Source organism: Dermacentor variabilis, chromosome 11 (genome assembly GCF_050947875.1).
Source record: "Dermacentor variabilis isolate Ectoservices chromosome 11, ASM5094787v1, whole genome shotgun sequence".
NCBI lineage: Eukaryota > Metazoa > Arthropoda > Arachnida > Ixodida > Ixodidae > Dermacentor > Dermacentor variabilis.
This window is the reverse complement of record NC_134578.1, coordinates 107,340,822-107,485,000: the sequence shown is the minus strand read 5'-3', so window position 1 is coordinate 107,485,000 and position 144,179 is coordinate 107,340,822. Positions and strand designations below refer to the sequence as shown.

Here is a 144,179-nt window from a genome sequence, read left to right as displayed (position 1 = left end):
GGACCCAGGAAGCCGGTACCAAAATGCGACGCCATCGCTGCATATATACCGAAGAGCACCGCCGACACGGAAGAAATGTTGAATATGGCCGGTCTGCATTTGGAATCTCGCAAAGCGACGAGGTGGAACTCGCAGCTACGAATGATGAGAAAGCTCGTTACGACTTTTTCTAGTCATCCTTGCCTGACAGAAACTCTGCACGCATGCAAGAATTCTAAACTGTCTAAATGTGAACTTAGGCGGGCGACAAAGTTGATTGAGCTTCTCTCCCCTATATAGGAAGCCACGGAGTTGCTGCAGAAAAGGCACGACAGAGCCGGGCTTTTGCTTCCCACGTTGCGAAATATCGAAGTGTCCTTTGCGGAAATCTTAAGCAAAGACGCACTTCTTTGCAAAAAAGCGGCTAAAGGCCTACATAGTAGCTTGGAGAAGCTGCCCGCAAGCATGTGGCGTGACTGTTTTTTTTTTTTTTATGAGTACCCTCCTAGACCCACGGTTTAAGTCTTCTTGGTGTTCAGCTGCAACAGCCGAGCAGATGGGTTCGGCTGAGCTATGCCCTTTTCTTAGGGCACCACAGCGCCAGCACCCTCGCGAATGGAGGCTCTGAAGCAGGGCCAAGCAGACTGATGTTTGAAACAGCAGGCAAAATGGAAATGCCCACCAAGACAATGTGAATAGATCCATTGCAAGGGAAATTTCTCTTTGCCTTACAGAACGAACTTGTGCAGACACGGTTAAGTCCCCGACCTATTAAAAGTGAACGCTAGCCGCTTTCCCTTGCTTTACCGCCTCGCAAAGGGCAGTTTTCACTGTGGATGCGACGTCAGCTGACGTGGAAAGCGTGTTTTCTATACAATCTCTGATAATGACAGTGAAGCGATGACAACTGTCAAGCACCTCTTTCGAGCAGCTCTTGTTTGTGAAGCGCTACACATGTTTAGGAAGGAGGCAATTGTTTTAGCTCACTTTTTCTTTTGTTTTTAGAACTAACCGTAGAAGCAGCCGTCATTTACATTTCGGGTTTTCAAAACTAAACAGCGAAGTGCTTATTTAGCTACTGCAATTTTGAGGCAATATTTCGATAAATAAAACCAAAATAAAGCTTTTTTTTTGCACCTTATCTTGCGTGGGACCTTTATTGCAGCATTTAGAAATCACGAAGACACCTAAGCCAAAATACCCTATGTCGTCATTTTACCATTTACACGCTTAAGCTTAGACAATATTAAGACATTCGCAAGCCGTCAAAAGATACTGAACATGCAAATACTATAGGTAGCAGGAGAAATGCCCCTATGGGAATTAGTAGGGTGCTTGTACTGCGTGAAATATGTTGCCAAGCTACTATTCCTCGACCTTGGCAACGTGCTTTGCGTATTTTTGCAGTTCTGTTACTAAGATTCTCCGAGCATGGCCACACGCGTCGCAGGCTCAGGAAGTGACGCGGGCACTGCTACGTTTCGTGAAAGCGACTGGCCTCAGTGACCGATCATTGACGTGAAGTTATGAACATCCACACGTATTCACACCGATAATACCTTCTTCCCTCCCTCTCCTTTCTTCCATAAAACCCCTTCCCCCGCTATTTTGAAGGTGAAAAGTTCAGCGCAAAACCCGGGACAAACCACAAAGAAGAGGCGAGACAAGTACTGGCGCTTTTCAGCTTCAAAATACTATGTACCAACTCGCCCCAACCGAAGTTTTATTGACGTTCCCTTCCCCTGGGTAGGGTAGCAAACCGGACGTGCGCCTGGTTGACCTCCCCACCTTTCCGTCCTTCCTTCTCCTCCCCAACAGTTCTTAACGCGTCTCACGACATCAGCTTTATGGTGCGTTCATTGGAAACACGATAAACCTGCCAAGATGAACCTGCCTACGGTGAGGAATTACAGGAATGCAACTGAACTGGCCGGCCGTTCCCGTAGTGGGAATGAACTATGTTTTTCATTCAGAGGAATTGAAAGAAATGTAATTGCGGAAAGTTGTAATTCCCCGGAATAGAATTGGAATGGAATCGGGGTGACCACTGCGCAACACTGGCGTGAAGTATCCCAAACAATGCAAATCCCAATAAACGGTGGAACACCCTTGCGAATCGTATTCAGACGCTTGGAAAGTCAGCCTCATCGTATAGCCACATTTTATCTATAAATTTTGAGCGCGCGCGTAATCTAGATAATGATGAAAATACAAGTTACCGGAAGGGTTAGTAGCCGGAATTCGCTGCGTGTGTCTTATTGCATGGTAGCTCTGCGGCGCGTTTCAACAAAGTCGAACGCGTCGTATCTTGTGATTCAACATGTTTTATTGCTGAATAACGCTTTGGTCTGGTGTGCGAGGTCCACATTGGTGGCTGAGACGCGTCTGTGACCGAAATCTGCACGGCGTGGCTTGACAATACGCCATTTTACCGTGCTGCAGCTCACGAATGTTCCGCGTAGGATCTGCATAATTAATTTATTTCTCGCTTCTTTTGAATGTGACTTTGCCTTCTCTTGTTAGCTTGCGGTGAAGAGGTGGGCAGAGCCTTCTCACGTTCTTGTAATAGTAGAACATGTCCCCGCATTTGTTCTGTACTCTTTCGCCAACACGCCGTGTACTCGGTATCGTATCCACGCAACTGCATCTTTCGCGGTGTGTCCCACACCCTATAAGCAAATGGCATAGGAGTGTGGCCACGCCCAAGACTAAAGATTCCTGCTGCGCCAACCGAAGAGAAGCGGGAAAGTCGACCAACGAGCGCGGACATTGAGGACCAGCAACGCCTAGTGTACAGGGCCAAGCTGCCTGCGCAGGTCCACGGCTTCCTAAAATAGGAACGCTGTCCACCTCTGGGGAAGAGCAGCCGGCTCAAATGATTCACTAAAGTTTGTTCTCCCTCTCGCTCAGCCCTCTTTTTTTTCTTTCTTCGCACATAGCTGCCAGCCCATTTAATCGGTTGGCTCTGTCACGAAGGTATACTGGGTTTTACGTGCCAAACTACTTTCTGATTATGAGGCACCCCGTGTAGTGGGGGACTCCGGAAATATGGGCCACCTGGGGGTGTTTGACGTGCACCTGAATCGAAGTACACGTGTGTTTTCACATTTCGCCCCCATCAAAATGCTACCGCCGTGGCCAGGATTCGATCTCGCGACCTCGTGCTTAGCAGCCCAGCACCATAGCCACCAAGCAACCACGGCAGTTACCTGGGGTTCGTTAACGTGCACCCTATGCACGGTGCATGGTCGTTTGTGCATTTCGCGCCCATCGAAATGCCGCCGGCGCGGCAGTGATTTCATCTCGCGACTTCTGGCTTAGCAGCGTAACGTCAAAGCCACTGCGCCACCCACCACTGCGGGTCGCCAGAATTTCGGCACAAATAGGTACCCTCGGCTTCTGTGGCAGTTCGCTAAAACTGACCGTATGACTTCGCCACTAGTAAAGAATTGTGTATTTTACCCCCTTTCGCCTCTGCTCACGTGACGGGGTGTGGCCGTTGAGGCCTTGTGTTACCTTATCTTCGCTGTGGAGCTACCGCTGTTTTCCTCTTTCTATAGCCACTTCCTTTTGTCAAGTTGGTGTACACGCGAGGTCACGTTGTTTAGCGCAGAGAGAACTGCTGTTTTACTTCTCGTTTCCGAGTGTGCAGCACTTTGCGAAGCGTGCTGTTGACACTGAGAATCGGGAGGCGTCGTTTGTCCAGTTCCTCGGGAATAAAAAACTTCGTGGCATTATCTAGGGCATTTCATTCACTGCAGCGGGGAACAACGCAACACTCTTTTTTTTTTTTCGTTTCGGGAGGAGGGGCCGGGGGAGGGTCACGTACTTTACCGGGGACGGGGAAGGTGAGAGGAGGCTGGGCATGCCGCATAATACTCACACCCTCACACTCACACGCCTCACACCCCCTCCCCTTTAGAAGAACCCCACCTATATATACTGTGGCGAGGAAAGCATATGTCGCCTTGAAGAAGACAAGTCCACTTGTCGAAACGTTGGCTCCTGCATTCACCTTGTTCACGTTTTGCTCATAATACTAACACAGTAATTTCAGGGTAGCACGTGCGCTGCGAGTGCCTACTCCGCCCCCCCCCCCCCAAACGGCTACGCCACTCGTGCTGAGTGAGAGGTAACGATAGTGTGACACAGCTGCCCGGTGCTGCGCAGAGTACTGAACAAGCATTGTCTACAGGGAAGTAGTGTCGTGAACACTTTTCACGTTATACTGCGTGACGCTTAAACAAGGACACGAGCTGGGGTTGTGGTCACGTCGTGATGGATATCGGGATCAAAATAAAGAAGTAATGGTTAAAAAAGAATAGCTCGTTGAGATTTATGTGTCGTCTGAAGTGAGAGCCTCCTAGTCTGAATAACCTGCCTTCGATTTGTGGTGAAGGACACATCTATGTTGCCGCTAAGTTCACCGGCTAGGGATGTCCTAGACAGGGGTATGCTATTATTGAAAAATGGCTAAATTGTGAAGTGTTCGCGGATGTGCCAGTGTACAACATCACATATTAACATGGAACGTGCAGGTATATTCTGGGTGCTCTTTCATTTTTGTGCAGTGAAAGCGATTGATAGATATATTAGAAAAAAAAGTGAAAAAAAACAAGGTATTACTTATGTTGAGCTACTTTTTTTATACAGCTTTGAACAAGATGTCTCATGCAGCTCGTTTAGAGGCTGTTCTAAATGCAACAAACTTAGATAGTAAAGGCGGATTTCAAGTTATATGGCTGCGCGATGTAAAGTTCCTTTCGCGTTTCCTTTCTGTCTCATATCCGCCTCCTTTGTTGAAGGTAGAAAATAGTATGCCTATGTGATAGCTTCACAGTTTCTTTCCATTCCGCGCCTGCCTTGATTATGGTGCGAGAAATGGCATATGTTTTGTGTGTCTAATATGCTTACGTTCTTGCCGAATGTATTTCAGTTCTTCGCCCGTTCACTGCATAGAGACTGCAACTACAGCGAAAATTTTTCTCCCCTTTCAGAGTGCACCTTCACTCTTCACAAGCTGATGTATCTGGATGCTCCGGGTGGCTGTATGATCTTAGTACAGGACATCGGAAACGGCAAAAAGGGTGAATTTTTCGATGGTGTTATCGCACTGCTACCTCAACAAAAAATATCACTGTTCTTTAAATTATCGAAAGTATTCATTATGTTCAACCTAGCTGAAAATGAAGAGAGTTGTAATTTTTCCGAAAATTTGTTAGCTTGCGAATTGCTTGATTACCAGAGTCGTGGACGGCAGCAGCTTAGCTAGTGGCGACATCTAGTGCTGCTTTGCCGAACTACAATTCGTTTGACAAAATTTTGCGCCGCAAAATTGTTCTCGTAGAAGTAAAATCATAAAAGCACTGCAATTTAACGATTAACTCACTACCAACAATTTGCACCAACAGTTAAAAAGTATATATAAGCAGCTCATTGCAATATTAGCTTTGCGTGCTCTCCGGCTAAACTCTGCGTCAACAGATATCGATACTGCCGCATACATCTCCGGTATCGCGCTATTCCTCAAACGGTATTACTTCCACCGACACGCTGAAGCATTCTAATAAATTTTGTCGCGTCTCGGCATGCTTCACTATATATGACGTCTTAGCTCTTAAGCATGCTGGCTGTACATCAGTATAAGCCATAAACGTCAGTGTCGGACTCAAAGCAATACGAGCGTCATTGCGGAGTAATTTCTGTCGCACCCTGTAGACGGGCAGCTACACATGAACTTCATAAATTGACCATGTGTACCTGTTTGATTCACCGATCGCTTAAAGCAGTATTAAGTTATTCAATGCGTTTTACAGAGGGTTCGGGGAGGACCCGGCTTAATAATCGGCGCTGAGTGGCGTTAGGATATGGTGCATTTATTCTCGCGAAAGCACCAAGCGGCCAATTGAGCGAAAAAGCCGGCTCCTGTAGCAACCAAGGGTCACCTAAATTCGCCGTTCGTTGCGACGCCGCGTCACGAGCGCGCCTCGACGGAGAAGAGCGGGCGAAACAGAAAAAGCTGCTGTTGCAATGGCGCGCCAGGTGAAGCGTGAGGGGAGAGGGTAATGCCGCGACGCCACGTCACACTCTCTCTCTCAGGCTTGTGTTATCCGCGCGTTCTTTGCCCGCGCACCCTCGCTTGCGGTCCAGCTTCCCCTCGGTAATCGCTGTAAAGGAATTAATGTAGAACAAAACAGAATAAATTCGAAAGGAAGAACGTTGGGGATAGTTAGTTTCGAGCTTGCGACCTCACTCTCAGAAGCCGAGTGTCTTACTCACTGGGTTAAACCAGCGTGTCCTAGAATGCAGACCTGTGCACTCTGCTTTATGACGTCATGCTAGTTGGACCAAAATTGCCATTGCCAAACCCAGCATGACCAAAGCGGTGGCGTCAAAATCAACCCGGCTTACTCGGTAACGTCCCCATTAGATTCTATGGCAGTCGGGCACGGTAGCATGACGCCACGCATCGAAGTGCACTGGCATTGCGCTTATCTAGGAGGCGCTACCCAAGCGTCTCAACGCGCTCACTTGCCCGCGAGGAGTTCATAACTCTGAGGACCGCTCAACGGCGTTCAATTGGACATTATTTCTTTCGCATTCACAACTCATAAAAAGTGCTTAGGCTTCGTCTGAATTTTCTGAAAGCATCAAATGGTGTAACGGCGAGTTCAGTTTTTCACTGATGTTGCCATAACGGACGAATACAGGCGTTGTGGTCATCATGTCTCAAGCGTGAACTTCGTAAATGGCCACAGGTACGACGCGGCTTCAGGGTATCGCACGAAATTCCGTCATCAGTAAAACCATCCTCGAGCTATTCATCTCCAAATGTGCACCCGAAACACACCAGCGTTTCAGTCATGTCTGCATCCTCATGCATATACAACAGCGTCTTCACAAAGACGTGGGAGGAACAACAGAGAATATTTACCACACATTTGACTAAGCATATCTCGAAACCTGTGCCGTCCTCAAGATCGTTCTAAATGAACTTATCTTTTCCACTCATCGGCTACAATTCGTAGGTAGCAAAATGTGCCGTAATGTAGTTAGTTAGTTAAACAATTTACTTATTGTCATTTTGCTAATCATTGGAATATGCATTTCAGTTTCTCATGCAAGTATATTTCTAGTATGCTGCACTAGGAGTAGAATTCTGCTACTTGCCACAGGGGACATGTCAGCGAAATCTGCATAGGATACACAGACACAATGTCATGGTATACACGGACTACGTATAGCTTTTCGGTGACTGGATGCGCCCCATCACGAAGTCGTCCACAGTGTAGTGACAACATCTCAATGACGGCGCGTCTAGAAGTGGTGCATGCCTTTTAATGGAACTGTGCTATGGTCGTTGAGGAAACAATACGCTTAAATTTGTAAAGCGAAGCGCTCTTCGTCTAACTCCTCAGGGCGCGACGTGCAGTCGTCGTCGTCTATTTTGCCGAGTAATGTTAGCCAATTGCGGAGGTAATGGGATCAAGAATTGGCTGATGCCGTACACGGTAATGAATACGAAGTTGTGACTTCCCGGAACAAAAATGCGACACAAACGCAGGATGATGTGCTTTTGCTCGTGGGTGTATTAATGTCGTTTCTAACGCGAGGGAATCTCGGAAGCAGTGCAAGAAGACACGGAAGCACCGATACTGACAAAGCTATCGCATTACAATTGCGCAGGTTGTCATGCCTTCTTCGCTTCTTAATCGGAGTTTGGCGTCACTGTCTTGCTGATTAGACGTAACAGGAGCTTCCTTACACAGCCGAGGAGTGGAGAGCAATAAGGCGAAGAAGCGTACTCAAATCGAACAGATGGGCTAGTTGGAATATCGAAATTTCTTGCATTTCCATCGTTTTAATACAGCAGCAAGGAAAAGTAAGAGAAGAGGAAATACCAAAGGACCGGTAGGACGGTGAACCAACCTGTCCTTTCCTCATTGCTCTTCTCTTATTTCTTTATTTATTTAAAGACCTGGAAATGCACGAAACACCAAGAAGAGTTGTGGCATTTCCTTGGAGCAATTTTGAGGCGCGAAGCTTGCGTATATGGCGCAAAAAAACGACGTTCGCGTAGTTTCGGCACGATCCTAATTACCAACGCAGGCAAGCACTGGCCCGGCCTAGGAAGACAAGGGGACGCGCTCTCTACAAGCCCCACTTAGACTTGTCGCAGAAGCTTATAGACACTGTTCTATCATTAAGCCGAAAGGCTTAGATGGCTCATGGGTAGAAAAAATTAATGTCTGGCATTATGCAACCAAAATTCATAGGGAGCCGAACCCACGATCTGTGGTGTTAATTATTTCGAAGTCAATTAAGACCCACAACCTTTGCTGGGAGTCGAATCCACGACGTTTGGTGTTAATTAGTGTAAACAAGGCCATAAATTTCTCTGTAAGAGCGTGAAGCAGAGTCGAAGAAGCGTTAGCGGCACCTTGGTCTTAATTAAGGCAACGTTAATTAAGCTGCAGTTAATCACAATGGGGTTAATGAAGGCACTCAAACCCTTGAACTTTGGTGGGAATTGAACCTACTTGCAGATATGGGCGAACCGCGACCATATCTCCAAGCTGGGTTTAAAGGTAGAGAGCCCATCTCTCAACCTTTGGTGGGTGGCGAACTCAGGATCTTTGGCGTTCATTAAGGCGCACTTAAATAAGGCACTCGAGCGCACGACTCAACTTGGAAATATGTGCGAACCGGACTCTCCCTATTGGGTTCCAGTTCACATTGTGTAAGTAGAGATTCGAACCCACCTCCATTGACGTTAATTAAGACGAAGTGAATTAAGACACAGTTAATTAAGGTAGAATTGATTAAGGCACTCAAACCCACGTCTTTTGATGCGAGGTGAACCAACATGGATATATGGGCGAACCGGCCTCTCCAAGTTGGATTCGACTTCACAATGTGAAAGTCAAGATTCGAACCCACTACCTTTGGCATTATAATGCGGTGAACGAAGGCACGGTTAATTAAAATAGAGTTAATTAAGGTACTCCAACCCATGACCTTTGGTGGGAAAAAGTAACAGGAAGTAACAATACATTTGAATGCAAATGTAAAGTAATGTAATCAATTTCTCGTGAACGTGCAGGCACTCGCCTTCATCTTCTTTAGCGTATATGAAAGTGACTGAACTTTTTTACGTTAATTATTCGCTTAGTAAAGCAATGAACGGGGATGGTTGGCTGACGTTTATGATGAACATGCTAGTTCGTGGACTCTATTAGTCATTCGTGTCATCCATTAACTTTGCCCACTAGCTTGTGGTCGCGCATGCCGTTCGCTTTGTCATGTCATGCACAGATGTCATTTTCGCCAAGTTATACATTTCGTATGATCCGTGCCTTCCGCGCATGCCAATCACGTCCTGCCATTCATGTCATGCAAGTAATTACACGTCATTCATGTAGTGCCGTCATTTCTACGTGCAGGTAATTTATACCTTGTCATGCAGGTAACACACTTTGTCATGAAATTACCGTCCTGACATAATGGCATATGTATTTCATGTCATGGCATGGCATACTATCATACCATGTATGTCACGTTATGTGTGTCATGAAGGTCATGCATGCGTATCCCTCATGTCATGTCATGCGCGCCATTATAAGTTTGTGTCAGGCGTCCCCTAAAATAATCTAAATATGAAAGAGAATAGCAATGCAGCATGCAATGATTAAACAGACCAGTTTGTGGTTCCAATAAGTACGAGGTGGCGCGTAGAATTCGGAAAAGTGTAATGATGCCAGAGCTAAAGTTCGCGAATGCAATTCTGTGCTTTAACTTAAATTTTGTCGGGGTTGGAGATAAGCAAGAGCTCGTTGGGCTGACTCGTTTAGGGGCGCACGATAAAAGCACAAATGACTGACGAAGTGTAAGCTAACATGGGATTGAGCTTCTTTTGATGTCAGAGAAGCGCAGAGCAAAATATTTTTGAAAATAACTAGGGAACATCGCTGCAAAAAAGTGACGGGCTGTAGTGCACAATTACGTTTGCCTAAAAAGCGTGGGCATGGAATTGAGGAAGTGGACAAGAATGTGGCAACCAAATGCAGGGTAATCGAAATCGTAAATAGACAACCATAAGTCGTGAATAGAAGGGGCAAGTGGAGAATGTAAATTGAATGCGAAGGATGTAAACAAAAAAGACCATGGCGATTTACAAAAAGAGCGAGAAAGAAATCAGGAGGGAGCATTTGTATGAAGACGCAAAGAACAGTGCCTTGATATTTGACGCCCGAGCTTGCTCCCTGACTACAATAACCTGACGGGGAAAATATGCGCCATCGAATGAAGCATGTGCGCTTTTAATAACGACCGAAGACGGCTCCCAACATGGTAATGCAACGCCAAGATGATTTCCAGTGAGACCCAGCGAGTGCATACCATGCCGAACCTATGCGGACAAGAGAAGTTGTTCTTTTTCTTTTTCTTCTTCGAGAAGCGTTGAATTCAAAGCAGATGGATATATTATCTGGACATCAGCAGAGATAAGTAGACGAATTTTAATGTGGGGGGGGGGGGAAGAGAGGGAGGAGATGGATAGAACCGGAGTCTTTGCTGGTGTAGGTGATTACCGGTCGTCCCACGTAACTTCAGCGAAAACTAAAAATGGGCTAAATACCATGTAGCTGGACCGAAACTAGGTAATGTGGGGCGTAGCTTGGAGATGGACTATTTTGTGCATTCCGCTCAGTTACACAATTAGTCTTAGTTTATTAATGAAGTTCTCAGATATTGCTATTCGACGAAAAGTGTCAATGAGAAAATTGTACAGCAACACGAGGAACCTCCAATCCAGATTTGTATTCATCAATACTTGGTTTGTTTTTCCAAGTATGAGGGAAGCGCTCGAATACACGCAGAGCCGCAAGTGGCCAGTTGCGCGGAAATATTTCTGATAGATAACCAGTTATAGATAGATAGTAGGTAGGTAGGTACGTAGGTGGGTGAGTAGGTAGGTAGGTACGTAGGTGGGTGAGTAGGTAGGTACGTAGGTAGGTGGGTGAGTAGGTAGGTACGTAGGTAGGTGGGTGAGTAGGTAGAGGTAGGTGGTTGGGTGAGTAGGTAGAGGTAGGTGGTTGGGTGGTAGGTAGGTAGAGGTAGGTAGATAGCACGGTTTCTGAACAAAAACCGAACCTTGGTCTTGTTCTCTTAGAATATTCCATGCTTTGTTTATTTAACTTGCCGTGTGACAGCTGACATACCTTGTATATCCTTGTCCCTGCAGTGTTTACTTTTACGGCAAAATTTGTAACAACTAATGGGTCGACCATGCAGTAGCTTTCTTCTAGAAATAATTTTGCAATCCTTTACTGTCACTATGACGAGACAATATTTATGAATACTAATCATATTCGTAACATTCCGCCTCTTCGTACTATAGTAATGAGCCATTGTGCTTTATATAATATCTGAGGACACCTAAGCACTTCTTCTGTGTTGTGAATGCGAAAGCCTTAGTGTCCATTGGAACGCCACTGAGCGGTCCTTGCAGTTATGAATTTCTCGCAGGCAATTGAGCGCTTGGCCAACACCTCCTAGATAGCACCAGGCCGGTGCAGTTCAATCCGTACATGATGCTAGCTTGCCCGACTGCCATATAATCTAATGGGTCGCTCTAAAATAGGTCGCGGCGATCTTGCGACACCACTTTCGTCACGCCAGGTTTGGCAATGAAAATGTCGGTCCAATTAGCATGAGGTCGAAAAGCAGAGTGCACGGGGCCTAGCCCAGTGGTTAAGAAAGTCGGCTTCCGAGCGTCGAGTCGTTGTCTCGAAACTTGCTACCACCAACGTTATTCTTTCCGAATTTAGTCTCTTTTGTATTCATTTATTTCTTTATAGCGATTATGGAGGCGAAGTTAGAACGCAGGCGAGAGCTTGCACGGTCAAGAACGCGCGCACAATACGTGCCTTCGAGAGCAATGATGACGTGGCGTCGCGGCGACGCCCTCTCCCCTCACGCAACACCTGGCGTGCCAGTGCGGCAGCAAGCGTTCCATTTCACCCAGTCTGCTCCGTCGAGGCGCGCACGTGACGTGGCGTGCCAGCCAATAGGAATTTTGGTGCTCTTTCGCTTCTACAGAGGCCGGTGTTCTCGCTCAATGGGCCATCTGATGCATTCGCATCAAAATGCGTCAGCATGGTTATTTTCATTATTTGGGGGTTTTATAAGTATAAAGTTCTTGTTTTCAAATTAAAATTAAATTCTGAATCCTTGGCGTATCATAGCCACGATATGTTTATGAGACACCACAGATTGATTTTGACCCCATATAGGGATCTTTATTAGGCTCCGAACGCGAAGCACACGAGTGTTTTTGCATTTCTCTGCCATGGAAATGCGGCCGCGTTTCGATTCCGCGCACGCGGGCTTCGCAGCGCAACGTCAAAGTCACTATGCCACCACGGCGGGTGTTGCTGTATTTGCGATTGCTGCACGTTTTCTTTTCTTTTTGTATTACTGAAGGAAATATATCTTACAAAAACTGTTTCTTTCTTTCGCAGGATGCCAGCTCCTACGTACAGAACTGACTATTGAAACGGAAGTGCCAAAGGAATGTCATAGAGTGTATAAGCAGAACTGCAAAGGCACAGTGTTAAAAATGTATGAGAGGAAGTGCAAACGTTATAACCAGTTTCTAATACCGCGTACTTTGTAAACACACTTTATATGTATAGCTTACCACACTGCACGCTTTGACATGTACTAAATAAAATAAACTTACGACAGTAAATATGTTTGACACTGGTTGATCTTATATCTATATTTATGGTCGTGCCCTGGAAATCCCAGGCAGAAAAAAAGTAACAATTACCACTGACATTTATTGCATATCTGGTACTGACAAACATTTCAATTCTGCTCTTTTTTTGTTCAGAATTAAACCACACACAAAAAGATGCGCAGCTTCATCCGCGGAAGACATTTGGCTGGCGTACTGCATTCTGCAAAATGCATTTCCGGCATAGTATGTAACAGGCTAATATTAGACGAACGTTCGCATCTTTGGTACCGCGATTGTCCTGAAAGAATAGGACGGTCTTTTATTTACTTGAGAAAGCAGAAGTATTTCCTTTCTCCTTTTTAAATATGGCTTTAATAGTGGTGTGCCCTGTCGCTGATTCGAATAGGTTGCGTTCATGAAACAAACCCCCCACTCTTCGTATACGCTGTACCGAGCACCTCCAGTGCAGCACAATTGCTGTCACTCCCGTATGCAAGGGCGAACTACACGTCGCATACTTCGTCATCGTTTTTCAACCTCCGACACTCACCGTTATGGTACAACAAAAAAATTGATCCTTCACACGTGAGCGTTTCTTTATCGTGTCATTTTGCTAAATAGGACAACGTAGCAGCCACAATCAGCTTAAAGGGACACTTAAGGCAAATACTGAGTCGACGTGGAGTGGTAAAATGCCATTCCAGAAACCTCGCAACGCTTGTTTCGTGGCAAGGAAAGAGGGAGTTTACGAAGAAATTGCATCTGAAGGGTCCGAATACTTTTTTTTTCGAAATTCGAATCTCCCGTTCACTGACCGGGCGGAATAGTGCCATCACGACCCTCTGCTGCAACCGGTGACTAAAACGGCGCCTCACAGACGGTGGTACCGAGCCAAGAAAGAGCAGTGGATTCGCCGCTGAAGCTGGTTTTTCGTCAAGTGGCGTAGACCGTTCGCGCATCCCGCGACATCACACAGAAGTTGAATTATTTGCTACTAGCAGTTTGTGCGAGTTTCGTGAGCCAGCAAAACCTGCGCAGCACTATGCGATAATGAAACTGCTAAAACGCGAAAGCGTGAGTGGTGCAGAGTCGATCGAAATCGAAATCCTTCGACCATCCGCGCCGTTCTCAATGGTAACATTAATTAGTTCTTTATTTACAAAAATGAAATAGAACTGGACAAGGAGCATTTTATTTCGTCTTATAATACTACACAAGGATTTTTGCTACGAATGGTTCAGTACTAGCGACAGAATTTAAATGAGGAGTGCTTTCGTCATCGGGGAAGTTCTTCAATTTCTCGAGGGAGTCTCTAATACCTCAATATCTTGATTACTAAGGTTCCATTCGCGATAATATAGACATCTTAGAGATTCTCTAGCACTAATCTATCACATTAGTTTGACTTAATATTTGCCTTTAGTGTCCCTTTAAGCCTATTACACATGCCTATAGGCATGCCACGCCCAGCGTAAGGGATTTATATATCATGATTGGCTACATACAACCGGTAGCATTGTTTTGAGAGGGACAAATATTCTTAATTTCGTCCAGCAATACAGAGCTTGTGTGCGTAAGCGAGAGAGGCAGCGCCGAACAAAGGCAAAATATCCGAGATGTCAAAAAGAGAGAAGCTGCGAAACATGAAACCAAACAAACAGAGGTAAAAAATCTCAGATGTCCGCCTCAATCTAAGTTCTGACCAGTTACTCAGCATTTGCGAAGAGAAATTGGAGTAAAGTATGAGAGAGAAGTTTTGATTTTGTGGACGAAGACATACGAAACTCCTAAACGAGAAATGAGAAGGTTAGACTAGGAAATCGAGTCAGAACATGAGGAGCGAAGTTTTAAATTGTAGTTCAGTAATATGTTAATGTCTACTGCAATGCGACGTGTAGGGATTCGGCGCGTTTGGGCGAAGATAGAACGGAGCAAGTCGGTGGACTATTTGGCCTGTCCTCAAAAGTGGCTAAGTGCAAATATATTACACGAAGCACACCAGTCCTTACGTGGTCTACTATAATATACTGTGTGCTAATATATACTGTGTGATTCAATGCATGGATCGACGTTTTCATAACAAATTAACTGGAACGCCTTGCATGTCTCCGCAAAGTCCGGGAATTTATAGCTCGAAATTGGTGTCATTCTTTCCAAGTGGATCCATTTTGCAAACTCCGCGGCTAGAATTTGTAAATTGCAATATCGCCCATAATGTAACTAGCTAGAAACTTAAATAGTCAATTTGTATTAATTATTCAATTTTGCATCTCAATTTTCTCGTGAAGAAATTGTCCGCCGCTTCAAGTAGAACAGCTCATGAACTAAAGCTGCGATACCTGCCACAAGCAACCTTTAAAGATTTTTGAAAGTGTTCGCTGAAACACCCTGTATATACAAATTTTTTTGCATGTTCAAATTATCTGTCTCGAACCTCTCGTGTGTACAGATTATGTGTACATCAGGGTTGAGCTAAGATACCTTGACATTATATTGGATATGGATATGGTTCTGCCAGGTCGAAGTGGCAGACATGCCTAGTATACCTCGACGACGTCATAGTTGTTTTTTTTTCGGAAACGTTCGAGGAACACCTGAAACGGCTGCTGTCGGTTCTACAAACGATACGGACCGCCGGCTTAACACTGCGATAAGAAAAGTGTCACTTTGGCTTCGAGGAACTCCAGTCCTTAGGTCATGTTGTGATTTATCAAGGCGTCCGCCCTGACCACGACAAGATCACGGCGGTCGCAATGTTTCCAACGCCAACGGATAAGAAGGCAGTCAGGCGTTTTCCTCGTATTGTCGAAGAGTTATAGCCAATTTTTTCACATAATTCTTCACCGTTAACGAACCTTAGAAGAGAAGACATTGCCTTCGTATGGGGCGACGAAGAACAAGCAGCGTGTAATGATCTCCGACAGCGCCTGCAAACCCCTCCTGTACTGGCTCACTTTGACGAGTAAGCCCTTACCATGATTCATACGGGCGCTAGCAACGGAGGTCTAGGCGCTGTGCTCGTGCAGTGGCAAGACACAGCCGGGAGAGTCACTGCAAACGCAAGAAGGGCGCTCTCGCGTGCTGTGTCTAATTACTCAAGCACAGAAAAGGAATGTCTTACGGTGGCATGGGCGGTTATGAAGTTTCGCCCATATCTCTATGGCCACTCCTTCCGTGTTGTCAGCGATCATCACTGACTTTGCTGGCTGAAGAACTTGCAAGATCCGTCCGGTCGACTAGCGCGTTGGAGCCTAAGGCTTAATGAATTCGCTATGACAGTGGTGCACAAGTCCGGACGAAAGCACTCCTACGCTGACTGCCTTTCAAGGTCACCGATTGAGCAGGCAGGAAGTCACAGAAGATGACGAAGACATGGCTTTTATGGGTGTTCTAGACACGGTCATGATTACTTGTCGGCAGCAGGAAGACAGCGAACTGATTTCGCTTATTGATTTTTTAGAAGGCCAGGTTACAAGCGCGCCGGAAACATTTGCAAGGAGCTTGCCATCATTCTGCTTCCGTAACGATGTTCTTTACAAGAAGAACTGCACTGCAAGCGGAAGCTGCCGTGTACTGGGTGTCCCAACGTCTCTGCGTCATGAGGTCTTGCAAGCCTCTCACGATGAACCGACAACTGGCCACCTCGGCTACTCGCAAACACTGGCCCGAGCGAAAAAGAAATATTACTGGCCAAGGATTGCCACCTTTGTGAAACATTACGTGCGCACATGCCTCGATTGTCAACGACGCAAACCACCACACATGAAACCCGCTGGGCTACTCCAACCAGTCGAAGTGCCCAGGACCCCATTTGCCCAAATTGGGATGGACCTTCTCGAAACATTCCCGACTTCCAATACTGGCAATAAGTGGGTACTAGTTGCCACTGATTACGTGACGCGCTATGGAGAAACTAAAGCCCTTCCAAGCGGCACCGCAGTCGAAGCAGCACGATTGTTTATTGAAAACGTTGTTATGAGGCACGGTGCACCAACGGTGATAATAACGGACAAAGGGTCTGCCTTTACGGCTACATTCCTAAAGACAGTGCTTAGCCTCAGTGGCACGGCTCACCGAAAGACCGCGGCCTATCACCCGCAAACAAAAGGCCTAAATGAATACTTGAACAAGACTATCGCCGACATGCTGTGTATGTACGTAGACGTGGAACGAAAAAATTGGGATGACATTCTACCGTACATCACATTCGCTTACAACACTGCTCAACATGAAACAATGCAAAAGACCCCATTTAGCCATCTTCATGGCCATGGAGTGACGACGATGCTCGATGCGATGTTGCCACATGACTGCGGTGATAGAGGCACGGACGCTGAAGCTTTTGCGCAAAGTGCTGAAGAAGCGAGACAACTCGCCCACGTCAGAATCGCCCGAGAACAGGACTACGACGCTCGACGCTACAATCTACGGCACCGCTACATCATATATCAGCCAGATGACAAAATCTAAGTTTGGAGTCCCATCCGTTGGCGAGGGCTTCCAGAAAAGCTCTTCAGACGGTACTTTGGTCTGTACAAGGTTGCACGGCGCCTTAGCGACTACAACTATGAGGTTATCCCTGGCAGTCTTACTTCCTCCAGCGAGGCAGCGTCTACCGGAAGTCATGCATATTGTGTGCATGACGCCCTATTGCTCGGAATGATGTGCCACACCTCGTCTGACACATTTTCCAGCCGCTTGGTGAGCATCGGGACGATGCTCTCTCTGCAGGGAGGCAAATGCCACATGCAATATGCGGCACGCAGAGAAAGACGAAGATCTCGCGCATTGCAGAAGAGAAGACGAGATCCCTGCGCGATCGTTTTTCAGTTTGCCTGCAATTAAAGTGTACTGCCCTGTTTTATCAGTTCCTGCTGCTTGTGAATCGTGAGAATATCATGATACAGATACGAGGTACTTAGAAGGTACTTAGTAATTGCATCCCGGCCACGGCGGCCGCATTTCGATGGGGGCGAAATGCGAAAACACCCGTGTGCTTAGATTTAGGTGCACGTTAAAGAACCCCAGGTGGTCAAAATTTCCGGAGTCCTCCACTACGGCGTGCCTCATAATCAGAAAGTGGTTTTGGCACGTAAAACCCCAAATATTATTATTATTATTAGTAATTGAGATACAGATATAACATACATGCCGCGAATTCATTATATACAAAACATTATGCGACATTTTTATCTTATGAGATACTTCTATACATTACACAAATCCTCATTAGAGCTAAATGTTTCTTACAATAGTTGTCAAACATTGTTCCTTTGAACTTCCGCCATTAATACGCAAGAATTTCATTGGGCGTTCTAGCGAAGCGCTATATCACCTTTCCGTAACAGTTTATGAGGCTGGCTAGACCTGCATCAAACTAAAACAGGTATTCTTATAATTTGCCGACATTATAATTCCTATCAGACAGCGATCTGAGGGATAATCATAGAGCGGGTGAGCCTCTTGTTTGCTACGTGGTTATTTTTAGTGTGCAGAGGTTCGTAATCCCTCAACATGAAGGTTCCGATTTCACACTGAATAGATTGACACGTGTTTTGTGGATTTAAGGATGTCAATAAATATTTTATTCCATAAATCTTTCGTTCTTGGACGTCAATAAATTGGCCTGCTTAACAATGGGATAAAATGTTTATGCGAATTTTCAGGGTGCTCGTAAGTTAGATAATAGTTATGTTAATAATACTAGTAATTTCTGGTTATTTTCATGCCAAAACCATGATCTGATTATAAGGCACGCCATAGTGGTGCATTGCGAATTAATTTTGACCACCTGGGGTTCTTTAAAGTGCTCCCAATGCACGGGACACAGATGTTATTGCATTTCGCACCCATAGAAAAGCGGCCGCGGCCGGGATTTGATCCCGCGTCCTCGTGCTTAGAGGCGCAAAACCATAGACGCTAAGCCACCGTGGCGGGTAATGGTAATGTTCCAACTTCGAAGTCGAGCTGTGCGCGCCGCTGATGACAGTTTCGCAAAACTAGCAACTCGTCTTATTTGTCTCCGCCAAAAGACAAAACAGCACATCGCATAGGTAAAAAGAATGGTCTGTCTAAAATAGAATTTGTGCGCGGAATTTCCTATTGCTTGTGTGATTTTGACAAGAAAAAAAGAAAGCTTTCACAGATTCAGCTTTAGTTGAAGTCGATATTATGCGAAGCATTCATGATGTGTAGAGAACGCTTGTACGAATAATGTAATAATGTCTCACTAAACAGAAAGCCCCAGTACGGGTACGAAAGGCTATACCAAAAACGACTATAGCAACAACACACAATCGTTATGAGGTTCTTGCAGAAGAGCCAGAGATGCTCTTGGCAGAAGACGCAAAATCCCCAGAAACACAACTGTATTCTGTTCTTAAACGTGGCAAGCAGTCGCAGACAAAGAAACAGAAATTACCGAAACCTCTGTATCAGTCGGATGATGACCATGATGACATTGACGCTTGGATAGACGCACTGGCCAGAGAGATTGAGCGACTACGCAAACATAAAGAATTGGTAATTCTGTGTCGTCAGAAAACAGGACCAACACGTGACGCATCAACCACTGCGAATGCCACCGTTACGCCTGAATCCCGTCCGGCACAACAGGTCAACCAAGCTGTTTGGACAGCAGTTTTAGATCAACTTGCTCAACTAACGTTACTGATTCAGAATTGCCTACATCATGGCTAATTCTCTGCAGCAGCTGTCACAGGATGGAATTCTGCCGTGAAATTGTCGGGGCCTAAGCTCCAAGTTAGGAGAAATTAAAACCAAGCTTCAATACAATAAGCTACATGTAGGGGCACTACTTATTCAAGAGCATAATAAGCTATGCTCCCTGTCCAATTTTAATGGGTATCATAACCCATCTATTAGAGATAGACGTGCTACTACAATGGCTTCAGCTCCGGGAAAAGCTGCAGTTTATATATCATCGCATGTTGCTCACACAGTGATTGATCTGGAGCCATGGTGTAGTGGTAATCAAAAAGTTGTCGGGGTCCTGACACGACCAGTGAAGACTCCTGTCATTCTAGTGTCATTCTACGCCAGACCACAGCGCACACGTTTGAACGTGGGGTGGATAGCCCATCTCCGGTCTTCCTACCCGGGAATTCCTATTCTCGTGGGTGGAGACTTCAATGCCCCACATACAGAAGGGGGGTACAAGTACAACTCCCGAAGAGGATACGAAGTTAAAAACATCATGAGCGATGCCACTTTTACACTGTTGAACCATCACGCTGTGGCTACCTGCGCTGTACCCGCAGTATCTAGAACAAACGCTCCAGACCTCACGTGGTGGTTGGGTCCTGGAATGCCGCAGTGGCGGGTGGAACCAGATACATGTGGCAGTGATCATATGTCAATAATGATTGGTTTGCACAGAACGTGCATAAAGAAAATTCGACGACGAGTAACAGTCACGCATTGGGATAAGTTTCGGGAATCATCGATTGATAAAGTACCCCCAGAGCCCTCAGAAATTCTTCCCGCTTTGCAAGAACTGCTACGGAGGAACACCACTGTAACCACAGTTTACGAGGAACAACCTCAACCGGACCTCGCCCTCTTGCAACTTTGGGCAAAGCGACGTCAGGCAGAAGTGTGTGCGTCGAGGAATCCCGATGCACCAGTTAGCCGTGCACGTGCTAACCATATAGCGGCGAAGGCGCGTCGGCACGAAAAGCAACTTTCTCGATGACGATGGTATGAGTGGTGCGAGAATCTTGGATCGGGCATTGGAAACAGAGCACTTTGGCGTACGTTCCGATCAATGCAACGCGGTCATAAGCAACCTGACCCTGCAGCGAGCGTTAGGTTAGCGATGCAGAGTTCGCCACATCAATTTGCAGAACAGGCTGCTAGAGCGTTTTTCCCGAAATACGATCACGCGTCACCTATAAACTGCCCCGAAATTGATGTGTCTGACACAACTTCCATATCCGAAATATCCAGCCCTTTCAGCATGGCCGAATTAATAGCGGCGATTGAAACTTCGAAGCAACGAACAACACTTGGTCCCGATGGTATTCCTTATGAGGTTTTCAAGAGCATGGAAGGAGCAGCTCTCGACGCACTTCTTCAGGCTATTAACAAAGTATGGGAGACTGGAAACGTTCCACCTGATTGGAAGCATTCAATTGTTGTCGCGATTCCGAAACCAGGAAAGTCTCCAAATTGCCTGCAGTCTTTAGGCCCAATTTCACTAACCTCAACCGTCTGCAAGCTCGTTGAAACGATGTTGGCCACACGTGTTTTCTGGTGGCTTGAACACCACGATAAATATCATCCTGCTCAAATTGGATTCCGTTCTTACTTGGGATCTGAAGACGGACTTTCTATCATATCAGACGATGTTTTACAGGTTTCACCACACAGTCACGCTGTGCGCACGGTAGAAGCAACAGACATAACGAAACCTTATGACAATGTAGACCATGAAATCATTATAGCCAACCTCATCGACCTGGAACTTCCACCGCGGGTGATAAGATTCATCTGCTCATTCCTTCAGAATCGCACATTTGCGATTAGAGTAGATGGAAGGCAAGAAACATACTTCACATTGAACAGAGGACTCCCGCAAGGTTCGGTTCTGGCTCATCTTCTCGTCAACGTTGCTCTAATACCTCTAGCCTGGCAACCACATCGGATTCCAGACGTGAGGTTCTAAATCTAAGCGGATGACGTCACTTTGTGGTCCGTGCATGAAGATATATCTAGACAAACTCAACAGCTTCAAGAAGCCCTTGATGTTCTGAACAACTACGCTCGGAAAGCAGGGTTCGACATTTCCGCCCAAAAATCAAGCTATGTTGTGGTGGCCAACAAGAAAGGACGCACAAGAATCACGCAGCACCCCTTTACATTTAGACTCGGCGCAGTGACAATCCCTGAGGCTTCTGAGGTCCGCATACTGGGTCTCGATATTCACCACTCCGGCAGTGGTGCACACTGGCTCCATAAAACCAGACAGAGTTCGACAAAAACCCTTCACCTTATTCGTCGTATTCCGGCAAAAGCAGCTGGAGCTCGTACTGACGTAGCTCGACGGTTGGTGCGTGCTGTCTTGCAACCACGAATTTTATATCAGGCACAATTTCAACTGCTGACTTTGGCACAGCTGGCACAGTTGGAGACGATTAATCGCGCTGCTATGCGCACAATCACAGCACTTCCTCGCATCACTCCGATACCAACCTTACCAGGAATATGCCCAGCTCAAAAGAATTGCAGAGCTAATTTTGCAACGTGAAAAAGCACGTGAAATTAAAAAGCAACTTATTCCGGCTGTCGCTGCGTTGCAGGCTCATTTTCAACGCGGCTCTCGGATTGCCAATCAGTCCTATCCAATGCCTCCCTCGGGATTCACCAGCATCACAACTAATAAGCCAACGAAGTTACGACGCAGCGATACAACAGGTATTATCGTCGATGCATCATATCGTCGATGCATCATGCGCAAACACCTGCAAAGTCTATACGGATGCTGCCATTCTCCCAGACGGCGGAAGGACATCATTCCTGAGTACTACGCATAATTTCATCAGCGGCCACCAGCGCTATATATCTACGGAAGCCAGCACTCTAGTAATGGAACTTCAAGCCATCCACGACGCTGTGCAAGATGCGACATCTAAGCTGCCTACCATCAAGCAACTAGATATCTTCACTGATTCTTTTAGCGGCTATTCAGGAAATCAAGGTTTATAAGGCGATGGAAATCTGCGAGACAATACACACTATGAATAGTAAAACAGCTACTTGCGTCAAGGTGCACTGGATTCAAGGCCATTCTCCGAACCCTCACAACATTGCTGCTGACCAGCAGGCGCACTGCCCTCCTAGTCCTGATCCTCCACCTATTCCCCTCCCACCCCAACCCCGCAACTCGCTCCGAGCCCGTAAAGATGTTGTCCGGCAGGACACACGCGCTCTTATCCCACCGTGTGTCTGCTCCCTCCCCCTTCACCTTACTAGGGCGGAGGAAGTTGTGCTTAGGAGGCTTCGGGCCGGGGTGGCCCTTACACCGGCGGTTGTCTCAAGGTGGAACTGGTCGCATTTACCACTGGGTGCTACGTGTCCATACTGCTCCGTTCCTGTGGTGGAAGCAGATGCATACCACCTAATATGGACATGTATGGGTTTACAATCGGAACACTCGCGTCTCCTACTGGAAGCCGGCCTCCGCTACAGTGTGACAACCAGCTATGACCGCTGGATACATGACAACAGATTCCACAAAACACTGCTTCAATTCATACACAACAGAGGCCTCACAGCACACATATAATACACATATACGCTCCAAGAATTATGCCTTAAGGGCAAGCCATTATCACAATAAAAAAAGAATAATGTAACTGTTTTGTAGCGAACCGTTGTGTACAGAAAATAAGCTGTAGTGTTTATATCTTTAACTAAGATAGAATTTTCGTAACGGCAAGATATAAGTTTGCAAGCAGCCTAAAACCCAGAGGAACATATATAAATATCCAGAGGCCCCAGTGCGCGTACCCCCCGCCGATCCAGTACACTCATGTTTAGACTGCACTATCATTGAGATCGGCCCACGAAAGCGATGAGATAGACTCGCCCACTAAAATGTTGCTGGACTAAGAAAAGAATGGTTCGAATTAAAACGCACCCAGGACAGCTGTCATCGGCTCTCTAAGATTAACGAAGCTTCATATTAATGAAGACCTCAAAAGGCTCCGAAACCGCTAGTGGTACATCCAGTCTGCAGAAGCATGACCTTCGAATAAGCTTTTGTTGCGCAGAGAGAGCCATCGTTGTTATGGCCAAATTGCGCCACTAAAGACGGATTTCTCCACGTGATGACAATAAAATATCGAATTATATGTTTTTGTTTGCTACAAACACCGGATGCGATAGCTTCTGTCAAAAATACAGCACCGAAAGACCACTCACATGGTGTAACAAAGGAGATCTTGAAGGCAATGCTTCTACCAGCTACGCACCAAACTCACGTCGTAGACGTGATTATTTTTGTAATCTGTCATGTCTAAATCCGTCCCCAGTTCATTGGCGCCCTTTAAATAAGCTGGTGTCAAATGACATGCTTTTGCTAGTTGCATACAGCGAAAGCGATTACAAGAGAAGCAAACGTCGAGTTTTGGACACAACCTCACAAACAAGAGCATAGCCTTCGAAATCGGCTTTCTTTTTTTCCGAGAATTGTCACTAGTGCGCGATAGGTTGTTTCTACGGTGGTGTCCTAATCACAAGCCGCAGCAATGGCTCTCGTAGAGCAATGAGTGCTGTATAGAGTGTATTAGAATGATGTCACTCTAGGTGTGCGCAATACCACATACAGAGTTCCCTACTCAGAGGGAACTGGGAATGATAGGAAGTACATGGATTTGACTAATCTTCATGCTTGTAAATCCAGACGTTCTTGTGGATTCGTTTATTATGCCTTGTGTTCCACCATGGGAATAATAGGAAGTACATGGATATGTCTGATCTTCATGCTTGTCAATTCAGACGTTCTTGTGGATTCGTTTATTATGCCTTGTATGCCTTCAGTGTAAATTTCAGAGCAATCTATACTTTTCAAAATGCAGAAGGCGCTGCGAACACGCACAATCGCTACTGAAACGGTTCAGCTTGTAGAGGTGGCCAAGTCGAAACGCGTCAAGCTTCAGAAGGCAGTGGCTTGCCCGCGATAAATTGATAAGGGCGTTTTATGTCGTTCGTCGGTGCATGTGTCCGTGGCGTAATGGTTTAAATATTGGGCGTGTCTGCTACAGGTACTGTGCTCGAATCCTGCCGTCGGAAAATTTTATAATTTGTTTATTTACTAATTTACTGTGCAGTACATTGTTGAAAATGACGAGTTTACGAAGTCGCCAAGCCGCTTTGAAGCAAGAAGAACGAAGTTCACGCAAATACATGTACTTCCCATAATTCCCATGCTGGCTCAACCGCCTCTATTGCAGCTCCCGCGGACACTAGAGCCATAATTCTATCTAGTAATTATTCCATGAAACACCATAATACCAGAAGTCAAGGAGGTATACATAAAACTTCTAGAGCCATTAAGGTAGCCTGTTCCTACCAACTGGCGGTGGTGAAGCTGCGCCGCGCGAGAAGCGACCATCTTGCCACAGGCAAGAAACAGGAGCCGCAGCGCCGCTCACCAGGCCCCATAGCAAATGTTGGTTATACGCTGGAAGTTGCTACGTGTCCTCTAGGAAGCGTTCTGCCGCAGTTTTCCAATCGGCTCATTAATAGCCGCGATAGAAATATTTCAGTGCCGCGTACCAATGATTCCAGCAGGCGGGCTCCACTGCCAAGCAAGACACTCTCTCTACTCGCTCCGTCTAGCCTCCGCAAGCGAAATTCCCTCCCTGCGTTCTCACATAGTGGACCTCGAGGATCGCTTGACAAATACGTCACAGGCCCTGCCTTCATTTTTTTTCCTTCTCGCTCTTTTTTCGGCGCTACGCACCTCCGCTGACGGCGCCGCGCGCGAGCTGTCCTCTCGTTCGCGCGGCGCACGATTTTGGGCGCTGTGCACAAGGAAACATGGCTAGCGATATAATTCAGTGCTACACGAATACGGAGGGAGAACAAGCGTCTCGAAGAGAATGACCACGCGCTCGAACACAGTAGAAAATGGCATAGTTTTGGTACCTGCACACGTGACCGCACGACTGTGGGAACAAGCAGATGAAGCGCAAGTACATCTCTCGCTTCGGTGTAAAGCAAAATAAAAAAAAAACATTCAGGTATTCCGTTTGTGTGTTTTATTATTTCTCTGAACGTCAATCCATCAATTCAAGCAACAGATCGCACAGATAACAGATGTTATCTTGAATTATTCTCGAGGTCGCGTACATGTCACCACGAGCGATGTCACACTGCGGACACTAGTACGTAGGCGCAGGCACACGAGTACGTCATTCTCCGGCTTGAGCACAGCGGCCGCGAGGAGAAGGAAAAACGGCGTTCGGATTGAAATTTCAGATCTTTCCGCCGCGCGTAGCGGTGTAATACTTTGCAGACACGATCGTTACTGTGCGATGTAAGCTCAAAATGGCCAGACCTGTAGGGGCCCTTTAATGTTTATGGTGAGCAATAAGGGGCCAAATGGCAGGTAAGAATGCAATCAACTTTATTTCGTTTCTTTTGGCGTTCTCATTGTAAGCATGAACGTCGTAGAAGGGTCTGTATTACTGGTTTTTAAATGTCATCAGCCTTGTCAGAGCAGACCTCACTTTTTCGGCACACATTTCCCTGTTTCTTTCTTTCCTCATACGATGGAGTGTGATCCTTATGTAGAGTTCCACCACTTTCTTGCGCAGAATATAAATGGGGTTGTCAAAAGCATCACAGTAAACGATATGCTCATCGAGGCTTGAAAACCATTTCTTTTCTGATGACAGCCTCAGGACCTCCTAAACCAAGTGTTTTGGCGTTGCATGAACGTACTTAAAATTTGAGCATTCAGCTTGCAGTCGTCGTAACTCCTTCTCAGAAGCAGTGCAAATCCCGATCACTCCCTGCGAAAGAGAGACAAGTCCATCTCGGCTCTTTTGCCTCACTAGAGGTGTTTGCTGATTTGCTTGCTTGCAAACAGTTGTGAGTTGCAGACCTCACAACTGTTTGTCCCGGCCACCTTTCTGGCAACAAAGCCAGCGATATAAGGCACTAGAGATTCAACAAGAGATGACAGACTCTAAGGATAGCCTACCTGGTATGTGTACTCATGGTCCTCTGGCTGCGAAAATGGCGATGGCCTTGTTGCAGCCGTAGCTTTGCCTACGCTTTCTTGAAGAGCTGCTGTGCCACTCAGAACGGACACGGTGTCTATTGCTCTGTTCCCACTACTTGACGATTTTGCTTCAGTTTGCACCAGAAGCCGCTTGTACGGCGACATGAACAGCGCTGCTGTCAGGTTATTATTGTGCCTACCTGGTCCTCTAATACATCCAAAGAATGTTTCCTCGGGGTATTGACTTATTGTGTGAGTCAGAGTGTACTTAAGATCGCCTTGACCGACCAGCTTGTCAAATATTTTTTAAGTTCTTTCTATATTCACGACGAAGCCAGCAAACCCAGTCTTCTTTGCAATTTATAAGATGGGTAGCCCTTTCATGGCTTTGACAGCCACTTTATAGAGCCTTTGGCTTTGCAAAAGTGCAGCCTCCATTAAGCTTAATTTTGTTTAATGATTGTATTGCGCTTAGTGTTACACTGATGGAACTAATGGACCAACATAAGGAATAAAACATAAATGTGCTGCGCCGCGTACGTGCGTCCACATTTGGTCTTTATGTTCGTCCATTAGTTTCGTCAGTGTAACACTAAGCCCAATAGAATCAACGCCCACGAACTAGCCCCGTTTATTGCTTTACTTCATTTTGCTTACTAGAACGACTTGGCGAGACAATTTCTGGAGTTGAGCACGTCAAAGAGCTGGTCAAAAATTCTTATAAATCTTGCTGTACCACTTGCACCTTTGAATTCCGGCAATCTTATTTCAGTCTCACAAAACTTCAGAGCATCAGAACTGATGCTCTTACTGCCTGGACTGTGAGCCTCACCTTCATTTTCTGCTTTTCCCATTTCAGATGGACATTCATCAGCTTATTGCCTAGCCGCAGCCCTTCTTTTCGTTGCAATGCTTCCAGTGCTTTTATGTATGCCCCCTTCACATAGTTGCTGTAGCCATCAAACAAGTGCCAGACGGTTTCCAAGGAATTACGGATGTTTGACCATGTGACACGCATCTAGAATTATGTACGCTTTTTTTATAGGGTTGCACTGGTTCTGAAAGAATGTTGAAAAGTGCTCAGAGCATGGTATGTGCAGAGCAATTCGCCATGGTCATGTTTGATGCAGCGCCATGAGATTTTAGTGAAACAACCTCATCACATATTGACGTTAGCTTTTCAATACACTGTTTCGTTAGCTCGGCTCTCTCTGCTCCTGTCAATAAATCAATTAAAGGATACCCAAGTGGCAACTTATGTCACAAGATCAAGCCAACGAGCATATACACACATGCATTCTTGGTTTCAGGCAGACATTCATCATACATTCATGTCCCAAATTCCACACATCCAATCACTTAGTCGCCCACAAGCTCAGCGTGTTTCCTGGTTGACACGTGATTGGCAATCAAAGTACAGTACAAGGTGTTCGTGTGGCACTGGACAAGCTTTTTTAAGAAAGCTGGTGACTGAGCTGTGAAGCCAGGTCGCAGCCGCGGTGGCGGTGTTCCATTAAACTTCGAGCGTATATACTCATAAGCTGACGGATAATAGAAGTGCAGCACTAACTCAAATGCACGCAATCCGAATGGGTACGTGCATTTTGGTCTTTTGCTGCCTGCCAAGGAGTTGCTATATATCAAGGGAAAAGGATGCAGTGAACACCTGCATTCCCTCCTCAGACATGAGCTTTTGGTCCTTGATATCCCTTATTATCTCTTGAGCAGACTCGTCCTTTTTGGTCAATCTCCGCTTGCTCTGCTGCGGAATTTTAATCTTCTCCAGCTTTGTTATCTGCTCTTGAGAAACATGAAACATTTCTTTGTAGTGCTGCTTTATAGGTGATGCATCTGACACATCTTCAACAACTTTGTTAACTTCAACAACTCTGTCGGCTGGAGTACTCTGAGGCCTCGGTGGTTATCGCTTTCTTTACTGGCTTTACTGGCTCCATTGTGTAAAGCAAACGCAAATGTAAGAACAGAAAAACCACAGATTTAAAACAAAAGAGCTGCTCCAGTTGTGAGCAACCCTTTTAACTGAGACAACACAGCAACCGACGACGAAATCTAGGGAGTCGTCTGTTTAACTTCAGCGAATGGAAAACGGTGCGTACATTTCCCATTCGCCCTCCACAACGGCGATATCAAAAAGTACAAAAACCTGTACTCACCGGCTTTTGCAGGCGCTTTAGAAATGAGTCAAACACGGTCCGACTACTTCCCGGTCGCAGCTGTTTCGTCTGCCCGGTCCGGTCGAAACAATCCGGCGTGAAGTACCCTCTAACATATGTGATCACTGTCTTTTCGCTTCCCGCCTTCCCGCCGAACAGCCCGCTCCCATGTGCTTCGCAGATTTTAGTCCTTGGGAAACTTGTGTGGAAAAAACCGTAACCGTCAAGAGACAGATTGCGAGCTGTCGCTATGCGTTGCAACAGGCAGAGAAGTTTTCATGAAGCTAAAAATGTGCTACTTACAAGTGAAACGTAATGCCACACCCTTTTTCGCTCTATTTGTGCAGCCGTACGCAAGGAGGTTCACAGAAAACTTGCTGGAGTGCAGGAGGCGCCCCTGAGCTGAAGCGCGCGTTGCCATCTTGCCATAGGCAGAAAGCGCGCCTTCCGCCACGGCAGCCGCAGAGCGTAGTCAGCGTGGTGGCGTCAGGACTTATATGGCTGCACAAATTGAGCGAAAAAGGACTCTGGGATTGTTTCACTTGTAGGTAGCACATTTTGGACCATGAATACACACATCAAGTGTAGACTATCCAGAGAGCCTGTCATATTTTGTTGAATATGTAGTGCTTATAGCTCAGGCTTTCTTGCCGTGACAAACAGTTCTCAGGAATGTGTGGGGACTCTGCAAGCAAATCAGCACCAACCACTAGTGAGGCAAAAGAACCGAGGTCGGCTTGTCTCTCCTTCGCAGTACGTGATCGGGATTTGCACTGCTGCTGAGAAGGGGTTACGACGACTGCAAGCTGAATGCTTAAATTTGAAGTACGTTCATGCAAAGGCAAAACACTTGGCTTTGGAGGTCCTGAGCTTGTCTCCAAAACAGAAATGGTTTTCAAGCCTCGATGAGCATATCCTTGACTGTGATGCTTTGGACAACCACATTTATATCCTTTGCAAAAAACTGACCGAACTCTACATAATCACCAGGTTCCATCACATGACGAAAGAAAGAAACAGTAAAATGAGCGCCCAAAAAGTGAGGTCTGCTTTTACAAAGCAGATTAAAAAACAGTAATACAGACACTTCACCGGCGCTCACGCTTACAAGGAGAGTGTCAAAAGAAACTTGACTGCATGGTTAGCTGCCATTTGACTTCTTATTATTTCCTACTTCCTCCGTAGTGCTTGCTATAATCGGTAAAAATGACGGCGGGGAGACGCAGTCAGCGCGGTGGGTGCGCTGCGGCTCATGGAGGAAGGAAAAAAACTAGGAGGGAGAGTCGCGTGATTCTGCTAGCCTCGGTAGCCTCGGCAAGCAACCTCCCCTGAAGCCACCCCTCCCGCTCGCCACGACACGTTCATTTTAGGGATCTCCAGTCAACACAACGTGTCGTTCTCGTCGTACACCCCCTCCGCTCCAGCAAGTTTTATTTAAGAAAACTTTAGCTCGGGCCCAACTCCTACGCGTACTATTCAAATACATGTCAAACGCAAAAACGCTTTTCTGAGATAACCACTGGACCGATTTTAATGAAATTTATTGCATTTGAGAAAGTGAAATTCTAGTGACTGTTGCAAGCTGAATTACGCTTTTCTGAGGTAACCACTGGACCAATTTCATTGAAATTTGCTGCATTTGAGAGAGAAAGTGAAATTCTAGCGACTATTGCAAGCGGAATTTCGATTTAGGGTCTGCATTTCGTTGAAATAATTTTCAAGAAGACGAAAGTTCGACAAAAAGTAATAGCACAGAGTGTACAAATTAATAGCTCTTCATCAAGAACAGATTTGCGGTTCTGTAAACAGCACCCATTAGATAATTGAAAGCGGATAAATTGGATATGTCAATTTATATATCTCGGGAATTTGTTACGTTGTGTACAAGAGTTCTGCAAAATCTGTCGGAAGTGCGTAGCGCTGAAAAAGGAAACAAGGAGAGAGAGAGAGAGAAAACAAGGATAAGAAAGGCAGGGAGGTCAACCAGAACAGCATCCGGTTTGCTACCCTACACTGGGGGGAAAGGGGAATAAAAAGAGGAAGAAAGGGAGACAGTAAGCACTGAGTACGTGTGGGAGGGTCACCATACACATGGACACTATAAACGGTCCCTTAAGCCGCTGCACTTCAAGTACTGCACTAGTGCACGAATCGCTTTTCGAGCCAGTGACGGGTGTGGCCACGGCCCGAGTATCTTTGACTGGGTGAACGGTCTCGAGTCCAGTCGGCGTAAAGTTGCCCGCAGAGAGAGGCGTTGGACATCGTAGCGAGGGCAGGTCCACAATAGGTGCTCGATGGTCTCCTCGCACCCACAGGAGTCGCACATCGGGCTCGGCCATTCCCATACGGTAGGAGCATGCGTTCGTGAACGCCACTCCCAGCCACAAGCGACACAACAAGGTTGTTTCGCCGCGGGAAAGGCTAGATGGCAGTTGTAGCCGTAATGTCGTGTCCAGTTTACGTAATCTGCAAATGAAGGCAATTGAAATCCAGAGATCTTGTGACTTCTTGCGCGCAAGTAGGCGAAGTTCTCTGGCAGCGTCCGACCTCGCCAAAGGTGTTGGATGCGTCTTGGTATCTTCGTGTGCACACCGGGCAGCCTTATCAGCTAGGTTGTTGCCGATGATGCCACAGTGAGCAGGGATCCATTGAAATATAATGTGGTGTCCTCTTTCTAGAGCATGGTGGGGCACTTCCCTGATGTCAGATATCATCTGCTCGTAAGTTCTGTAATGTAATGCAGACTTGATGCTGTGAAGGGCTGCCTTAGTGTTACAAAATACGACCCATTTCTCTGTTGGCTCTTCGGTGATGTACATCATAGCGGCATGGAGAGCTGCAAGTTCTGCCGATGTAGGTGTAGTCGTGTGCGACAATTTGAATTTAACTGTAACGTTCTTGGCTGGAACGACGATTGCGGCAGTTGAGCTGGTAGGTGAGGTCGAACCATCGGTATATATATGAATGTGGTCATGATACGTCTGGTGCCGCAATAGGAGCGTAAGTTGCTTCAGAGCCGGCGCTGGATGATTGGACTTTTTTGTAATTCAAGGAATAGCAAAATTCACTGGAGGCTGTCACAGGCACCACAGGGGAGAGGAAGGCTTCGCCGCCGGTGTAAAACATGGCGGTATGCACTCTTGGTGAGCACTAATCCCTTGTGAAAAGGTCGCTTGAGGTCTCTCGGCTGACAGGGAGGCCAAATGATGGTCGGGGATCCTTGACAGATGGCGAATGTGCCCTCTGAGAGAGTCGGCAGCTACATGTGTCTGGATTATATGATCTTCCGCGATGGCGATTGTTGCTGCTGTAGAGGTGCACCGAGGCAGCCCTAAACACGTGAGTAGGGCTTGACCTTGTATGCTCTCCAAGGCGCGAAAGTTCGTCTTGCATGTATTTGACAACACTGGTAGGCTGTAACGTAGGAGTCAGAGAAACAAAACCCTATACAGCTGCAACATAGAATGGACTGGTGTACCCCAGTTTTTCCCGAAGAGAAATTTGAAGACCTGAGCAATGGCGACTAACTTCTTCAGATAGACGCAGTGAGGGCTCCACGAGAGGTTGCGGTCGATGATGACGCCCAGAAAGCGATGCGTCTTAACATAGGATACAACTTGACCATTGATGGAAACAGTATACAATGCCATTTGTTTGTGCGTAAAACCAAGTAATGCGCACTCTTCAGTAGTCACAGTGAGGCCTGGTTCTCGGAGATAAGACGCCGTCATGGTTGCCGCCCGCTGAAGCCTGGCTCTTAGCTGTGGGCGAGTCACCGCAGAGGCCCAGATGCAAATGTCGTCGGCGTATATTGAGACATGAACTGTCTGCGGTAGGTAATCCGCTAGTCGTACTAGGACGAGGTTGAACAAAATAGGGCTCAACACTCCACTCTGCGGCACACCACGGCAGATGTAATGGTCCGAAGTTGGGCCGTCTTCGGTCTGTAAGAAAAAACGCCTCTCAGTCAAATAGCCCCGAATCCATTTATATATCCGGCCACCAACTCCAACAGCCTCAAGTGAGTTCAGTATGGCCTCATGGGCAACGTTGTCGTATGCTCCTTTTATATCTAGAAAAAGTGCCGCAGATAGGCGCTTGAGGCTTTTTTGATTTTGGACCCATGTTACGATGTCAATGACGTTGTCGATGGACGAGCGACCTCGACGAAAGCCTGTCATGGCGTCCGGATAGATGTTGAATCGTTCCAGGTACCATTCCTAGCGAAGAAGAATCATTCTTTCCTTCACTTTGCCGACGCAGCTCGAAAGCGCAATCTGACGATATGATGAGAGTTCAAGGGGGACTTTCCAGGTTTCACAATGGGGATCAAGCGGCTCGATTTCAATTGTTTAGGGACGACGCCGTGCTGCCAAGACTCATTGTAGTAGTTGAGCAGCTCATCACGTGCGCCATGTCCAAGCTGGCATAGGGCAGCATACGTGATGCCATCAGGTCCTGGTGACGAACGCCTGCAGGTCGCCAACGCAGCATCGAGCTCTTCGAGTGAAAATAGCACGTTCATTTCTGGTACACATGCCTCAGGGATGTCATTCAATGCTGCGTCAGCAATGATGGCCACGTATTCAGCAACCCGCGCACAGAACTCTTCAGCCACTTGAAGTTCCGAGCGAAGTTGGTAGAGGGCCAGAGCAGCGAAGGGCTTCCTTTGATGCGGAGATGAGCGAAGACCCCTAACCGTTCTCCATATGTGCGAGAGCGATTTTCGGGGATCAAGCGACTGACAGAAACTTTTGCATCGCTTATCTTCCAATTTATCCATGCGGCGCTGGACTTTCTTTGATATGCGTCGTGAAGCCCTCAGATCCAAGACGGACTTCGTGCGCCGATACCTCCTTTCCGCCTGTCGGCGTGCCGCACGCAGCCTCTCCAGTTCCACGTCTAAGTCTGTTCGCCTTGCTGACCTTGTGAGTGAGCAGATGGATGTTTTCAATGCCTCTGCGATTGCTTCTTCGGTAGTGTGTGAAAAGCCTTCCCGACATGTGTCATCCATATCCTTCTTAAACTTTGACCTATCAACTGTACGCAAGACAGTAGAGGAGCGTTGCTCAACTCCTCTAATCTTTATGTATGTTGGAATATGGTCGCTTCCATGTGTTTCTATATCCGTAAAGCATTGGACGCTCGAGGCAAAGCGCCGTGACACCAAAGTTAGCTCCAAGCAGCTACTATAGGTCGTGCCTCGCATAAATGTAGGGCTGCCGCCATTCACACAGCACAAATCATGGTCGGCAGCAAAGGAGGCAAGATTCCTGCCATTGGGGTCAATTTTAGTGCTTCCCCATAGCTGGTCATGCACGTTGAAGTCACCTGTGATAACCCAGGGGCCATTGTTCATTAGTAATATTTTCTTAAGTCGTTCGCCGTCAAAGTGACCCGCTGAAGATATGTAGGCTCCAGTTAGTGTAAATGACACATTCTTCTTTTGGACATTTAGGCAGACATATTGGTTGTCGTCATGAGGCTCTACGACGTTCGCGACATATGTTAAGTGCGTGCGGATGTAGATGATCACTTTCGTGCTCGCACCGCATGTGGACGAGACGAAAGATTCATAACCGGACAGTCTGAGTGGAGTTGATGTATTTGGTTCGCAGATGACCAGTATGGGGAAGCAATTTGTAAAAATGAATTGGCGAAAGTCTGATATACGGGTCCTTAGACCCCTGGCATTCCACTGAAAGATCGGCGCACTTTTATGTTCAGTGCAGAAGGGGACTATTGGTCGATCCATGATGTTTAAACGATGCTAGCAAGCACTGGATTTAGTGCATCCAGTATTTGCAGAGCGCTTCGAGCTGCTGGTGTTTGCAGCTTGTTCAGTATAATGCGCATTGTATTAATTAGCGATTGTAGCGTATCAGCCACCTGCCTGTCTTGGTCGCACAAATCGCCGACAGTAGACGTCGGGGGTTGTCCAGCGAAAATTTGCTGTGATTCTGTTGGTGAATATTGTCGTTTCGGTAGAACCAGCCAAGATTCGGCAAATGGGGCCTTCTCAGTGGACTTGCTCTTCGCAGTCCTTTCCACATTGTCTGGCCTGGGCGGTGGAGGAGGAGGTGGTGTTGTAGGAAGTGGCATGCGCCTTCCTTGAGGAGCCTTCCTTGAGGAGCGCCGGCGACGTGAACGTCGCTTCCTGATTTTATCGGCGGCTTCGCGATGAGATGAATGATCTCTCGCCATCTCTTTCAAGATGGCCATTTCCTTCTTAATATGTGGGCATTTCTTCGATGAAGCTTCATGTGATCCTCCGCAGTTTGAACACTTCAGTACAGTCGCGCCACATTTATCTGCAGCGTGGGGCTCTCCGCAGTTGGCACATGCTGCCTGATTTTCGCAGACACTGCTCGCGTGTCCCAGTTTCATGCATTTACGGCACTGAAGAGGTTTTGCAATGAAAGGCCGCACTGCATGTCTGGAACGTCCCACCTTAAACCATTAAGGAGCGGTTTCTTTTTTTGCTTGCTATATGGAAATAAATCTGTTTCCTTCCCTTTACACTAATAATTCACATGCAAACAATTATTACTTTTGCCTAATTAGTTTTTGAAATATAGCCCGTGACCATATGATCACACTGGGCCCTTAGACTACAGCAAAATACTCGAAGTAAAAAACATTTATTTCAAGCTATCAAACATCACAAAAACATACATAGGGAATAGTTGAGCACTTATTTAGTGTGATATGGTTTAAATCATGGAATACACATGCGGACGTCATACTTTGTGCATTGTGTGTGCACCACGCTGTTGCAATTATCTTATGGACACCTCCACCTCTTGCCATTAGGTATTGGTGCAACAAAGTGGGCCACTTGGTCATACTGTGTACTAGTCAGGACACCACCAGTCTTTGGGACTGTGCATTGACCAGGTCCTCTAGACTTATTGTCCCATCGCATCAGGTAGCTTTGTGCAATTTGCCTGCGGAATTCCACCTGCGTGACGTTGAACCCTGTGCTATCGTTTTAGCGCCCAACATTTCTGACAGATACATTACAAAGTCAAGTGAAAATCGGCCACCAGCACTTTTTGCTACGGATTGCAGTCCTGTAGGCGCCTACATTTGCATTGATCTGGTCCGTACCTCCCAGAAAACTTGTACTGAGCAGCAGTGTTTGGACGGGCCACCTTGATTCGCTTCTTCTGAACACGAGAGTACCTGTCGGCAGATGACATTGGCTCTACGCCGTGAATGGTGCTTACGATCGTTACTACAAAATTGTCCATCCAGCGGACAACAACTATCATATTGTCGCTCAACATGGGCGCTTCGTGCCAGCAAGGTTGGCGCTTGACGAATTCTGGCCGAGCGATAGGGCACTCTTTGGGAACATGGTTCTGCTTCGCTGTGCCCGTGCCTTCGTAGCCCTGTGCCTTGAGATGCTTGAGTAGCCGCATGCTTGTGAATAAATTATCAAAACAGAAATAGAAAGAAATGTGGTGCGTCTCTGCTGCGAGTTCATCGACCATTCATATTTTTTCAGATGTTCCGGGATCCCCTGTTTTCCTTGATACACATTGAAGTTTGGAAGGTATCCCTTGTTAGGCATCATACTTTATACCGAAAGCGGGTAGGCTTTCCGCGCATAAATTGCTTACAGCCATGACGACCACAATACTCAGTCATACTTTCGTCGTAGCTCAGGTGACGCACAGGTTGAAAGCGCTCCAAAAACCTTGCTTTCAATAGCGTCATCAATGGACGCAACTTTGCCAACTTGTCACTAAGTGTTAGGCTTGTATTTCGCACAGTGCAGGAATCGCATCATCTGTACGAAGCGATTTCTTCGCATAGCATTGTAGATCATCGTGTTTCGCATATCCGTGCCGCTGTCCCAATAGCACTTTTTCCTTGGCAAGCGGTTATAGCCGGACAAAATGAGCACTCTAAGAAAACTTATCTTATTTCTTCTTTGGTAACCTGCGGATCGGGCATATTAAAAAATAACGCATACTTTCCTTTTTGTTCGACTAGCAGCCACACGATGGCTTCGTCGAAAAAGAGTTCGAACAACTCGACAGGTGAAAAGTCCCTGTAAGCAGCAAAGTTTGGGTCAGGAAATATGCCAAGGCTCTTCTGGAGATCACCCTTCCTCCACTTAGAAGCAGTGGACAATTTCGCAGGAATGACCTCATCAACTAAAGCAGAAGAAACCTCTGATGTTCCGTCACATCATGTTGTTCCGACGCCGAGGTAGTCATCGTCCGAGTCGCATCCACCGATGCGGCGTCGGTCAGAAAAAACAGTTTCAGCGCCGGCTTATAGCTGCGGCTTATAGATATAGCTTATATCTCGCGAATCGTCTACGCAGCGCCGTACCTGCAACTCCTCAAGAAGGACACCTTACAACATGACGCAAAAATCTGGAAAGCCACGAAGCAGGCCCGGGGTATTTCCATGAATTCATCCACGACAAAATTACTTGAAATGACAGTCCACAACACAGTAGCCGAGCTCTTAGAAGCCCACCTATTCGATCAAGGGGTACGCCTTAGCCAGACTAAGGCGCGCAGAAGCATCCTCCGCAAGATCGGATGTCAAGAATCACTCTACACCCACCACGACCAATTACCCGAAAAGTGGAGTGAGAAGCTGGAATGCCAACCACTACCGCGCAACATGAAACCCACAAGGCATGCCAGACGATGCGACGGCCGGGCAGGAGCCATCTCCAGGACCCTCGAGGAGGACGAAGTGCCCTATATACAGACGCTTATCTATTCAAACGCTCCATGAGGGCAACAGTCGTGGTCACTGGGCTCGAAAAGCTGGTCACCTGCGCATCGATCAATCAGTTTTCGGAGGAAGCAGACGAAGCGGTGATAGGTATCGCACTCCTGCAACCTAACGTCACCAAGATCGTCAGACTCACAAGCTACATCGAAGAACTACAGATCTGGCTGGGTGTCCCTTGCGGCACTAAAATTTCTCGGAAAAGCTACGCCTCCTAAACAAACAATCGAATTAGTTTGGGTCCTGGCTCAGTTCAGGGCCACCAATATGATCATCAACAGGCCCACGTGCTCAAAACCCGGGCCACCGAGGAGGAGGCAAGGGGATGGCAACCCATCACAAGTTACATAGATATAATCAATTATTACACAAATATCTGTGTCCGGATAGGCCGCCATTGGAATCTGAACCTAGCAACGTTTAACGATAGAACGTTATCTAGTGAGGCGAGTCTAGCAGTGGTATTGTAGGAAATAGCGGGCAGTAAATGGGATATTCTAAGGCTTAGTGAGGTTAGGATGACAAAAGAAGCATATACACTGCTAAACAGCGGGCACGCACTGTGCTACCGGGGCTTAGCGACGACGCGAGAACTCGGACTCGGATTCCTGATTAATAAGGATATAGCTGGTAACATACAGAAATTCTATAGCATTAACAAGAGGGGGGCAGGTCACGTTGCGAAACTTAATAAGAGGTGCAAATTGAAGGTCGTACAGGCCAATGCACCTACATCCTGTCATGATGACCAGAAACTCGAAAGCTTCTATGAAGACGTGGGATTGGCGATGGGTAAAGCCAAACAAAATACACTGTACTGATGGGCGACTTCAATGCCAGGGTAGGCATGAAGCAGGCTGGAGACCAGTCAGCGGGAGAATATGGCATAGGCTATAGAAATAGCAAGAGAGTTATTAGTAGAGTTTGCAGAACGGAATAATATGCGGATAATGAATACCTTCTTCCGCAAGCGGGATAGCCGAAAATGGACGTGGTCCAGAGGTGCCTCAACTATGCGGATGGTGGCGTGTCCATGTAATCCAGCCTGGGTGGAGTCGCGGCTTCTGGATCTGAGTTCTCCCCACCTCCTAGGGGTGCGTCACGGGCAACGTGCAGGTGGAGTCGGATGCTCGCACGGCTAAGCGGGGGAGCTCTTGCCGTAGCCTGGAATCGGAGGGCTGCGGTTGCAGTGAGGGGTAAAATTCGGGGACCTTCCAATTGGCACCTGGCGAAACGCGCGGGTTGTCTACCCCCTCCTGCTATCCCGGTGCAGAGAATGTGCCCTGGTAAGCAGAATTGGCCTCAGCTGCGGCAGGTCTGCTCAGCTTCACAAGAGAAACGGCGGCTGAAGTCGCACGCCTCTTATCAGCGCGGGTCGCTTGTATGCAGTCCATGCGGCTGAACCGGTCTCTGCTATCTGCAGCTTGAAAAAAGGGTGAACCCTGCGCCGGGTCGGACGTGGGGCTACCGGAGTACTGACAAAGGATGTATTGTCTTTGTTGAGGCCCGGATAACTCTGGGCCCAACTGTTGATGCAGGGACAATTCTTGGCACAACTCTTGCTACAGGTGAATCCTGTAGCCAAACATGTCACCGATAGCCCGGCTATACCTTCTCGACCATCTGAGGTGGAAATAAGAAGCATTAGCCCATAGAAGTCGGTGATAACTTCGTTAGACAGGCTACCAGTGAGCTATCGCAGGAGACAAAAGATCTCATGAGAAACGCCAATCTATGAAAGCCTCTAACCGTACAGTTAGAATAGAACTGGCAGAACTTTCCAGGTTAATCAACAAGCGTAAGACAGCTGACATAAGGAAGTAAAATACGGATAGAATTGAACATGCTCTCAGGAACGGGGAATGCCTAAAAGCAGTGAAGAAGAAACTAGGAATAGGCAAGAATCAGATGCATGCGTTAAGAGACAAAGCCGGCAATATCATTACTAATATGGATGAGATAATTCAAGTGGCTGAGGAGTTCTATAGAGATTTATACAGTAGCAGTGGCACCCACGACGGTAATGGAAGAGAGAATAGTCTAGATGAATTTAAAATCCCACAAGTTTCGCCAGAAGAAGTAACAAAGCCTTGGGAGCGATGCAAAGGGGGAAGGCAGCTGGGGAGGATCAGGTAACAGCAGATTTGTTGAAGGATGGTTGGCAGATTGTTCAAGAAAAACTGGCCACCCTGTATACGCAATGCGCTTACCGGAATCTTGGAAGAACGCCAACATAATCATAATCCATAAGATAGGGGACACCAAAGACTTGAAAAATTATAGACCGATCAGCTTACTGTCCGTTGCCCACAAAGTATTTACTAAGGTAATCGCAAATAGAATCAGGAACACCTTAGACTTCTGTCAACCAAAAGGACCAGGCAGGATTTCGTAAATGCTGCTCAACAATACACCATATTCACACTATCAATTAGGTGATACAGAAATGTGCGGAATATAACCAACCCTTATATATAGCTTTCATTGATTACGAGAAAGCACTTGATTCAGTTGAAACCTCAGCAGTCATGAAGGCATTACGGGAACAGGGTGTAGACGAGCCGTATGTAAAAATACTGAAAGATATCTATAGCTGCTCCACAGCCACCGTAGTCCTCCATAAAGAAAGTAACAAAATCCCAATAAAGAAAGGCGTCAGGCAGGGAGATACGATCTCTCCAATGCTATTCACAGTGTGCTTACAGGAGGTATTTAGAGACCTGGATTGGGAAGAATAAAGGTTAATGGAGAATACCTTAGTAACTTACGATTCGCTGATGATATTGCCTTGCTTGGTAACTCAGGGGACCAATTGCGATGCATGGTCACTGACCTGGAGAGGCAAAGCAGAAGAGTGGGTCTAAAAATTAATCTGCAGAAAACTAATGTAATGGTTAACAGCCTCGGAAGAGAACAGCAATTTACAATAGGTAGCGAGGCAGTGGAAGTGGTAAGAGAACACATCTACTTAGTGCAGGTCGTGACGGCGGATCCGGATCATGAGACGGAATTAACCAGAAGAATAAGAATGGGCTGGGGTGCGTTTGGCAGGCATTCTGAGATCATGAACAGTAGGTTGCCTTGTCCCTCAAGAGAAAAGTGTATAATAGCTGTATCTTACCAGTACTAATTTACGGGGCAAAAACCTGGAGGCTTACGAAGACTGTTCTACTTAAATTGAGGACAACACAACGAGCTATGGAAAGAAGAACGATGGGTGGAACGTTAAGGGGATAAGATGAGAGCAGAGGGAAGATAACTGATGGTCTTTAAGGGTTATGGACTGGATTCCAAGAGAGGGGAAGCATAACAGGAGGCGGCAGAAAGGCAGGTGGGTGGATGAGATTAAGAAGTTTGCAGGGTCAACATGGCCACAACTATCACATGGCCGAGGTATTTGCTGTTTATGCAAGCATGTTGCAAATGCGGCTCGCTTTTAAACACCCCTTTTTATGTCTAAAAAAACAAATGAATATCCAGTATTCTTTTTTTAACTTTCAACAAGCTTATCATATAGCTCAGTGCAAACATAAAGTATATACAGGTGAGGTTACAGAATGCAGTAATAATTGACAGTAAACAATACTTGGATGGTGAAAAACATGGCAATCAGGTCATTCTTTTTTTGACAACTGCCTTATTTGGCATAGGAGGCCAAGCAAATGGTGATGTGGCAACACTGTAAAGACTGAATAAGATGTATGTGGAATGCCTTGATGCCTCTTTCTGTTTTCAATTTTTCCTTCTAAAGGAATTTATTCTGTTCCAGATAAGGGAGGCAGCTTTTGCATCTCCAACAGAACATCGGTGGATGTTGTGTGAAGCACTTTTTTCATGCTTTTTCACTACCTGGGCAAGGTGAGATTCTTGGTGCTTCATCACGCGATTTCTACAGTGAACTTCCTTTAATTCTACCCTCACGAGACCGACGGGTCGAATTAAGATGCAAAAACGTGCTGAAACACCGTTGATACATTAGGCAGTATATGCTTGAGTAACACGCCTCTGAAACGAACATGCATCAACTTTCTACTTGTCCAAAGTATAAAACTAAAGTATAGATGACTTAACTCCAAACCAAAGTAGAAACCTACGCTTACCCGATTTGTTAGAATGGCAGCCGATTTTCTAAAGTCAGCTTCTCCGTATTACAGCCATGATATGCGATAAAGCATGTGAATGCTACAACCATGGTTTTAGTTCTGCAATCGATTGCACAGCTAGGTAATTTTCGGCTCAATGTCCTTTGAAAACAAGAAGTGTTCGTTAGAATCAGATGCGTACCACAATTGGTGATTGTCAGCTACTGTTGCTGCTTGAAAATCTTTCTCGGGTGGGTCAATAATAGGCATTTCAGAGAGGAGATGGCGTTTGTTTTACGCATTCACTGTCCCCTAACCTCTGCTGAGACAGACGCTGCCACTAAAAGGGATCGTTATCGGGGTCTGGTAAAGTTCGCATTATCCGGCTAATGCCAATTTTAGGATAGAAATAATGAATGTTTAGGCCCTTAAAAATGCATGGGCGCCGACCAGAACCTTTGGCCAGTATCGAATTAGCTGAAAATTTAAATTAACTGGAGTCAGATTATTGGAAGTTTACTGTACACCCTTTTCTGTTCCACAAGGACTTGCCATTTTAATATGTAGTTTTCTTCATAAATGTGGCAGTGGTGCTAAATTTAGCATTTGTTCGGATCCTCCATTGTTCCAAGGACAAGTTACAAAGTAGGGGCACACTTCGAGACTTGCAACATTTGCCCATATAAAGGCAGGACACGTTAACCGCTGTCCAATTAACATAAGTTGGCTGTATTGTCTGCATAGCATGTGGTTGCTTTTTTGAAATGTGGTCATTCTGTAAAATAAAGTTGCATTTGTTTCAAATAAATTGCTTAACTATTGGTTGTGTGTTATCCTGTGCTCTCTGTTCTGATTGCCCTTTTGAAAGTGCAGTGAGCAACTGCAGACTGAACTGTACAAGGCTTCACTTTATCATGCCAGGAAGTATTTTTTGGCTTGACAAAGGAGCCTTAACCCCTTCCATGCAAACACACTTTTTGTATAACATCAAATGAAAGAGAGTGACCTCATGTATTTTAAAGCCTGGCAGTGTTAGACAGAGTGAAGTACAAATACAATTTGCTGTTAAGTATTGCAGCTAAAACCTCATGTTTGTGTATAGTATACACATGAAGTGCTGGATATGCCGCGGTAGAGCCCTGAAACAGCTTTCAGCACGCTGCTTGCTATAGCATTGCTGTGTTTTGCAACCTGAGGCCGAAACTATAAATATCTAGAAGTTGAGCAGCGCAATTGACTGCTATTTCCGTATTTTTGATGCACTCCTGGCCAGGGACTTATCGTCCTGTAGGCAAAATAGATGGCCGCCTCATACGCTGTTCTGGGAAGACTGCAGCGTACCTCGAAAGCCCCTCACAATGCTTCACCAGCAGGTTTTGCCAGCGAGAGTAGAGGGGGGCACAATAATGACTTTACATGGTGCGGCACAATACCTTAAAATGCTGCTGCTTCTGGCTTCCGTTTACTATGACATGCTGGTGGGCCTCAACATGGAGCAACCCCATTTTTCTAAAGTTCTGAATTCTTCAACCAACATGGTGTGGCTATCTATGATCACTGTATAAAACCGGGGCAAACAGCATGTCTAAAAAGTACAAAAGCTGGTACAACTGTAATGAATGACCTGCAGTCATCCAAAATGTGTAAAATCGCAAGAATTGGTCAATCTCAAACACTGCAGAGTTTAAGTAGTCTTGGTACAATTTTTTTCTTATGCGTGCGTAGCTGTCATTCAGTTAAGTACACTACAAAACTTTAAATTCCTTCTATGCGCAACAAATATATCCTTAACGCAACCATTTAAACATGCGTCAAAGGCAGTGTGGCCCCATAATCTGGTGGCAACATTGCGTGGTAGGTCACAAACAAATGATGCATGCTGCAGTTGTTCATGTGTAAGCCATGTCATTATTAGGTCATTGAAAACTAAGCATGTTGCGACCACTATGCAGCACAACATTGGTCTTTCCTTTCTGTATTGGTGCGCACTGTGGAGCGGGTGGATGTTAAAAACCTCAGGCGATTAAGGTTAAGCCGGAGTCCGCAACTGCCTCGTAATCGTATCGTGGTTGGGACTTATAGAACACTAGAATTAAATTAATTTTTGTTTAGATGTTTGAGAAGAGTCATAAGAAAATTTATTTAGTGAAGCAGGTCTTAGCACACACTAAGAATCGCTCAAAGCACACGCAGCTTTCAGTGGCATGGTGTGCTCATAAAAGCTGCCATGTGGAACCAGATTAATATAAAAAAAAATCAGTCGGAAAGTTTAATGTCAGTGCTCCTTTACATGTAAGCATGAGGGACACATCTTTAAAGGCATCATCTAAATCCTGTGTAAGTATTTATTGGTGAATATCAAATGGCCCTACATCTAAGGAAGTTATAGAGTGTTATGCTAACAGGAAGCCACAAGATTTTTGTTGTGCGCTCTTCCTATAGAGAAAATATAGGGCAGCAACGAAATAGTTGGGCCTAGTGAAGAATTCATGCAAGACCCTTGCCAATTTGGCAGGTTCACTGTTACTAGAGATAATGAAGGCCAATCACCTTGAAATGCATGTACAAACCACATCAGAATTGCATCACTTATTTGTAATAACTTTCATTTTGTCATTTTGCCAGATTAAAAGTTCTCGAAAACCTGCTTGGCTGGTTTCAAGAACATTTAGAGAACGGTTTGGTTCCATTCGAATGCAGCATTATCGGTCCTTAGTGAACTAGACCCATCTTTACTGATGTGCAATTAAGTAGATCAAAGCAGATGCTGTCAAAGTGCATGTGACAGAGTGTTTGGAGTGGGTATTCCTGGGTGATGTTGCCAAGAAGGGAGTTGTGAGCTTAATGCACACAGCAGCTCTAGCATATAAAAACCAGCACTTTATTAATTTTTTAGATACCGCAGGGCTTGCGCTAATGCTGGCCATAGTCTACTATAATTTGCACCATATATGACCCTTGACATAACAGTTTTTTTTATTGTCCCACAATATATTCCCTCTGTGTACAATCAACATCTCTGCCAAGGACAACAGAAACATTACAATTGGAAACTGCAGAATTCTCCATCTGCGGAGGTGGCTGGGTGATTGCCGTATAAGATGCTTTGTGAGCTGGCATTGATGTCTAAATCTCAACTCATCTTCAAGCGTACAAAATAGGCTTTGGGATACTTTTACCCCAAGAAGAGAGACTAGAATGACTGTTGCTTGTGACATACGGCACATACCCATGACGAGGGATCGGCTAGGATTTCCCATGAATACAACATCGAATAGCTTTATATTCCCACTATCTTGATAGTACATAATGCTGATATGTAACAAAAATAAACAACAAAGTAACTGAAAAACGAACAGGCCTACTGCGGTTGAGCCACAAGGGGAAAGATGGAAACATTTGTGTTAATTGTATAAAAAAATGTGCCTAAGATGTCATATTCCCAGCAGCAACAATATGATCATGCACAAACTAGCATTACTCTTCAGGCACACTCCAGGCTGCTCACACCATTTTCTACAAGATTTGAAGCCCAACAGGCAAGAGGGGTAGCTGTCAAATTTTTTTTTCGGCTGAATACCTTCAGCATAAAAGAAGAAAGTTACTCTATTCCATATCCTCACATAAAACAGCAATATTGTTACAAGCCATTTTCACACATTGAAGGCATCAGCAATGTGATGAAGACAATTGAAGAAGCACTCATGTTCTTATTTCCATTGCAATACAAGCTTACACTTGGTCATATGAAGGGGCATGTGCCAAATTCAACATTATAGGCACCGTGTACTGTTATGAGGCACGTGGAACAGACATCCTAAGGAAGCGAAATACTTGTAATGCATTTACTGTTGGTGTCGAAAGAATTTGGACAGTCAGAAGGGCAATGCACTATATACAAATAAAAGAACCTACAGGCCTTCTATGCAATGCTTTTGCCAAACTATACAAAACTTCAATGTGTGCAAGTTCACAATAACCAGGAAAAGAACTAAACAAATTGTTTGAAGATGAAAAAGAAATGTTGCGACAATTGAGAAATGAATTCTCTGTACTTTCTAGTGGCATGGATAGACAGTCGGTGGGCACAATTTGAACTTGAATTCACGGCGGAGCTGCAAGGGGCAAATACCACATTCATACTTCCGAGAAGCGTCACTTACAATGCTGAGTTGGAAGGGAAACTTTGCAAATACTTCTTCAGAAGTTCGAGCATCTGACCAGTAAGTAGTTGAGCATGATCGACTAGGGGAAATATAATCAATTCCACAAATAGCACCATTCCAAATGAACTGGCACACTGCATTGATTTCTCAGGTGACCACTATTTTTCTAAAAGCCTCTGTGCGCGTTAATGCAACCTGAGGCAGCATAAATCTAGGTCACATGGAATCGGAAAATAGAGCGGCGAGTGTAAAACTTAAATTTGCTATCTCACGAACATGAGCGAAAACTTCAATTTGATAAGATTTGCTAGAAAGGAAAACTCACAGCCGTAACCCTGCTGCCCATCGCCAGTTGTGTGAATAAAAAAAAACATCTGCACGATGAATAGACACTTCGTCGATATTTGAAGCAGAGCGTTAGTGGATATCAAGAAATGTGCACTGGATAAGAGCGCAACATGTAACCGACTGTCTGACGGAAGTAAGGCTCAAAGGATAACTTTTCTCTACCTACGCCTATAATGCAGCACGTATTGTGCAATTAAATCGCCCGTAATACGCAGCAATTACCGCACTCGATTGAAGTCACCATCGCAGTGACACGCTATTTATTTCAGGACCACAAAAGCAAAGCATTTACCTAAGTACAGCGGCGGTTAACCTGTCGGCAAGCCGCTAACTCGCATATGACGAAAGCAAATGCAGGGTGTCTACCATGTTATCCTTTCCAATTTCCCTGAGTTTTGCAAGTTTTCCCTGAGTGCCTTTGCAATATTTCCTGAGTGATGCAGAACTATGTTTTTTTGTCAAGCCAAGCTACCATATCGCCCGGCACTGTCCCTCTCTAGTAAGTAATATAAAAAAATTTTAAAAAAACGACTTAATCCAATTTGAATACTAAGGAGTAGTGCTTATGTTATTCAAAAGTAGAATAGAAGGGAGAAGATAGTAAAATGCACAGCACATAAAATCTCTTCGTAAAAAATTGGAAATCGAGTCGGACATCTTCAAATACGAATAAAAAAGGAGATGCATACAAAAGCAAATATTTTCAAATATGGGCTATTTGCATCAACTGCTAGCAAGCTCAGTGGTATGAGGCCCGAACATTGTCACAATTGAGATTCTATATCAACAGCTCGTAAGTCAACCTCAACTGTTCTGACATACTCTCAGCCCACCCACGACGCCTCAGTGTTGTGTTTCACCTATTTAAAGAGTTTATTTTGGCTTGGATGAGGGACACTTGCGCCTCGGCATCAGCCAACACTGTTTTTTGAGCTCAAGCTCCTTCAAAATGGCGGCAGCACACTTCCTTTCCCGTTCATGCCTCAATGCGTTGGTCCTTTCTGTTCTTGTACTCCTTCCGCCACTCGTTCGCCCCACGGACCATTTGAAGCATCTTCTTGGTCAGTTGCACAGTCCACGTCCGAGTTTTTGAACTCCTTAGGGGCCGCGAAAACGTCCGAAAAATTGGCCAGCTGGAAAAAGATAAATGCATGTCATTTACTGCCCTTAAGGGCTCAAACCGCCGCAGGCACATTCGAAAACGCTCTGAAGGCCTGTCGGTACACGTATTAGGCATATCAGTGCTCTTGCTCTGACAGGAAATACCGGGTGCACGCGTGTATAATTAAGAAATACAAACTGTGTCCCGTGGCAATAGCCCCTTCCCACGCTTGTTATGCTTCACTACAATATTTTTCCGTATGCTTCACCAAGTAACACATCTGTACGGAGGCAAAGCTGACTTACGAGATCTGACATTATGCAACGCACCGTGCTTTCCAAGCTTCTAAGCCAATCGCGAAGACCGCAAAGGCGGAGTCCGTGCCATTGCTGACAGCAGTGAATTCTTTCAATAAAAAAACGGCACCCAACGGCAAGAAGCTTCATAGCGAACGTCGAAGCAGCTAGGCCTAGCGTTGCCGCAGTGGTGGCTACGGCTGCCAGCGGATCTGCGTGCGAGAGCGCCGATTTCAGGCGGTGAGGTAATCAAAATGGCAGCAGTGGTGGTGTCAACGCCGTTTCGGACCTGCGGTCACGGTAAAACATCCGGAAAATCGGACGGCGAAGAGTTCTTGCGTCCGAAATTTCAGACGTTCTGATACAAATTGACTCTATGCAGCACGTGGTGGTGCCGCGAAGCCGTCCAAATTATCGGGAATCCAGAAAGTCAGTCATTGACTGTACACTGGTAGCACCTCCAGCCGACGACAGGACGTTAAGGACGATTCATTACGATTCCTGTCTGTTACTCGAGCCAACATTACCGCGACTTTCGACCCTTTCAATAAAATTACACCTTATTTTCCCTGATAGAGGCACAAATTCACTGAGTTTTCCCTGAGTTTTTCCAGACTACTGAAAATCCCTGAGCCCGGTTTTCCCGGTTGGTAGACACCATGAAATGTGACGGAGTCCAAGCCCACGATTGCACAAGTCAAACTGCGCTCGCACGAATATCGCGCACGTTTGAGCCCTTCCGATCACGCGCAAAAGTGCGCGCAGAACGTCTTGCAGCCGGCACGAAGGCAATGGCTAATCTACGTTCGAGAGTAGCTCTTTCAAACAAGAAAAAAACAAGCAACGATGTGACGTCACATCCTGCAAAAAAAGAGATGTTCTCCTTTCTCTAAGTATGGACAGCTAGGCTAGTTGGTTGTGATTAGCATTATGAAACATCGTTCCAGCGCACAATCGAACATGGACGAAAAGAGAAAGACAACACGAACGCCGGCTTCAACTGAATTTTATTCAAGGAAAACAGGGCTTTGTGTACACAGGGGGAGAGGTGGAGCTGCTAGTGCGCAGGACCACCCAAAAATATTTCCTTGGTCCGGGCAACAATCATCAGAGGCGTCGAAACAAAAAGAAAAGAATAAAGAAGCAAAAATTAAAAAAAAGTGATTTGAAAAATGAGAAAGGGGAGGGAAGAAAAAAAAGGTATTTTCACCTTTTCTTTCAATTTTTGATTCTTTATTCTTTTCTTCTTTTGGTTTCGACGTCTCTGATGATTGTTGCCTGGCCCAAGGAAATATTTTTGGGTGATCCTGCGCACCAACAGCTCCCCCCTCTCCCCCTGTGTACACAAAGCCTTGTTTTCCATGAATAAAATTCAGTTGAAGTCCGGCGTTCGTGTTGTCTTTCTCTTTTCGTCCATGCGCTGGAACCATGCATGCAGGAAGGAAACTGAGGAGAGGCCCTACCCCCTCCGCGCGCTAGGAGAAAAGTGTGGAGGAAGTGACGTACAAGGTTCTCCTCTTTTTTGATTTTTTATTTCTTTCCCGTAGCGGCCACGCCTTTCGGGCGCACAATGGCGGCTTTGTTTCGGTTCTGTGCGCGCACACGTGTTGCTCCGTAGGTTTCGTACCGTGGCAAAGGCGCCGTGCAGGCAGATTTGCGTTGGTCTCCGTGTTTTATTGCGCTGCGTTATCTGGACCGTGCTCTCCCAGATGTTGCTGTGGCCAGGTGGGACAGGAGGAACTAAAGTTTGTGAAATGAACGCGCATACAACGCTGTACGCAATGTACCGCGCCACGGCAATAGCAGCGGGCGAAGGAATATGCGCGGGAAATATTGCCATCTTCGGCGGAATCATGCTAACGTGTTAACGATTGTTTAGTATTGCTGCGGAGCGCGCGGGTCCGAGCAGCACGGTTGCGCGCAGCGCGGCATGGTTTCGCGAGAAATGTAAACACGAGAGGTGAGCTGGCCCGATAGGCGGAGCAACGCCATGAGCAACGCTATTCCAGTGATTCTAAGCAACGCCAACTTCTGCTTTCACTTTCGCTTCACAAAGAGTGACGTCAGGGCCTCTCCTGAGTTTCCTTCCTCCGTGGCTGGAACGATGTTTCCTAATGATTCTCCTTTCTCACCTTCTCTCAGCTCATGCATGCGCAGCGACCCCTGAGCCCTCGGGGGCGATGTCCAGGTTTCCCATGATGGTTGAGCGATCGCAGCGCCAGATTTCCCTCTAGTTGTGCTAATGTGAAACCACTATGAAACTCTATGCTGCCCTCGGAAAAGCGCGCCCAAGCACGTAGCGGGCCGCGCCAATCCAATCCAGAAGCCAGAAGAGGGGGGGGGGGGGGGGATTGTATGGGACACAAGCTCAGCGCATTTTTCGGCGTTACCTCGCTGTCTGCGTTATCAGCGTATGTCGTTCGGTTCTGCGGTGAATTCGCTGAAGTTAACGAAGCACTGCCTTCAGCTGCTCGTCGCTGCTGTGTTGTCTGTTGATGTGACGCCGTGTGCCGCGGGAAGATGAGTGAGAGAAATTTCCTAGACGTTCCCGAGGACAGCGACGCGCCGTACGAGTCTCTTTTCCTTCAGGTAAAGACGGTGACAGTTCGTCGACTGTTATTGCCAGGTGATCCTTTGACTGAGAGAGGTCCTCCGACTGCTGGACATCATATCGCGTTCCTAAGAGCGGGCTGTTTGAAACAGATTGACACGTTCCTTTTAAATTTCCAACTACCCGCTCAGACGAGCGGGTGCGCCAGCGCTGTGTACGAGAGCCTCGAGCTCGTAGGCGCGCGTTGTGCATGGAATCTAAAGACAGCGATAATGCCAAAGGATTCTGATGTTTCTGTAGAGCTTATGAAAACTCTATAGATGTTTCAGCACCGGCCATGCTTGGCTGTCGCAGTTTTAACATGTGCAGCAAAAGGGTATTACGCTTTTGTACTCGGGCATGGATTGCGTGGTCTAGCCGTATCTGATCGGTGTTTTTATTTCAACAACTTTAGAAACTGATTTAGCGCTTGCTGCTGCTACGGTCTCGCCCTGATTTCTCGACACGATTCCTCAACACGTTATCACAGCTGTCTAGTTTCTCAACTATAGATTCCACTTGACATCGTCGTTTGCGTGGTTGATACACACTTTTAATTTTTCATAGACAGCGACAAACCAGTGATCTCTGCAGCGACAGCAGTTCACTTTGATGGGGCGGAGGGGGAGTTCTCATTTTCTCTCTCTCTCTTTCTCTTTTTTTTTTTTTTGCCTGACGAATAGGCAGGCAAACGTACCTAGTGCTTTAGTGAACGATATGGACATAAAAAATGCAACGTTTCTGGAAAGCTTTAGGAATCACAAAGCAGAAGTAAGCAGTGGGTCTTTGAAAGTTGTTCTAACACAGATTGCAGTAATGGAGGGCCCATACTCTCAACAGAAGTCGAAGCTAAATTATTCTTGTGATGGGTGGAATTCAGGAATGCACTTAAGGGTGCTATGCAATTACATCTGGTGCTAGCTCATCTTTGTTTTCCTAGTGTTTTGTGTCGCCCTCTCAAACACAGCTCATTCTTGCCAGGTACAGGAGATGCGCTGCTCGCAATGCCCAGCGAATCGCCATGCCAATCGCTGTTGACCTTGTTCCCCCAACATGCCACAAACTCACTCTGGGAGAGAGGCCAACAGTTAGACACTAGTGGCTAACAACAGAAAAATGAAAGCTGCAAATAATAATGCAACAGATAAGTAGGAGCAGCGATGCTTTGTCTTGTTTTCTCTGCTGGTCACCCATTGAACATGCGGTGCACACTCGTTTAAACCAACTCACCGTTTGTAGCCTTCATATTCGACAATGTCATCATAGCACTCATTGTGACGCCATGAGACAACTAAATATGATGCATGAATTCGGTGAACAGGCACGTTAGTTAAGAAGGAAGACTTCTCTCAACTACCTCTGGCTATAACTTCATAAGAGCCTCACTGTCTCATACCATACCCATTATTTGAGTGTAAAACAACATTGCAAAATATAATCTATCAATAGTCCTGCAGGGTCAGTTAAAAATAGATTTTGATGGGGAAGTTAGTAAAGCTTGTTTCGGAAAAAATGAAGGAGCAGGAACAGAAATCAAGCATTTACACTTTCGTTTCCTTTTCACATGCTAGGAAAAATGAAGGGATAGAAAGTCAGCAGTGTAAATTGGAGAGAAAAAACTCGACTCGGCCTTCTCTTCGAAATCAAGAGATGTGCGTATGGTCGGGGCATGTGATACGCATGTGCACCTACTCAGTGGATACCAACGCACAGTAGACTACTATGCTGCATCACTTTAGAATCTAGCTTAGTCTTTAGGGATTTAGCTTTGTGATGTCACTATCATGGATATATGTATTGGAAAATGTGTCCATGAAGAGCTGGCGATGACAAATTATGATGATTAGCCATAATGAGGTGGAAATTTTAGGTTTAACAACTAGTGCTTTTGACAAAATAAAATTAATAAATATCAGGACTGTATGGCATAAGCTTGTGCTGCTAAGATGTTTCACACTGCCTCAAAAACACGATGCAAACAGAAACCTTGTGTTTTGTGCTTGAGTGTCGGTGTCCTTTGCCACCTTAGCAGTGCAACCATAGAAATGAACTTTGTTGCTTTGTGGAAAGATGGAGGAAAGTTCTTGAAAGGGCGAACTGTCATCCACTCTAGCACTAAGCTACGAAGAAAACTTTGTACCTTCGTGCTACTACCTCATGAAACTCGACTGTTTCTCATGAAACGTGTATGTTGTACCAAAAACCATATGGTTTTCCTTTCTGGCTGCATGCCGCAGTCAGTTGGATGACAATTTTCTCTTTTATCGACCATATGCCTTATGGTCACGCCACACCAACTGACTTTTATTGAAACGATGCTGATTGTTTATTATAACTAGTACACTGCAAGCATGTTTATGCTTGTTGATGAGTGGAATAGAGTTGGGTCAGTGCAGTAGAAGTTCAGTGCATCTCAGATGAACACAGCAATGGATGTCATCGAATGAGGGCCGTCTCATACTGGAGCCAGTGTTCTGACAGAGGGGCATGTCTTTGTCGGGACTGCGTTGTGTCTTCTTTGCTTGGACACGGTTTCGCAAGATCTCGTTGCCAGAGCTGCTCCTCATGTGTGTGTCCAGTATTGCAGCACATGCCTATGGTATTATGTCTGCACGATACTAGAGTTCTTGCTTGTTAGGGGTGACAGTTAATCACTTGAGGTTGGGAAATGTGCAAGCACGTGCTGAACATGATAGGACAAGTGTTATGGGGAGGGAATTGAGCTGAATTTGTTCAGCAGTTTTGGTTAAGGCGCTGATGGTGACATGCGCTGGTATTTTGTGCATCCTCTGAATTTCTTTCTTGCCATGGGCTAAAGGAAATGGCGCCCTTATCGTACCTGTAACTTAGCAAGCCAGGGCCGCTCCTTTTGCTTAATTCTAGTTCTTAACATCCTCCATTTTTACTGGCCGATGTTGGTGGCAACAACGGTGGAGTGCTGCTTGGACCAGTGATGCAGTGCAAATAAGAATATCATTGGAATAGTTGCGTTATTCCGTCCCTTTAATCGATGTTGCCTGTTCCGCATCATCATCATCCGCCTGTTTTATGTCCACTGCTGGACGAAGGCCTCTCCCTGCGCCAACCGATTCCAACTAGCGCCTGCGAATTTCCTAATTTCATCGCTCCGCCTAGTCTTCTGTTGTACTCGATTGCGTTTCCGTTCTCTTGGTACCCATTCTGTAAACCTAATGGCCCGACGGTTATCTAACCGACGCATTACATGACCTGCCCAGCTCCATTTTTTTTCTCTTGATGTCCCTTAGAATATTGTCTATACCCGTTTGCTCTGGATTGGCATATGGCAAACTGCCATATCTTCTGCATATGCCGGTTTATTAATAATAATAAGGATGATAATAATAATAATAAAATGTTTTTTCCCCTCGGTACTAGGTAATGGAAATAAACATGTAGGGATTTGCCTGTTTATACAAGTTTAAATTTGTGTTATACAAGTGTGAGATGTCTAAAAATTGTCACCTGCTCACTCGTCTTCATTTGCACAAACTCTGCGCTCTGCTGCCCGGTGTGAGGTCATTGGTTCGATTACCGGTCCCGATGGCTCTATTCTGCTGGAAGCCGAGTCCAAACGCGCTCATGTACTGTGTTTTGGGTGCATGTTAAATAACCCCTGGGGGCCAGAATTAATGGCCCATTGTGCAGCCTTCGGGATGTTCAACTCTGCAACCTAAATAATTGAATTGATTCTTGTGCATGGTGCTGACATGGTGGGAAGGGCTGTGGAAAAAGACCGGAGCTGTTTTCTGGCACCTTCTTCCAATATTTGTTTGTTTGATACCTGCCAACTCTTGGACATTAGAAGAGAAAGACTCTTTGTCAACTAAGGCAAAATGGTTGGAAGTGTGCTTGTGCAAAGATGCTAAATGCTTCTCCTCTTGCTGTTTTGCTGCGTCAACAACTGCTGTTGTCGAGGCTGGCTTTGCAGTGACCAAGTTCACTGGACACGCTCACTTTTGACTGCACTCTGCAGCACTTGTCAGTAATAGCACTATTGCTGAGTTACGCTTGCTCGTAATGATTTAAACATACCCCTGCGACTCACAAAGGCATTAAGTTAATATAGTCCTCTTTAGTGGCCCGTTAAAGCAGTACATAGCCCAGATTTCTTTCATCTCACTTATTTTGTTGTGATTCAACTCTATGCGGTTGATCATGTTGTGTGTCTAAATTTTTCGTTTCTCGTGTGGTTTTCCACTGCAAAATGCAATTCTAACTAGCCCCATGTCGCCATCTTTTGCACCGCGAAGTCTGTTTCCCAAAATATCCACTAAGAATTATTTCCTTTGAATGTGACCAGTTCAAAAATGCTTACCATGTGTAGCATAGTGTCAGATATCAAAAAGAAGACTCAGCACATCAGCATGAATGGCGGTAGCAGTCGCATATTATCACAAGAAAACTCGAGTGTGCTTGTCAGCTTGGTGTGGTCGTTGAAGGCCGCATGATGACCGTGTTGCTGAAAGCTGTCAAACTGGCCTTTTCAATTGTTTGCTTCTCTGGTAAACACTGGCATGCATGCACCTTTTGTTTTGTCAAGCTTTTTCAAATTCTGAACAAACTCAGGTTTTCGCAGCATGGTGTGTGTGTGTATGCATCAGCGGTGTATCATACAGCGAGACTGCCGCAAGTTTTGATGTTGTAAAGAGTCTCCTTTTTCACATATATGAAGCTGCGCTACCTTTTTAAATTGATCACATTAAACGGTAACATTGTTAATTGTTCTTTGCATTCTCTGGGAATCGAGGCTCGTGGCACATTCACCGAGTCAATGACTATGCAATAAAAGCGAGACAGAAAGTTTCTGTCAACTGCTTATTTTAACTTGCACATCAGATTGTAAAGAGAAAAGCTGTTTTCCTGTCTTATAACCATGTTTGTTATGCACTGAAGAATTCTAAAAAAAAAAGTGTAAATATATTCTCTAAAAAAAGTTTTTTCATCTTGTTTTATGCTCACTGACATTCGTACTGCTTTGATAGTAACATGTTCATTTTCTAGTAAGTGATCACTTTGCCAAAGTAAAGCTTGTCACATTTTTTTTTTTGTGGTGCTTTTCATCAAGCAACTTCAAAAGTAAAGTATCTGGATAATTGGACAGCTTGGTATTAACCTTCAAGGACATGCAGAGTTTTCATTCTTCTTGGTTACAGGCTGACAAAGAGTTCAGGCAGTTTGTGAAGACCTTGGCCGATGACCCTCATGGTCAGAAACTCAAGTCAAAATCTATCAAGCCAGCACCGGGGTTCTGTGTGAAGCTCAAAGACACGTCCACTGGTGGCAAGCTCTTCATTAATGTTTGCCACACTCCCGAGGTAGGTTGGTAATAGTTGGCAGAGAAAATGAGTGCAATAATAAGAAAAACATATTCTGTAACCAGACTTCTGCGTATTGAAGATGCCTGACTTCACACTTGCTGCACTGTTTCAGGCCAGGATTGGTAGCAGCAGTGGTGATACAGTTGAACCTCAGTGTAGCAAACGCAGGTATAACAATTTAAGATATAACGCAGATTAACAATAACTCCCACCACATCAAGCTACCACTTGATGTCACGGGAGTTATTATCGTATGATGTGGGCTGAACTGAGGTAAGGAAATTGCTGAGGGTTGCCATATTCATATTCTCACCTGGCAACTTTTGTAATTTTGTCATAAAGTTTATGAATTCGGGCTCATTCTACAATTTCAGGTGTTTTCTTTGAGTTCAGTGAAAAACAAATCCTGCTCACAAAACATTTCGCTTGTTGGTCTCCGACTACAGCCTTGAAAGTCTTACGATTGTGAAAGGACCCCAGGAGGATATACCTGCCTAGAGCAAGTTTATTCAGAAAGCCATCAATTATTCCAGAAAGCCCTAGAGCAATGTTTCTTTCATTTACCAAACAAAAGATTGGTAATAAAGGTGAGTTTACTGAGGAGATTGCCATATTCATTCTTTGCAGTTGCTTATTTCTTAAAATACGGCAGTCTTGGTTTCAAGGGTACAGTGTAGGCTTCATAAGCGATAATTACAAAGAATGGTGTGCACTATATAACAATACCCCATTGGGAAGTTTCTGCCCTCATTTTTATAATAGTTTTTCTACTGCCACTTCTAGTTTCATTTTCCAGTAGGATACTGTGTCCACACAGCATGTGGGAGCTGGACATTGCAGTGTTTTGACACTTGCTCCAGCTTGCATGTTCGTAATCATGCTGCTACATCAGCCTTCACAACAAGTAGCAGCATATGGGGCGACCGAGTTAGCTGGAATGAGACAGTAAACTCCTGTAAAACGAAATGAAAACTGGATGTTGGAATTCTATTAAATTATTTAGGGTGCTCTGAGGCTTGCCTCTACTTTTGCTCAGGTTTAGACGTTTAGAACATTCATTTAATGCAAAAAGAAATGAACATCAATATCATGTTAGTACCTATTTAATAAGGAAACGTGTTTTGTCAAGTTCTTTGTTGGTGAAGAGCTCCAAACGCTAGAGGCCAATAGAGAGTTCAAGGCCAGTAGAGGAGTTCAAATGACTCCTTTTCTGCAATGCACGCTTATGAAGCAGGATACTCCTTTGTCATGTATCACCCCATGTGAACACAGTTCCAGTAGATAGTCCATAGTCCAAAGGCTTTTGGAGTGTACGTGTTTCAGGGGCAATAACAGCATTAGTTGCCACATCACTCAAGCTGCTACCACTGCTCCCATAGCTTAATAAAATGAAAGTCAAATCACCTATGTCTCATTTTTACAAGTTTGGATTAACGTGAGCCAACAGTCTATTGACCGATTTCACCGTGTTCAGAGGGCACGCGAAGGTGCCCTGCTGGTGCCATGATGGCAGTAGTCCTCACGGTTGTTCTATTCTGTCATAAGTGGGTAGTTGTGGAGAGATCCTCGCTGTTACCCTGCCGTACTTTACTTCGAGGCAACATTGACGTGATTGCAAGTTGGGGATTTATCCGGTGAAATCATAGGGGGCAAGTTGGAAGGTGCATCTCCTTGGAATCATTCCTATTTAGATTCATTTTACTCCCTGCCTTTTCATCTCAAGGGCTGAGTGGTTTTGTCATGGTACCAACATAGAACGCTCCTTACCATATATTTGGCATGCCCACTGGGCCTGCTGCCGAGCAGTGGTAAGGTGCTGAAGCTTGTCGTGAAACCAGTCTGTTTCTGGCTGTGGCACGCGCTGTTGTGCAACTGTTTTGCGCCTCCGGTTCTGACTGTCGTGCGCTTGTGTTGCTCCTCGTTGCAGCTTCCAGAGCCGCAAGACATCAGCGATGAGGAGCTCATACACATCCTCGGGTCGGATGACCCCACCACATACCGTGTCCCTCTCAGCCTGGGCCTGCCCCACGAGGAAGTAGACAAAAGTGAGTAGAGACCAGTCCCCTTTGTATCTTTTTACCACTTTTGTCTTGCTCCGAGGGGTGTGAGAACTGCGAAGAACTGTGGAGGGCTGCTCGTAGGAAAGCTCTGGGTGCCATTCTACAACAGTGATAGCCCTCCAACACTAACAAGGGGAGATAATCGGAAGATTGATGTCAACTTGAAACTTACCACTGGTGAAAAAGGCAACAGTCGCGTGAGAAGACAGAGCTTGCGCTACGAAAAGGATGACGTGATGGTGGTGCTGGCATTGCAGCAGAGATGCAAATGGTGAAAGTGGTACAATGGCTTTACACGGTGGGGCACGTGGGCCCGTATTTTCATACGATTGATTTCGTCTTTTATTCTTTCCTTCCTTCATCATTTGTTCGAACACTGCTGTACCACATTTGTCACTGTTATTGGCCGCTTGGTACAAGCCAATGAAGAACAGCCAAGAATATTGGAAGGTGAAATTGGACATTTGCTGAATAATACCCCTGTCACACTGGGCGTTTTTATCTCATTCGAATCAGATGGCATTAGCACCGAATGACATTATTCGGCTGCTGCACAGCAATCTTTAATGCTGTTAGCACCGAATGACTTCCGCAATCGAAGGAGTTCAAGAAACTCATTCAGCTTCGCACTCGGAGCGAATGTGTACTCTCAACCCCAGAAACAAAGCAAAACAGGACAGAGCGTTTACAAATTGAAAGCCGTACTCGTAAAGAAATAATAACTTTTATAACTGAAGCTTTTATAACTAACAAGAATGAAAAACCATGAAAAATTGGTATAAGCTTTCAGTTTAATATGCAGTTTTTCTCTGGATAATTATGGACTGTAAAACGCCAATGAAAAGTTTAATAGTATTTCCCAAATGACAGAGACAAAGCCCAAGCTGTGTTTCTGAAATGCTGTTATAAAAGTAAAAAAAAAAGCTTTTTGTAGTGCTTACCATCCTTTATAGTTCTGGTAGTCCACGGCGTTCTCCTTCGGTGGCAACACACAAAACTGCCAGCTGTCAAGAGTGCCAATACCCCGAGGAAAGCTACTCGGAGTGAAAAATTCCCGCATGTGTTCTTTCATTCTTGGCGGCAGATCATATGAAGCCACTCACCTTCAAGCTGATCTATTACGGCCTTGCAGAATTATCCGCACAGCGCGTTCACCATTGATAAACTGATGCCAAAAAGGTGCGCGATGGTTCTGTCGTCTGCACTGGAACGCAGTCTGTACAATCCCACCAGCACTCGCTTCTCCATGGAGATCGGCTTTCTCAATCGTTTATTCGGCCACTCTGCTTTACTGGCCTGTCCTGCCAGTCTCACACATCGTGCGTAATGCCTAATAGTGGTACGGGCATTTTAAAAGCCCTCAAATATTGTTTGGTCCTACATAAGCACTTTTTGTGGCTACCACATTGATAGACAAGTGATTCATCACCAAGAAATTCTTGTGTAAATTTTGCCTGTACTCCTGCAGTGTCTGATGCACTACCTGAGTACTTTTGTCAAATAAACTCTGAAACTTAGGCTCTCGAAGAGGCATGGAACTTTAACAATATGAAAAGCTATTTGCTGGAACAAGTACACACCGTTGGCCACTGTGTGTTGGCACTAGCATGCTATATACAATCCATTATCGAAGAAAAATAGTAGCTAAGAAATTATTTACCTCATAAACTGGATTACAGAATGAAAGCCTGATGATGAAGTTTCAGGACTGATGTAGGGACCCTATTACTGGTAATGACAGAGATATGTTTAATGTTTAAGACTAAAGCTGTGATATACGTTTTTCAGAGGAATTTCAATAATTGAAGTAATCCTTGTTCTAAATGTTGAATTCTTACATGGAACAAAGAGGTAACATCAGCGAACAGTTTTGCTCTTAGAAAACTCAGCAACAGTGACTTAATAAATTATTTGAAGTGCTTGCGGCAAGAGCGCCCTATCTTGTAGTCGAGTGTGTGCATGCTAGGCCCTACATTTTTCTGGACACAAAAATGTTGATGACCCAAGAATTGGATGTTCGTTAACCATTCGTTCAGAGGAGATGGTGCATGTTTGTGGCTTTTTCTCACTTCTGAGGCATAATTCGTATGGAATGAGGATAGACCAATGAACAGGCTTTTCTATTGCAACATTCGTGATTGATTGATGGCGTGTGCTCTTCGTGTGAAAACACGTGTGAGAAAGTGGTGACTGGGGCCTTCGTGATGATAACGCTTGTCCCCCGTTAACTTTCAATTGGGACGCCGTTCTTGGTAAAGTGTAAAGTTTGCAGATTCAGCAATCCACCTTATGCCCCAAATTTGGCTTGCACTCCTGCTTTCCTGTTTCCCAAGCCCAAAGTGGCACCTAAAAAGGACAGGATTTCAGGGCTGCTCAGAATTTTCAGAAATCCGTTACAGCAAACTCAAGGGCATTCCAGAAAATTATTTCACAACCAATTTTGGAGACGTCGCGAAGCAGGCAAAGCTGTGGATCGAATATGAGGCAGAATACTTTGATCACAATAAATCTGTAGACTCCCTCTCTGGTGTCTCGTATTGCCGTTGTGCTGCTTTGGATGCTAAACTCACTCATTCTATCAGCCAACCAATCAATCGTAACTTTTTGTGGCTATTGGGCTTCTCGTATAGCAATGACACAGCCATTGAGCAAGATACGTGGCTTAACAGTATTGAAGGCAACCGACTCAACAGCTATTGAAGAGTTTCTAGCCTGGTGTGAGGGTGAGGCATGCAGGCAGTTTCTCTCAGCCCTAGCTATCTCGCATGTACAGGTTCCTTTTCTCGGTGCAGCACTTGCTGTCACGTGTCATCTTCCTGAACTATCTCCCCCCTGCTAGCAAGTACAGCAGACATGAAAGTAAACACGAACATGTGCTGTTGACATGTGCTGGTTTCATCAAAAGTACGGGTTAACATGGGTTTGCTGTCCCACAGCGAAACTACGCAAAGGTCTTCTGACTGTCGAGTTTATCAAAGAATTTGGCTTGACAGAGGTCGTCTTTAAGGGTGTTGTTGGAGGTTGGTTCCGATGGAGAAAAGAAAGATGAGTCTTCCCATCTCAAGGACAGAAAGTAGGGTGGTTTTTTGCAAAACGAAAGGGACCCTGAGAAGTGGAAAAAGAAAGAAGTTGAGTTTTGGGAAACCTAGAAAAAAGGAACGTAGTGAAATGAAAATACCTTGAAATTTGAGGTGACATTTTGTCAACAAACAGAAGCACGGATCAAGCCAAATGCATTGGTTCAGTGCCAGCTGCTGGCACCGCCCATATATGTCAACGCTGGGCACAAGCAGTCACTGGAAAGACAGTCGCAACTGGACAGTCTCTCCAAGGGAGTCCTCTGTATAAAGCAGCTAGTCCTGCATCGAATTCTTTTCCAGATCAGTTCTTTTGCACTGTCTTTATTCCATGCCACTTCGTCCTATTTCTTTACTAACCTCGGCATGCTATCAGTCATGGAATCGAACTCTGAGTTGGAGCTGGTATGAAAGGCCAACTAGAGCGAAATTTCGGATCATGTAAAATGCCCTGCTTCATATGGTGTAAACACATAAGGCAACCTCTGTGCAAAATTTAATATTTGAAATTTGGCTATAGTCGGGCACAATTTTAGAAGGCAGCGGCATTTGCTACTCATATGTGGATGCACACGAGCCTCCACCAATGGGCGTGCACTCTAGACTGACGTCATGAGCCGGACTGCCGGTGATGCCACTGGTGGAGAACACGGTCGCCTGTGCTTCGAAGTGGTCGGGACTTTTGGGCGAGGCTATTCCTTTAGTCGCGGAGGAAATTGGCTGCCGCACTTCGGTCATCTGGGCCTTCTCTCCTGCCTTCTCAAGTTGTACCCAACTATGCCGGGTCTTTTTTAAGCTGCACCATTGTATAACTTGTATATTGTATATTGTAAACATTGTATATGGCAAATAGCACAGTTCTAACCCTTGATCTAAATTACTGAACGAGGTGGCCATTAGTCCCACGAAAAATTGAAATGTTCATTTGAATAATTAATGATATGCTAATGAACTTTTTAATTTGTTACTTCACACCACACATTTCCAATCTGCGAAATATAGTCACGGAGTTTACGTGGCATATCCACTTTGAATGAATTCTCTGAACAGCACCAGTTCCGAGATACTAATTTTCAGAGTGCCTGACGAAATGCATTGGCATTCCACTTATTTTTTTAGGAAGCCACTGTGTTATGCATTGAAAACAAAAGTAACTGAAACACCAGTGCATTTCGAGAGACATTTTGAAAATAAATATCTCGGAACTGGTACTGTCCAGAGAATTCATTCCAAGTGGATACGCCGTGCGAACTCAGCAGCTATAATTCGTAAATTGAATTATGTGGTGTAAGGTAACTAATTAAAAAGCTTATTAGCATAGTTACAATAATTATTCAATAAAGCATTTAGATTTTTCATAGAAGTAATGGCTGCCTCATCGAGTAATTTAGATAAATGGTTAGAATTGTGTTGCCTGCCAAATACAATCTTTGAAAAATTTTTTGCAGCAAAAAAAAAATGCCGTCGGCTTTTGTTAATTCAAGCTTGGCAGGACCAGCGGTATTGATCAAATTAACCGGCAGGTCAAATTAAACAAGGTGCACAAATAAAAGCACCAAAATACAGTGCAAACTCTTTTAAAAGGCAGTACTTTCATGATTCCAACAAGCCACTGAATCAAATGGGCACCCACTTTCTATGTGTGCAAAGTAGAAAACTAATGTAAAATGACATTAAATCTCCTAAACAAAGTGGAAATGTAACGCGTGCCTAATATTTTAACAACGGCAGCCGCTTTCTTAAAGTCAACTTTGCCGCAATACATAAGGGTTATGCGCTAAAGCATACTGCGTAGGCAATTTTGGTATTGCACTGAGTGGGCAATTTCTCGCTCAATCTTCCTGGAAAAAAAATTGCATGCTAGAATCGGGTAAACACAGCAATCAGACTTTGTGAGCTACAGTTATTGCCTCAAAATCTTGCTAGGGTAAACTGAAAAATAGGCATTTTTGACAAGAGATGAAGTATGTTCATTGCATTGACTGACCCATAAGCTCTGTCGAGACATGCTGCCACGAAAGGGCTCACTGTTGGAGTCACTAAAAGGGTCAGATGGGAGTGTGTGGACTCGTCACGTTTGCATTATCCGGCGAAGGTCAATTTGCGATCTAAATAACGAGCCCATACAGATGCCGAGACCTTTGGCGTGGATTGAATTGACCAGAGTCGTATGAACAGAAGTCTGCTTTAAATAAAGTGCTGTGGTTACTGCTCACCTGAAATTGAACCGAACATAGAAAATTGAGAGCCAGTATGGAGCTTGGGCTGGGTCTCCGAGATCCGGTAACGCTCGTGGTGCACCTAACATTTCGGGGGCCATGTTCTAGGATGTGCGTGATATCCTCCAACTTCAATGTCTTTGTGTTTTCTGCTGTTGTGCAATTGTAAGTTGGTTGATAAAAAAAAATGCGACAGTTTCCAGCCCCGAAGCTTCGTCAGTATTACTTCAACAATACTGCTTATCTATGAGCCACTTCCTTCTAGCTTGCCTTTAATTCCATTACCCTGGAAACAACATAAACATTGGGAGCTCTGTGGTTGCGTTCTTTGTGTGGTTTTCTCTTATTTTTCGCCGTTTGCTCTTTAGGTGGAGGGCCGTGCACGGTGTATGACGTGATCATCAACGAGACTTTCTTCCGCAAGATCAGCTCCAACGAGCTGTTCAAGACGTTCCTCATCACAGTGGCACTTGACGGCATCGAGGAGAAGTACAATGCACACCCCGACCGAGGTGAGTCTCTTGGCCTTGCGATGGCTGTGTTGAAATAACTTCAACTGCTGTTGCATAACATTTATAAAAATAAAAAGCTAGAAAAGCTAGGGGGGTATACTGGAAGAGTCCACCTAGTGGACTGTCCATTTCGGCCGCTGCTACAGAATACACCCCCTGGGAATTTGATGTGAGCTTTTGCGCATACAGTAGAACCTTGTTCATACATTTTGGAAAAAATAACATAAGAAAAGACGTAATGACCGTGAGAATGTAAAATCTGAATTAACTAAAAGAATGTGATAGACTCAACTTTTGTTGACATCCACGCAATGTGAAGTGTTGTGCGAATTGTTACGGCACAAGGGAAGAGACGCTGATGAGCATCGAGCTGGTGGGACTTTGGCAGCCCGAAATACGTTTTGTTCTCCTATTGCGTAGTGTTGAAGACAGCAGCGGGACAACTAAAACGAAATTGAGCTTGTAGGCAACGCCGGATGCTGCTGGAGCGAAACTTGACGCTCTCATCACGCTACATGCAGCAGCAAACAGCAGGATGTGAGAGTTATCACCTACTAAAAGCATGCAGTATGCTTCCAATGGCACTACGGCCCATGCGCTGCTGTAAAACAGATAGGTGAAGATGCTTGTTGCAACAGGGTAGGTGGCAGTAGCTGTGGATGCGGTGTGCTACGACCTGGGAGAAGATTTGCTGGTACCGGAATAAGAAAACTATGGGGTCACCTGCTGTATTTACTCTAATGTAACGCAATGCAATTGTAACGCGAGGGTCGAATTTTCACTCCGTGAAATAAAAATACAGAAGACCGCGAGTGTAACGCAGGATGAACAGAAGGAAAAATACAGTTAAACCCGGATATATTGAATTCGACGGGGATTGGAAAATAGTTCGATATAGCGAAAATTCGATATACAGATGTAGGCCAAAAAAGCACTTACGATCATAAAAAATTGTGGCTTACCAATTGGAACAGCCGTGAATCACATAGCATGTTCACACAATATGAAAGCGCTTTATTTCACGGGAAAAAAAAACTACTTTTGGGCTGCTTTTTCCTCTGGGAAATGAAGTTTAAAACACTAGTCTCAATCTTCTCGAGACTGTCTAGGTGCGAGAGCCCAGTGCCTTCCATTTCGCCGCAACAGCGCCAAATCAGGCTGAACGCTGACGCCAGTTCAGTGGCTGTGCACGGACGCATTTCTTTAAAAACACAGTTGCCCTCATCGTCGCTGGAATCACCGTCTTGAACGCCAGCTATTCCGGCCACAATGTCCTCATCAGTGAGGTCGGCTACTGCTTGAACTTCACTGTCAACATTAATGAAGTCATCAACAGTAACTTCGGACGGGACGGCGCCGGGAAACTTGCCGAAACAGTTGGCTACTGTGGCCTGCTTCACGTCGCCCGAAGCGCCGGTAATCATCTGGATCGTGCCGAGCAGGTCAATCTTGAGATCGGTTCCCATGCGGAGGTTTATGAGGAGCTGTTGAATAAGTCGCTGCCAATAGCCTACCTTGAATGCCTTTATGGTACCCTGGTCGAGGGGCTGCAGTCTCGCTGTGTTGTTCGGTGGGAAAAAACTTCAATTCGATGTGCTGCAGCTTGCAAGTCTTTTGATGGGCCGAACAGTTGTCTACCAGAAGGCAAACTCGGCGGCCCGACTTGCCCAACTCAGCGTCCCAAGCCTGCAGCCATTCAACAAAAAGTTGACGTGTCATCCAGGCCTTCCTATTACAGCAGTAGTGGATGGGAAGCTGTTTACAGTTCTTGAAGCAGCGCGGTGATTTGCTCTTCCTGATCATGAATGGCCGTAGCTTGCACGAGCCGTCCATGTTGGCTGCAAGCAGCACCGACACACGCACTTTGCTCATTTTACCGCTGTGGCATGAGGTTCCATGAAGAGCGAGTGTCTTATTCGGCAACATTTGCCAAAAGAGACCAGTTTCGTCTGCATTGAAGATTTCTGCAGGCAAAAACTTCTCGGTGATCTTTGGCCACTCCTCAGAAAGCCACTGCTGCATCTCCTGGCTGCTGATAGCCCCACTTTCGCCTGAAATGGCCTTTCCTACAATGCTGTGGCTGTTTTTAAACCGTTGCAGCCATCCAGTGCCACCGCAAAAGTTCTCTTTGCCAAGAGCTGTAGCAAACCATTTGGCCTTTTCAATTAACATCGGGCCATCCACGGGAATATTTTTCGCTCGGATTTCAAGAAACCACGTATAGAGTGCCTTCTCCACTTTGTCAAAAGCAGCAGGGCGCACACGACACGCTCCCGAGCGACTTTCCTCACCTGCTTTAAGCTTGATGTCCTGCTTGTTTTTTAACAACATACTTAAAGTACTCCGTGGAATGCCGAATGCGTCTGCCACGAAGGACTTCTTTCCTCCATTCTCGACATGCCGGATTACTTCAAGCTTTCTTGCAAAGTCCAGAGTCTTCCCCTTTGTTATGTGCGCGGATGCCATAGCTCACCAGATGACCGCAATCACACGTGCTACACACGGCACGTTGAAACAGAGGTACGCACAACAAAACGCGTGATGCGCAAATGGAGCAATCCGAGCGAAGCCTGTTCGAGCGGCAGTCAACGGGGCTGCGAAGGAACGACAAAGGGAAAAGAAATAAGAGAGCGGGGAAAAAGATCGTCGGAATATGCCGTCGAAGGCGCTGTGTTTGTTTTTTGAGCCCTCTCTGGCTCTCTTGTCTCCCCTGGCCCACGAGCAACCGTGCCGACCCCTCACTCTCTCTCTCCTTTTTCCCAGGCAGCGTGGCTTGGAAACGTCGCCGCGTCTCCATGCCGCGCACTCTCTTCACTGAGCTCCAATGCCCTTGCCCAATGCACACGCCGGTGCTAAAGGAGGAGCGAGAGAGCTCGCGCTGGTGGGGTGCAAGAACGGGGGAAAGGCTCTGCGTCTCCGTCGCTAGGCGACAGCCGCGCATGCGCAGAGGAGGGGCCTGCTGACTGACTCTGCGGAAATGTTTTCCCCTGAGGACCGGAGACGAATGTCTTTGGGAAAAGTGCACCTTCCAGGGGCGCGGTGCGGGGTTCGATATATCGAATGTCAGACGAAAATGGAATTTGATATACTACGCAATTGTCCTATACTTTTACATAGCATTTTCATGGGGGTAATCTGTGTGTTCGATATACCGTATTTACACGATTGTAAGTCGACTCGAATGTAAGTCGACCCCCCCATATCGCTTGACCGGAAAAAAAAAAAAAAAAACCGAGGGCGCATTCGATAACAAAAATTTATTAGTAGCTGACATGGTCACTGGACTACTCGTCTTCACTAGTGCTGCCATCGTCATCTTTGCTGCGGTCCCACAGCGCGTCGTGGTCCAGCGAAATTTCAAATTTGGCAAACGACCGCACCAGGACATCTTGCAGAACAGCAGCCCACGCCAAACGCACCCAACCACACGCAGCCGTCAGGGAGGCTCTTTTGACAGGTCCGGTTGGCGTAACTTCGCAGTCTTCTGCCGCCAGCCACTCGTACTCACGGCGGAGCAGTACCTTAAAATTAAGGCGAAGGTCCGGGCTTGTTTCATGACCACGTCACACTTCACTGGCAGGGACCGATCACGCATTTCAGCGACGCTGCCGCAAGCTTAACCTACAGTTCCGGAAAGCGTCCAGACTTCGGCACGTGGGAAATTTCTCACTTGCCGCCACAGGGTGAAAATTTCGCTTCGCTGCAGTCGCCACTCTCGCACCACCCGTTTAGAAACATCGAAATTGCGGCCCGCAGTGCAGTGATTTGTTTCTTCGGCGTAAAGGATGGCAGCCCTCTTGAACGCTGCTGTGAACGAGTGCCGAAAGATTAGTGGGCCTGCAGCACTCATGACGACTGGGGAAGCATAGAAGTAGCACGTAGCCGGCAGTCAAGTGGAGCGCGTCAAAAAGTTGGTCAAACCAATGCCAATGCCTTTAAGGCCTTTAAACAGAGAAAGAGAAACCCGCGAACGGTGTCTGCTCTTCCATGAACTACCGATACTCCCCGCAAGCGCCGCCGTTCTAAGGGTGCCGCCGCAAATGAGAACAGCGGCGCTTCCATCAACTATCGACACTCCCTCATGAGTGTTGCATGCACTGTAAGACTCTCAAAAATGTTGAAAAACCCTTCCGAAAAGCAAACAAACACGCGGGATAGCGAAAAGATACGGGTAGGACCATAGAGCAAACATAAAATTGTAACTACGTTGTAGCTCTCGTTGGTATCGCTTTTTTTTGGCGGGGCCATGTTTTGGTTTCGATTGTAAGTCGACCCCCCAACTTCAGACTTTCAAATTTTAAAAAAGGGGTCGACTTACAATCGTGTAAATACGGTAGCCAATAATTAGAAATATGCGGGTTCGATATATCCGGGTTCGACTGTAGTACCTTTATTCAAGGAATCAATTCAGAAGTGAGTTCTCTTCACTTGTCATCGTTGTCTGAGAAGGAGATTGACCTTCCCTTGGGTGGTATTATTCGGCCATTATTTTGGGACATACAGTTAAACCTCGATATATCGAACAGGGATATATCGAATTATTGCGTATATTGAACACTTTCTATATCACCTGGAAAATTGCGTGTATTTTAAATTTTTTATTGCGAATGGGGTCAGGCGTAAAATGGATATACCAAACTCCGCCACCCTAGACCAGGTGCGCTCTGTTGACAGGCACTGAGCTTTCCCACAACACCTTCAAAGATAGCGGGGGCGCGATGGGCGTTCCCGACTGCTGCGCACTATAGCTGCACACATCGATCGCGCCGAGGGTGCTATACGAATGTAGGGGCGTACAGATGAGACAACGTCAACAATCGCTACATTGACGTCAACATCTATCAACGACGCATTGCATTTGTCGCACCGACTGCCGCGCTTCGTGAGGAATAGTGGTTTGCAACCTCAAAAGCATGCGACAGCGCGCGCTCAGTGGGCTCACTCATAGACGCCTGGGCAGACGCCTGGGCAGACGCCACTTCATACTTCACACTAAAAAAACATTCACATCCTTTGGGGTGTATATTTGCCACACAACGATAATTTTCACCTGTCTTGCCCGCATTTCCTTTCTATAATGCTGCGAGCCCGGTACCTCCAAGTCAGGAACGGCATGCGCGTTATCAGCATGATAGATTATTATCGACAGAAAAGTATAGAGCGCAGCGTTTTCAAGAAAGGAAACGCAAGCTAGAAGAAGATGATTATAGTTGTGTGGCAGACATACACGCCAAAAGGTATGTTATTGACAATGTTTCAAAATGCTTAGATTGACGGACGCGGAGATCGTCGCAGAAGTAGCGGCCAAACGAAGGCGCTGCCGAAGTTGATTCCGCAAGCGCTTATGTTGTCCCACTGCCGACTTCAACTGAGGCTGCATTTGCTTTGGCCCATCTACGCCGCTACCGGCCTATCGCTTGCGGATCTTTTAGACTATGTTGAGGCTCTCCGTGTTTAAGCATGCGGCTGCCAATAAGAAGCTGCTAGAGTACTTTCAGCCAAATAAATGCTTTATGTGAAGCTTCAAGTGAGTATTCACTGTGCCATGATCGGGGCGCGATCGGGGATTGTTGTTTGGAGCACGCGTTCGGTTGCGCCGCATGCGATTGGCCTAGACCGCGCCGACTTCATGCGGCTGACGAGATAGGCACGGCCTACGATAATGGCGTGCGGCACAATCGAACGCACGCTCCTGACTGATCCCTGATCGCGCCCGTGGTTCTGTGATTGATATGCACAAGTGTTCTTTTTTACACAATTTTATATATCGAATTCTGGCTATGTCGAACTATTTCGCAATCACTGCGCTGTTCGGTATATCCAGGTTTGACTGTAGTTTCACTTTCATGAAAACTTGCGTGACTCGGCGTTGAAAGTGTCCCAGACAAGTGTTCCTAGCACTGTGCCAAGCTCATTGTCGTCCATATACTTTGAGGGGTTTGGTGCCGAAACGAGCCAAATCTTGCGAAAGTGAAACTATTTCCGAAAGTGATCGCCCAAAAATGAAGTCATCCATGCTGTCGAGCTTGTATGAGATTAAGTACTTCTTAAAAGACCGTAAAACCATTTCATTCGGGGACAGTACCAGACCTGGATGCGGCCCTTCCAAACGGCCGCTTATTTTCAAAGGGCTCTCCCATTGCTGCTACCATACGAGAATTCTCGACTTATGACATCAAGCTGCTGAGCCACAGCGGGGTTCCCCAGCTCTTCGGCCATCAAAATTACTTCTCTTTTGAAGCAGCCATCATATTGAACACTCTACGTCACCATAACGTTGCAAATGAACATAGTCGAAGTGAAAAAGGCTGCAGGGTATTGCAGCATTGTAACCGTAGCACCATTCACAAGCACAACTAAAATGGTGTCAATTCCAATAAAATAGTTTTGACTTTAGTCGACTTGTCCATGGATTGAATCAAGACGTACAGAAGGTGCAGGTTGCCAGCATAACATTGAAAAACTGCAAAATTTAGAATACCTGTTTTAAAATGTATAATTTTGCTGTTATTCGAATGTAACGCTAGGGTCGAGTTCAAGCAACGAAAATCATGAAAAAAAACTCATTACAGTCGAGTACAGTAGAACCTCATTCATACGTTCCGGAAAAAAAAAATTCGAGAAAAAATGTAGTAGCTGGGAAAACATACAATTCGAAGAAACTAAAAAAAATTTGACGGACTCAACTACTCTTGATATCTCTATAACGCAAAGCGTTGTACAGATCACTGCAACACGAGACGCCGGCGCGTGGAGCTGGTGGTGCTCCAAAGGCTCAAGACGCATTCTGTTGTTTTCCTATTGTGGCACCTTGTTGAAAGCCTTGGCAAAATCTATGGCGATTATGTCAATCTGCTCTCTGGCATAAATCGCCATTGCGAAATCAGGAATTGTCTCTATGAGTTGTGTGGTAGTAGAGAGGCCTGTTCTGAAACCATGCTAATATAGGTAATGTAAAGAATTATTTTCTAAATGGGGAATGATATGCTTAGCTATTATGCGCTCCAAAAGTTTACAAGAAATGGATGTAAAAGATTTAGGCTGTTAATTCACTATTGTTCGATTGCCACCTTTAAACACCGGAATAACTATTGCACTGTGCCAATCTTGGGGTACAGAATGAGTTTGCAATGAATTTTGAAATATAAATGTCAAGTAACGCGACGCCCATTCAGCATATCTTTGAAGAAACTGGGTCGCTATGTCATCTGGTCCATACGCTTCTTTTGCATCTAAATTCAAGAGCTGCTGAAATACGCCCTCCTGTGTAATTATGATGTCATCCGTTTGGCTAGGCTCTGTGCTTTGTGAACTAACATCGACGTCATCATCGTTCGTGGTGAACACGGACTGAAAGAAGTGATTAAAGTGTTCTACAATATCTTTTCTCTTTATCAGAACTGGATCTTCTTTCATGATTTCCTGTACCTCTTCCTTTCTATCACTGAAGTATCGCCAAAACTTTTGCGGTGATGTTCTGAGGAAGTGGCTAAGCGTGTAACTGAAGAATCTTTTTTTAGAATCATGCAGGGCTAGCTTCAACTCAGATCGAAGTCGCGAAACCTGAGTAGATTTATTTTTGCTTTTACATAGCCTTTTTATTTTTATTTTCATATAAATTATGCTCCTGGTTATTCAGGGGCTTCGGTGCTTTGTCTTCTTTACGCATTTAGGGATATAGGTGTCCTCGCAGTGTTGTACAATTACCTTAAAGTTCTGCCACAACTCTTTTACTGTTTTAGTATGGAAATCAATTTCAAAGTCAGCAAATGCAGAATCCAGGTAGTCAAGGATGGAAACATCATCCGCACGTCCATAATCCTTAATGCGTACAGGGATGTAGGGCCTGAAACCAACACTTGTTCCCACTGTGATTGTAACAATAATCATCTTGTTGTCAGAGATACCATTCGCAACGTTAACAATATAAGCACCTATTTTATCTGACACAAAACACCAGGTCCAACAATGACCGCGATGTGGCCGTTACTCGTGTGTTCTTGTACAATTTGGTTTAGATTATATATATGAACATAAGTTACAATAGCTTCTCTACTCTAGATGAATCGGAGCCAACAGTACATGGGTTTTGCCAATCTGTGTGATGAAGATTAAAATCACCGGTCATTATTAATCTCGCATCTGCTTTGACATTTGCACGTAGGAAAGTGTTTAGGTCTTCCAGCAATCCAGGCGAGGCAGAAGGTGCGTGATACACTGCTCCAACGATGTAGGCAATACCATGAAATGTAATCTTGCACCAAACCGTTTCAGCAAGATCACAATCAATCAATACAGCAGATACAGAGTTTGATGCCAACGCCCCCACCACATGTGTCCCTGTCTTTCCTAAACATTCTATAGCCGGGAGGAACAATACAGTTGTCAGGTATATTTTTATGCAACCACGTTTCTGTTATTACCGCAATATGTGGGCTTTGTGAAAGGAGCAGATATTCTAACTGTGCAGTCTTATTTACAATACTTCGCACATTCAAACTTTAAATGCATAGCTATATCTGTGATGATGAGCCCGAGGTGTTGCCTATGGTATCAGGTTCATCAGTGCCGCCTGGCCAATCTGACCTGTGCTGTTTTCTGTTATCAGCCCTATGCCCTAAGCTTTTAGACAGCAGGCAGCGTTCATTGCGGTTGTGATCCCAAAAGCATGTATCATCGTTTATGCAAAGTTTATCATGAACGAGCAGGATCTTTGCTTTCTGGGCCCTGTCTGCGGCTTCGCTTTCCCATAGTTTTCTGCGTATATCTAATGTTTCTTTGGCATAGTCAGAGCTAATACGCCAAACAGTACCCTTTAGTTTTGCACCTTTTTTCAGCAAGCTTTCCTTTTCTCTGATATCGTAAAACTTAAGAATAACTGGTCTACATTTTGTTGTTTGGGGTTTACAAAGGCGATGAATTCGCTCAACTGTATGAACCTGTACACCCATAGTTTTTTTAAATATATTCTCCAGAACAAGTTCTTTTAGTTTTGACTCTGTTTCTACACCATAGTCAGTCCTCATTTCAGTGACGCCAAAAACTAACAAATTATTATGCCGGCTTCTGTTCTCATAATTGACTAACTTTGCAGCCTGTTCTTGAACAATACTTTCTGAATTCCCAATCCTGCTGTTCATTGTATCGACAGCATCAAAGAGGCTCTGTATCCTGTCTATCTTTTCGCTCAGTGTGACAATTTCACTTTTAATGTCATCCATCTTATGAGCGAATGCAGTCTGATTCCGAATAATTTCTTCTAGCATTTCATTTACCTTGGGTCCGGGATTCTCCTCAACATCTCCCGCCATAAGCAACAAAAGAAGCATTGACCAGCAGTCATACAAAATATCACAACACTTCCGAGGGCATGGCAAGACTATCAGAAAGCGGTTGTCGCTACGATAAACAACTATATTGTCCATAGCACTTGCCTGCAAAAGCAGTAGCGGTGGCTTCGGCATTCTGTTCGTCAGCCAGGTGCCGTGTCTGAAAGATATTTAATTTGATTTGCATTTGGCTTTCATTATTTGAATTCACTTCGAATTGAAAATTATTTGCATGCCCCTATTAATGAACTAGACTTGGCTAAATAAAAGAAAATAAAGTATGTGAAATAATTTGGTAAATATAACTTTTCATTCCATAAACATATCGGTGTGTTTTAGAGGGGCCTTTGAGCTCGCATTATATGTGCAGTATTTATGTATGACGTTATGTCTTTGTTATGCAGAGCAGAGCTGCATAACAGAAAAATAACTTTTTATACCCTTAGCCACTAACTCATTGACACTAAATACTTTGTACTGATCTAGTATTTCCTCATTTCCTCAAAGTTGTTTCCTTGTCTTGAAAGGGTCGATTACTGTAGTGGTAAAGCAAACTTCCTTTTTCTAACTTCTGCACAAAAATCAGTCGTGTGTCAACTTTGTGGCGTCATAGACTTTGAACAGTTTTTTTATATTTACGAGAACACTATTGTATAATTGACATTAAAAGTACTAAAGTAGAAATCTAACGTCCACCCAAGTTTTTATAATGGTGGTCGGTTCCCTGAAGTCGGCTTCGCAGCATGGTTTGTTAAGCTCAGCTTTGCCATAATGCAGCCGTGGTATGCGGTAAACCCTACAAATGTCGCAAAGGGGGTTTTAGTTTAGTGACCGATTGCACTGCGCAGACAATTTTCTGCCCAATGTACTTGCGAAACAAGAGGCATGCATTAGAAGCAGGTAAATAAAGTAATCAGACATTGTGAGCTACCATTATTGCATGAAAATAATCCTAGGGCGAGTCAAAAATATGCGTTTTCAACAGCAGAAGATATGTGTTCATTGCATTCTTTGTTCCCTAAGCTCCACTAAGACAGATACTGCCACTAAGGGGGTCATTATGTGGGTCACCATAGGGATCAGGCACGTGTGTGCTGACTGGTCAATTTCAGATTATCCAGCAAATGTCAGTTTTTGGATTGAAATAACTAATGTTTTGGCCCATAGAAAGGCACGGGCGCCAGCCAGAACCTTCGGTCGGGATCGAAGTAACCGAAAAGCTGAATTAATGGACGTTTACTGTATTCATTATTTGGTTCAATATTCAGAGGTTACTCTTCTCTAATACTTTTGCTTAATTCGATTTGGAAACAACTATTTGAATAGCCTTAGTACTAATTTAACCAGTTGGGAATGCACACTTTTGAAATTCATTAGAGTGTTTGCTCATGGGGAGTTGGTGCAGTAATCTGAGAAAGCTGTGGCAGTATTTCTGTATCAGGCAATCAGACTGTATTTCTCTGGGGTTGTTTTTCTTTATGGGACGAGGATTAGAACTGTGACTTCTGTTCACTCTTGCAGTTGAAAAACTCCTTGGGGCAGTTTGTTTGCCTAAGTGTTTCTCGCCTTTTTTTTAGAGACTATAGCATTTATTGGATATCAGTGTGGCCAACAGAAGCAAAAGTTAAAAGCTACCTTATTCAGACTAAAGTGCCTGTATACAATTTTTTTTTTAATAAGATATGCAGCAAAAGCTTTTTGAAGTGTCACTGTGTATCCTATTCATCGGTGCTGCTTTTCCAAGTAAAAGCTGTTTTTGTCTGCCAAGTTTTTCCCACAATGGTCCGACACTATTGACAATGAGTTTCATGTTCAGTTGCCAATGGTTGCATTATTTTGACCAGCCTGAGCACAGTTTGAGGCTTCAGTGGGTAGCCATGAGCTTGCCTTCTGTAAGGCATGCTCCCTGTAAAAAATTAAAAAGAAAAGCACAGGCATTAACACAAGTAAATATGGTACGCATCTTGCTTTCCGTGCGTCTTCGATTGACTCCTTGTAAACTTGTACAGTTTTACTGTTGGGCATGTGACCTGCCTGATTATTTACAATGCATTCTTTTTATTTCACCCTAGAAGTGCTTCTTTTTCTCATTGTTTAATGTGTGTTGTTGCGGTGTAGCTGTGTGTTTGAGTAGCTACAGTGTGATCTATTTTTCAATAAAAACAAGCTCACTAAGGACCTCCTGTGGTAAATTGATGCATAGGTGCATCACACAGCCCTTGTTAACCTCCCTTCCTTCCTTTTTTTCTCTTATCATCTGGATTAGTTAAAGAAGTAGACACTATTGTTAGGTACATTGCAAAGGGATGAATTTTAACTAAACACACTTTACAGAAATAATAAAAATTAACATGTCCTCAAAAACTGGCAAAATGCATTGATGCTACAGCTAACACTCATTGGCACTGTGGAATATGGTGTGCTTAGAAATCTGATAATTGATAAAGGAACATAAGTGCATTTTGCTGTCAACTTTGGAGGTGTATTTCTCGAAACTAATGCCAAGCGCATGATTTCTGCTAAATGGATTTCATTACGTTATTGTCCGGCTTCAATTCCAAAATCGGTACACGCTTTCTAAACTTAATAATTTACACTGTTTCTAGTGAAGTTTTGTTAATTAGTGAACATCACTCTGCAATTTTTTTCTTGTGAGTAGCGTCGGCCCTTTCAAATCTAGTTTACCTGTATTGAATGCAGAAGTTTTCAGTAGGTCTGTTTCCATCAAGAAATAGATAACCCATTACGTGTCTGCCAACCCTCCCAAATATTTTCCAAAATTTGTCAGTTTGGGCTCGTTCTACAAGTTTATTAATATCGCAGCATGTTTTATGAAAAACTAGGGTTTAAACATAAGTTGGGGTGGTGCAGTATTGGAAAGAGACGCCTACCAAAATAAATTGGGATGCTATGTATGCGCCTCTATTCATGGCAGCCCAAGATGCCATATTACAGAGAGGCGGTTGGTTGAGACAATTTATTGAGACAAGTTCCTAATTGAAGCCTAATTTGCAATAGCAAAGTCACTGTGATCTATAAACACTGTGTTGCTAGTCTGTGTTCCAAGTGTCTTGCCGCTTGTGCACTACCTCTGCATGTTAACTGCGAGTGTAACGGGTTAATAAAATGAGTATGTATCACACAAGAAGCATGTGCTTAGGGCTAACTAAAAGGTATGTGTGCTACCCCCCGCCCCATCCTTGTGTCGGCGCTATTTTTCATAATTTTGTAACTCGCAAGTTGGCAGGAGTGCCAATGCCATTATATTCAGCACTACTCGGACGAAACGAAACTCCTTGATGAGCCTAATTCATGGACTAGGTGGTTTGATGAAAATTGAAAGGGCAGGCTTGTTGCCTGTGTTGAAAGTGTTAAGGGGTTGAAAATGTACAGTGCTGCTCTCTGATGAACTGGATGCCAGTTGCAGCGTGACATTATGTTTTGGTCCTGCGCAGAGAACTATGTGGTGCTGAAGAACAAGCTCTACATGGGCACCATGCCTGACCACTGCATACAGGACAGGAAAGGACCGCTGATATCCGAGCTCCCCACGTGAGTCCCATCCACAATTTCTCGCACGTTTTCGTGGTATGTGCAAAACTGTTGTGTTGTGGCTCTGGTGTCCTGAGCAAGGTTGTTATATGCGCCGTGGTAGTGCAAAAGGGGCTTTTTACGCAGGCCTACACGATGAGAAGGTGTCCAGAGCAGGACAAGGAATACAGGCTTGAAGTTCACATCCCAGTGGAGGTGGTTGTAACTGGACTTTTGAGCAACCTGGTAGACAGACAGAAAATTGCAGGCTATTGCAGGATGTCAGCATGGGCAAGGGCATCACGTGTTTGGGGAGTACTCGAGATCACATCAGAAGGGGGTAATGTGTTGAGTTGAAGGAGCGGGTCACGGCCAAGCAGTGTTTCAGTTGAGGTGATCATAGGAGACGTACATAAAAGACATGTCTGTGAGTGTATGGTTCAGATGTTCCGTAAGTCAATTGGAATGGGGTTGACACGCTGTTATGAATCTGTGACAAGTTGAGCGCAAGTGCAGAAGTTCGCCCACAATAATGTGTGCAATAAGTTTTGCACTGTTTCAAGCGCTGTCAGTCGAAGTAAACATTTGCATATGCTTGGAAGCAGTGTCCTTTCAGGGGAAGAAAGCTTAACCACAGCACCCGGTACAACTGAGGCAACAATGTCCTGGTTGAAAGAGGAGTTGCCAATGGCTTTGCCTTCCACTAGAGAGGTGAAATTGAGTGGTCTCTGGCCAATTGTAGCAGCCGTCGGTGCAAGCACGCGCTCCAGGCTCAGTATACTTCACTACCAGAAACATTAGTAGACTGCCTGAGAATTAAATTGTACAGTCGAACCCGACTATATCGAACCCGTTTACATCGAATTATTCTATATATCGAACAATTTCTGGACACGATATAGTTACAATGAGTATATATCGCAAAAATTACGCTTACATCGAACAAAAATAGCAGCGACACCCGATATATCGAACGTCAAGCGGCGGAAAGTGCCCCCAGAAGTTGGCTTTCCCTCGCGGTGGCGGGGAAAACCCGGCTGCGCGGCTCCATCCAACCGCTCTCCCTACCGTGACCGCGCCCGACCGCGCTGCCTCCGACGAGCCGTCGGCACCCCCCCTGCAAAAAATGATCCTGGCCCGCCCACAGCGCTTGCTCAGACAGCCAATCAGATGCTCTTGTGCCCTCGTCGTGCAAGATGGCGAAAGTGCGAGTTGTCTCGCTGTTTTTGCGTGCGCCTTGTAGGCCTTCTCCCGCAGTGTTGCCGTGATGAAGCGGCATAATTTGCCTTTCGTCGTGAAGCTCGCAATCATAAATCGTGTCGAACGCGGTGAGAAGTCGGATGTCCCCGCAAAGCACAAGATTCCAAGGAGCACTCTCGGCAAGATCTTGAAGAATAAGGGGGAGATTAGGGCTAAAGCGTCCAAACTCGCGACCCGGTGCCCGTGGCGCCCGACCCGTACGCATGGCCGTGTACGAGTGGTTAATCTGAAATTGCTTCAGCCGTGCCGACTTCCGCGTGCTCGGTGATGACTGTAAATTTTGATGAATGCGACGACGCCGTTGCCAGTGTTGCCGAAGTTTGGAGCGAACTGTCAGAATGTGCGGAAGCTGTTGACGAATCAACGGTGGATGAGTTTGTGAGCGCAAATGATGTGTCGCGACCACGGGAGAGCCCAAAAACGAAGACTACATTGCCGACATCGTACCGAGCACAAGCGAAAGTGGGCACAATGAGGAAAGCAACGACGGTCCCACATCCTCCGAAATGATTGGTGCGGTCGCAATAGTCCGGTGCTTCTGCGCGAATGCGGAAAGTTGCGACCTCAGCTGCTCCGACTCCTTAATGTGGAAAAGTGCGTGCGTCGCAGGCAGCGAAATTGCGAAAGCAGGAGAAAATGCAGGACTATTTCGTGCGAAACTAAGCTAGTTTAATCAATAAAGTGATTTTATAAATGGTATGTGCTTTTATGACATCCAATTATTTAGCAGGCTTATATCGAATTATGCTCTATATCGAACTGATAGGCGTTTTTTTGCGAGTTCGATATAGCCGGGTTCGACTGTAATGGTACATTCGGCTGGCCATATTTTAGCGCTCCAGAGTTCTCTGGCAAAGCGTAATTCATATTTGGCTGGTCAAAAACAACCACCCAAAACACATTTGGCTGGTTCTTTCGAAGTGTTCAGAGACGCTCTCACTTTCAACCTGCAAGCACGATCGAGATCTGACAGAGTTCTGGTTACATGGCTTCTGCAGCTTTCATTGTTGGCACGACGTCAGCTACGGCGGCATGCCTCGGCACCTATGTGCCTTTGTTAATGACAGAAACATGCTGTGTTTCCATTTCCAGCCTCCAATTGCTCTGGTTAACAACTACAGTAAAACCCTGTTGTTACGTTCCTCACTTCTGCGTTTTCCCGGCTGCTACGTCGTTTTCATCTAGTCCCAGCATAGCTTCCATAGGATCCAATTTATAAGAAACCCCGCTGTTACGTAAGCTGTGAAAACATTCCCGCATGATACATCGAAACTTAGCACCCCGAACCCGCCTGGGCTAAAGTAAGCAATGCGCTCCAACCGCCATTTTGGCTTTTGACGAGTTTTGGCCAGGCTTGGCCGGGCTTGGCTATGGAACTGGCTGCAAGAAGCCGGACGCCAGTTCGAGAGGCCGCCACTAGGTGGCCATTCGTGAAAAATTCTCTCACAAGCAACAGTCGTGCATGGATGACGTGTTCTTTGTTCGAAGAATTTCTTCGGTACTTTGACAACAAGATGGCTGCCCAGTGCAGGAGTGTCATCCTATTTCTGGACAATTGTGCTGCCCAACCGAGAGACCCGCCGTTTCTTCGGAACCTAGAGCTTGTGTTTTTACCACCAAATACGACAAGCCATTTGCAGCCGTTGGATGCCGGCGTCATAAAAAACTTGAAGCATTCTTACAGAAAGTGCATTGTCAAGCGTTTGCTCGCACATATTGATCGTGGACAGCAGCCTACGACTATTTCAGGGCTTGACGCTGTGCACTATGCACTACGTCACTTCAGTGTGGACTGCAGTGAGTGCATCAACTGCGCAGCACTGATTCGCGTGGTGTGGCTTTCACTTGGACGGCGAGATGGAAGCTGAAGAGTTGCAAATTGCCTCTTGTGAAGAAGAGCTAGCTGAAGCAATGAATGCGCTGGGTGCCGTGGGAGTCACATACGATGACCATGTTGCCGTGGATGCTGTTGTCGGGACGTCAGAGTGTCGGAGCATCGCCGAGATCGTTGAGAACTCGGTCGCGAGTGTAGCCGCAGACTGCGATGACGACGAGGAGCACGAGCCGCATAATGCGGGGAAGTTGCGAAATCCTAGCCTTGGAGAAACTGTCGCGGCTCTGGACCTCCTCCGCAGGTACATCGCACCTCACAGCGATGTTGACAGCAATGTGGCCTTCCAGGCTATTGAGAAACGTGTGGTGACTTCCAGCGACCAAAAGAAACGGCAAGCCACCATTCTGGACTTTTTCAAGTCCTGAGCGCACTCTGTGGAAATAAATTTTCTATTGTTGAAGCTGCACTTTTTTCATTCATTTTCGGAGCTTTCCTCACTGTTTTTTTTTGCAAGTGCAAGTGCTTTATTTTTCTTTACATAATCATGGTTATACAGATATCTGGACCGATAGCCAGGGAAGGCTAGTTTGCGGTCCAGTGACAAATTACAAAAGACAGGTCAGGCACAGTTGTTAACAGCACTGTATTCCGGAACATGTCATGAGTTATACAGACGAGAAACATTCTGAATATACTCGTACATAATGAATTCAAGTAAGTTAAAGTAGAGATTCTGGTTATCAAGAAAAAAGAATTTGCTACATTGCTTGAAATTACGTGCGGTTTTAACTTCTAGGGGTAAAATATTCCACATTTTTGCGCCACTGAATTTAATTAACCTTTCGCCGTATACATTGTAACACTTTGGTAAGTTGAGGTTACCTTTTAAAGCATGTCTTATACTGCGAGTTGGAAATGAAAAGATGTTTCGAGGAATAGGAAAGTTAGTGCATAAAATATTATTAACTGAAATTGAGATCTTATGATTACATAGTGCATTAGTGGATAACACATGTTTGAAAAACATCATTTAATGTATCATTGGTATAATTTGAAGCGCTAATTATTTTCAGGGCCCTTTTCTGTAGTTTTTATAAAGGTTGTAAGTATGTCATGTAAGTCACGCCCCATGATTCTAAACAATAACTAATATGGCTATGGCAAAACTCACAGTAAAGGGATTTGAGTACTTCGTGGGGGAAATGTTGCTTTGCTTTAATTAGGGAGTAACAACCATATGCGACCTTCTTGCATACATTATGAATATGTGCTTCCCAATGTATATACTGGTTAAATATGACGCCCAGATATTTAGACGAATCAACTTCTTGGATGGGGCTTTTATTTAACGTGATATTTATTTGACTGGTGTCAGCATTGTTTCTCCTCAATTGAAGAACCATATATTTTGTCTTATTGCTATTTAAAGTCAATTTGTTTTCTGAGAACCATGAAGAAATTTTTTATAACTCGGACTTCACATGCGTTTGCAGTGCAGAAAGTGTGTCTCCTGTGAATAATAAAGCTGTGTCATCTGCATAGGGTACATTAGAACATTTGAATTCTGAAGAGCACTAGGGAGGTCATTAATGTAGAATTAGAATAACACAGGACCGAGCACTGAACCTTGTGGGACTCCGCTGGTGACTGTGCTGTATGTAGAATAAGAATCACCCTTACTACCATTTGTTTCCGTGAGGATAAATAGCTGGAAAAAAATTTTAGGTAGTCCTTTGTGACGCCATAAGATTCAAGTTTTTGCAATAGTATAGAGTGAGAAACGATATCAAATGCCTTCTTTATATCCAAAAATATTCCTACAATTATTTTATTATGATGAAGTGCAGAATTTATTAATTGCGAAAGTGTTAGGACTGCTGTTGATGTCGATCTGAAGGGAACAAAACCATGCTGCTGCGGACAAATTAAATTGTTTTCAGTTAGAAATTGCTTCAATCTCTTGGAAATTAGTTTTTCAAAAACAGAGTTTATCACACTCAGAACAGAAATTGGCCTATAATGCTCTGGTTGGTTCGAATCTCCGGACTTGTATACGGGAACGACTTTGGCTGTTTTTAATATATCTGGATATGAGCTGGAAGCTAACGCTAGATTGAATACATTGCATATGGGACTGCAGAGAATGTCTATATTATCTTTTGAAATCCTAGTGGATATACCATCATGACCAGCCGCTTTCTTTAGATGCAGTTGATTTATCGTTGATATAAGTTCATCATGGAGTTATTTTTTCAAGCTGAAAGTCGTTGTCAACTATTCTAGGTAGGGCAGGTACGGGATTACAAGGCAAAATCTGATTAGCCAAATTCGTTCCTATGTTAGCAAAATAATAGTTAAAATCATTAGCTACTTGTTTCGATGGTTTATCAGGTTGAATGCACTGTGTTTTGCTTTTTCCTTTAACTTCTTTTATGATTTCCCATATCCTTTTCGTATTACCACTCTCGTTCTTAATAAGGTTAGTATAGTATTGCTTTTTCAATTTTCTAATCATACTAACTGAGATATTTCTAAAGTATCTAAAGCTCTCCCTGTAATATGAATTTGATTTGTTGCGCTTCCATTTACGGTAAAAAGAGTCTTTCTGCTTTATGTTTCCAGTATAGTGTTGCTTATCCAAGGACACACTGGTCGCTCATAATTGTGGCGCACATATACCCTTGTAGATTGCTTAATGGCATTGCAGATGCATTGAATAAAATTTTCGCATTGAGTATGAACATCACACAAATCAAATACTTTCTTAAAGTCTATGCATTGGAGCAGTCGTTGTACTTCTGCATAATTTATAAAGGAAGATCTTCTATGGCGTGTATTACACAAGGAGGACATGTATTTACGAGGTAAGAAGAGAAACGTGGGGTTGTGATCTGCAATGGCAATATCGTAAACACCAGCTGATACATTAAATTCAAAATTACACAAGATGTGTTCAATAAGAGTTTCGGTGTGGTTTGTAATACGTGTCGGAGAAGAAATGACATATTTAGATTGAGTTATTCAAGTAAGAACATGTAATCATAACAATTCTGTTTTAAAAGGTCAATATTAAAATCTCCGCAAACGACTATAGTGTCATCTGTGGAAATAAGGGGTACCAATATTTTCTCCATGCTTGCAACAAAATCATTCATGTTTGAAGAAGGAGGCCAGTACACGACTCCTACTTTGACACGGCATTTCAATTGAACAAATAGAATTTCAGCATGTGACTGACAGATCGACCTTTCAGGGAGCGTAACATATTTAATGTCACTTTTAATAAATAGTGCCACCCCTCCACCTCGGGTTGTCCCCAGTCGTGGTTGCGACACTGTAACATTTCCCGGTAGCTGGAGTGTTTCACCCGTTTTTAGCCATGTTTCTGTTATAGCTATAATGTCATAATTAAATGTATGCTGCGATAAGTATGCTGATAGGCTATCAAAGTTTTTTCCGATACTGCGTACATTGCAGTGCAAAAGTGAAAAATTATCTTGCTTACGATGTAAGTCTTCAAGTTCGTCAAGGTTATAAGCCATTAAAACCAAATAACGTCGTTACCAGGGCTGCTAATTCCAAGTGCTTATACAATTTGAGCAAAATCTTCAGTGCTTGTGATATTGACTAATGTGAGTTTTCAGATTTGCTCATTAGAATTTTTCCGTCCGATACCCATGTAAATTTCCAGCCTTTTTCTCGTTTTGCTTTCAGTGCAAGACCCAAAATAACTTTATTTGCATGGCACAAATGTTCATTTATAAAGATCGGGGTGACTTCGCAATCAAAACCCAGGTAACTCGTGTTAATTCTTTGTTTTTTTACCTTTTTCAGAATTGTGTCCCTAATATTTCGAGAAGCAAGCTTGACAATGATGTTTGGTGCAGTTGTATTATTCTTTGTAGGAACGCGGTGTATCACATCAATGTCTGAGTCTTTAATTTCCACAGTCAAGCTGCTAGAGATGGCTTGCAGTGTGGTACCGAGGTTCTCTCCAGCCTTACTTGGAACACCTTGATTTCCAGGTTAATATTACGACTGTGTTGTGCAACAGCAATCAGCTCTTGTCTAACATTCTTCAGCTCTTTTGACAGGCAACTGTTTTCCTTTCTTATTTCAATGTTGTCCGACTTGACTGCAGCGACTTCCAATTTAATTTCTTCAAAACAATCGCCTTTTCCCGGCTGTTACATTTGTTTTCCCCGGTCCGGTGAAAAACGTATGAACGGGGTTCCACCTGTTTGGCTTAGTCCTGCTTTCTCGGGCTTCGATGGAGAGTGGGCTCCACATCGTTGCAGTCCGAGTCAGAGCTCGGTAGGGACCAGCCAAATGTACCATTAGACTGGCAACCTGTGGCTCCGCAGTTTGAATCCTCGTAGGCACTTCAACTCATGAAACGAAGCCTTCTTTGCAAGTGGTCACTAACCGAAAGCAATTGTTTCTTGCAAAAAAGTTTCACCTAAACTATTTTCCACACCACGTGGGATCCAGGTAATTTTGATTCTTCATTTATAAAGTTACTTATAAATGTACTTTACTACTAAAAGATACAGCAACAGTAGGGTGACTATACTAGGCGATTAAACAAGACTCATTTTTTAAATTTAGTGCAAGGCAGAGAGTCCCTAAAAAAAAAAAAAACTTGTTGTCTGAGTACTACACCCTTTATTGGCTATGGTGCTCCACTGCTCGCAGGTTCAGTTGGTTCAGGCTGCGTTCCAATTAGGGCTAAATGCAAAATTTCTTGTTTGCTTAAATTTAGGTACATGTTAAAAGAACAACAGTTGAAATTAATCTGGATTCTCCCCCATTATTTCGGCATCTGTCAGCCTTTGAGCTACTTTAGTATGTTAGATGCTGTAATATAATTTTGATTGTTTCAGTACTATAGCTGCCAGCTTCGGTTCTGCAATTCCAACATGTGAACTGCAGATGTGATGGAATGGTACTGCCGAACATCTGTTTGCCTGATTGCTGAAGTGCACATGTACCATTGACTTCCGGTAATTTGATGCTGACGGGACTGACGAAACTGGTGGAATTATTCAGTGGGTTGAATCAAACAAAAGGCAAAAAAAGAAAACCGAAACGTGCCGTTGATTCACTTGTCAGTATGTACCTATAAAGTTAGCTTTCCCGCAACAAAGTGATGGTATGCGGTGAAGCGTACAAAACGGGGAAAGGTGCCACTGTGACAGGGCACATATTCCTTACTTTACATACGTACATGTACTCTCTCTGGTCACAGTATGAGCACCGAGATGCCTAATTTAATGTTTACTGGCAGGCCTCTTGAGCTTTCAGTGGACCCTCACTCTTTTGTTGGCTTTAAACGTCCCCTTGATTTTCTGAGTTTCTTTTTGTCTTACCGTTTGCCTTTTCACTAGCTTTCCGGAAATACAGATGGTATTTCTCCGGTCCTTGGAGCACAGTACATGCACTATGGGCATGGCCCATTCGTGTTTAGAGGAGTGGAGGAGTGACGGGAGAGAGGGGCGCGAGGCTGGCGATGTGGGGAAGGCTGGAAAACAGGTTCTACTGTATGAGCATGTGGTGGCCATTGGATTGGCACATGAGGATGCAACGGCTTGAATTTCTCCTTTTCTTTTCAAGGATTTTCCATTTCATTACCTTCTGGTACGGGCACCCAGCAGCCAGACTTCGTCGTTGTAACCCACAATGCAGCATGGGGGCATTGTAGTAAGCGGATTATTTCACCCTATAAATCGTACCAAATTGACGTTGCAGCAGCTTCTTATAGTTAAAACCATTACAGTGTTAAAATTGACATTGTTATCAGGTTCAACTGTATACCACCTTGACCAGGTTTGCTTTGCTGAAAGACAGCCAGCACAAACTCCTGCCTTGGCTCTCTCTGGTTATTTAGCGTGTGTGTAAATCTGTGTACGAGTGTTTTTGCTTCCCGCCTTGTTCACTCTTGTCCATTATTGTCTTCGTCCTTCCATTGTGTCCGAGCATCTTACTTCACAGTAGTGCGCTGCAATTATTCAACATGTGCAACCAACAAGCCCCGACCTTAGCTCTTACCATTCAGGATCTAACTGTGGCAGCCGGGTGTGTAACCTGCGAAGCAGTGCTTGGCAGCAGAGCAGCATAGCTATTGAATGTGTAGTCTTTCTTCTTTATATTTCCTGAATAGAGTTCATCTAAATATTACCAAATTAACCAAAACAGACTTTTGAAGGAATACTTATCAGTCCAAACTGATTCAGTGTGTTTCTGTTTAGTGTGCCTTTAAGGTCTGCTTAATGCTTGGTCGATGAGTGTTTTGGCATTCCGCCACTATGAAAATGTCCCTGTGGCCTGTGATTGTCCCTGTGACCTCGTGCCCAGCTGCTGCACACATTAGTCACTGAGGCAGGCGCATTCTTTACTGCTTTGTGTGAATGCAATGTAACCTCATTGATATATTCTGGTAAAGTTTTCTGGCTCTTATGCTCTGAAGCACTGGTTTCGTTTAGCTCCCGTAGGTTCGCATGTATAAGCTTCCCGTTTGTTATATTTCTCTTCGCGGTTGTTATGTCCATAAACTGCGGCAGTGCTCCGCTGATGCAGCATCATCTGTCACTGCTGCCTGCATCGACTGCTGCATGTCACCTTTGAAGACAAGTCTCTTCATAAAACCTGCCATTCTGCAGAGAAAAACTATCATTGTCATGTCCAGGTCATTGCCGGTCACCAATTTCAACACGGCGCAAAAAGTCAAAAGCCAAGACGAGGTGGAGCAAGGCATAATTGATAGATCCACGCCTATATTTGTGGATACTCTCTCACAGTATGCAATACTTTGTGCAGTTACTTCCATATACAAAGCTGCACAGAAACTGGAAAAGGGCTGTGAGAGTACGGGGACAAAAAAAAAAGGTGTTGTTATTGAAGGCTTGACCCAACCACTCAAGGTAATTTTACGAGCTCAATTTAGTGTTATTCAAGGCTATGACCACTCCATAAAGGTGTTAACATTCAGTCTAACTGGCCCTGCAGCAGTAACAAGCTTTACTTAGGGGACATTTTCAGCAATTTGTTGGCTTCCTCTTTAATTTCAAATAAAGTTTTGTGTAAACGTAGCTTCTTATTTCGTTAGTAGTGGTTCCACATCAGCTGTTACACTTTGATACCTGCCAACTCGACAGAATTTTTCCTAAAATTGACATATTTGAGCTCGTTTTACGATTTCATGCATGTTGTGTCAAATTTACCGAAAAATATGTCCAGTTCACGAAAAAGTTTCAAAGCTGTCGAAGTATGGGCTAGTGCCAGATGGCCAAAAAAAAAAAAAAAGGTTTTGAAGAAAAGTCTTAGTTTTGACCAAAAAGCGAAGCATCGATTGCGATGGCAAATTAGTAGACTGCTATACGAAGTAAGGATAGCAGTTTTATCGGCCGTGTAAACTTGTAAACATTTGCCAACTAAATTAACAAGCATGGTGTCACACGTTGTTACGAACGGCCTGCAAGGGTACCGACCTACCAGATATTCCCAGCCAGTCGCAGCGGTGGGGGTGGCGATATTCGGAGAACCAGACCTCGGAACGGTGCCTGGCCAGCTGCGATAACTCATTCTGGGAAAACAACAATACGCCGTGTCCCCAAGCGAGCTCCGCCGCTATGACTAAACGCGGTCGGTGGATCAAGTATTGTTCGTCGTTTCGCTATTGCTGCCACGTGTTGATTGAAGCAGTGAAAATCCGGGGAGCTCCTGGAAGATATTTTGCACTGCCGTCTCACGCAGCTTAGAAATCATGGGCATACGGGGCGGCCATTGTCTGCACAGTCAACACTGGAATGAAGAGGCGCCTGCTCGGGCAAAAGCACCGTGTCCCCGAGAACCCGCTCACCTCGGCGTGGTCTGTGAAACTTGTGCGAAAGTGTGTGTAACCCTCCCCCTTGAAGGCGGGTCGGCTACGATGACTTTGAACGCACCGAGTTTGTAGCAGGTTGAAAGGCCATTTTTCCCTCACCTAGGGATCTAGGGAGGACTGAGTGTATTTAATGAGCTGTTAGTGGCTCCTCAGTGTGCATTCCTCTTTCTGTCATGTTAGACTGATGAACTGTAGCATTCTCATGTAGATGCTGTAAATAAATCCCATATTCCTCATTCTCGATGAGAAGCACTCCTTCCCTTCAACAACGTCCTCAGCGTGGATAGGTTGGACGACGGCATGGGCCAGCTATCATCTATTTCATGCCCGACCCCAACCATGACAACTGGCTGAGAGTGGCGAGACGGACTTTGTGACGTGGTGCTGTGTCTGCGGTGAGTGCTTGGTTCTTTCTTTGACTCTCTAGGCTTCATTTTGTAGTTGTTCTGTTTAGAACAGTAGGGAAGCTAGATTGTTGATTGTTAGCTAGGTTGTGTTTTCCTAGGCATGTTTAGCGAGCAGGACCAAGGCAGTAAAGCAGCAATCATAGAGTCAAGGACACTGTTGAGAGACGACTTGTTGATTGTTAATGAGGAACTGGGCCTGGAGGTACGCAAGGAAATGCTCGAATGGGAATTATTGAAGTTGATTTCCGAACAGGCCAGTGAGGACGACATTGAAATTGGGTTGGAACTTCTTAAGAAAAGAGAGAAACGGGACAGAGAGAGAAGAGCGGGACAGAGAGGAACGCGAGAAAGATAGTGAGTTAAGAAAAATGCAACTTGAACTTGATAGCAAACGTTTGGAGAGGTCTCAAGGATGTGAGGGGGCTCTAGAACGATCAAGTGAGGCAGAATCATACTGCATGGGCAGGCTGTTAAAGCCATTTGAGGTCGGGAATGACATAGGCTTGTTCCTCGGAAATTTTGAAAGGATTTGCGAGAAGATCCAACTTCGGTCCAAGTACATGGCCACAGCGGTTGCTGTTTATGTGGCCGTGTAAAGCTGCGGAAGTAATCGCCAGACTCAGTGCGGAAGATGCATATGATTATGCGAAAGTCAAGGCTAGACTTTTAAAAAAGTACCACCTTTCAGCCGAAGCTTTTCGGCAGAGGTTTAGAAGCACAGGCAAGAAGGATAGCAAGGGATATCCAGAGTTTGCATATAGCTTAAAGGCCAACCTTGTCGAAAGGTTGAAAAGCGCGGATACGTACGAGAGCAGAGACATGATTGTTGAATGCATGTCTAGAGCAGTTTTACAAGAGCATACCTCAATCTGTGAAGCTGTGGGTGCAAGACAGAGGAAATGTATACACTGTGGAAAGGGCAGCTGAATTAGCCGAAGAGTACGCAACGCGTAGAAAGCTGAACGCCGAGGACGGAAATTGGGACGGTCGAAATGGACCGCAGAAACCATTTCCGTTCAAAAAGGGTTAGCAGACTAAACGACCGGAGCCTGTAGACGTGGAGAAAAAGGCCTCAGAAAATAGCGAGGAGAAGTCCAACGAGGAAACCGTACAAAAAGAGCAGAAAAGAAAATTTGAATCTTTTAGACCAATCTGCTGCTATAAATGCCACAAACTGGGACATATCACTCTAAACTGCGGGAAGCCTAGCGTAGTTTTCTCCTACGCGGATGAAAAAGACAAGAATATGGAGCATTCAAGCCCATATCTTCACGACCTGCAAGTTAATGACAAACCATGCAGGGTGCTGCGAGACAGTGCCGCCACGATGGACATTGTCCATACGTCTTATGTGATGGTAGGTTATTTCACTGGAGAAGTAGCATGGATTAAACAAGTTGTAGAAGAACCCAGTGTGTGTCTGCCCGTGGACAAAGTCAAAATCAGTGGACCATTCGGGGAGCTCGTGACCGAGGCTGCAGTTTCAAAATTTTTGTCGCTGCAGTGCCCTTACATTTTTTCGAATCGGTTGGATCAGTTACTGCGTGAAAAAGGGCTTAAACTGGGAGAGGGCGTAATACAGGCGTTGACGCGAGGCCAAGCTCTTAAAATCGCGATGCTTTCGACTCAGAATGCAGAAGCTGCTCCAACAAAAGTCACAAAATGGGTAAATTTAGAAATCGAATCTGAGCTAGGCTCGAGGGACAAAAAAACAGTTGAGGAGAGCCTGCCAGCTGACCAGCTCAATGAGAGTGTATCACTAGAGTATCAAAGTTCACCCCTGGAGGAAGAGCCCGCTGACGCACTCGCAAGCAAGACAGGGTCGTTACTGTCACCAGCCTCAAAGAACTTTGATCAGCCCTTACGTGTGGACAGAGAGTCACTGGCAGCCGAGCAAAAAAAGGATGACAGCTTAGCTAAATTACATCACACAGATAAGAAGGCATTGCGAGGCGCAGCGGGACGATACAAGAGAGAGGAGGAGTGTTGTATCGGCACTACAGAGACCGAAAGGGCAGGATTCTAGATCAGTTAGTCATACCTACTAAGTACAGACCTTTCGGGTCTCTATCATGGAAATGGGTGGTCTGGCCACCTAGGCATAAACAAATCAAAGGAAAGATTGCTTATGGAATACTACTGGCCTGGCTGTTGCAAAGATGTAGAAAACTTTGTAAGATCATGCGATGCCTGCCAGCGCTCGGGTAAACCAGGTCACAGGAAGGAGGCGAGGATATATCACTGCAATTTGATGAAGCCGTATGTAGAGCGGAGCAGAGTCGTTAACTGTACCATCAAAGAGCAGGATGACATGAGTAACAAGTTTAATGAGTATAAGGCAACCTCCAACTCTGAAATCAGCCTAGAAGTAGTAAACATTCGGTAAGCTCCCACACTCTTAGACCCAAGCAGCTAGATGAGCTAAAAGGGATGTTAGGGGAATATCTCAACAGATTCAGCAATCAGCCAGGTAGAACCGAACTAATAGCGCATGAAATAGAGCTGACATCAACCGAACCCATAAGATCAATGCCTTACAGGGTGTCTCCACGACAGAGAGAAATTGTGGAGGCAGAGATACAGCGCATACTAGAGTTGGGAGTTATTGAGCCTGCTGAGAGTGACTACACGTCACCACTCATACTGGTAGAAACCCCTAACAAGGACCATCATCCGTGTATTGATTATAGGAAGTTAAATGCCATCACTAGGATCACCTGTACCCGATACCCAACATTGAAGAACGAATCGAAAAAGTTAGCGCTGCTAAATACATTTCAACTATATATCTCGTGCAGGGATACTGGCAAGTTCCCCTTTCAGAAAGTGCCAGCCGCTATGCCGCCTTTATCTCACCTGTAGGCACTTTTTGCCCTCAGCTTCGGGCTGAAGAAAGTGCTGTTTAGCTTCTCTATATTAATGGATATTGTCTTAAAAGACTTGCAGGAGTTCGCCTTGCCATATCTTGATGACGTAGCAATTTTTTCGGACAGCTGGAAACAGCACGTATCGCACCTAAAACAGGTGTTCCCACGGTTGAGGGAAGCCGGCTTAACGATGAAGGCGGAAAAGTGTAAGTTTGGCTGTTCGCAGGTTACTTATCTGGTCCATGTTGTCGGTGAGGGCACAAGACAGCCAGCCGAGCTGAAAATAGCTACGATTGGAGATTTTTCTCAGCTGCGCACGAAAACAGAAATTCGTTCATTTTTGGGACTTGTGGTGTACTATCAACAGTACATTCCAAATTACTTGCAAATGGGAAGTCCTTTAGTGGACGCTCTCCGAAAGGGAGCACCGAATAGTGTGCACTGGGATGAGGACAAACAGAACACTTTCCAAAATTTAAAATCGCTGTTGGTTTCTCGTCCTGTGCTTCGCGCGCCAGACTATGTAAAGGAATTCATAGGTCAGTGCGGCGCAAGTGACAGGGGTATGGGCATGGTACTTAGTCAGGTCGGCGATGATAATGAGGAACATCCTATCCTCTATGCCAGCCATAAACTAACTAAGAGAGGAAGCCTACAGCGCTTCAGAGAAGGAATGTGCTTGTTTAGCTTGGGCAGCCCGAAAGTTGTCGTGTTCTTGTATGGAGTGAGGTTCATCTTTGAGACCGACCACAGTCATCTGACGTGGCTCAATCAAACGTCACACAAAAATGGCCACTTGCTCCGATGGAGCCTCACTCTCCAAGAGTACGTCTCCATTAGATATAAGAAGGGAAAGTTGCATAGCAATGCGGATGGTTTGAACAGGCTAATTTGAATTCTGTCTTTAAGGGTCCCGCCTAAATTTTAGGGTTGTTATTGTTAATTTTGTTAAGCCAAGATCCCCTCTCATTTAGCAGGACTCCATCCATGATTCCTCAATTTGTCAGCATGAAATTGCTTCAAAAATTGGAGTAGCGAAATGCAGCATTTTTTGTTTCTGTACTTATGTTTTCTTTGAAGCCTAGCGGGTCTAAAGTGAGATCCAAGATATGTCATCCCAGCGCAGAGCCATGTTGTAGGGTTCGTTTTGCAGTTGCCTGTCTTTGTTGGATGTTTTGGGACGGTGTCATTTCACAGCTGGTCGCTGCAAGCCAAGGCATCCCCCCCTTGCCACCAGCCATTCTCTTCCTGCCCAGCGGTTATCAGCACTGGCCAGTCAAGATTTTCTGGGCCATGGAGGAGCTGTTACGAACAGCCTGCAAGGGTACCGACCTACAAAATATTCATAGCCAGCCGCAGTGGTGGGGGTGGCGATATTCGAGGAAATCCGAGGAGCTCCTGGAAGATATTTTGCGCTGCCATCTCATGCAGCTTAGAAATCATACAGATGGGGTGGCCATTGTCTGCAGAGTCAACACTGGGATGAAGAGGCGCCTGCTCGGGGAAAATCAGCATGTCTCCGAGAACCCACTCACCTCGGCGTGGTCAGTGAAACCTGTGCGAAAGTGTGTGTAACCCTCCCCCTTAAAGACGGGTTGGCTATGATGACTTTGAACGCTCAAAGTTTGTAGCAGGTTGAATGGCCATTTTTCCCTTACCTAGAGATCTAGGGAGGACCGAGTGTATTTAACAAGTCATTGGTGGCTCCTCAGTGTGCATTCCTCTTTCTGTCAAGTTAGACTGATGAACTGTAGCGTTCTCATGTAGATACTGTAAATAAATCCCATCTTCCGCGTTCTCGATGAGAAGCAGTCCTTCCCTTCAACAACGTCCTCAGCCTGGATAAGTTGGATGGCGGCATGGGCCAACTACCATCTATTTCATGCCCGACCCCAACTATGACAATGTGCACAAGCAAACATGAACACATCTTACTTGGTGACTGCGGAAAGTTGCCATCAAAATGTTAGAGTGAGGAGCACAGTAGCAGGGAGCGAGTGAATTGACCTTTGACCTTCATGCTATTTCTCACTTCAATGCGAACTAAGCGTCCAGAACATAGCGCATACGAAGCTCTGAGCCTTCCGCGCACCTAGACTCTGTACTCATTGCAGTTCGCTTTGAAGACGGGGCCCACTTGGCCACACCGTAGGCAGCAGCCGCCGCAGTAAAACGTCCCCTCCCAACGGTGCGACTGAAGATCACTTTCAAGTTAGGCCTGCCTAGACATGTGATGCGCTGCAGCCACCAGAGTACAATGCACACCCCTCTCTCTTCTGTCATTGCATTCGGTGTGCCTGCTCCTCGCTTTCCTCCCTCTGTTGCACATGCAAGATTGAGTCACCATCCTTGGCTCACACGCATTCACTCACACATACAGCATGCGGTGACAATGTTATCGCCCTTGGACTTCATGCGGACATCATGGCGATGGCGTAAATGTGCTTTGAGTGTCCGTAAATGGCTATCGCAATAAAAGGAATTGTCATAGTACCTGTGTCGCCCTTTGGTGGTTGCACTAGTCAACTCTACCATATATTAGACTAGAGGGATACTTGCTTTGAGCAAGTTTATCCATAGAAGTTTCTGAAGCAGGTGAAGTTGGAAACAAGAAAATGTCTGCAAAAGATCTATGATCTGAAAATTGTGTGTTGCTTATCAGTAAAGGTAAATCATCATTAATAAGGTATACCATAAAACGTGTTTACTCACGGCAAACTTTTGTATAGTATGCTTGCTTTTACCGAAATCCTTCAATGCTTTCTGACTGGTCAGGCCAGGACAGGTCAGTTTGGCTTAGGGACAAAGCTGCCGCTGGAATGCAAAATGCGCTAGGGCACAGTTAGCTGGAGGCGAAATGCAAAAGCTCTTGTATAAATTTAGGTGCACATTGAAGAACCCCTGGTGGTCAAAATTAATCTGGAGGGCCCGACATAATCGGGTTGTGAAATGAATTATGCATTCAAATAATTTATTCCACCTTCAAGTAAAATCCAGTCGAGAGTCATTGCTCTGTGTGTTCACTTCCCTTCCGTTCATTGTGTTCCTGTTACAATGCAGTTAATAAAAAAGAAATGCAAGTGCTTGAGACCCTTCTTAACAATGACAAAACTTTAATGGATGTCTTGAGCACAGTTGTAATGCCACTCGGTTGAACTCAACATTTGCATGCACAAATACAAGACACAGAAAACTGCAGATCATTCCTATGACTTGTGCCATGTATGAGCTTTGGCACACCGTAATGGTCAATGGTTTGATTTCATTACTTTGGGAAACACTTGTTCTAATGGTTGTAGTGTTGAGCATTTTCCATGGTCCAGTTTGGTTTCCATAACTATCTGCCGGAAATGAGATGTCCAGGCAAGTTGGCAAACACTTGTGATGTAGGGCTTAATTGTCTATGAAAACACAATAACTGTGACTTAATGAACTTGGGCCATAAAGATGAGTAAGCAGTAGAGAAAGGATACTATTTACAGCACTGTATTTCTGCACATGTGAATACATAACCTTGGAAAAGTATTCTATTAAAATTGTACTTTTTGAGCAAATAATGGGGCATTTTTTACATTCTGATGACACAAATCTCATGGAAATTATGCCAGCCTCTTGCTTTAGATGAATGCTGCTTAAGCCTTCATTGTTTTTAGTTGTCTTGCAGTCTCTGCACAATAACTTAAAATTTGTGAGATTTGTTCGCCTCTAACACTATTTCCAACACATCACAAAATAAAAAACTGGTAACTCACTAAAGAGACATACAGGTATGAAAGATTACAGTGACACTTTTCATGTTTCTTCACTCTTGAGGCGACGGCTCACTACATACGTGTGCTGCAAATGCACTTGGTAGAAGCAGTTGAACTTGCAGTATGTATTTACACCTGTCTCATTTGTGATGTAATGTTTAAGTATGTAGTTGAAGTGGTTTGGGCTTAGCTTTTTACCTACATTTAAAAATTAACACCAAAGTATCAGGTTTTCTTTTTCTTGGTCACTATGCTGAGAGTTGTGGTTATTCAACTTGGGCTACACAGAACACCCACTCCACACTTCAAAGATGAATGACCAGGAAGACTATTGGGCAAGTTCTCCAACATGGGAGCCTCATATCTACATCACAATATAAACGCTTAAGGCACCGCCTCATCACATACTGCCTATTGCGCATGCTATCTACGGATGGAAAACATTTGCAGTGAATGCCTGCCACTGTCCCATAAACCTGGAGTAAAATCTGACTTCATCAGCAGAGGTTGCACGTGCAAGTACATTTATATTTAAAAAAAAAAAAGGAAATGTAAGACATAACCGCTCTGCATATGCTGAACATTTTACAAAGAAAAAACCCTTGCTGGCTTGCTAAGTTATTGTACAAAACGTGGTTGGATTAAAATTCTTGGCTTTTCACACCTCATAAAAAGAATGCTGGTCTTCAGGAAGCGCAATTTTTCCGTGTGACCTGCACTTCACGCCCAAAAAGCGCAAGACATTGGCTTGTTTGCTGGAGTTCCCAGACCTCTATTTCCCGCACATTTCCTTCACGAGACCGTGCAAGTCATTGTCCAACTGCTGCGCAAATGGTCTCTTTGTTCACTGGTGCAAATTGTTCGTGACTCGGCACCACACACAGCTGTCTAGCACACAGTTCAGAGGCAGTCCTTGGAGCAGGTAAAGAAGTTCTTTTGAAACTGCACGGTTGAGTTGAGGACCTCCATCCACTCAACGTCGACATTGTGAAAGAGGCCGTTGGGGAACGGGGGCAGCTTGCAGCTATCGAGCACAAAGAAGTTGATCCGGTAGTGTTGGAATCCCTTGAGGGCATCGCTGAGCACCTGCACATTCAAGAAAAGGGTGCAACATTGCAACAGATCTTGTCTACTTGTCTGCATTTGACGAGCAAACCAGATGTTACGCTAATATCATTTCTAATAACGTCTTTGCAAACCTTATAATGCCAAAGCATTTAGTTCTTATTTTCCTTTTCTTTTAATCTGACAACATGCCTAGGCTTCTTGAACCATGGGACCTCATATTACGATATAAACTGTTCTTAACATTGCTTGCAATCTTTTAAAATTGAAATCTTTCAAATCAGTTCTGCAAAAGAACCATTAGGGGGGAGCGAGTTGTAGCTTCATACTACTTATGAGCGGAAATATTAATGAGCCTGAAATCAAAACAACATGATTAGAAAACAGAAAAGACAAACACGAGCATTTACAAGCCTATCTGTCTTCAGTTAGGGCTCATTAATCTTTTCCATGAATGTGAACCTACCAACTCCACAAGGAGCAATGTTACATTATCTTACTCACGCCTGGATGACAATATTTTCTATTTTAGTACTTCAACCTTTAGCTTTGCACACATGGTTCTTTAGCCGCAGATGCAAACCTTTGTGGTGCTCTACACAGAGCATTGCCTAGTCCTCAACGACATGCATGGTGTACTTTCCAACAGATGGCGGTTTCTTGGCATAGATCTTGGAATGGTAAAATGCTCTAACGAAGGCCAGTTTTCGTTTTCAAATCTTGCACCATAATCTCGGGGTTGTCAATGTCAAAATGATGTTAGGGATTACGTGCCATTTTCACACATCTGGGTCACTTCTCCAACTCAAGTGAAAAAGTACAAAGTATCAGATTGTCTCCATGAATTTATGAATTACCATTTCTTTTGAGCTGAAATTGGTGTGGGTTAGAGATTGAACAGTGGTAGTGAATATTCAAGTTGACATTGAAAGGGGGAATAAAACTGAGCTAGGCAGGCCATCTAATGTGTAAGGTGGATAACCGGTTGTCTAGAACCATGGAATGGGTGCCAAGAGAAAGGAAGCACAGTCAAGCATGGCAGAGCTAGGTGGTCTGATTACCTGTAGCTGCAGCCACATTACCGCAGTGTGTCACTTCACAGGGAAAACTAGAGGGCAAAGTTTATTATGCCATTGCTAGCTGACTTCCAGGCCTGAATCCATTTTTCGCAATACTGAGCCCTCTAGTAGCTGGTACAAAATGTTTTCTGTTTAGTATTTTAGACGTGTGATGTACCAATAAAAGCCATCATAACATTTATTTTGTTTCCTTTGTTTGAAGTCAAGTAGTCTCCTAACAGGAAATTGCCCATAGGCCTTTGCCGGCAAATATGTGCTCTTCAGTGTAAATAACGCAAAGTGTGGACAACTACATTCTGTCAGGTACGACATTGGACATCTCTGGAAAACACAGGATGTGCTTGTGCAAGTGTTAGAGTTGTAGCACACATAGGCAACAGCGCTGATGGCGATATGCACCCCTTGCCCCCTTATCACATTATGGTTAACCAAACTATATGGAACAATCACTGTAATGAACAGCTGTACTGATTATCTTCTTTCATAATTTTGTTGCCAGCAACATAATTATGATGTAGTTATGTTCTGCATCTTTTCAAGAGAATAATAGTGCATTCCAAGCATGTTTGCAACCGTTTGTCGTTCGACCACAGTGCTGCAAGATGATGGCACCCACATCGCTGTTCCTAGGCGCCGTGTACAGAGGTGAGCAGCCTTGTCTAGAGCGCGGCGACTGTGCTCTTCGGAGCAAGTCAGCGCCATCTAATGTTACGCTCTGGGTTGAGCTATGCGTCTCGTGTGCATGCGTGGCTAAAATAAAGCGGTGCCTGCTCGTGGGTTCTCGGCCTCAGTGCTTGTGCTTCAGTCCGCCAGGGCTGCGCTGAATGATATGTAACAGCGGCCGTAAAACCGACGCGTTTCGCATGAATCACGGGGCGGTTAGGCAAGCAAGTGCAAATGATATCAGGTGATCGTGCGTTTCTGAAGCACGTCCAAGTGATAGCGGGTGATCGCGCGTTTCAGGCGCAGACCAGGCTAAGAGTGCGAGAATTGGGCCTATATGGTTGTTTGGCGTCTATTTTCGTCTTGTCCGTATACAGTATATATAGGGTTAGAGCGCTACCACCACGCACCATGCGTTGCAGGCATATTGTGTGATGGCGTGTCTTCGCGATGTGTTATCAGCTAGCTACAAGTGACACTGCATTTGGCATCCATACAGATCTGAGAATTTGGCTTCCTCTACGCGGAGTGCACATGGGTGCAGCAGTTTATGTCGCTACAAGTGTAGAAAAATAACTCCTTCAATATCGTTTCAGTGGCGTCACTTAACGTGTAAGGCTCGATATTCAAGTGCTCTTTCTCCTTAGCTAAATACGCAGTGCAGATACACGCCGAAAGACATTATGGCTGTGGCGAGTGGTGCCTGTGCAGAAATGCGCGGTGATCTGCTATCACTCATGCTTGCTTGCCTGACCGTCTCGTTACACTTGTGAAACACGGCGGCATGGCGACGCCCTCGCTGCCGTCACAGCGTCACAATTGCAGGCAGCGTGTCCCTGGCGACACAAAACGAACTCTCAAGGCCGTGGCTGGACAAGGAAGCGATGAGCAGGCATGCTTCTGTTTCTGCCACGCATGCGCGCGGGATGCATAACTCAAACCCAGGGCGCAATGTTAGGTGGCGCTGACTTGCTACGCAGAGCACCGTCGGCGCGCTCTATACAAGGCTGCTCACTACTGCACCCACTGTACCAAGTAGTGCATTTTTTGCTATTCTGAAACTCTTGCGTTCTTTCCATCTGCCATGTTTTGATTGGTAGGATGTACTGACCCATATTTTCTATGCTATAAAAAGTCTACCAGTGGCATCTAGCATGGGAAAGGATGGCACCCTGTAAATAATGGTTGAACAATACCTACAAGATATATTAACTTCACATTACAGTTGACAGAAATTGCGAACCTGGCGTGTATTTTAATTTGATACTAAACATCGCTAAGAAATTCCAGACAGGTGTTATTGTGATGTAATGACAGCACAATTTGTTGACACCACGTAGCAGTAAGATGGCGTTGTTGATAAAGATATAAACGAAGGCCACTCTAGTGCTGCGCACGTCTTTTTTGAGCTGGGTGACAACAGCAATGATCGCAGCAGCGGAGAAAAGCTAGTGTGCCGTGTTGCCACAGCTCATATAGCTACTAAATATCTAAACAACTTCATAGAAGCAAGAATTGTAGAAAATTTCTTAGCGTTCTCTCACACTTCCTTTTTTTTCCCCTCTATGGCTTAAAAGCGCGTGTTCACCTTCATTTCACATGGTGGGAGTGCTCCTTTTAAAGGGACACTAAAGGCAAATGCTATGTTGATGTGGACTGTTTGAATACCATTGCAGAAACCTTGCAATACTTGTCTTGCGCCAAGAAAAGACTTTGTTTATGAGAAAATTGCATCTGAAGGGTCCAAATGCCTTTTTCGAAATTTATATCTGCCACCCAACCCGGGGAGCGGTGCCACGTTGCATACGCCATCACCATCATTTGCTGCTGTTGGCGAGTAAAAGCCCACCTGACAGACAGCACTACCGAGCGAAGACAGAGTGGTTAATTCACCGCTGCAGCTGCTTTTTGTTCAAGTGGCGTAAACCATTTGACATCCCGCGACATCACATGGAAGTTCAATTATCTGCTACTTGCAGTTTGTGCGAGTTTCACGAGCCAGCAAAACCAGTGCAGCAGTACGCGATAACGAAACTAGTGAAACGCAAAAGAGTGGGCGGCACAGAGTCGAGCAAGAATGAAACCTTTCGACTGTCCACCTAATTGTTAAGGGTAATTTTAGTGAGTTCTTTTCTCTAAAGATTGAAATAGAAGTGGACAAGTAGCATTCTATTTTGTCTCATAATACATGGTTGAGTACGAGTGACAGAATTTAAGTGAGGAGTGCTTTCGTCATCAGGCGAGTGCTTGAATGTCCCGGGGGAATCTTCAACTATGTCCTGCATTTACCTCAATTTCTCGATTATTAAGGCTCTGTTCGCAATAATATTGATGCCTTAGAGATTCTCGAGCACTAATGTATCACTTTAGCTTGGCTTAATATTTGCCTTTAGTGTCCGTTTAAGCGGGCAATGTGTGAAGCGTACCTGGTGGTTCCGGATGTTCTTGCACGTAGCGACCGTCTCAACATCGCCGGGTATCTTGCTGGGCAGCTCAATGCACTGGCACGGGTGGATGTCCTCGCGGCGCGGGCATGCCGAGTTGTCCGACCGGGACTGTGTGGGTGCCGAGTACGTCGTTGGCGGCAGCCTGGGCCTTGCCGGTACGGCGGGCAGCGGAGCTGCCACTGTAGTTGCGCGCCTCGTGGTAGTTGTTGGCGTAGTGGTCGTGGGACGCCTTGTGGTCGTTGTGGTAGTTGTTGGCGTAGTGGTCATGGGACGCCTTGTGGTCGTTGTGGTAGTTGTAGTGGTTGTAGTAGTAGTGCTTGTGCTAGTGGGTGCTGGTGGTTCTGTTTCAGCTTTGGGCGACGAGACTCGAACGGGCGGGTATGCGTTGGAAAGGCTGTGCGAGAGCAAACAGATGAAAAAAACAAAAGAAACAGTCAGAGGGTGGCAAAGTCAGGTTTAAACAAAAAGCGCGAAGCACAACTTTGGAAAATAATGTGGGAGCGCACACTGTAGTATTCATAGCCTGCAATCACCTTTGCCTGGATGTTATTCTTCTGTCAGGGGCAAGGGATGGTATTTGCCCTTACCAAATCCTATCACCATCGAGCGTAGGCTGATCGGATGGATGCCTGGTATGTGGATGTGCTTGAAAGCTGTCTTTTTGCTTTTCTGCTGCACGTTTTCACGAGCCTTGAGATCCGTGGTTCATAGTGGTGAAACAGTGTATTTAAGAAAGCCTGTGCACTAAACTAATTTGGCCTGTCACTAATCTCCCCTGCAGGCCAGCCTACTTTTCCCTCGCTTTTGTCAAAACATCGGACCCACTGTGAGCTTTGCAGAACATAATGGCTGTTGTGCAAGTGTTGTGCCAAAAAAATTGGGCACAGCGCTGTGAAAATTGTAAAATGATGTTCGCAGAAAGCGCTGCCTTACGACACCTGCATTTCCCTACGATTTGCAAAAAGAACAAAAAAATCTTTTGCATCTGCGCTACTGTGTTGGAATGACTAGAAGTGGTGACAGGTTTCCAATCGCATGAGAAAATCTCTACTGATGTTTTACTGCACCTTTTTGTATCATGAAGATTAGAATCAGTGCGTCGAATCACACTCTTTCTTTAATAGTTCACTGGACGATGTCAGAGTAATGCGATTCTTGAAACGTAAATGGCAGATGCGAAGCCACTAGCCCTGCATCTTTTAACCAAGTTTCTTCACGTACGTGGGTCGTGTGGGGCAGGACTTCCAACATAGGGCAGGCTTTATCAGAACTTTCAAAGGCGCTACACGCATAAATGAGCCTGTTGTCGGTTCGTACAGTGGGGCCATTTGTGACATCATCGCTCAGAATTCAAAGCAATTAGGACCGTTTGTTTTCTTTGTCCTGACCTTAGCTTGCTACATAGTCCCTGCAGCTGAACTGCATGGGTTGCTAATCTCTACCACTTGCGGCAGGGTTTCTGAAGTATGTATGTACACTGTTACATGCGCAGCATGAGAATAAACTTGATTTGGAATGAGAGCCATGCGTGTCATTTCGCATGTGAAACTTCCACAGTAAGCTTCACTTAGCCTGATTTCCTTTGCACATATAGACCTCGAGCCTCCATTTATTCAAATAAGGTTTGTTTATGGCTTGAAACTACATAAAACTTCAATAGGAGACAGGGAAAAAAGGCAACACATGCTTGGCGGAGGTCACTGACCGAGCACACTAGCGTTAGTACGGCGCGCATAAGAGAATAGACATTTGATACAAGCAATCTTTGTAATTAAACATCATCTAAAGCAAAGGTTTACTAGCAGTTAAGGAAGTGCTGCTATCGAATTCATGCGTTTAAGTGTATTATTCTCTCTCTGGATCGGCCTTTCCCGCCTGCACCGTTTGTTTCGCGCTACCACAATCCTTCTACACTTCACCTGGGCCTCGTCGGAGCGGCAGAAGTCCCTGGCGACGCGGCCGTCGTCGGCGACGAAGTTCCGTCCTCCGTGGAAGAGGGCACCGCCTCGTCATCGTCGTCGACTTCGCCAGCGCCTCCCGCGACGACGTCACCGTCGTCGTCGTCGTACTCTTCGGTGAGCTCCGTCGTCGTGGACGCCGGCGAGTCCGCGACCGTGATCGGTGCGTCCGCCTGGCGCGCAGCGACCAGCGGCTCGCGCACCACGTGAGAGGTCACGTGAGCGGACCTGGCCGCCACGGACGCGGCCAATAGGATGGCGACGAAGGCGACTAGACGAAGCTCGAACCTGCCTCGAAGTTTTCGGGACGTCATGACTGCGATCATGCTCGCGCGTTGCCTTTCTTTGGCTGGCGCTAGTGTCGAGCTCGTGCAAGCGGCCTGGGTGAAAATAATACACAAAATTACTGTAATGTGGTGGTGGCAACACGATGAGATCGAAACAAGCAGACTATTGTTGACATAATATTTTGCGCCCCCCCCCCCCCCTTAGTACAAAGAACCAATGTGCAGTCGAGCATTGCTACTCGTGCGTGCGTGGTGGCCCACTGTCTGGCCAACACTTACATGAATCGTCCATGCAGTTCGGACGCACGTAAAGACTGCCTTTACGCAACAGGCCTCTGAATGGGCGATGCCATGGTAGTCCGGCATACTTAAAGTGAACAAGCAGCATGTCCTCATAAGCTATGTCCCTTTTCAGCGGCGATTATTTTTGTTCGCAATTGTGCTTACAGTCGCGTTTTTAGCTAGCGTGCCGCGCTGTGCATACATGTTACCTACCGCGTTGTCGTTTACAAGGCCGCGCCAGGGAAAGAATCGCAAAATGCGTAAAATATTACCACTTTGTGCAGGTTTGCGCGCAGCAACTGAAAATAGCGAAACCACAGACGAAGAAGCGTATAACTCAATCTGGCAGCATGTTGTCCTGCTCATCTCGTTGCGAAATTTCACCGGTCTCGCTACGCGATCTTGCACCTTTCCAAAAGGCCATAGAGGTCCGGGCGGCTCCCTGCCTGGGCTACCGCGCAAGGTGCACATAACGATATCGAGTTGTGCTGGAACGTCATAATGTTATCGCTGTCAAATTTTATTGCTGCGGTTTGTTCATTCACATGGCTGGCCTCTTTGGCCGTAACAGTAGGGGTTATAAAGTGTCCTTGACACAGGCGCTATGTTCTTGTCAAGTTTCGAGCGGAGGGATTTGACAGGGATTTGATTTGACTTATCAACAGTGCTTGACCCGTCTGTATCTTTAACGTGTCGCGTGCTCATCGATGTTTGAATGTTGGATGTCTCACACAACAGCTAAGGCTCGCGTTTCGATGTGCCAATGGTTTCGCTGTACGTTGGAGACGGTGCAGCTCCCGTATTGGTATACTACTTGGTCGTCGTCACCAGCTACCTCTGGTTTAGCATCTTCTGGGTCCGTATCAAAGCTGAGATGGTCTGGCTTCTCGCTGTCAGTCGGGCAGAGCGTGCGGATGCTGAACTATATCGGTGCTAAAAACGACGATTCATTCATTGCAATAGCGTTACGTTTTCCATAATCCCAAATGGGCGCGAAACGTGCACGAGCGAGGAGGCAGGGGCTGCACACATATGCTGTGTGCGTCCAGTAAACTTTCAGTTGGTAATGCCGATCTGTGTAGCCGGCCTTGGTCGTCCCACCTGTATACCGCGCCATTTACAATTATACGGGCAAACCAACTCGCCCAGTCCTCGTATCCCGCTACAGTTTTTTTTTGGTCACTCGAAACTGGAAATCCTTGACGCAGTTTCACCACGGTATTTCGTCCACGTATGTGCAACGGTCGTTGTTAAGGTCGAATACTATACCGTCGCGACAATCACCTTGGGTGCATGTATATATATTCACTGTCCTATGAACGCCAGGTGAGCGCGTGAAATGGAAGCAGAGCGATGGACCTCGACTATACCTGTTTCGCTCGTGCGGCGGCCGCTCCTCGCTTCGTTCGCCGACTCGCTTCGCGGTCGATGGCTCCTATGGACGGGCCCGCCTACACTCACCGGCGGTGGTCAACGAGATACCCGGACACGGGCTGTCAGGCGTGGCGCCTTTTAAGAGTGTGCAAAGCGCGTGCCGGCACGTGCGCGATTTCCCACGGCGTTTCCTGTCGCGCATGTAAAATCGCTTTCTTTCTCACCCGCGTATATAGCGGATAAGCGTACGTGACGTGACGTATACGTAGAGGCGTTATTGCATCTTACCGCGATAAGCCGCTGCAAACGCATCTCCCGTGTGCACGCGCAGCTGCTATTCGGCGATCGTATAGCGTTTCATTTTATGCCGTGCCTAAGGTAATTTCGTCGTGGTTGCTCGGTAGATATGCAGGCGTTCTGATGGTGAGAGCGAAGTAGTAGGCTCCGATTCCCTTCCCCTGGCGTGGGTGTCATAGAAATTACGAATTCACTAGCGCAGGTGCAACTTAATGGAACGTTGCTTAACGACCGCAAGTTAAGCAAGTCGGCGAAAATTCGTTGCACTGAAAAAGCAGGCGTGCCCGCATGCGCACACAAGTATATGGAACAATATGAGGACCTTTATGTTCTCCATTTTTGTTCTGGTTGCGTTTGCAGCACGCTTGCCCCTTTTCGGTATCACGAATTGGTAGATTGTGTTGCAGGACTAGTTTGCTTACACTTGCGGGTTTAACAGGCACTCAGATGAAGGTAGTACTGTCAATACACAGGACAAGCGCTTGTGCTTCGTCTTCCTTCTTTCGTGTGTGTGTGTGTGTGTGTGTGTGTGTGTGTGTGTGTGTGTGTGTGTGTGTGTGTGTGTGTGTGTGTGTGTGTGTGTGTGTGTGTGTGTGTGTGTGTGTGTGTGTGTGTGTGTGTGTGTGTGTGTGTGTGTGTGTGTGTTTTATGTGCGCTTGTCGAGCCCTTTGTGGTAACGGCGTACCGCTGAACGGCATGCCTAGGTCATTTATGCGACGAGCCTAAATAAGATTGCGACGATGGTAACCGTATTTTTGGTGTGCGTTGCAGAACTCTGGGTCCTGGAAACGTATCCCGAGCAAGTCACTACGGCTTCTTTATTTTTACCTCCCGCACTTTTCTTTTCGCTTGTTTGCTTAATGAACGTCCAGGAACTGATTGAAGCTTCGCGTCAAGAGATATATGTTAAGTGTCTCTTTCTTTAAACATTGTCTTCCCAGTTGTCAATCGTCTAGAAATGCAGATGTGCAAGGCGCATACCGCACAGCCGAATTTCTCTAAACAACGTGCACCCCGGTGCGAACGGTGGAATTCGTCACCGACTACGGCGTAGCTCGTTCTGAATCCACTACCTTTCTTCCCCGCATGCAATGTCCATTCGCGAAAAATCATCCCCGTAATGCAAGTGACCTCGCGGTATGGTGCGGCCTTGGCTCGTTGACTCCTTTGAGGAAACACCGCGCAGGGCCGCAAAGTCAGCCGCGGCGGACGCGCTCGATGTATCGCGGCGAAACAAAACAAAAAAGAAGGAAACGCCGGCAGGCGAAGAGACGTTTCCGAATCTGGTGACGCACCCTTGTTTACGGTGCGGCGTTGCATTTTTGTGCTGTGTCGAGCCGTTGCCTTTGGAAAGTTCAGAAACAGATAGTTCCCTTCAGGGTGTGCGACCGCTTTGCAAACGAGTTTCGATCCCTGGGCGTCTCGCGTGCGAAAGTGAATAGAAATAAAGGAAGTTACGGCGACGTGTACGACGTGGGTTGCACCATCCGTTTCGAAGCAGGGATGAAATAACTTGAACACAGCGCGCCATGAAAAAAAAAAAGGGCTTCCTTTTTTGTTATTTTATGTGCTCGGTGTTACTTGGAGCTCAATTCTACGACTACAGTTTCAACTCGGGATACGTTATCGCTGTCACAGCTTGAACTACAACCACCATAGCTCGTCTTGATAGTGTTTTAAGTGAAAACACAATCAGTACGAGCTATAGCAGTTGCGGTCTCTGCTCGCCTGGATAAACGGTGCGATATGACTTGGAGCTTTTAGGTCTGTTTATGCAGGTGGCGCTGGTTTAAATTCTTGCCTTCTCGAATCCCGGCTACGGCGGCCGCATTTCGCGATGGAGGCGAAGTGCGAGAACACCCGTGTAATTAGATATAGTTGCGCGTTAAAGAAATCCAGCTGGTCGAAATTGTTGCGGAGCCCTCAAATCGTGGTTCTGGCACGTAAAACCCCATGATTTAATTTTTTCACGTTTTACAAATGCTGCTGAGAATACATTTTCTGTTCTTGCTTGAAGTGAACGTCTCCGACCCCGAAAGCCTGGAAAAATATATACTGGTAAACTTCGGCGATTCGTAGGTAAGTAGCTTCTCTACGGACCAGTTTTGGTATCGTCGCCAAGGAGGCGTACATATATGCGCGCAGAAAGTGGAAGCAGAACATCATGACGTTTCGGCGTTCACCCCGGTTCGCAAGGTGCTGTGGTGTGAGCAGCAGCATAGCAGTAATGCTGTTACTCGCACAAGTGATGCAGACAACGGTCATAGCAGACGACCGAGAGAGCCTGGCGAGTGTCAAAACGTCACGATGTTCGGCTCCCACGTGACCACCTTCTGCGTCATGACGCATACGCCTCCTGCGAAACGAAAATGAAACTTGTTCATATAAAGATTATCACAGTAGTTATTCACGGTGCCCTAAGACTTGCCAGTGTAAATTATACATGTTTTAAGGATTTCAAGGTGGAAGACCTTTTCTTAAAGGAAAGAAATGGAAAATTCGAAATCATGTCAGTCCTGCTTTAACAGAGCCTTGGAGCAGGAATAAGCGCTGTAGATAGCAACAATACTGTGCAAAATTAATGCGTTTCCTCGACGATTTTGCTGAACATTTTCAGTGATTGCGTCATCAAGTGGAAACTCGCTTCGTCATCGCGACGAGATCCGCAAATGCCTCTGCAAATTTCCTTTAGATCGCTGCTGGGCGCAAGGTCCGGTGTCTCGTTGAAATGCTCTTACGTCTGGTCGACTTTGTAATTCACGGTGGCATCAAAGAGTACTGTTTGGTTACTCATACATACGCTATGAACTGAGATTTCTCTGGAATTTCATTGAGAGCGATGCGTAGCTTTACGTGATCAAACTTTACATTGCCATTGCTTTACTAGCAAGACGCCAGTGAAGTCAGTAGAAGCAAAAAAACAAAACGAGAATGCTAGCCGATTACTCATTCTGGTGTCGTCGTCAACCGATTCTGTCACCGTACGTCGAATACTTCCCGTTTGCGCTCGACCTCGTACATAACGCGCACACAGGTGGCGGTTTTTCCCCCCGAGACGCGCATCGTGTTGAGCGAGGCGAGACGCGCGTTTCGTAAGCCTGGTGACGTCACCGTGATGCCCCCGACGAGATAAGCAAGCCCCCGCGGTGCGCGCAAACCAAAAGCAGCTGCGGAGTGCACTTTCTTCTGGCGCATCGCCCCGCATACATACGAGATTGGCTCACCGCTATTTGGCATTCATTTGCGAAAGCGTAGCTTATCGCGGGAATTCTGGCAGACTCAATATCAAGAGGACGCACTGAGCTAAACCACTGCGCATACGTTCGTTAAAAACAAACCTTTAGTTCCATAGCTCCTGTCTACATAGATGGAAGCTGAGAAATAGTTTTTGCTCGGCAAACAGCACCCAGTTGATCGAGGTCTGTTGCATTTAAAAGTAAGATGTAGTGACTGTACGAAGCAGATGTTTTGTTTAGGTAGTCAGTTTCTTTTAGTTATCGATAATCGCAAAACTAGAACAAAGAAAAGGAAACAGCATAAGTACCAAGTTTGCACCTGTGTTACTCAGCAATAATCAAAAACGAGAGTGCAGCTCTGCAATCTGAACACATATAAAGCGGACAAAATTGGTGTACTATACACCACTTTCATATGTGCGAGTGATATGCGAGTGAAGGTTTTCCGAAACGATTGAAAACACTCATAAGCAGCAGCAGCCCGGTAAGCCAGGAGAGAAACAGTATCTAAGCGCAGGTGGCGACACTGCCTTGAGTTTCCTTCACAATCTCGTCGTGACGTCATAGATTGTGGAGGTATCTCTTCGGGCCTAGTTAAATGTTTTATCTATAAGGATGGACTACATCGTATTCTAAACGAGCCAAAGCCTGAACTTGGCAAGTTTCGAGAACATTTATTGAGCCACGACGGCCCAAGTACGAGAAAAATGCGTGGCGTCATGCTGACGCACCGGCGCCGGACTTTCGGTGCGAGATTCCAAGATGTGCAAGTTTCGCCTTCATTTTTTCTCCTGATAATCAGCCTATTGCCGCAAAATGAACGCAGATGGTGTTTTTTGAGGAATATTTTATAGTTATATACTGATTTAGCGTTACCTTTAAGATGCCTTTAAAGGAGTACTCATTTATTGAAGTTGTAGACACACTATTGCACGCTTTTATAGCGTGTAGAGGCATGACATGACACATAGGAAGTATAAAAGTGAGGAAAACGTGTTTGAGTGTCATACTAAAGTTGGTCTCGAAAGGGACGGTCCTGGCATCGACTTTGTGACGCCATATTTGCTGACGTTATGTTGGATTGGCTATGCATGATGATGTTGCTCATAAAATATACTAGTAAAAGCGCTGCATGCGTTTATTCTGGGTGCGCTCGCTCACTTGTGAAGGCGACAGTGATCGGAGGAACCAGTGTATCGTGACGTCATAAAGCCCTGCCTCAGGGTACATGAATGAAAACTATTTGGTAAGAACAAGCGTTATTGTAATTTTTTTTATGGCGCTGTGACGCTCGCCAGTAGTTTTTTGTGGTCTATATGGTTTGAGCTTCCATTTAACGCAAACAAATAACAAGCTGAAAATGCCTTGTCAGTACTCCATTAAGCTTTCAGGCAGGTCCCGTTGAATGACGGTTGAGAGAAGTCCGCGAACACGCGCCATGTACCTCAACCGGCCAGTCGCGCGGAAATTTTTTCGTCTATTCGCAGGCCTCTTTCACGTTTCGAAAAACACTTGAGTAGCACGTACTGAGCAACGAAAATCTTTACTGGGAGTTTTTCATGTTGCTCTACAATTTTTCTCATTGACACTTTTCATCTATTTAGAATATTTGAGAAGTTGATTCATCAAGACTAGTTGCATAATTAGTCGGAATGCAGAAATTAATCTAAGCAACATTACCTTGGTTCTATCTGTCCTGCTACGTGTCATTTGCATATTTTAAAAGTTTGACTCAAGTTACGTGGGGCACCGTATACGCGTGCACTATATAGACAACTTGTGTATGCGTGCGTCGACGCTCACCGAACGTGCCTGAGTGGCCTGTGCGCTTGATTCGCGAATGACGGCCTTCCTTGCCTCCCACCCACCCCCTGATGTTATGCGTTTCAAAAGCCTATGGTTGCTTGCATTGTTTTTCGTCTTTTTCCGCGCCGCATTGGTGGTCCCGCACCCGCGCACCTAATGCGCGACCGGAAGCAGCTAGGCACATCCCTCGGGGTGCGGGCATCCGGTTTGCGATGTAGTGGGCGTTTTCCCCGCGCTTTTTTGTTCTCTGACTCGCATCGTTATATTCTTTTCTTTTTCCTTTCCGTGCTTAAGCGTCTCTCTCAAACAACAGCCTGTGGCCGCGGAAGCCTCTGGGTTCTTTTAACTTCGCCGTACCTATACATATGCGGTGCCTGCTAGCAGGTTTTCCTTGCCCTATTAGCGGTACACTAACGAGCGACAGTAAACCTTAAATAAATATTTTTATTCATTTGGCGGAAGGGGGTTCGTTGTATAGTGGATGAAGGCCTGATTTCGCTGTTTTGAATTTTTGCGCCGGTACGTCATCGTGACATCATTGATTTCAGAGTCCTTTTTTCGTATCATGGGCAGTGTTGGTTCTGGAGAAGTTCTCGACGCCTACAGCCTTTCATGCACATCTGGCAACGCTGCGGAAGCTACGCAAGTACTGCGGTCACAGAAGCCTTGCTACGCGCTTCTCATTCGCAGCGCGGTTATTGATCGGCACCTACCTGGCGATGCGTGACGCGCAGAAGCATTCGCCGAAGAGACGACGCCACCGGCGTTGGTGCGTTCGTCCTGCTTTGCAATAGCGCGCGTAGCGTGGTCACGCCACCTTGTCAGGTCGCTTAGTCCTTGTCCTTCGCGTGGTACTTGTCGAAAAGGACGGGGCGGTTACGCAATGATTCGATGAGCATTTTCGATGTCGCGACGCGTTCGAAGACTGCGATATGACGAGCGCATCGAGCTTGGCCGCCATCTTTCGTATTGCTGGGACGCGCTCCGATTGGTTCGCGGTGAGGGAATCCGGCGGCAGCTGCCGCAAAAATCGGTCCGGGAGCGATCGGCGCGGAATGGGCTATTCCGGCGGATCTCGCCGCCGCCGAACTGGTTTCCGCACCGCTCCAGACGCCGAATGTCTCAGTGTGAACGCGCCATCTTATGCCTCGTTCAGTCTGGCAGATCGCGGACGCCGGACGAACGAAAATCATAGCCGACAACGTTAGCCGACAACGTTGCTTATAAGCCAAAACGCCAAGGCCTTTTCACACAGACACGTTGACAGCGGGTCGAATCGGAAGTCGGGCTGAAACATCCCAACCCTGCACCCTTTTGCGCTATTGCTTGTTCTCGTCGGGCCGAAATCTAAACTGGCAGAGTGTCGAGACGCTATAACAGTGCGTCTTTTACTTGCTTTCTGCTGAACGGCTGACCGACCCGTATGCGTTTACTCGCAACGCATCCTGCAAAATCGCGTCGGGCTCAGCCTGACACGATGGTCAATCAGTTCGACCATGTGTGAACGCTAATGTTTACAGGCGCGCCACTGGCAACCACATACGTCGGCTTCATGAAAAAAAAAATATCGCTGAACGATGCCGTCACCTCAAGGATTACCTCGCTTACCCATCAGAAGGTATACTTAAATGACGCCTAACACGTTGAAAGTCGTGTTGGTTCATACCTCTCCCCCTCAGGGTCGAGAAAGCGACCTAAACGGAAGTCACTGACCAAAGCGTAGACCGTCGCACAGTGTAACCTCAAAGATGCACAAATCGTGATTTGTTGTGACATTAAGCTCACAAGTTGTAGTCGTAATATGCCAGACAGCAATGCAAAAACACAAAATAAAATCACCGATGATTACGTCACTCCCTATAATGCGGAATTTGAGGGCAGCTGTATACGCGTTTGCGTTTCGTGATAGGTTGGCTGGCGCGGGCAATCTGTCTCGTTCGACACGTTGCAAACGAGCGAAGTGGTGTACGACTGCCTCGCTAATCGAGAGAACGCGAGGCAGCGCGCGACTGACGCGTGGGCGCGATTCCGGGCAACCGCCGCAAACAGGCCTCCGCTCATGCAGCGCTTTGTTTTGATGCGCTCGCCGCATGCCTTATCAGTGGTGTCATCGGTCGACAGACGACGCGCGCTACACCTGGCGCTGTCTCGGAGCGATCGTTGCCGCAGAAGCGGAATGTCGCTCACCATCGGCGGCCATTGTCAACATTTGCAAATAAAGATGCATAATACGGACAACATGAGGCGACAACAATACGTTCACACGAACCCTGGCGAAAGTAAAGTCCGGATGTGTTGACTTGTCGTGCCAAAATGGCGATCATAGGGTTCATAGAAACTGGCGTGTCCAGCCCTGGCCGGACCCGGATTGAGTCGGCTCACTCGCTTGACTAAATGGGTGTAAACGCGGTCATGCCGGTCTGACTTTGGCTTTGCCCGCTCGCGTCAGTTAACGTTACCGAAAATATTGATCACACTGCTCTGCCCTTCGTTGTCCGCATTTTTCTGAACAATAATGTTCGGCAAGAAGTTACTTAGCAACACTTCCACGTGTATTAAGGTTGTCCTCAAAGAAAATCCAAATGCCATTAAAGCCTGCCGAAAGCGTTTTTTTTTTCTCCCCCGCACGGAAGGTGATGAAAGCGGCGGGGCATCTTCGCCACGTCTAGCTTTGTAGCTTCTTTCTCTCCCTGCTCTGGCTCGCGTTGTGTGCTGTTTATTCGGTTCGCACACCACTTGTGCTTGGCCAAGCAGTCGTCTCACTCTTTAGACACATTCGCGAAGGGGGCCTCCTCATTGGAAAAGCGCGGGCACTTGGGTCTCGCAGATCTTTGTGTCGAATCCTTCGGTCTCGAGTTCCGACATAGGCAGGCCCCTCCGGTTTCCCTCCTGACGCCACTCACGCTGCCACTCAAAAGCCAGCGAATCTCGTACGGGCGCGTAGGGACCGCTGCGCCGTCTGACGACATGCGGGCGCGGCGCCTTCGGTGCAGCTAATCCTTTCTTCGGTGCACTGGCCGATTATTCACGCTTCGAGCCGAGTCGCTGGCGATCCGTAGCTCCTTGTCTTGCCTGCAAGGTCCACACGCTGTGAAGCGAATGAAGGCGTCGTACGAGGTACACAACAGGTGGAATGCAAACAACGCGCTGTCGTGCGGCAGCTTTTGTTGTGGCGGGCATTCGTGCAATGACCTTGGCGTTCCACGCACCTTCCTCGCTCGCGGAAACACACGCGAGCTTTCTCGCTGACAGCGAAACGAAACGCGTCTCCGCTGCACCCCTCCATTGTTCAGCTCTCGGAGCGGAGCGATTTGACCTTGCCATCCACGCCGCTGTTTCACAGCGTTCGCCTTACTTGGGGAAGATTGACCGGGTGGACAGTTTCCCGAGACGCAGCTCAGCGACAGAGAAACCAGCGCAAGGGATGATGAGCATCCGCGCACTCGTCTGCTCGCACCGCACCTGACTTCGAATTTGCTTCCAAGCCGATCATTGGGCGTATGCACAGATCTGGCGACGGCCGCATTATACGTAACCTTATACTATGCGCTGGAAATGACGCCACGAGACGATTTGTGGTGAGATGATATGCACACATGATAGCCCCCCCCCCTTAAATAAAGCGTAGTGTGGCTACAACTCGTCAAATAAAACTCTAGTGCCATAAGGGAGTTACCGTTAAATTTATCGCCCTTTTGCCGGCTGCGACTAATCTCCACGTTTGTGCGACCTCCAGAGTCCGCACGCTCTCGCGTCACTTTCCGATTTGTTCAGAGATCACTCGCTGCTCAGCTGTCCATTAGGGCAAGACTCGTAAGCCATCGCGACGCACTCGCGCCGTGTGCAAACGCCCGCCCGTGCGTTGCCGCCCCCGTATTATCCGCCATGATAAGCTTTGCACTGTCGAGATTTCTAGCTCAGCTAGACGCTGAGGCGACTAGCCTATAGTCACCGTCCAGAATGGGTACTGCCTACCATACGTACACTTCTGCGCACAACATTCCCGTATGACCAGTACGAGCGACTTCAAAATTTACTTGGTGGAGGCTTGCCGTCAGATTAGGTGCGATCAAAGGGCGGCATCTCACCGGCGCTCGTCCACTAACCCCTCCAACCTCTTCGCAGCGAATTCATCCGCCATTTTGTTCCTAACATGCGCAAACGGCGCAGCACACCTATTCGTGTTGTCCATGTAACAGTATTTTTAAAAATAACCCGTGACGTGTGGCACAATTCTACTTATTTTAGAGCTAAATTATTCTTAGAGGCAGACATTTGTAAAAAGAAAATAAACATGAACATTTGATTGGTTCACCTCATATTTTTAACTTTTAAACTATTTACATCACGCAACATATTGCAATTGAATTGTAACCGCTGACCTTTAAAGCCATATCCATTTGCAACGAATTAAGAGGATGACTGTTCCGTATTGTGTGCGCGTATAATTTTCTGTTTCGTATTCTTTTTTTCTCTCATCTAGCGCATTCCTTTCCCCCTCCCCCGGTACAAGGTAGCCAACCGTAGATATTCTCTGGTTAACTTTTTTCTCCTTCCTTCGCCCTTCTCTCTCTCTGAAGATGACACCAGTTTTGAGATGCGCATTGCGAAATTTTGCAATGAAATGCGTTGGTGTAGCAGTAATTTGAAGCCGGAATCTATAAAAAGGCGTTTCGTCAAAAAAAGTAAGAACAACATGGCATTTTTACAACTCTGACTGTGCTTATGTCAAAACTGGCGCTAGCTTCAAAATTAATTTCAAGTTGTTGTGTGTAATGTCACTGGCTTCAATTCGTGTACTGCAACATGCCTGCTAAAAATTAAATAAACTACGGGGTTTTACGTGCCAAAACGACGATCTGATTATGAGGCGCGTGGTAGTGTGGGACTGGAATAATTTGGACCACCTAAATCTAAGTACCACGGGTGTTTCCACATTTCGCCCCTATAGAAATGCGGCCGCCGTGGCTGGGATTCGATCCGCGACCCCGTGCTTAGCAGCCCAATACCATAGCCACTAAGTAACCGCGGCGGGTAATATGCGTACTAAAGTAATTAGTGGAAAAACTAATTGGTGAAATTGTTTGTCAATTATGCGTATTGATTTCCAGTGTAAGCGATGTATTCAACTATTCCGACTCAATATGTAGAATTCTCTTAAATGCCGCAGGTGATTTTTAAAACTCTGTTAACGTTAAGATAAACGACCTGGTGTAACGCGGCTCACGAAAAAGAAAAGACGAAAAATCTGAGAGCGAGAGCAACGCAGAATTGTGCTCCTGTGACCGCGGGCCTTTATTGTAGCGGTTGTCAGCGAGCTGCACGGTTCGTGTCCTATCCAGCGGCATCATTTCGGCGATCTGTGTCCGAAACATGCGCTTATCCTGGCCGTGCGCTTCGTTGTTAACAACGTCGGACCACGTTTCGAACAACATGGCGGACGGAAACAGCTTCCGGGAATCCTGCGCCGACGAATAAAGGGTGCGTCGGTGGCACTTCAAAAGATTTTGGATACTTAGCTTTGAAAAAAGAAATTAAACAAAAGCGTATACAGGGACTTTATAGCTAAACATTTTGACAGAATTGCCTGCCTGGTTGGGAAATTCATTAGGACTTTCAGGATGACTCCAACAGAATAACTGAATAACCCGACGTTTCGGAGACCATTCGGCTCCTTCAGGAGCCGAATGGGCTCGAATAGTTCCCGATGAAGAAGCCGAATGGGCTCCGAAACGTCGGGATAATAAAATTCAGTTAATTTGTAGGAGTCAGTCTGAAAGTTCTAAGGGACTTTATTGGCACAATGACCATTGCGAAGACCTCACGTGTGAGCCATTAGCACGTGTCAACTCCTTGGTGCATACATGTTTTGCAGCGTTTTCGGCACAAAGCGCCGGGCTTTTCTTTTTTTTTCTTTCCTGTGCGAAGCTGCGTATGCGCGCGAGCGCCGACAACCTTGAAGCGTGGGACGACCCGTTGCCCCACTGACTGGCGCCGCGTGTGCCTGCCTGGAGAGTGACACCGACCACGGCGCTGGCGAGAGCTCCCCGCTGCCGTGGCTGCGCGTTCTCTCCGGCGCCGCGCAAGCGCGTTGCGACGCGCGTGTGTGGGCAGACGCGGAAGGTGGGGAAGCGGAAGAGAAAGCGTGGGGGGTATACCTTGATCTAGCCTAAGCCACCTTTGATGCAGCGCGCCGAGCTCGCCGTACTGTCAACGCAATAATAATAATAATAATAATAATTATTATTATTATTATTATTATTATTATTATTATTATTATTATAGTTTAAAACCGCTCGAAGTGTAATATACAGATTGCTATGCATTGAATGTTCGTTGTTGTGTATGTTCGTTGTTGTGTATGCATTGAATGTTCGTCAAGTTTTGCCTAGCCCTAAATAAGCGTTTTGTCTTTGGAAACCGCGTACAAAAAATTTTACGTGCGGCTTCGTGGGGTTAAAGTTTGGCGAAGGATTGTGTATATAGGCCCAGATTTTTTATATGGTTAATTCATTGCGAAATTACGCGAGTGGAATGGATATGCGTCCAGAGCGTGTGCTACGATTCAAAATTCCCCGCAAAATTTGCTACTGGGAACTTCTGGTGCCATTTTCCGTGGGAAGCGCTAAGGTCATTTAAGCCCGCATGGAAGTGACGGGTAGTACAGTTCAACCTCGACGTAACGAACACTGATATAAATGATTATCCGATATCAGGAAATAACTGTAAAGTGTTCGCCACCGACATCAGCGTGTAACGAATATATGTTTACGATTAATATCTGATATAACGAGAGTATTATATTTAAACTTCATTACCACAAGCTTGGGCTGTACGTGCGTTAGCCTAAACTTCGTCCTTCTGGCTTCAAACGACTTCGTGGCTTCTCGAAGGAACAACTTGCAACAGAATATGTGGCGTCACGAACACCACATTTCGCAGTCGCTGTGAATGTGCGCAGAAACTTATCGCTTTCGTTGGATTATGGAAGAGTGTTGTTGCCCGAAATTTGGAAAGTAAATAACGCCACGAGAACGCCTGAGGGTATGCACCAGCTAGAGGGTTAGACAAGTCGACGAACTAACAATCATTCTCACGGCAGATCAATGACCGCAGCACCAAGGTTCCCTCTAGCTATTTTTGTATAGGCCGAGCTCACGCGACGCCTTGGGGAACGCCTCTCTCGCGTCGCGTTGTACGCCGCTCTGGTCCTTTTGCTTCATGCAGAGCCGCGTGAGGTATCAGCGCCGGTAATTTGCCAGCGGCCTCCCGATGTATGCAGACACAAAAAAAATAAAGCAGGCGCGACAGGCACTACGGATACAAACAAGCGCGGACGTGGATTTTCCTTTCGCGAACGCAGTGGTTCCACTTCTGCAGGGGCTGTTTTGGAAGCATCCGCGGGGCCGTCTCGTGGTACAAAATAATCGCGCCTTCGGGCTCTTCAAGTTATATGCAAAACGAACTAGCTCGCCCTAATCGTGTGGTTGCTGCTGTAAATAGTAGTAGCAAGGACAGGCTCAAAAGCGCGTATCACACACACCGCACATAATTTGACATTTTATACGTCAGCTGAAAAAAAGCGGTTCAAGACGTATGTGCTGGGCAACGCAACTGCTTGCGACACGCAAAATTGACACGCACGCATGCCACCAGGAAAAGTATTAATGACGGCTGTTATTGTTTATTTTTTTTTTTTCGGACGTGAATAGCAGCTTCGCCCAGCGCACTCGTTTCGTGCGGGTACTGCACCTTCCAACCAGGACCCACCTTCCGAAACTATACTGAAGTCTGACGAGTGCTAGATGACTGGATCCACACTGACTCCAGACATCTCATCGCGCCGGCGAACCCTGTCTCAGGAAATGCAACGAAGCTCTTCCGGCCTCACGACCCGTCGCTGACACCACTTTCAGTCGTCCAGCATCTAAGACTCACGCATGCACACCGAAACAACAGTGCGCCAGCGCCTTTCGCAAGGGAACCTTCGTAAACCGACAGAACAAACATAGCGGTCCAATGTATCGAGGAGAGTGGATTAAGGCGCATGCTATATATATATACTTCGCGTTCGACGTCACTCGCCTTCTGTGATGGCTACCACACGAAACACGGTCGCTCCTGAGCTCAGCAACGGAAACGGAAGCTGCCAAGGAGCCCGAGTCCATCTCCCCGTTTCTTTCCTTCTTGCACATAAACTAAGCATCATTATCATCATCATCAGCCTGGTTACGCCCACGGCAGGGCAAAGGCCTCTCCCATACTTCTCCAACTAACCCGGTCATGAACTAATTGTGGCCATGTCGTCCCTGCAAACTTCTTAATCTCATCCGCCCACCTAACTTTCTGCCGCCCCCTGCTACGCTTCCCTTCCCTTGGGATCCAGTCCGTAACCCTTAATGACCATCGGTTATCTTCCCTCCTCATTACATGTCCTGCCCATGCCCATTTCTTTTTCTTGATTTCAACTAAGATGTCATTAACTCGCGTTTGTTCCCTCACCCAATCTGCTCTTTTCTTATCCCTTAACGTTACACCTATCATTCTTCTTTCCATAGCTCGTTGCGTCGTCCTCAATTTGAGTAGAACCCTTTTCGTAAGCCTCCAGGTTTCTGCCCCGTAGGTGAGTACTGGTAAGACACAGCTATTATATACTTTTCTCTTGAGGGATAATGGCAACCTGGTGTTCATGATCTGAGAATGCCTGCCAAACGCATCCATACATTAAAAAAAAAAGCTTGGTTTAACGTACGTAATGGCGGTACAGTAAACATTTATGGCTGCTTAGTGACGTAGAGTTCTGTTACATCATTGTCCCAAGATTTGACTGACAATCTCTTGCTCGTCGGTGAAGTTTCCCTGCATCCTTAAAATCAACGAAGTCAATCAACGTCATTTAATGTGTCGATGCCTATTCTTATAGTTTTTTTTTTCTGTACATGCTTTTCAGGATAATTATTCGATCCGTACGGAAGCAGTTCGCCGAGCATGTAGACTTGGCTCTCTCAGTGCTCCATACCTCTGTCGCAATCAGTTCGCTTTCTCTGTCGGCGTCCTGCGCCCCGAACACAGAACTGTATTTCAGTACAGCAATTAGAAGTAAAATGGATCTCGTTGCTTTGGGAAACCGTCCAGTTCTTGCTCGCTTCGGTTAAATCGCTCGACGACATATCACTCGGTTTAGGTTTCTGTGACTTTCGGCGCGTATACTTGCCAACGTCTACGATTCTATCGAAGTGGCCGATTTTGGGAGCTTGTTCACGATAGTCGTATTGAAACCAGTGATCTCGGGACTTTTCGTTCGCGCCTATGGTTTAGGGGGCGGACTTATTTCGAGCGAATACGAATACAGTCGCCGAGCGATTTTTCGGACCTATCGTTCGACGGCCCCATCTGCCGCAGTGGCGACTCGAACTCATAAACCAACAGCTGGATGCTAACCCAAATTTCGGCCGCCGTTTACGTTTCATCAATAGGCTGCATAAACATCGTGGCGCACGTCCTGACTACTCCATGGCTGTAGCGTTGCAGTGTTGATCACGAGGTCGCAGGTGTGATGCATTCCGATGTGGGCTGAACGCTGAAACGCTCGGGTACCGTACATGGGGACGGTTGACCAAAATTAATCCGCAGCCCGCTACTATGCAACGACCGTCATAACTCGGTGTTGCGGTTCCGGTACATTAAACGCCACAATTTTTTTTTCTGTTTTCTGGCGCACATCATACTTGCTGTGGCTATTTCAGAAGGCCCCTACAGAACAAAGGCTGCGGATGTTTAATAAAGCGTCCACATATCGGAGTAAACACATAAGCTTTCCTCTATTTCACCCGATTTTAGTGCGTGCGATTTTTTTTGGGCTACGGCTAATTTTAATTCAAGTTGTAAGGTTCAAAGGTCTGCTTTCCGTCCTGCAATTTACCCTAGCCGGTATTCTGCCAAATTTTGCGCAGCCCACCATTTCCGGAGATAATTTCAAGGGCAGCCGTCGTCAGAGATAGCCGAGAGCCATTAGGCCGTAGATAAGCGACGCAGTAGGCTTCGTTCCGCCTATTGTCTCTGTCGCCAACTGCTTTCTTCTCGTTATCTGTCCTGGTTATCAGTCATTAAGCGCGCGTTTACGTACGACCATATGACGTGTGACGCTATTGCGTAATCCCTTATGCGACAGTGAGCTGACGTGTTGACAGAAATATCTGGGGGCGGTCGGATGGAACGCGCGCACGCATGTGATGCAGCCGCAAAATGGGTCGGCGAGCGACTGAATCGGTGACTTCCCACGCGAACAGCTGTTCGCACTACGCGGTATTTGGAAGCGCACGCGATGTAGTGGCGAACGAGTGTGAATGTGCTGTCGCTACAAAACTTATTGCGGAACACTTCGGTTTTGGGATCACGTAATAACATTGCCAACAGTGTTGTCAGCATCACACTATCAAATGTTAACCGTGTACGCTCATGATCAGTAGTATGCGGACCAGCAGTTCTGCTGGAAAAAAAAAAAATCTTCGATGCCTTGAGACGGAAATCTGCATACCACAATTGAAATTGCACATATCGCAGTGGATTCGTCCGTTCCAGTAGCGTTTCCTATTATCTGCCCGAGTTGCCAATAAATTTGAAAGGTTTCCACAATACCTGGTCCTCCCCCATCGCACGTGTACTACTCGGTGGGCTGGAAAGCGACAAACACCTACGCCTCCTTAAAACCGCTTGCTTACCTTTCGTGGACCGGTGGTTTGGTTCTTAAGAAAGCCTGGCGACTGCACAGTCCTGGTGGACGAGCGAAGCCTCCAGCCGTTCGCTTCTCAAACACACGCAGACGCACCCGAACGAACACAACTAAGCAGCGTAGTCGACGACAAAGAGGCCCTTTTTCAGCGTTTGAGCAGCACAAATGTGATTGAAAAGATGAGTAACACGTGGTGGAACACCTTCTTCAGGACAGCCCCAGCTGGGAGCAGACGCCACTGGCTTCGCAGACGAAACCCGCCGCGTTCGTCGTCGTTCGGTCGGTAAAGCGTCTCGTCTGCTGCTGCGGTCTCGGTCGGCGTCTGCGCACGCGTAGGCTCGCGGTGTGGGGAAAGCGCGAGAACACACCTGCACGACCGTCCAGCCGGTCGCTGCAACTCTGACTGGCCCCGGCGTGGGTCGGTTGGCTCGTGGCTGGCTTTGCGGCGCGACGCAGATTTGTGGAGAGAGCGGGAAAGCCGGCCACCGGGGAAAGGTAGCACCGAGAACCGGTGTCGTTCGACGGTGCGCCGCGTGTCGTTTGACTGGCACCGCCCTTTCCCCCTGCGCGATTACCGTGTCTGTCTGACGTGTGCGTGGGATCCCAGTTTGCCGCTCCTTGTCGTGCATCGCTGATTGTTCGGTTGATATCGTCTTTATACAGGAAACTGAGCGTGCTCCCTGTTTGGTGTTTTTCGCCGACAATTAATCGTACAAAGAACCTAATCGTCCGCTGTCAATACAGGCAGCTAGCTTGTTCGCTCTGGGACGGTCATCGCCCGAAGCAGATTACATGCCCATTACTACCCGACGAATCGGCCTTACGTGGATGCGGTGAATGAGCAGAGTCGCAAAACTTGCATAAAAGTGCCGTCCGCGAGTGGCCATCACAGCGACGATGCCGTGTATAGCTATCATACTGATCCCTATCAAGTTGTGTGTACGCGGGTCCGCATTGGCAACCTCGTTCTGCCAAGGACGATGTAGCTTAAATTACCAGTGATACCAAACGCAGATATTGCGGTCTTTCGGCGTCTCAAATACGTAATTATGGGGTTTTAAGTGCCAAAACCACTTTCTGATTATGAGGCACGCCGTAGTAGAGGGCTCGGCAAGTTTCGACCACCTGGAGTTCTTTAACGTGCACCTTAATCTAAGTACACGGATGTTTTCGCATTTCGCCCCCATCAAAATGCGGCCGCTGTGGCCGGGATTCGATTCCGAGATCTCGTGCTCAGCAGCCCAGTCCCAAATACGTGCGAACGTTGTGCGACGAAAGGTCGCAATGGTGTTGGAGGAGTGTGATGTACCGGCAGTGTCGGGTTAGATTCCGGAAACGATGATAGAGCACCGCAGGCGTTGAGCGTAGGTTGTAAGTACTGTAAGAAACCAGAGAACTGGCTTATATAACCTTTGCGTGCAGACAGACAAAGCATACTTCACCTTACAAGTACTTTGCAGCACTGTCGAAGGTATGAGGCGTACGCGGGCAATAAATATATCCTTGCGCAGCGGAGTATAGTTCCGTGATTTAGCTATTGGCGTAACTGATTATTGGCGGCCTTAGGGAGTTTTATTCTTGCTTGATATAGGATACGTTGCAGTGACATGTTAGCACCCTAGCGCATTCACGTCGTATGCCAAAAATCACCGCGGCGGTAAGCAGACGACGCGGCGCGGATGAACACATCTCGGGTGGCATTGGGCCTTCCCATTGGCTATAAGAAGGCCTGCAGCTTTCTCAGTGCTGCAAACGACTTGTGAGATGGGGTAAAGTGCCGTTAAAGGGCACCTCTCTTAATTGGGAATAATTTCGTCTGATAGGAATCTCTAAAGGACAGCATCCTTTTAATGGAATACCGCATATTGCATTCAGTGACTTCTTTGTTTTGCTTCAATTCCTATGATTTAGCCATTCGGTGTGTGTGCCGCTGGTTGCCACATGCGCACGACATTTGGTAGGGTTATAAGGCCCCCGTATAGAGACGCGCGGCGGCTTTGGCTGCAAAAGCGACAAAGCCACGCGGACGCGCTGTCCCGCTCGGCTCAGTCGGATCCTGTTGGAGCAACGGTTGGAGCCAGGGCAGTGTTCTGGCTTCCGCTGCTGGCTTGAAAGCTGGGCGCACACGCGTGTACAGCGTTCCTAAACAGGAGTTGTCTGGTCCGGACGGAAAAGGTATAGTAAATGCGTCAAGCTAAGTCAGTTGTCGCTGACAAACGCAGATGGTTTTTAGTTGGCCTCAACTCGCGCACCATCGAGATGTGCCGTCTGTTATACGCCGCAGACGGCGTTCCTCATCGCGCGAGCGTTGGGGTACGCCTGGTATATCGTGCCAGGGCGCTGTTCCTGCTTGCGCAGCGGCAGCTGTGTCACGTGCTGCGTTGCGCCGTGTCGCCTCTGCGTTTTGTCGAAACTAAGAAGGTTGCAAAAGGAGTTTTAAACCCGCTTGGTTATAGAATCAAGGATGAATTTAAAAATATCGCAGGCTCTTCCGTAATCGAGAGAAGCTGTAAGCATGAAATTGCAACCGGCAAAGCAGATTGGTTGGAGATGGTACTAGCCACAATCTTAGCATGGGTGTAGTCCATGTTCGCAACGACACACCACACCACGCCATACTGTGCACTGGTCCATATGGACGCTGCCCACTTAGAAGAAGACCGGCTGAAGGCGCCACGATAGGCAGCGAAAGACGCCAGGGAGACGGAGCGCACTGCCCAGCCAAAAGAAAATCGCCTGAAGGAAGCACCATGCAGCGTGGCGCCATCTCTCGAGGCGACGCAAAACCCTCGCCGCGAATCTCGCGGAGCGCTGGAGTTCCGCAGAGCGCAGACAAACCTATCTCAGCGCCAAAAGACGACAGTGAAGTGTATGATGCCCTATGTCTGCCTTTTGAGCGTCGCCCCTATTGTAAATGGCATAAAACTTCATCGTACTAGACGTTGCAGCTTGAGCGATATTGTGAACAAACATTAGGAAGAACTCGTAAGCAATATTTTTTTGTAACTTGTTCGGGCAGTAAAATGCTCGCCTGTAGAAAGTGTTGGTGTCCAGAGACCGCATTTTCCCCAGTTTTCAATGGTTGCCCGGATAACCTCGTTTTGTCCTCGCAACTTGCCCGGATGTTCTTATTTGAGTGCCAGGACAACGGCTCTGGTTTCTGGCTCAAGGTCACTTGAAGGTCGCCGACAACGGGGGCTGAAAACATTTCATGCCTAAAAACTGCTGGAGTGGCAGCGTTCGCACTTCCTTACCAAGCAGAGGGGAAACCAGAGTTTGTCGCTAGTTCATCTCTGAAAGTGAGCCGCGACAGCTCAAGTCCGCTCACATCTCAGTTGACATGGTCAGTTCTTGTAAATGCTTGGCGAAGTAGAAGATAGTGAAGGGTAGTGGTTTATGGTTAAAGTTATGCCTTGGGATTGCCTCTGGCTGCGTACTTGTATCATGATGGGCCATAAAATTTGACGAGGCGCTTAGGCTTTCTTTTCAAACCAGTCAAGGTAAGGAAAACGTCGAACAATATCTATGCCGCAAAATTATTGGCGTTAAGCCTATATACACAAGGAGGGAAGAAAGCGATTCGTATATTCTTCGTATTCGCTGAAGTTTTTACGTGCCTGCGGCAAGATCGTAGAACTCTGGTTTAACGTTTGGTTCTCTATTCCAGCAATTCTTTTAAACCTCCTTAGAACCGAGGATGTTGTATAATAATTTGCTGCAGTGGCAACACCCGTATAGGTTCTTACCAGCAGAGATGAAGCCAGCGGTTGCGCTCCATTCACCTCTGAAAAAAGAACCCTGAGAGCTGAAGTCCGCTCGCAGCTCGGGTTTTTGCTCCGTTATTGTAAATGAATGATCATTAGAAAATAAAATGCTCGTCGTTTCTGGCTAAAGTATTGACTTCGGCTGAGCACTGATATCATGATCCGTTCATTAAATTTCAAAAGACATTCATTACTTTATCCTGAAACCAGTGACACAGGCATGCACGTAGAGAAGGATGAGCGCGGAAAATGTTAGCCCTATATAATTAACTTAAATGGACTGTCGTGGACTTAAATGAACTTAATGGTCTTTCGTGCCCACCACAAGATGGCGGCGATCCAGCCTCACTTCTGGAACATCATGGCCACTTCAGCCATCTTTTTATATACCCTCCATGGTTAGGACACCTTGTGAGGAGCTCGAGCGCAGCGTTAGACTTCGCTGTTGCTTTCAGTGCTTCGTCATTCAAACGAGACTGGCAAAGTCGTTTTATTATTTGAATGACCTTATCTTTCGATACCTCCGCTAACAAGTGGCGTATCGCGTACCGCTTGCGTCCGATAAACTTGAACTCGGCAAGGAAAACTCAGTGTGCGTTTGTGAATCGGGTCTACCGGCAGCGAAGTCTCTCTTCACTGCATATCGGGGACGACGCGACCGGGAGTTTGCGTATTTTGCCGGAAGGCGGTGTTCTGCTCTTCCTTTTTTTTTCTTGCATTTCTTTTTTTTTTTCTTTTACTTCAACGCGCGAACAGGTTCCTTGCACTTTCGACGCGCGATACAACCGCCCGAGTTCCGCGGCGGTGACTCATGGCCGGAGAGGGGGAGTTTCCCGCCGTAAATTCCTCGCCGTTTCTTCGCGGCCTCGCGTAGATTGTGGGGACAGCTGAGATAGTGGCGATAACGCTTCACGCGTTGAGGGACACGCATAAGTTCGATCGCGGCATAGAACGAGCGACCCCCCCCCCCCCTTTTCTTTAGGTATTTCCCGTGCGCGTACGGAGCGAACGTGCCTGTTTGTCTTGATTATTGCACAATGTTTTCGAGTGGGCGATGTAACGACGGAGCGTTAGGCCCTTGGCGCCACTTCATAGGAGCAGCATCCGCATGCGGTCGCGGAAAAGTGAAGAAGTGTTGCTCGATGTATAGCGGGATCCCTTCGTATCCCCAAAGAGTATATGGACCTGCTTTCAGGCCATGACGTTACAAAGGTGGCTGTCTAACCGTTGGCAACCGCGAACCTGACGATTCTGGCAGGCGCGCGTGATTGTGTTTGTCCTAATGCTTTTTTCTTTCGTCGTACAGAAAAACGAGCTTTATATTCTGCACATTACGAAGACCATGAATCGATGTGGCTCGGCCTGGCATCGCAAGAAAGCGCTTTTTTTTTTTGTATTCTACCCAATGCGCCTGCGTGCTGTCGACGTCATGAGTTTCTTGTTTACAAACATGAGGCATGTGCACGTGTTCTGCCATTGCTTATGGCTTAAACTTGGAGGGTAGCATTGAAGCTTGACATGAAAAATTCCCCGAAGATTATGATGCTCCCTAATACCATATTTCAGCCCAACTCTATATACGTGTTTTCATTTCGCGATATATTGATGCAAAGAGTTGGAGAGAGACATGTAAATGTAACAGAGTGCGGAATCATCGATAACGTGATCTGTAGATGAAGCGCCTGGGCTTTTGTACATGAATCGTCGATGGCTTCAGTTTAATCGCTGGTGCCGCGTGGCTCTTGTGAATTAGGAGCGCGCAAAGGGTTAGCTATAGGTGGAAGCTAAAGGAGGTGTAAAGCGGACAGCCTGCCTGTATCACTCAATGCGGACACGTGAGGGTACTCCGCGTCAGCAAGAGGAGCGACGTGAAAACTGTGTTTACAGGTGTTTTCTTTTTCTGGCAATGATCAACAGAAGCAGCTGCCTCTTGGCTTCGGTGATCTGACGATGGCCGATGTGTATGCAGCCTGGCGTGGCCGAAATAGGCTGGCTTGTATATTGTTGCGAAACATATCAAGGCATTTACACGGTGCCTGCACGCATGTAGGCATTCGATGGCGGTTGGTGGCGCCCTCGTCAAGACCGGCCCACGCCACCTGCTGTCCGGTCTACTCTCCCCCGTACTGTCCGCGCTCTGGGCGGCTAGAAATTGCCTCTTGCCTGCCGTGTGACGGAGACCCATGTTCCACGGGCCCTGTGCTCAATAGTTTATGACTATAGGCTTCAAAACTACCACGTGATACTCGCTTTTAATCTTTTCCCTTTCTCGGTGGCTTGTCCTCGGCATTCACCTCAGTGTTGCCTTGAACTCAAGTAGAGCTACAAAGCACCGAGGAGTGTACTGTCACCATGGCGGCGGTAAAGGCGCAGCACGTCTGCTCTGGACGTAGTGAAACCAGTCTATCAAGAGGGAAGAAAGTGTGCTTCACTTTTCTCTCTCCCTCTCTGCTCCGAACCGTCTTCAAAGTAATAGTCCGTGACCTCCAAGACGATTAGCATGTATCGAATCTTAGATAAATAAGAAACATAAGTATTACAGATATGCGTGACTTCCGCTGCTAAACTGTCTGTTTGTTTGCGCTCAAATTTCGCAAAGGGGCGGTGTTTTGGGGATTGTTGAGGAGATTATTGCCGCGTTTGAATGTAGTACTTGGCTGTTTTTGTGCGCAATAAATGTAAGCGTGCATGCGGTAGCGCCATCTATCGCTGTCAAGGTGAATCACGGCGTGCTGTTTCTCCTCACAGTGAAAAGAACGGCGCTTCTGTTTAGTGTACAGCAGAAACATAACTGCTAGAAGTAGAACAACAACCAATGTTGCCACATTTGACATCCGTAAAGTGAAACCGCGCTGTTCCATTGTCATTGTCTCAACTGCGTTTAATGAACGACGCTCGAGGTAACTGTAGCGCTTTATTTTAATGTATTTACTGCTTCCTAGAGCTTGCGTTCTCTGTATTTGAAGAGGCCTGATTCCGCTGTGTGCGACGGAGTTTTTATGAAGGCTCTGTTCAGATCGACGCAAGAAAGTGCCAGGAGGTGAGCTTTCCCGCTTACGAACGGCACAGCGATTTTCTTCTTGTGTGTGTGTTTGTGTGTGTGTGTGTGTGTGTGTGTGTGTGTGTGTGTGTGTGTGTGTGTGTGTGTGTGTGTGTGTGTGTGTGTGTGTGTTTGTGTGTTTGTGTGTGTTTGTGTGTGTGCAGCTGCGTGCAGGTTTGAGCCCTGTGTGTGCACAAATAAAAAGGACACGTGTCTCCTTATTTAGCTCGCGTTCAATCGCCCTGCTACGGCGGTCGCATTCTGGTGGGCGCGTAATCCAAAAAGGAAACACGACAAAGAAATGGTGACCAGTGCTAGGCCCAAAGACAACGGAAGGACACGCGACGAGCGCTTACTGTCGGCTGAAAAAAAGGTTTTATTAGAAACGGATATTATTTATTTTATTTTATTTTTTATTTTATTAGAAACGGGCACCACGTTGCGTGCGCAGGCAGTTTGTCGGCGGCGCGGACATAGGGGAGACTACTTCCCCAGTTTATCTGTCGCTGCTGGTAACGCGCCTGGGGAAATTTATATCTCACGATTGTGCGGTGTCGTAGAAAATACTCATCTAGCCGAGTATTGGTGCACGTTGAACAAATCCAGGGGGCATAATTACATTCCAAACCCCTCGCCATGGCGTCTGTCTTACATCGTTGTGCTGTCTTGGGACATTAAACGCACATCGATCAATAAAAACACCGCTGTTATATCGCTGCGACCTTCAACGTCACTCATTGTAAACGGGAGAGGTGCAAGTTAATGTGCTCGGACGTTAATCTCCTTGAGAATACGGTTCAGGCACCTGCACTGATCGACGTGGACAAATAGAGATTTTTATTTTTTCTGTGTGAAACTTTCTTTGAAGTGAAACGTAGCGCAGTAACAGAGGACCCGATAAACGACGAGCGACCACGAAGACTTCGCCGAACTGTCAGAGCTGATAAGCAAGGAGAAAGTAAGTGATACGACAAATTATAACATCGGAAAGATCGAGCAAGAAGGGAAAAAAATCAGGGTAGCATAACATCATTGAGAAAGAAACGTGGCATAGGAAAACGCGAGATGTATGCAGTTACAAGATACGCAGGGTGTAACGTTATCAGCTATTGTGATAATGTAGCAAAGGTAGCAGACGATTTAATATATACTGAATTGTGCTGTACGTGGAGCAGCCACCAAACCTTGATTGGAAATAGTGACGAAGAGCATACAGAAGCTCGATGTAGGGGTAACTAGCGATGAGAGTAGAAGGGCTCTGCAATGCATCTCCTGGGGATAGGCGGCAGGGGACGGTAGAACGTCAGTATATATACGTTAAGCGATTGAATTTGGCTAAAATTACTGAAAAGGTTCGGATGACTAGATAGATATCGCGAGACAAAAGCGAGATTTTGCGCATATGGAACGCAATCGCAAGTCAAGAAAGACACACTGGCAATATTTTCGATAAAAAAAAAAGAAGAAAACTGCACAATCAGTTCATACTACCGGTACTAATGTATAGGGTACATCAGAGTAGTGGCTAACCGGGCTTGTGCGTATGAACAGATTCTTTTGCAAACAGCGTGAATAACGGGACACAGAACCTGTGTCCCGTTATGTCCCGAACATGTGTCCAGTTGAACCTGTGTCCCGTAACGGGATACAGTGCCTGTGTCGTGTGCCTCTTTCTGTGTCCCGTTATTCGCGCTGTTTGAAAAAGAATGTAAGAGACCAGATTTGACCAGATTTAGAGGACCACACGTAAGCATGAGCAGAAGTCAAGTGTAACCGCGCAACATGCGTATCCAATGTCGTATCCCATACTCAGCTAATAAAGTTTTTCGATTGACTGAAACGCGACACGCGTAGCTTTAAGAGACAAGAACGCGACATGTGCAGATCATAGAGGAGTCGCATTAGGCGATATTCTACTAAAGATGAGCCAAGCGCCGACGCAAGAACGCGAGACCGATGACGACTTCGCTCACTTTGATGTCAGGCATTCTGAGACCGCCTGCGAGGGTCTACATAATTATTCCTCGGTAAAAGACTACATCGTTTCTAAAGGAACCCAAGGCTCCCACCTTTAGCAAGTTTCGAAAACTTTTCCTTCGCCATAACAAAACCTAAAACATAAAAAAACAAAAAAAAAACTGCCCGGATAGAAGAAAATGCCTTTGAAATGCGTGACGTCTTGCTGACATACCGGCACCCGTGTTTCAGCGCGAAAATAAAAGTGAAAAATGAGGTGCAAGTTTGGCTTTCATTTTCTTCTCGTGTAATCAACCTGTAATAACGTCAAACAAACAAAAATAATAGGTTTGAAAGAACAACAGTGTTTAACGATTGATTGTTCATCCTTACTGTACAACTTAATGTCTACTTAGAACGCGCGATCCGCGAAGCCTGTGCTAGGTTGGGCGCGGTCGCCCTGGCACGGACGTCGATGAATTCGGCATCCACAGAAAACTACCAGCGTCGGGATGTCGCACCTTTGCCGAAGGCTCTCGAGTTTAGTCTGCCAGATCGGAGTTCCACGCCTGCGAAATATATCCTAGGCCCCGCCGCGGTATATAAGCCCAGTAGCTATGGCGCGTTGCGCTGCTCAGCTCGAGGTCGCCGGTTCGAATGCCGGCCGCGGCTCCGCCGTATTTCGATGGGGCCGAAATGCAAGAACGCTCGTGTCCTTAGATTCAGGTACGCGTTAGTGAACTCCAGCCGTTCATTGAAAAATCATCACGGGTCTCCCAGTACGGCGTGCCTCATAATCATCGTGGCTGTGGCACGTAAAATCACAGAGTGCGCTTTCATTAATTTAACAACATTTTTCTTTATCAACGCTTTGGCGAATCAACGGAGCAAGAAAGCATGCATACTGGCCCGACGACCTCGCGCTTGGCAGTGGAACGTCATAAGCATAGAGTCGCCGTCGCGGCACGTATATACTTTGAAGGGCAATTGAAAACATAACGGTGAATTTCTGATACGTGGGATACAGACTTAAGGGACGATATCAGCCGGGCGTATAACATATTGCAAAACCAGTGCAGAATAATGCAAGGAAGGTTTGGGCTTCTGAGCACAAGGCAAAGCCGCCCTGTGTGCGCATTGTATTATGCGCCGTAATGCGTGTAAGCGCTTAACCTTTCATGCAGCATCGTCGAGCGCGCGGTTTCTAACATTACGTCATCGGATCGGAACGGCATCGGATGCCGATAGCGGAAGCGAGGAGGTGCTGTCGATCGTTTCCGCGGGCTGGGCTGCCTGCTATATACAGCTACAGCCTGGCTTTGCCGCCCGGTGTGGTTCGTCGCTCCGGACTCGGTATCGTGCCCACCTGTCGCATATACTGTACGGTGGCCCAGTGACGCCGTCACCCATGAAGATGCCCCCGAAGGGGAAGGGGGTGGTGTGGGAGGGCATAGGAAGTGCTCCCCCCCCCCCCGCGATGACTCATACTCCGGCCTCGCTTCGCTGAGCGCGCGCACTGAGCCACCTGCGCCGGAGCCGCCCCCCTTACCGTAGCCGTCGCCGCCAGCACATGCTACACGCATCTGGCGCGTGCAATCTTGCGGCGTCGTCGGTAGCCGGCAGACGAAGAGGTCGGTGCTGTCGCGTGTTTATTTGCACTGTTCGGCGTGTTTGCTCGAGAATAACGCTGCCGGTTTGTTTCGCGAAGGCAGAGAGGGGCGAAAGGGCAGCGAAGGTGACCCCCTTCTGGGAGAGCAAGGGATGCAGACGCGTCGGGAACAGTCGAGAGCGATGTCGCGTGGGAGAGGCGGGTGGAGGGAGTCGTGCGGAGATTCTCAGGTGTGTTCTGGACAATGCCTCCGCTTGCATGCAGCCGGTTGCGGTTTGCTGCTCTCGCGTGTTTCTCGGCCGTGTCTCATCCCGGCGGTTGCTGATCTCGGCATGGCTTCTTTGAAAGCCCAGGCGTTCGGACAACCGACAGTATGGCTGGCGGCTGCATCGGCGGATCGGTTTCTTGATTCGAGGGATATGGGTGCCCGTTGAAACAGTCTTGTGGTTTTTGCCACAGAGCTCGCTATTTTTACATTTATGGTGCGTTCACACCTTCGGCCTTAATCGAGATCTGTTGTATTATGCGAAGAATCCATTCAGTCGGCTTGTGTTATTTTTTATCTTACTTGTTCCCTACCTTTAGGCCACCAGGTTCGCAGCCGTTTATGGGGTCGGTGTACAAACCCTTTGGTCAAGGTACCTCGGGCTTTGTTGCTTTTTCGAAGGAATCGCCAACGGTGGCTTTAATTCAGTGACACGACGTCGTCGTTTATTGATTGCGTATATTTCACGTAAGCTCTGCATGGAATTAACTTGGACTAGTTATCTTGCCTCTCTCTTTACATGATGAAATGGAGGTGTTTACGCTCGATTGCGGCGCCAGCTATATGCTGCTTGCTCATGAAGAAGTAATATACTACACACATGCGCCGATACCCTCCTATATTGCGTGTAGCAAATACGTGTAACATACGCATGCAACATATCGTTGACATACTGTGCGTACCATATGTCCTATGTAACTTGCATTTCGCATTATTACACAATTAGTTAATAATATTGAATGAACTTTTTAAAATAATGTATTCAGAGAAAAGTTGTTATGAGGAAATCCTAGATTATCGTGAAAAATTTCCGATTACACGAAGGTGCTTTTCCCTGCCAGAAAGAACGCGCGCGGAACTATAGTCGCGCGGCCCTTTTTCTTCTATCGTGGGCTTTCTTTCAGGCTCGAAAAAAAAAACACTTGTGTAAGCTGAAATTTTTCACGATAATCTACGATTTACCCATTGACACCTTTGCCCTGAGCGCAGTCCCCCCCGTTCCGATTCGTCTCTCCTCTTCTCGCAAGCACGCCGGTTGCGATAAAAGAAACGCGGTACTACTGCTCATCAATTTTTCAGGCGGAAAACCCCCGTCGCACGTTAGCAGCGGGGCTTCGTCTTCCTGCTCTGATGAGTCTTATCTCCCCGTGAATTGTGTCTCGCGGCGCACGTACGACACGACACCGTCACGTTACAGAAACGACAGGAGCGTATTTCCGTTCGGACGACGTCACAGGCGCACCGTGGGCTTCGCCGAATGCCGCTCGCGGGGCTTTGCACTCCGTGTCGGCTCCGTTGGAAACTAGCTTCCGCGCGAGCTCGTGTTCGTAGTGACGCGTGGTTCTCGTCGCACCGTCGTCGTCCATCGTCGCTCCATTGTTTCGCGCGCTGGCGTTCATCACGAGAGCCGGAGGGTGACTAAGGCCCCGAGTGTTTTGATCGCGTGGCGCGCGTCGCCCTTTGTTTTCCTGGCACACGCGCGGAGATAGCCGACCCTGGCGAACACCGCCGCTGGGTGTCGCGTTTCGCCCTGGTGTGTGGCCACAAGCGTGGTCGGCGCGCCGAATTCCTGCTGCGGCTGCGTTTCGTAACAATCCATTTTGACCTTCCGATTCCTTTTGTCATTCGTCACTGATGATGATATCTATTATCGTCAGCTTCGAACGGGGCGACGACAATTAGTCACCTGGTCTGCTTGAGCTCATCGTCATCATCAGCCTGGTTACGCCCACTGCAGGGCAAAGGCCTCTCCCATACTTCTCCTACTACCCGGTCCTGTACTAATTGTGGCAATGTTGTCATTGCAAACTTCATAATCTCATCCGCCCACCTAACTTTCTGCCGCCCCCTGCTACGCTTTCCCTTCCCTTGGAATCCAGTCCGTAACCCTTAATGACCATCGGTTATTTTTCCTCCTCATTACATGTCCTGCCCATGCCCCATTTCTTTTTCTTGATTTCACCTAAGATGTCATTAACTTCCGTTTGTTCCCTCACTCAATCTGCCCTTTTCCTAACCCTTAACGTTACACCCATCATTCTTCTTACCATAGCTCATTGCGTCGTCCTCAATTTAAGTAGAACCCTTTTCGTAAGCCTCCAGGTTTCGGCCCCGTACGTAAGTACTGGTAAGACACAGCTGTTATACACTTTTCTCTTGAGGGATAATGGCAACCTGCTGTTCATGATCGGCTGTTCATGATCTGTTCATGATCACTATTAAAAGGTTACTTATCAAACGGAGTTCAAATCGTGTCTGTGTGTAATGTCTAGTCCAGAGAACAAACCACTAACATTGGCGTCCCTCAAGGATCCATCTTGGGACCACTACTGTTATTTACTTATATCAATGACCTACCTGTTTGTCGTCTACTAAGTGCATTCTGTACGCTGATGATATTACGATATTTGCCTCTGATAAAGACATGTCACTTCTTATTAACAAGCTAAATAGTGATCTAGAATATGTTTTAAGTTGGTGTAATGCTAACCTAGTATCTATTAATGCCAACAAGACTAAGTTTGTTGTATTTTCCTCACATCAACAACATTCGGCATCCTCCCCTTCTTTAACTTTTGGCTCACACTCTTAACTCTCCCAGTCTATGCACATCTTTTCTTGGGATTTCTCTTGACTGCTGCTTGAAATATAAAGATTACATTTCTCACATCAAAAAAAAAATAGCATACAGTATTCGCATTCTAATTAATACTCGTCCCTACTTTACACATAATACATTAATCTCACTATACCCTTCAATCATTCACTCTCATATTAACTATGGCATAATATGCCGCTGTAACACTCACTTGGCATCCCTCCAGGCAATCCAGAACCAATCCATTAGAATTATTACAAGCAGTTCACGCTTTGCAAATAGAAAATCCCTACTACATGAAAACAACATCCTAACCATTTCAGAACTCACCAAATATAATCTAGGGATCTTATTCGACAAATATATGACTAAGGAACTACCATCAATTTGCTTCTCACCTTATGACCTGATAGCTCATAGTCACACTAGATTTGCACTCAATAATACTTCCCATCTACCTAAAGTGCAAACTAACTATGGTAAACAGACTGCAGAATTTTCCTTGATATCGCTTTGGAATACTCTACCACCTATAATCAAAAATGCAAAAAATTTATACCAATTTAAAAAAGAACTAAAAACATTCATAATAAATATTTACTTATATTGTCCATTTTTTTTTAAATATATTAGTTTTTTTATTGTTATGCTGTTAACAAGTGTTCTTATTACTCATGCTATAAACATGTTTTCACATTACTCTTCGCGCTCATCTGTATTACTGTTGCTTTAAACATTGTATAACACCATAAGTGTCTTTAAAAGGAGGTCCCGATACAGTCTTTCACTATGGGACCTCCTTATGTATACTACCCACATGTAATTATCTGTATTTTTACTAATAAATAAATTATGAAATCAAATTATGAAATGCCCACGTATTTCTTCCCACACTTGTGGGAAATAATATCTTGGCGTCCCTCATTACTCGATTTGCTGTGCAGTTCAAGATACACTAAATGTCACAGTTGAATTATTTTCATTTCTTTGCCATCTGTAGGGCCCAGAAACAGCCTACTGGCAGCAGTGGGGATGACGGCGACAAGAGCGTGTGCGACAGTGGTGGCGACGACAGCAACACCCTCGCATGGCGGGGATCGGCAAAGGTGGACCTTACGCGACACACCCTGCCTGGACAGCGCGACACGCTGGTGGCGCGCTTCTCCCTGCCAGCTGTGGTTGGTACCACCTTTCTCTCTTATGGTGGGATATCCATTTGTTGAGCTGTGATGTGGAAGGCTAAGATTTGTTATTTCACAACAGACACACATGCTTTGGGCTGTTTTGTCCTGCGAGCAGGCTGAGAGCTTGCTGAAAACCATGTTTTGGAGGAGATATGATTACCATAAGTGTCTCCGATTCAAGTTTGCAGTTTGTCATAATACTTTTAAGGGACTCAAGTTCTATGGCAGTTTGTTCTTTGTTAAAGGCCAACTTCAATAAACCTTTTGGCCGACGTGAAACGCCTTGCTTTGGCTAACGTAGATGTAGAGCAGTCTCCTTGCAAAATTTTGCCGAAAGCTTGCAAAAGTGAGCGTTTGGATACTGAAAAATAAAATAAAAAGAAAATGCCATTGCTGCTGGCTGGCAGGACCATATTTGGTTTTCTGATTAATGTTGCACATCACACTTTTGTTCTGTGACTTTTTTCCAGAAATCTGGTTCGTCACTGGCACTCGACATGGGGGATGACCATGTGCAGCTTACAAGTGATGAGCCAAAGTATACGTTCGACTTCTACCTCCCCTTCTCCATTGAAGAAGATGCGGCAGTCGCAGAATTTAACACAAAGCATCAGGTAATTAGGACATTCTTTATCATTCTCTGTTATATACAAGTTACATTTCAATGAAAGCATGCACAATGAGTGCCTACAGTACCTATAAAGGAACCTACATATAAGTTTAGCATATTGAAATGTCTCTTATATAATGTTTTTGTTTTTTTCTATGTGTTCATGCAAGTTGCAGTTCAAAGCACATTTAATATACCCTGACAATGAACTTTTTACAGATGCTGTAAGCACGACAGATATGTGCTATGGCCATTCAAGAGTGTTGATTCTAATTCATACTGAAAGAACTGAGCACATGTTAGAAAGGTTGCCATTGTTGATGCCTTTTTCTACTGCATATTATTTTCATCCTCAACACTCATCCTTCCTCTGTGACAAACTGCCTATGGTGGAAAGAATTTGAAAGAGCACAGTAACATGCATCACAACAGGCTTGGAATTGCTAATGTGAGCCAGGTAACAAAATATGCTGTTCTGTGATACCAGCATCTGGTTCATTGGGCTGTTTCCTGAGCACAGTGAAGTCTGTTACAGCAGGAGGCAAACTTTACACGCTCTTCACGTGTACAGGTATGGCACTGCAAGAGCACTGGGTTTGGTCAGGAAAATGCTGTTGCAGAGGCATTTGTTTGACTGTGATGAAAACTCTGACTTGCCTGTGCTGCTCTTGTTATCGCTGAGCAGTCGCTCTGCCTCTTATGTTCTAGTTTGGCCTCCAGACTTATCAATGCAACAATGCTGACAACGGTTTTCCAACATGTGAGGAGCACAAAATGCGTCTTTCCTGTTGTATGCTGGCATGACATATTCGAATATGAACTCACCCATCCATGTATGATTACTGTTGACATACAGGGGGCCAACTGTTTCATTACTGCTGTTTGCATTGCATTGTTTGCTGTTTGCATATTTTTGCATTGCATGCCTTATCAGAATCTTGCCACCCTAGCCAAAAATCAAACACGCAACCTCGTCCTAACAACATAACGACAATACCACTCGGCCTCTGTGGCAGGTTACTATGCAATTTAAGTCTGAAAACATAATTATAGAGGAACAAACTGCGAGATATAGATTTGAGCTCTAAATTAAAAAATACCTCTAAGGCACTTCGCAGTCATAGTACATTACTGGTAAGAATGGGAAAGAAACTGTGTCCCTGGATAAATAAGATTTGCCTTTGCTGATACAGTTAACATCTGTAAATGAACACTACTTCATTCGCAATTCGTTCGTAACCTAGAATCCCTACAATCACTTCACTTTTATTTCCTTTAGTCACAGATTTTCGTGTACAACTTCTTGCCAGCTCTGCCCAGCAGAGTAGCAAGGGTTAAAAAATCACAAACATTTATTGAGGGCCACTTCAACCCTCTGCTTAACCACTAGGATTCTCGTTCACTTCATTGTACACAGTATTGTTGCACATGGCCATGTTTAGGAAGGCACAACCATGTTTGATGGAATGCTTGGTGTGCCACATTCATCAGTAATGGTGAAGGAATGGTTTTTCATCCTTCATAATGCCTGCAGCGAATCATGAAATTTTACATGGGCTATGAGCCACTATATCCAATTTTTTAAAATGAAATACGATGTGTGAGTGCACAATAAATTGAAATTTAGTTACTGTGTATTAAAAAGAATCATTCTACCACAATAACTTCTTTCAATGAAGCCTGCAGCGCCCTGGAGTAAAATTATGCAACTTCAGCATATTTAATGCCAGCCATATAATTTGTAACTGAATAAGATACCCTTCAGTTGACAAACAAGGCTGTTGTTTTTAACTGGATATATGAAGGTTAGGATAATTTGGATTACAGGCATGTACTCATTGGTAGATTAGGACCTCCAACAGTCGTGCAAATATGGCTCTTTTTGAATCCACTCTGGAGCTTGCTCGATCAACATCAAAGAGAAGCGGCAGTTGTGTACAGTGTCAGATGAGCTGTTGCACTAAGCTCACAAGATGAGTGGACCTTGCTTTGTAGAGGGCTGAGAATTGTAGGCATGGTACGAGGAGGAACTGCAGCCACAACTTCAACTTGAGCGCATAAATGTGTTTGCTCATATGTAAGTGGCATACTTAATTGCACCTGATGTCTTCCACATTGCAGATACATTAATGTGCATAGTTATGAGCAGACAAAAACGAAAAGAAGGACAAGTTTATGGGCCCTGTAACTGAGAGGGCGAATCGGAAGGTCTTTGCTCCTATATTTTTTTAGCCAAATTACGGCTGTAAATGCAAAGACAACACATCCAGTCCCAGTGGTAGACGCTTGTTGGACCAGCCTGCCCTTATCTCCCGGTAGCTTTTTGGCACGGCTCTGCTGTCAGTTGAAGATGGTGGTTGTGCTTCACACATTCATGGTGTATTATCAACAAAGTGTGAGTCGTTTTCTATTGAGCAAGGGACGAATGTTCATCGAAATCCATAGGGAAATGCAGCCCACGTATAGAGAAAGGTGTCTTGCTTTGAGAAGTGTGAGGTGGGGTTAGGTTAGTTCGCAAGAGGCTGTGAAGACTTGCATGACAATGAGCGTTTGGGGAGGCTACGTGTGTCACTGACTACTACAGGGGCATATCAAATTTAATGCTGCAATGGAACAATTGTTGGAACTGGTGTGGCGACTATGTGACAAAATAGTGTAACATATGTAAAATAAGACATATATTTGTAATTACCTGTAGTACCTTATTTTGGCTAAGAAAAAATAGCGGCAAAGACTTTCAGATTCTCCCTCATGTATACAGTGTATATATGCACAGAAATGAACTATCCCACACAGCTTTGTTAGCCACTCACTGCTATACCAACTTTTATGTTCAACTACACCTGACATAATGGTAGAGAGAGAAGTGAAGTGCAGGCTAAAGACTAGTACGGAATACTTTCATACAAAGGCACTGCTGACCTAATGTTTCAGCATTTAGTGCCCTGTTCGTTTTGAAATGCATTGCTTGCAATATCCATGTTTGATCGCACTCTACTATTGTGAAACAGTTCAAGTAAAGGACCTTTAGGTAATTTTGCTGTCCATTTCGGTCTTGTCATTTCATAACACCGTCATAACATTGTCATTGAACTTATGTTTGAGTGTCCGAATGAGTACAAATTAATGGAAGTTGGCTGTGTAGGCCTGAACACATAGGATGTGTGCAGCTTGGGCTTGGGAGTTGGAAGAGTCAAATACGCAATAAACTTGTTTAGCTTTTGCTAGTGCTGCATATTTTTGAGTAAGCTTTATAGATAGCCACCGCGGTGGCTTCGCGGCTGTGGTGTTGCTCTGCTAAGCATGAGGTTGTGGGATCAAATCCCTGCTGCGGTGGCTGCATTTTCATTCCAGCGAAATGCAAAAACGCCCATGGCTCATGCATTGGGGGCACATTAAAGATGGTTAAAGGTGGTCAAAATTCATCTGGAGTTCCCCACTATGGCGTGCCTCATAATCAAATCGTGGTTTTGTTACTTAAAACCCCAGAATTCAATTCAAGCTATATAGATAGTTATATTTTGCAGAAGTTCCAGATCTGACTGGCAAGTGCTGTTCATAGTAAAGCAAGCTTCCTTGTTCTTTTATTCATATCTTTACAGGTGCTGACAGTCACTGTGCCTATCGTGTCAACAGAGTCCTGATTCTACAAGCTTTTGATTGTTTGATGTTGCCAATTCAAGTTTAAATGTAAATGGAACAGCTACACTGATTGTAAAAGTGCACCTGAATAAACTGTTTGTTTTCTATCAAAGTGGCCAATATAATCGTCAATCAAAAGAGAGATGTATTTGGCTCACATTAAGCAAAAATTGGCCGATTTAGGAAGCATTCATCATCGTCAGACCATATAATGATCGAGCAGGGGACAAGCGTACAGTTGTTCGAGAACTTTCTTGTCCTCTGTTTTCCTGTACTTTGTCTCATCTTTTTTTTTCATGCTGATCATCATGAATACCAAGTCACATTTTGGAAGAAAAAAAGTGGCAGAGCGGTTGCTGAGGAACACTTATACCATCCAGGATTGCAAGTTAAATTTGTTGCACAAGTCTCTCATAGTATAGTAATACTATTTCTTTGATTCTATTCAGTTTTTGCAAGCCGTCCCATCTAGTTGAAAATGATGCCAGCAACAATGCGGGAGTAGCCTGAAAGTCACTGACAAAGGGCAGAAAGCATTGAAATAGAGTTGTCATGCTTTAGTGGCACTAGGCCATAAAAACATTTATTTTGTGATGTTTCTGTCTAATTCAGTAAATAACTTCAGCAATGGAACATACATGGCTAGTTGGTGCAGATTCACTGCCGTCTTGCGCTGTTTTACATGGGAAAACAATGAAGTGATGACACAAATCATACGATAGCACCAACTATGACCTGTTTTATTTATGGCAAGAGCTCCTTTATAGTTCCGAGCGACGCCTACTTAATTACGGACGTGACTTTTGCTTTGCGCAAAATGGACGAAAAGTCGATTTAAAAAATCACAATTTCAGTTTTTATAACTTTTTCTATGTGATTTGGAAATATCTTCACTGAAAATCACGTTGTTCCAAAAAATGAGTTAGCTAAGGTGGCAAAAAACTTTCGCGGAAGTCGCGAGAAAACGGCGTTTTTCAAGTCGCTGCATATACAGAATGGCGCAACTGAGGGCCGCCATCTTGGTCTTGTCAGAAAGCCCATTTAAGTATGGTGCTTCGGCAATATCTGCACAGGAACAAGCGCATCAAAAAGGACCAACCCTTACGCTAACGGAAAAAGGGGGGTAAGCGAAGGTTGTCCTACGTGCACCTAACCTCGGTCACGGTTAAGTAACCCACAGGTACAGTTGCCGGATTGCTTCGACCTCCCGCTCGCTCAGCTTGGGATCTTATGGTTGCTTTTGGATGGCCTGGGCTCGGGCTGCTCTAACGACTGGATCGACGCGCCGACGGCGAGCCCTTTCACGGGCAAGTTCTCGCCACCGCTCGTCGAACGCTGCCAGTTCCTAGGGGTAACGCACAACGCGTGGCCGCCCCATTCGTTTTCCGAGAATGAACTGAACGGAAAGAAGCCGGCGCAGCTCGCGCGATACCCTTTCCCGCTCTTTCCCTCTCCGGCGGAAGTGAAACGGCTCTGACTGGTTGCGCGCGCCTATGCAGTGGGAATCCTTGTTAATGACTTACGCGCCGGCGCAGCTGTGAACTCATCAAACCGCCCTTTCCTGCATCTGCTCAGGGAGGGACTGTTCTTTTTTGCGTGACCACAATGCCACCGAAACTTGTGAGCCAATGCAAGCTTAACTTGAAAAAGCGAATGATAAAAGGTTCTTCAGAAGTCGCCTCTTGGCCACGCCTACCATGACTCCAGCGCGCTTCGCCATTGTTCTGTCGCTCGCCACGTAGCGGGGTCGGATGCGCTTTGCACTTCACCAGCTCTCGACGTTAAAGCCTCCGTAATTTCGACGAGAGTCGAAGCGGCTGCAACGCAGACATCGCAGCAGCGTGGCTGATCCCTCCGCTTGCGGACGTATCAGACCCTCGGCTAAGCATCCCGAGCATCGGCGACGCGGGCTTCACGACTAAGCTTCGCGCGCGGTACTATCGGACACGCGGCTAGGCCTATCGAGCAGCAGTGCTTCGGAATTCGCGACTAAGCTCATCGCGCACACAACCCTCGGGCCCTCCACTTGCATTCCGAGCAGTGCCGTCCCCGACTCGGCGATAAAGCATATCGCGCGGATTCCTCGGACCCGCGACCGAGCATTTCGGGCATCGGCGCCTCTGACTGTACGACTGAGCACATCGAGCGTCGACTCCTTGGACCCGTGGCTAGGAAGTTTGCGCAATAACACTTCGGACTTCGTGACTTAGCACATCGCGCGGGCTCCTCGGACCCGCCACTGAGCATTTCGGGCATCGGCGCCTCTGAGTGTGCGACTAAGCACATCGAGCGTCGACTCCTCGGACTCGCGGCTAGGTATTTCGGGCGTCGGTACCTCTGGCTGTGCGACTAAACACATCGAGCGTTGACTGCTCGGACCAGCGGCTAGGCATTTCGCACATAACACATCAGACTTCGCGACTAAGCACATCGAGCGTCGACTCCTCGGACACGTGACAGTATTTCGGGCATCTGCACCTCGGACTTCGCGACTTAGCACATCGAGCGCCGACTCCTCGGACACGCGACTGAGCATTTCGGCCATTGGCCCCTCTGACTGTGCAACTAAGCACATCGAGCGTCGACTTGTCGGACCCGCGGCTAGCATTTCGTCCTATGACATCCCGGACTTCGGGACTAAGCACATAGAGCGTCGACTTCTCGGACCCGCCGCTAGGCACTTCGTGCATCGGCGCCTCCGACTGCGCAACTAAACACATTGAGCGTCGATTCCTTGGACCCAGGACTAGGCATTTCGCGCATTGAGCATCGACTTGTCGTAACCCCGGCTAGGCATTTCGTGCATCGGTACCTCGGACCCTTCGACCAAGAGCATTGCGCGCCGACTCTTTTATCATATTGTAACAACATCTCGTATAAATATCTGTCGTACCAAGCTTTCATAACGATCACCTTATCAGGAGCTCACTTCGCTAATCCCCTTGAGTTGGCGCAGACGACATCAGGCTGCAGAAGCAAGGCATCAAACAAAAGTGAAAGCTGGTAAAGCACCGAGCCTATCTATGATTGGCTCTGAGATCCTAAGCTCCACAGTCATTATCATGAGAAGACGACTCGGAAGGCTTCTCAGAGCCTTCATTCAGTGGCACGTTCGATTCAACCGAAAGGAAAGAAAATTTGGAGGAAGCTTAATCTTCGCCTTTAAGAGTTGCAACGCGATAGCGTTCAAAATTCCTGACTGCTTCTCATGCTTCCCGGCAACTGGAGCGTATGTAACCGCAATGTTTACCGGGAAACGCTGGACGTGAACGCTATGCACTAAGGCGGCTTTCTGGTAGAAAAGTGGCCCCTTTTGTGGGCCGCGATGCGGCGGAGGCGAACGCCATGTGGAGGTGTTGCAAGGAATCGGGCGCGCGGCTCCGTGGCCCCCGGGATGGTCGCGTGCCGCCGCGCGCAATTGGCGGACGACGTGGCCGGTCTATGATCGGTAGAAACGCGGGAAAAGGGGTTTATTTGACTTTCAGCGTAACAGGCTTATGTTTTCTAGTATATTCGAATTACAGTCCGACGCTATCATGTCTGTAGGTTGTGTGTAAGGCGTACTTTACGATTTTTTCTGCGTATTCTAGCTTTCTAGATTCAGTAGCAGTCTAGATTTCAGTAACTTCCTTGTGTCACGTGGAGGGCCTGTGTATGGATGGTTGGAATGTTTTTTTTTTGACGAAACGACGCTGAGGCCCGGTTTCCTGCGACACGGAGCCCTTAACCCTATCGCACTAAAATGCTTCACTGATTTCATTAAAGATCGCTATAAGAGAGGCAGTCTGCAGGTACAACATGAACCATATTGTTGCCGACACAGAGTTCTGTTCCTCACTTGGTTTGAAGCTCGCGCATCATGCTTTGTACAATAGCTGTAAAGAATGCGGTGCAAAAATTGTAGCGAAGGGACACGAGACCGCAGGCCACATGTCCAAGAAGCCCACCATCATAAAACGCAGCAAAGACTTCTAATTTGATGCCTGTTAGAGAACTGAACAGAAGGTGAAATTTGGAGCCGTTGTCACAAAACCTTTTTTTTTCATTACTGCTCAGCTTTCGGAGCTGATTTCTTTGTTACTGTTTGAGTTACTTTAACTACTTCCTTTTGGCCTTTTCCGACATGTTCCTTGTCCTACAGTAAAGGTCGTGACATTCTTGTTTTCTTGACATTGGCTAAATTTATGATGTAGCTGTTCGTCTATCTGAAAAGCGTGCCTGATGCGAAGGTAATGTATAAAAATAATCCGTACATTTTATGTTGCAAGAAAAAAGGCAAGAATATCGCGCCTTTAGTACTCATTTAGCTATGCAGTCAATATTCAACGAGCATTCTTTAAGCTTCTCAGGCCCTCCAAAAAGTGCAAAGAAAAATTTTTGCTGAATAAAATGTTCTCAAGATATCACTTTGAAACATGTATCGAAGCATCTCGAAGATATTCTGGATATGCTTGCCAATTTTCATCAACATTCTTTAAGGAACAAGCAAGTTGGTTTTCAAAGACACTTACCCCCTTAAATGTTTCATACGCTTTTACTTGGCAAAGGGTTTGGTGCTGTTGTACATTGCTTTCTTGTTCTTCCTCTTGTTCACAAGTTCATGTTCTTTAGTTTTAATGTTAACGAATATTCTGACTTCGCCTACATGTCAGTAAATAGCTTGACATGAATAAGATATTTGCTAGTTCTCGCTTTCGTATGTTCGTTTGTGTCGTTATATCCTTTTGTTTTCCCGCCTAAAACGACGCAAAACAATTTGACAACTATGACCCTTGTATAAGGTTTATATTGAGTTGGTTCCACTGTGCTTGAACTAGAACGGATTCCACTTGGTGTAAGGAGCAAGGATCCAGGTTCTTCCTCCCTCAAGTTAATCTGGATTCCGGCCCACGCAGGCATAGAGGGTAACGAAAGGGCAGACAGCCTAGCTCGAGAGACCACGTTCCGAGTAGAGCAGTCGCACGCCCCGGAGTATCACCCACACGCTTGTGTAGGAGGATACACAGGAATCTTAAACTTATACAGAGGGACGAGAGCCAAATATCCCCCACCGCACAAAGATCTAACGAAGGCGGAAGCAACGAGTTGGCGCAGATTGCAGACAAACTCCTTCCCAAATTTATACATCCTAAACAAAATGTACTCAACATAATACAGAGACATCTGCCCATGGTGCGGGGCCGCACCCACACTATCGTGTCATGTCACATGGGAATGTAAACACAATCCATACATTCCACCAACACAATAACCCGAGTGCGGAGCAATGGGAGAGTCGGCTTACCAGCTGCGAGCTCACGGCCCTAAGGGCCTTAGTGCAGCACGCTAGTGAGGTAGGTAGGCTCAGCGCAGCCCTGGAATAGGGGCCCACCTTTGCCGGAAGAGGCTCCAAGTCGCCGGCGCCCAAGAAGACGACGGAGACCTCGAGACGCTAAATCCTTGAAAGAATCAAATAAAGTTTCTCTCTCTCCCTCTCTCTCTCTTTCTCTCTCTCTCTCCTCCTTCTTGAGGGCACTGATTCCTTCTACACTTGGGCGTCCGAGACGCAGCGCCAGAGATGGCCTCCCAAAGTGAAGAATGCTGCCGCTAAGGACAGCGGCGATAGGTCTGCTAGAGGTTTCAGATGGATCGAAGTCGACAGACAGATCTGAAGGTTCAAGGCACTTTGTATTTACAACGTTCTGCAAGATATGCACATAGAAACGCAATGTGGAACTGTAACACATAGGACGACCCTACATCGGCAGAGCCGATGGTGCATAGCATCTGAAGTGTACTCCAGAATCTTGATCTTTACTGGCGCAGTGAATAATGGGCAAGGCGTCCTTGCGCTCCGTTCCGGTGAACCTCCTGGCTCTCGCACATCAGGAGCCAGCGGCGGTCACTGACTTCTTAGCTTTCCCTGTCAGAATGACCGCACGACATGCACGTGAAGCACCGATATTCACTCTTCTTGAGGTCAGCTTTGTGCGCTATTTGGCGTTAATTGCGTCGTAATGCGCCCCCCCCCCCCCGCGTTTTCTCAGTGCCATTCCGCTCGCATGAACATCTGGTTGCCAGTAATCGTCACTATGCGTGTCGGGTATAACCGGCCAGTGTCATGAACCGCGCACTGGTCTCATTTCGGTGACGTCACCGCGAAAGGCACACGCCACTGGCGACCAGTTATACCATTGTGTTTCCCTCGTCAAGCAAGGACCGTCGGTCACACAGCGCTAGCTCT

The 144,179-nt window shown here is 46.0% G+C and overlaps 2 protein-coding genes across 4 annotated transcripts; one reads left to right on the top strand and one right to left on the bottom strand.

Annotated features, from left to right (window-relative positions):
- The first annotated feature begins 49,749 nt into the window (after positions 1–49,749).
- LOC142564006 (PIH1 domain-containing protein 1-like) lies at positions 49,750–138,071 on the top strand. The gene is made up of 8 exons (XM_075674808.1): positions 49,750–49,991; positions 55,167–55,328; positions 57,259–57,376; positions 63,056–63,199; positions 75,984–76,080; positions 133,521–133,698; positions 134,175–134,318; positions 137,917–138,071. Exons 1-8 carry the CDS (start codon positions 49,923–49,925, stop codon positions 137,956–137,958), a joined length of 954 nt encoding a protein of 317 aa, XP_075530923.1. The 5' UTR covers positions 49,750–49,922; the 3' UTR covers positions 137,959–138,071.
- Positions 94,600–119,777, bottom strand: LOC142564005 (uncharacterized). 3 transcript variants are annotated; one of them, XM_075674807.1, is made up of 5 exons: positions 119,277–119,777; positions 101,235–101,653; positions 99,590–99,709; positions 99,295–99,544; positions 94,600–95,147 (listed from the first exon to the last, which is right to left on the bottom strand). In XM_075674807.1, the coding sequence occupies exons 2-5, from the start codon at positions 101,597–101,599 to the stop codon at positions 94,962–94,964; spliced, it is 921 nt and encodes a 306-aa protein (XP_075530922.1). In that variant the 5' UTR covers positions 101,600–101,653; positions 119,277–119,777; the 3' UTR covers positions 94,600–94,961. The 3 variants fall into 3 exon arrangements, with proteins under 3 accessions (XP_075530922.1, XP_075530920.1, XP_075530921.1); XM_075674805.1 differs by having other exon boundaries at positions 99,295–99,709; positions 119,277–119,773; XM_075674806.1 differs by lacking the exon at positions 119,277–119,777 and adding an exon at positions 103,213–103,325 and having other exon boundaries at positions 99,295–99,709.
- Positions 138,072–144,179: the final 6,108 nt, after the last annotated feature.

Bases quoted from the DNA above. Each gene is read 5' to 3' on its own strand.
- LOC142564006 (XM_075674808.1), top strand. From the start codon at position 49,923: ATGAGTGAGAGAAATTTCCTAGACGTTCCCGAGGACAGCGACGCGCCG. The intron at 133,699-134,174 runs GTTGGTACCACC...ACTTTTTTCCAG, and splicing joins GCTTCTCCCTGCCAGCTGTG to AAATCTGGTTCGTCACTGGC. The intron at 134,319-137,916 runs GTAATTAGGACA...ATATCTTTACAG, and splicing joins AATTTAACACAAAGCATCAG to GTGCTGACAGTCACTGTGCC.
- LOC142564005 (XM_075674805.1), bottom strand. From the start codon at position 101,599: ATGATCGCAGTCATGACGTCCCGAAAACTTCGAGGCAGGTTCGAGCTT. The intron at 99,710-101,234 runs GTGAAGTGTAGA...GCTCTCGCACAG, and splicing joins GCCGCTCCGACGAGGCCCAG to CCTTTCCAACGCATACCCGC. The intron at 95,148-99,294 runs GTACGCTTCACA...TTGAATGTGCAG, and splicing joins AGAACATCCGGAACCACCAG to GTGCTCAGCGATGCCCTCAA.